The 111,742-nt window shown below is 37.8% G+C and overlaps 1 protein-coding gene and 1 long non-coding RNA gene across 2 annotated transcripts; both read left to right on the forward strand.

Annotated features, from left to right (window-relative positions):
- Positions 1-39,780: 39,780 nt before the first annotated feature.
- Positions 39,781-101,504, forward strand: LOC100498539 (mucin-5AC). Its single transcript, XM_031900756.1, has 44 exons — positions 39,781-39,850; positions 40,473-40,523; positions 45,536-45,580; positions 45,717-45,978; positions 46,693-46,807; positions 47,486-47,576; positions 47,666-47,772; positions 49,733-49,858; positions 50,682-50,799; positions 52,093-52,217; positions 53,900-54,007; positions 54,139-54,212; positions 56,428-56,561; positions 57,598-57,762; positions 58,881-58,975; positions 59,191-59,317; positions 59,855-60,110; positions 60,968-61,020; positions 63,411-63,511; positions 64,847-64,998; positions 66,495-66,633; positions 68,443-68,553; positions 69,589-69,768; positions 69,919-70,158; positions 70,463-70,619; positions 71,264-71,392; positions 72,809-72,959; positions 73,391-73,437; positions 74,686-74,792; positions 75,309-75,685; positions 77,837-78,247; positions 83,724-84,382; positions 84,824-85,317; positions 85,629-86,098; positions 86,255-87,547; positions 90,056-92,025; positions 92,624-92,719; positions 94,642-94,682; positions 95,641-95,769; positions 96,435-97,205; positions 98,051-98,179; positions 98,277-98,331; positions 99,620-99,755; positions 101,010-101,504. Exons 1-44 carry the CDS (start codon positions 39,781-39,783, stop codon positions 101,188-101,190), a joined length of 10,848 nt encoding a protein of 3,615 aa, XP_031756616.1. The 3' UTR covers positions 101,191-101,504.
- On the forward strand, positions 85,972-86,294 carry LOC116410333. Its single transcript, XR_004222297.1, has 2 exons — positions 85,972-86,098; positions 86,215-86,294. It is a non-coding gene; the product is annotated as an uncharacterized LOC116410333 (long non-coding RNA).
- Positions 101,505-111,742: the final 10,238 nt, after the last annotated feature.

Genomic DNA, 111,742 nt, shown 5'->3' on the forward strand with positions numbered 1-111,742 from the left:
TTAAACTCAAATGTTTTGAGTTTTAATAATGCTTTTTCATTCTAACTATTCAAACTTTATTGTGACATTTTATAAATACAGCAATGATTGAGTTTAATTCAAATTTATACCATGTCAAATTTATACGACTTTCAAGGCTAGAAAAATGAATTTTAGTAAATGTGCCCCTAACTAACCAACAGTATTGATGTCACAGTGGCTGGGAATTGTACTTTTTTTTTTTACTGGAAAATATTTACAGGTTCTAGCCACTGTGACATCAATGCTCTTTGCTAATGGCTTCAGTATTCCTGGACCTAATAAGTAATGTTGAGCAAATTTCTAGAGCATTGATTAGCCGCAAAATTCCATATTTCGCCATTGGCAAATTTTTGTCAAAACTGACGGAAAAAATTTGCACACTTTTCAGCAGTTTTGCGAATTTTTCGGTGAAGAAAAATGGGAAAAATTCACTCATAAATACTGAAAACTTCATCTTTAAAAGCCTTATAGTAGTTCCATATTTCTGAATACAATGAATAATAATTTTCATTTAATGACTGTTCAATGCTCAGACAATCTAAAGTTACAAGATACATTTTTCCTGCTGAATTTTGTTTGCTTGTGTTTTATTTTATTAAACATCACTACATAAACATACAGTTTACTTTTTTAAGGAAAAGGAAAGGTAAAAACTAAGTAAGCTTTATCAGAAAGGTCTATGTAGATACAGCCATAAGCACTTACAGAAACGCTGCACTGAGTCCTCTATCAAAAGAAACACAGGATTTCTTGTCTCCTTTTTTGTAAACATGTTCTTAGGGTATCTGACTTCCTTTCTCAGAAAAAATCCTCATTCCCAGGGCCAGAATCTGTGCAGTTGTCTCCTCTCATAAAACTCACTTCCCCTACCCTTAGTAATGTGTAATCTGAGTTATAACGGCTAAACTGCAAGCCGGAAGCTACGAAGACCAAGCTAAAATGGCAGCTGTAATCTTAAACAAACAGAGAAAGCTTCTATGGCTCTTTAATCAAGTATGGTAAAGCTTTCTGCAGAATAAACAAAATGTTATAGGTGGCACTAATGTGGCTAATCTATTGGCAGTAAAATGCCAAAATTACTTTCCTTCTCCTTTAATATTTCTATTAGACAATTTCAAATGGAAAACAACATTAAAAACTGTTTGTGAAGGTTTTCATTCATGCAGGTCATGGTATACCTGTAGTAATAAGTCAAATAAAGTGAAGACATTTCTCTAGTTATCTGATTGGCTTTCTCAATTCAGAATTACTTGAAGAAGGATCTTTCTGGAATAAATACCCCCTGGAATGTTTCTCAAATCAACATGGGGTCAGGTATTTCCTGAAGGTAATGTGTTGATTAGAACTTTGAGGTGCTTCCAGGCAGAGGTGCCAAAACAGGATTGTATGTGGTAGACAATAGATGTTGACCCCCCCCCTGCTCCTTTTTAAACTTGGCAATAAGACCAAAACTACCAGCGAAGACGGAAAGCATGACAGGCTAAAGGATTTGGTCCTCCCATCTGTAGCTTCGGTGTCCAAAAAGTGTAGACGGATTTTTTAAAAAAACACAGCATCCCTGTCTGATTCAAACCCAACAACACAATAAACAGCAAGTAGTTCAACTGAAAGACTCAACATGCATAAGAATAATAACATCGTGTATGCAGTAGGAGTGCTCTGATTTGTATGTGGGAGAAACTAAAACAACAGTTACATTAATGTATGGTGAAAAAGTCAGCTCCTCTGGCCAGGAAAATGGACAAATGTTTGAAGACTGCCAAGTTCCCATTTTGGACAGGAAGGAGGACTGGTTCAAAAGAGGTGTTAAAGAAGTCATATATGTGATAACAAAAAAAAACAAGTTTGAATAGAGGTAGGGGGGTCCAACATCTATTGTCTGCCGCATACAATGCTCTCTGGTTGGTTTAATAACACCTCAAAGCTCCATTCATGGTAATATAATGAACACCCTACTTTCATGAGATCCCTGAACCCTAAATTTACTATACAGCCCATAAATCAACCACATACTGTATGTGGAAGTTTAATGCATGAATTAAAATCCTAAAAAGCATACTGACATTTCAGGTAATTTGATTTACTGTCTGGAATATTTCAGGTTGTCATCTTACAGTTTACTCTATTCATGCTCATTAGCAGCTGGAATATTTCTTTCTGTCCTCCTCTTCCCATTTTGAATGGCCTTCTCCTTGTTAGCAGATTGCTATGTTTAGCCTTCTTGTCCATGTTTTACTGTAAAAATACAGGGAGATTGTGAGAGATCCAGGTGGTAGGCCAAGTTATTACAAATACAGAAAAGGAATTACTCAGTATAGTGTCCCTATCTTTTACTATTGCTATTCATCAAGATGTCTCCCCAATGAAAAGCTACAGAAGGGAAGAAATGCCAGTATGACCTATTACTGGGTCAGGAGTACTAAGGAGCAACATTTTTTGTCAGGCATGGATTGGCAGCTTTTTTCACAAAACGGGCGCAAGAATTCACTGTGGAAAAATTTGCCGCACATCAGCAAAAACTTGTTGCACGCGTCATTTGTTTGACATGAGTGTCCTTTTTTGTCACCTCTCCTTGGAAGTTTTATTAACATCTCAAAGCTCCAATCAACACCTTACCTTCACAAAATCCCTGACCCCATGCTGGTTATGATAAACAAATGACTGGAGCAACATTCCAGGGTATTTATTAGAGAAAGATCCATGTAAACAGAACAACAGTTCTCTTTGACACATGCTATTTTTTTGCATTCCTCAAATGTTTTCTCTGTTCGCAAATTTTTTCAAGGTTCCGCAAATTTTTCACCAAAGTGAAACAGGAGAGATTCGCTTATCAGGAGGCAATTATCTTAAGATAACATAATCAAGCCTATAAAACTATGACCAAATATAGAACCTCCATATGGTTTTTAGCTTGACTTCGTATGGTATTTTATAAATTGTATTGTCATTGCCTTATACCTAGAAATCCCTGACTTATAAAATACATTGACTTGCAAATAATTAATTAATGGTAAAACGTAAATATATACAGGTATGGGATCAGCTATCCAGAAAGCTCTGAATTACAAAATGCCCGTCTCCCATAGACTCCATTTTAATCAAATAGTTTAGAATTTTAAAAACGATTTCTTTTTTCCCTGTAGTAATAAATCAGTACCTTGTACTTGTCTCCAGCTAAGATATAAGTAATCCTTATTGGATGCAAAACAAGCCTATTGGGTTTAACTAATGTTTTATTGATTTTTTTTAGTAGACTTAAGGTATGGAGATCTGGAATACCCTTCTGTCCTGAGCATTCCGCATAATGGGTCCTATATATATGTATTTATTCATTAACCGTGCCTTCCAATATTTCAGTCCCACGTGGGATCTTTTATATTTAAATATTGTACAACATACATGCAATAAATACAGCCCCCCAAGAAAGACTTTTCATAACAGTAATTTACAGTTTGTATTTCTTGAAACTCGGCCAATATTTTGCCAGTGACTTTTTGTCACATTGCTGCCTTCTATTTTGTTTCTCACTGAGAAGATGAAACGCAATCATCTGTGTTTAACTTCATGAGTGAGTGGCTTCCAGCATTGCATGTAGTGTAAATCGCATATTCGATGAAAGAAGAGAACACTTACATATTACGTGGGGATATTGTAATGACGCACCAGACCCTCATGTAATCTGATAATTGGGCAAAGTGAACAATCAGACTAATCTTCATTCAGATGCCACACCTAGCCTAAATCAATTAAGATTGATGTGATTGTAGCCATAACTATTAATAAATTGATCCTGTGTGGCTATTTGTAAATGCTAATTCTTTTTGGTATTATGCTATATTAATATACCCATTTAGAAATACCAGAGTAATGGATATTATATTATGAATGTCATATAAGCCCCAAGTGGACGCGATGCTGAATTCAAACCAATTGAGCAATCAGTCATCAAGTAAATAACACATAGGGCATTACAATTTACATGTGATTCAAATACTACAGTGATTATGAAAATCCGATATTATTGTGATTTTAGAACTGAATGATGGGTAAATATCTATATTTGACACTATGAGGAAAACAAGAAGAAAGTAAATATTTGCTTCCATAACCAGACAAAATGTCTCTTTCTTTTCTTTTATAAATTTTGATGACTGAGGGGCACATTTACTAAGCAATTTTTAAATAAAGTTGGATTTTTTCTTACTAGATAGTTTCGAAATTTACAATTGGGTTTTCGCCAGAACTCAATTTTTTTATTATTGTTCCCTGAAAAATTTGAGGTTTTTTTTTTTTAAATAACTCCCATAATTTGTGATGTATTAATGTTTAGTTAACTTTTTTTTGTAAAAAAAAAAATTGGCAGGTTTGATCTGTGTAAAACTGAAAACAGTGGGGGGATTAACTTCCCCTTGAAGCTGGGTGAAACTGAATACAATGAGGGGATTAACTTCTTATTGAAAATTCAAGGACAGGCTGTCACTGACTATTCTAAGCCTCCATAGGACTCAATTGTACTCGACAGATCAAACCTGCCAAAAATGTTTTTAGACAAATAAAAAGTTAACTAAACATTAATAAATCACAAATTATGGGAGTTATTTAAAAAAAAAACCTCGAATTCCTAAATCTCATAATCCGACTGCTTCTCAAAATTGCTTAGTAAATGTGTCCCTAAAAGTCATAATGAATAATGACTAGGAGACTGTATTTTCAGCTGAAGACTGTAAATAGCTAGGACAGAAAAGCTAATAACTAGAATCAATAAGGGGTCCATTCATAAAACCACAATTTTTTTTCGAGAAAAAAATCATATTTTTCCTAATTTATAGAACTTTTCGCTATGTCCACGATAATTCCACAACTTTTCCGTGGTTTTCGTTAACTTCCACAAATACAACCATTTCAGAATTCATTCAAGCTTTGGTATCGTGACTATCTTTTGGCCAGATTGGATCTGTAGAGTTCCATTGAGTCACGTGGAAGGCTTCCAAAATCATACATTGAAGGTTTCAAAGCCAGAAAGGTTTTCGCGCCATTTACGAACGTTCGGATCTGAAAATTTTGTGACTTTCAGGAACACAACCACAATATTTTCGTACGACTGAGAAAATAATTTTCGGGACATTTTCAAAGATCCGAAATTATCGTGGTTACTCTGAATGTTTTCCAATTGTGATTTTAAACACCAAGAATTTGTGGTTTAATGAATGGGCCCCTAAATCTCTAACATAACAAAAATGTAAAGATTAAACTTGCAGTTACATTAAATTATTTATATGGATGTGCACAAATTCTTCTTTTTCTAAAGTATATACTGCGTCTGTTTGCTAGGTATCTAGTCACTTGTTTGTCCCAATCCATCACTCCAAGGCTAAACACAACATTAAAGATGAATGTAAGCCTACTGCACAGATTATTTAACAAAATCAATCATTTAACAAACAGTAAGAGAACTTCGCATTGAGATCACAGAACAGAGGCACTGTAGATTAAAACTGAGAACTTAATCCAACCTCAAATATTTGAAAAGCAAAGAATCTACGCATTAAAAGATGTGGTTTACAAACTTAGAATAATGCAGGAGGAGCCTAGGGGATGGGCACATAAGCAAGATATAAATACATACAGTATATACTAGAATAAGGGGCAAATTTATCAAAATGTGAGATTAGACTAGTGAGATTAGACAGAAAAATTCACCCACTTTCTATTGATTGCTATAGGATTTTTAGAAGCCTATTTTTATATATATTTGAGTTTGAGCCAATAAATGTTTGAATACCACAATGCCAAATGTTTGAATACCAAATGTGCCCCTTATCACATTTTGATAAGGGGCACATTTACTAAAATTCATTTTTTTCTGGCCTTGAAAGTCATATGAACGCGACATGGTATAAATTCGAATTAAACTCGATCATTGCTGTTTTTAGAAAATGTCAAGAAACGCTTAAAACGTTTGTACGCGAATTTTGAGTTTACATTAGAAAATCACAAATTGTTTGAGTTGAAAGCATTGTTAAAATTTGAGTTTGAATGGACATTTGTTCCCTTTTATTTTTCCCAAACAGAAATTGCTCCGACAGCCATTTAAGGAGCATTGGCACTCATTCTTGGAAAACAATAATGTGTTTAAGTTTCAATTGAAACTGGGTAAAACTCAAAATAATGATGGGATTAATTTCCCCTTGAAAGGTGTGAAATAGAAAACAATGAGGGAATTAAGTTCCCCTTGAAAGGTGTGAAATAGAAAACAATGAGGGGATTAAGTTCCCCTTGAAGTGGGCGAAACTGAAAACAATGAGGGTATTAACTTCTCCTTGAAAATGTGTCAAGGACAGGCTGTCACTGACTATTCTATTCCTCTACTATTCTAAGCTCCATAGGACTAAATGGTACTCGACAGATCAAACCTGTTGAATTTTTATTTTACAAAAAACGTTAACTAAACATTAATAAACTACAAATTATGGGAGTTGTTTTAAAAAAACTCTGGTGAAACCCACTTGTAAATCTCCAAATTAAGTAGAAGTAAGAAAAAAAAGCACTGCAGTTTCCTATCAGACACTACCCTTGGATTAACATGTCACATTTTACTGTACAATTTAGGATTGTTACCAAATACCTGTCAGCCAGAGTGAAAACACATACGTTTGGGTCACAGCTAGATCATGTGCTAAACAACAAAAGCTTTGAAGCTTTCCTGGTGTAGTGAATGTTGTTACTTTTTCTTATAAATATTTTGTTATTAATTGTATCATCTTGTGATATCAGAAACCCTTTAACCTTATCTTATATATGCTTGATTAAATCACTTCATCAATCAAATAAATATTAAAAAAAAAGTGTATTCACTCACTGCAAATTCATGAATAAAAATCAAGTAAGAAAGTACCAATGATTGTGCCAAAAAAAGTGATAAGGTGCTGTTTTATACAGGGTATTTTGCCATTTTATGTAGTAATTTTAAACAATGTATTGCTCCCCTTGATCCTATTCTCTTATATCTGTTTTCTCTTTCTAAGGACCCATAAGTTTGCAGTTTTGTTAGGTTAACTAGCTCTCTCATTTCAGCTTAGGGAAGGTAAAATCTGAGACCGCAGCTCTTAGGGCTTAGATAGTCAAATGTGAGATAGCTGAAGATATTGGGACTATCTCCACCATCTGCAATTTTCTAATTTCTTATCTTGCTCTATATCAAGGTGGGATTTATGGTATGTTTTTCTCCTTTCAATAATCATGCAATGATCAAATCCTAATTAGCACTAGTCACTTTATACTTAATGCAATCAAGTTTCTGATTCATTAGTGAATGAATTGTGGTGGTGATTTCAGGAGGTGATTTTTTTCAGTTTTTATCAATTATTTAATATTGTGGCTGCAGTGTTTTTACAGCAGCATTGAAACTTATGAAATAGCACCTTATCACAGTTTTGGCACAATCATTGGCATTTTATTAATTAATTTTTATTCATGATTTTGCAATGAGTGAGAGAGTTGGAGAATCGGTTTAATATTTATTTGATGGATGAAGTGATTTGATCAAGCATATATAAGATAATTAACCAAAAAAAAGGGTTGTCTATCTCTCTTTCTTAATAATATTTTTAACATATACCCTTATTCATTATAAGGTGTTGGGGAGTTATTTAATAAGAAGTGTTATAGTTCCATTTTCCCTCTCCCTTTTGAATTGAAAAATAGCAATTTATTCTTTTTATCCAACAACCACAACAACAAGACATCCAACTACTACAACAAGTACTACAACCAAATTATTGACATCAGGAACACTAACAATTTCTACCTATGTTACTATTACTTTGACATCAGGGACAACTACCTCTCCAGTGCCTAGTACACCATTGACTACATCTTCCACCTCATCGACACCTACTACAAGTAAATTTTTAACCACAATCTCAACCACTAACGCAAAGACTGCCACATCATAACCAATGACTTCTTCATCTTTTTCATTTTCCACTATCATCCCATCAACAACATGTTTTTGCCAGGTACGGACAACCATATATTCTATTGGTAAATTAATCTTGGACCTTGCAATAAAAATGGGATGTACGTTTCAAATGACAACAAGCTGGTTAATTTCAATTGCACATTTTACACATGCTAGCAAGTTTACCACTAGTACTCAATCTTCAGTGGACCCTGAAAATCACCTTTTCTAGGTGAGATCCTTCTGGTGATAGAGAATGTGACAAACCAGTTGCAAGCTCATCAAGATGTGGTAAAAATAAAAAGATACTGTATAATTAAATAAACCACCTGGGCTGAAGAAGGCAGTTTTCTCTTTGGATTGTTGGGTATGAGGTAACTGGCAATAGACCTTTGCGTTGTTGTGTGTTTCAACCCAACCTTTCAGTCAATTCAACCACTCTTGGCATTAGGTAAGCACTAAATTTTGACATCTCATTTAGTTGTCTGATATTATTACAGAATTGCGAGCTTCATTCTGGTTTAGGGATTGGCACAATAGGACTAAATCTCTGGATTTAGCATCTTTTTTTTACTTCCTCAGATCATGGTTTTGGAAATGATTTTACTTCCACTACTTGAGGAGGTCACTAGAAAACAGCAATGTCTTTTTTTCAGTACAAATAACAATGTATCTATGCAACTATAATATTATTTTTGTGTGGCTACGTCATTGGGCCTATAAATGGCAAATGTCATACCCTGATTGTCTCATAATATAAGTATATCTAGTAATAAACTGTACCCTGTTCTAAGCACAGACTAAACAGGCCAACTGGTTGTTTTCTGCCATCAGATTATATGTATTGTATAGCAGATCAATCAAGTTTTGGATACTGACATATATGTTACAAAGTCCTGAATTTATTTTGGGAATTTTTTAGAAGCATTTAGACATCTTCCTAATTAATATTATATGCAAATAATGCAACTTAATATGCCAAGAACACCGAGCAGCTTTCTCTAGTACTTCAGTTGTGCCTGGTACCAATGTGTGCCTGCATTCCTGCCCATAGCATTAAAATGACATTTGTGCCCAACTCTTTACAAGCCTGATTTCTATAAAAATTCTCTGCAGCAACAGAGTTCAGAAAAGGAGGCAGGACGGGCTAGGGTTGACACTTGTCCGGTTTTGACCCAGACAGATGGTTTTCGGAAGGACTGTCCGGGTCAAAACCTCCTGCCTGATTTTCCAAATTAGGAAAGCTGGGCAGGACTCACTAAGATTGACGCGGGGATCTGCCAATCACCGGTTGCCACATCTAGCCCCACCCAGTGACATCACTGCCCCACCTCTTCCATGCACCCATGACATCACAGCCCCGCCTCTTCCTAGTCCCTGTGACATCACTGCCTGCCCCCTGCATGGCAAAAAACCCAGCAGAAAAGGCAACCCTAGGACGGACTGAGCAGCACCAAGTGCACTTTAAAGTAACACAAAAATATTTGAATACCTTATAAGTCACAAAACATCTCTAACATTAGGTCTAGCCTTTCCCCCCTTGCCTTTTTTAAATGCTTCATGTAGAATTTTAGTGACAAGCTGCTCCATAGCAGCAAAGTGAAAAGGCAACGGGTGCTTGAATTCTTGTGTGCACTGACCCGGAAGTTGTCTTCGTGTCAGAACACCTTCGGCACTTGAGCTTTTTATCAGCTTATGTAGTTTAAATTTATGATCGCAACATTACCCCCCAAACTGTCTGAAGAAATAGAAACATAAATTTAAACTGCATACGCTAATAAAAAGCTTAAGTGCCGAAAGTCCTACGACACAAAGACAACTTCCTGGTCAGAGCACACAGGAGTTCAAGCACCCGTCGCCTTTTCGCTGTGCTGCTATGGAGCAGTTCATCACTAAAATTCTACATAAAGCATTTAAAAAAGGCAAGGGGGGAAAGGCTAGACCTAATGTTAGAGATGTTTTGTGACTTATAAGGTATTTAAATATTTTTGTGTTACTGTTCCTTTAAGCTTGTAAATAAGCCTTTTTGTAGTCAGTAGGTTTATATTATTCCTGGTTCATGTTATTTATCTCTAATACAATTAGCTGTCTTTCTGCAGACACTAGACACAACTGCCTTAAATCTCTTGTTGTGCTTGGAGCAGTACATTTTTGTACGTTTTACATTTATAGTTTGTATCTGATGATTCAGCACCTTTTAATTTATTGGCAGTAAATGCCCTATTATATATGTGAAATGTTTTTATTCTACTCTCCTGCAGAAAGCCATAAATGGCATTAGCCTCTTGTTTATCTTCCAGCTTATTTACACAATTGGGACAACATTCATTATCACCCTTTTCACTCCAGCAACCGGCATTCTCATCACCCGGGGCACAGTACCCCCTTGCTTTTCCAAATGTTAGCCTGAAGCCATCAGGGCTCTCTCTAGCCCTGCATTATGCCTTCCAACCCTAATGAACAGAATGTCTGCCAGGACATTATTCCCTCTACCTTCTTGTGGGAGTCAACAGCTAATTGTTGCCTGTTGGGAACCAGACTGAGCCCCACTTACCTCCTGCAGGCAGGTGTTGCTTCCTGCCACGCTATTCCAATGTGGATCGTTTAAACCAATTACTGCGGGTCTTTTAAACCCTTTACATTAAGAGCTCTACTGCCCTCTGGTGGCCTCATACATTCCATGTAAAATTACTTCAAATCAACTCATATAGTAAAACATTTACAGTCAGCATTTACATTTTTTTACAATAATTAGTTGTGCTAATGACCTGTAACAGCAATGCATAACCATATCTTCATTATCTGTCTCATTTACAGGATGTAATAGTCAATTTACAGTCTATCAGATTTCTTTGAATTACTTTGCCCAGGTCTGTCTATTGTTACCCTAGCTTTCTTCCAAACTCTTCTCCCACAAGCTTCTACTACAGAGTCCAGAACTTTCTGAAATAATTTTTTGTCACCCATCTTACAAATAAATTGTTGATAGAAGTATTTTTATATTTAAAAATACATATTTACATACAATGGTGTCATTAAAATCCCCAACACCATTTTGGGCTGTGTTGTTGCTTACTAATCTTTCCTCCTCTGCTCAAGTTTTATTACAAGCTTGTAAGGGGGTGGAAAAGGTTAATTGTATATAATGTGTTATGATTGTGTTTTCTTTAAATGGCAACTAGGTGGCAGTAGAGTTTTGTTAAAACCAATTAAAAATGTATGACTGTAGTTCACACCCCCAACCACTAGTGGTCTTTATGGGAGAACACAGGGAGAGACCAGCTGAAATCAAGGAAGAACAGAATACAGGGTAAGGAGAGGTCAGAACAGGGCAGCTGATAGTTAAGCAGGTGTCTGAGTCAGGGTTAGGTAGTAAGGGCCGCCTTTTGCCCCACCAAGGAGGGTAGAGGGAAATAGTTCACTCAGATCATCCACCGAATAGGGACCCGAGCAGATAGGGGTAGGCTAGAAGGAGAGCTTGATGAGCTTCGGGCTAGTGTGGGTCAGAATTGGTTTATTTTTACCATATCAATTTCCCACAAACCTCCAAAACCCCTGATAACTTAACTAGGTGAGCAGTAAAGCAGATGGTGGGAACACATTGTATGCAGAGGTGTAAAATGTCCTATTTTATAAGGATTTTTAACCTTTTTATAGTAAGAGAGCCATGACTGACATTTTACCTGAGCTTGGCAAACATTTCACTTGTTTTTCTCTCATTTTGAGATAAATATTATGAACTATGTTTTCATCAAAATTATTTTTGTTGCCCAGCCCAGATCTGTGGAAATATTGTTATTTCCAGTACAGGGATGGGTCCTGTTATCCAGAATGCTCAGGATCTGGAATTGTTCAGATACAGGGTCTTTATGTAATTTGGATTGCTGTGCCTTAAGTCAACTAAAAAAATTATTGAAACATTAAATACACCCAGTAGAATTGTTTTGCCTCCAATAAGGATTAATTATATCTCATTTAGGATCAAGTACAAGGTACAGGTATGGGACCCTTTATCCAGAATGCTCAGGACCTGTGGTTTTCCGGATAAGAGGTCTTTCCGTAACTTGGATCTCCTACCTTATGGCTACTAAAAAAAATTATATAAACATTAATTAAACCCAATAGGATTGTTTTGGCTCCAGTAAGGATTAATTATATCTTAGTTGGGATCAAGTACAGGTACTGTTTTATTATTACAGAGAAAAGGGAATCATTTAACCATTAAATAAACCCAATAGGGCTGTTCTGCCCCCAATAATGGGTAATTATATCTTAGTTGGGATCAAGTACAGGTACTGTTTTATTATTACAGAGAAAAGGGAATCATTTAACCATTAAATAAACCCAATAGGGCTGTTCTGCCCCCAATAATGGGTAATTATATCTTAGTTGGGATCAAGTACAGGTACTGTTTTATTATTACAGAGAAATGGGAATCATTTAACCATTAAATAAACCCAACAGGGCTGTTCTGCCCCCAATAAGGGGTAATTATATCTTAGTTGGGATCAAGTACAAGGTACTGTTGTATTATTACAGAGAAAAGGGAATCATTTAACCATTAAATAAACCCAATAGGGCTGTTCTGCCCCCAATAATGGGTAATTATATCTTAGTTGGGATCAAGTACAGGTACTGTTTTATTATTACAGAGAAATGGGAATCATTTAACCATTAAATAAACCCAATAGGGCTGTTCTGCCCCCAATAAGGGGTAATTATATCTTAGTTGGGATCAAGTACAAGGTACTGTTTTATTATTACAGAGAAAAGGGAATCATTTAACCATTAAATAAACCCAATAGGGCTGTTCTGCCCCCAATAAAGGGTAATTATATCTTAGTTGGGATCAAGTACAAGGTACTGTTTTATTATTACAGAGAAAAGGGAATCATTTAACCATTAAATAAACCCAATAGGGCTGTTCTGCCCCCAATAAGGGGCAATTATATCTTAGTTGGGATCAAGTACAGGTACTGTTTTATTATTACAGAGAAAAGGGAATCATTTTTAAAAATTAGAATTATTTGATTAAAATGAAGTCTATTGAAGATGGCCATTCCATAATTTGGAACTTTCTGGATAATGGGTTTCTGGATAAGGGGTCCGATTCCTGTACTGTTTTAATATTACAGAGAAAAGGGGAATCATTTTTAAAAATTAGAATTATTTGATTAAAATGGAGTCTATAGGATTGCCTTCCCAGATCTCTCTGCATAACTTGTTTTCGGATAATGGACCCCATACCTGTAGCAGAATGAAAAAGTTTTCTAAGCAAAATAAAAAAAAAATATATAAAAATAAAATAACTAATATTTTACAGCCCTTTGATATAGTTTGAATTTTTTTCATGATTTGAGCTTCTTTTGCATTAAAAAACTTCAATTCGAATTATGTTTGAAAACTCAAATGTCTGATATTTTTTATTTATTTGCAGAAAACTCGAATGTAAAAGTTCACCAGCTAAAAGCTAATATCTATATAAATCAATGGCAGTTGCCCTAAGCAAAGTCATATTTTCCAACTCAAATTTTTTGAGTTTTTCGAGTTTGTAAAATTCAAACACACCCGCATTCACAAACTTTAAAAATTGATAAACAAGCCCACAATAGTACAAGGACATTTTAATTTTTTTTTTTTTTTGAAAAAAAATTGTATTTTTTCTAATTTAAAGAACTTTTCGTTATGTCCACAATATTTTCATTAAAATTCCACAAATTTTCACGTTTTTTGTTAACTTTCACGAAAAAGGCATATTTTTTTCGGAAATTCATTCAAGCTTTGGTATTGTGACTATCTTTTGGCCAGGTTGGGTTTGTAGAGTGCCATTGAGTCCTATGGAAAGCTTCCAAAATCATACATTGAAGGTTTCAAAGCCAGGTTTTGCGTCTTTGTCCAGCTCACACACCAAATGACCACCAGCCCCCCCCCCGCTCCCCGCTCACCACTCCCCTCCAGCACCTGCCAGCTGCGTCCTCTTCTCATGGCCCCAGCTGGCCGCTGCATCCACTTTTTATAAAGGCATCACCATAGCAACCAGACACTAGGGGGAGTGCTCCTGCTTGTACGCAAGTGCTAACTAAAGAGCTGGTCGTAGTGTCTGTGCAGGAGCATAATGGGAATCTTCTCTACGCAGCTCAGCGTTTTTTCTTCCTGTTTGTCTTCTGATCTTCTGAACAGGTGAAATATGGGGAGACTTAAGGGCACTATTGAGACAACTGAAGGTATGCCTGCAGCTTGAGATTATCTCTTTACTAGCCTTTCCTTCTCCTTTAAGTCATAACAGGATTCTGGGAACAAATTCCTTTAGGCTCTTAGAAAAGTCCCATTTACATGGGCTTGTCCCATTTACATGGGTTTATCCTATAGACTAATGCTTAGCCACAGGGTTTTCAATGCAAAAGCCAGGATAATAGCTGATCAGATTCCCAACTACAGACCGGTTTCGCCCTTTTTGGGGCTCATCAGTGTAGTGCAGGGTTTTCTGATCAGCTTAGGTAGAGCCAGGAGTGGGGATTCACGAACAAGCTAAAAGGGTTGAGGAGACCTTTATTTGGAATTGGACACCTAAGGGTGGTCCTAATAGTGTGCTTATGGAAACTATTGTTTCCTGGTTAAGAAAGAGCTTTTCCTGCAGTTCAGGAATAGCCCCTAGGTGGAGGTGTTCTCCATTATAAAAGGGAATGACTCACATGTGTTAAAGCTCTTCTTCCTGGAACTTCACCTCACTAAGAGGTATCTACAGGAGTTAGTATACATAGTGCAGTTAGAACTGTTATAGTCACTCTAGGAGTGAAACGATAAAAGGGTTATTTAGTTGGGCAGTTCCTATGAGGAGAATAGAGAGGTTATTACTGGCCATAGTTTCATGGAAACATCAGGGCATAGGGAACACCCAAAGAGGGGAGATCATTTGATGTGAAAGAATTCCCTGGTTTGGATGCCAGTGTAGGGGAACCTGTGTCTTCATGTAATACACGGAATGCTGTTGCTGGAGTAAATGGAGAGGTTTCATTTGGATAACAAGCAGCATCTGGTCTCCTGGTTATTCAACATACAGGAGGATTCCCAGATGTCTGGTTTGCACTTTCCCAAGAGGCAAAACTGAAGTGACATTGTGGCACCCAGAGCCGGGAGTTGTGCATGCCTGTGGCCTACATAAATCTACACAGCTCAACTAACTCACACACACTCAGCCAACACTCACGGGTGTGCTACATCTAGGGGCAGATTTATCAAAACCCGAGTTCGAATCCCGAATGGGAAAAATTCGGATTGGAAACGAAAATTTCTGAAGATCGCAAATATCCCGAAAATGCTTACGAAAAAATCGTATTAGTCACGAAAAAATCGTATTAGTCACGAAAAAATCGTATTAGTCACGAAAAAATCGTATTAGTCACGAAAAAATCGTATTGGCGATCCGAAAGTCATGTAATTTTCGTACCAAACCATTGCAAACAGCGGCAGTCTTTCCGAAAGACTTTTCGCACAACTTTTTCGTGTGCCCGCGCGAAAACGCCGCGGCCGCTCGAAAAAATCGGGCGCGAATCCGCTCGGCGCGGTCGGACCCATTCCGGTCTTAATAAATCTCACCCATGGTATCATTAACAATTTCTCCCACCCTTTGAGAAATCATTAGGCCTACTAAGATTTAATGAATTATTTTCTCTCCAAATATGAATGGCTGCAAATACAATAATGAATTAAGCACAAGCGCTCCTGAGTAGCGGTATTAGTTTGTACATAATTAATGGATTGTTTCACCTTTGAAAGAAAAGTGAAACGAATCATGTGCATATATTACTAAGACTTTCCGCACTCATTAAAAGGGAATTGTTTGTAAATAATCATTGATTTTTCCGGAGTTTTCGTGGGTCCCATTTTTAATAAGGGATTGAGTATCCCTCTTTTAACTTAATGAAATTAAAAGTTATGTCTTAATGTTAAAGGCACCGAATGAATTTCCTTGTAAATATATTATATTGAGGTAGAAAATACCAGGTGACCGATAATATCAAATTTTGAGCCGTTTTTGTATCTTGTTACATATAGTATCATTATCATCATCATCACCACAAATAATACTTACAGTACAATGCCAACTTCAAGGTCATTAATAAACAAACTAAAACAAAGCAAAGGACCAAAGAATGACCCCTGCAGTACTCCACTAACAACACTGGTCCCATTAAAAAATGTTCCATTTACCACCACTTTTTGTAATCGTTCCTTTAGCCAGATGCCATTGGGAGCTACTTTTAAAATCTTGGGCATTTTTATAAATAATCATTTTGTTGAGGGATTGTTCACCATTAAAAATTGTAAATTGCTTCGTGGTTTGCTCCTTGGCCGTGCAATGGCAACCGGCTTCTCTCAACCCTTGCCTTTTATTCTGTTCACCAGGAGCTTTTCTGACCTCATCATGGGTGGGTCATGGCAAATCAGTGTAAATATTCTGTTTTCACCAAAAAAAAAAAGGCATTGTGGAAAACCAAACATTTATTTTCAATAACATTTTGCTTCACTGGAAATATGCCTGGAACATTCCAATGAAACATGGAATAAATCTGAAAGGAAAAAGTAAATAAAATCCACAAAAATATACTCATTAGCTCAGACTTATAATACTAGATAATATTTTTTTTTTCATGAAATACAAGTTGTAATCATTTATTATATAATATAAGAGAATACATTCACACTGGGATTGTTGTAGCAAACAAAGATACAGTTAAACAATACCGAAGTCCAGTAATGTATACATACAATCTGAAAAGCTTTATAAATACCAGTGGACGGGGGGAAATCACTATGAAAATCTTTTTTTTTTTATATATATTCTTTATTTTTCAGATTATAACAGGGAAAGGGATGGGATACAGAAAGAAAAAGGGGAGGGGGGAGGGAGGCATAAAGGAAACATGTTATGCATTCAAAGTCAGATTCCTAAGCTAACAACAAGTTCTTGCTAAATTATAAATTACAAGTATATCCAATAACATACAACTTCAAGTAAATAGTCGAACTTCATTTTCCTAACAGGTCTGTTGGCATCTGTGGTGGGGGGGAAGGGTGTCACTATTTGTTGCTTAGTATAAGGCTGTGCTGGCTTTAGTTTCTTTATTTGTTTGTTTGTTTACCCAATTTATTTAAGCATTCTGTCCAGGGGTACCATATTTTACGGTAAGTATTGCTGTTGTTGTGTATTAGATACTATGAAAATCTTTTATAACAATGTTCTCAGTGAGTTTGAATTCTAGATTCTAGAACCTAGAAGAAACATTTACTAAGGTTTGAAGTTTAGCTTTGGGAAGCTTCGCCGCACTTGTGCAACTACCAGACGTCAGCCGGTAATTTGTGACGAATATGCTTACTCACTAAAACACAAATTTCCGTTGCAGCAAGAGAACACCAACAAATGTTTGCAAGCATATGTGAGCTAGTGTTAATTGAAACCAGTAGCTATTAGTGATGGGTGAAATAATTCGGCAGGCATGGATTCATGGCGATTGTCGCCTGCGTAAAAAAAAAATATTGTTGCATGCAACGCGGGACAATTTTTTTTGCTGCGTGACATTTCCGCCGTTCTGCAAATTTTCTGGTGAAGTGAAATGGGATAGATTTGCTCATCACTAGTAGCTACAGGACATATGTGTGTGTATGTGTATGTATTTATTAATGATGTTGCTGTACTTGGTGAAAGTACCCAATTATTTTTCTAAATGTCCATGGAACCAAAAGGAAGACTAAGGGCTACATTCATGAAATCACAAGTTCGAATACCGAATGGGAAAAATTCAGATTGGATACGATAATTTCTGAAGATCGCAAATATCACGAAAATGCCTACGCAAAAATCGTATTAGTCACAATAATATCGTATTGGCAATCCAAAATTTTTGTAAACAGCAGGAAAACCTTTCCGACTTTGATCCTTCTGTGCACGATTTTGGAAGCCTCCCATAGGACTCAATGGCACTCTGCAGCTCCAACCTGGCCCAAGGAAAGTCTCCCATAGGGCTCAATGGCACTCTGCAGCTCCAACCCGGCCCAAGGAAAGCCTCCCATAGGGCTCAATGGCACTCTGCAGCTCCAACCCGGCCCAAGGAAAGTCTCCCATAGGACTCAATGGCATTCTGCAGCTCCAACCTGGCCAAAAGAAAGTCTCCCATAGGGCTCAATGGCACTCTGCAGCTCCAACCCGGCCCAAGGAAAGTCTCCCATAGGACTCAATGGCACTCTGCAGCTCCAACCTGGGCCAAGGAAAGTCTCCCATAGGGCTGAATGGCACTCTGCAGCTCCAACCCGGCCCAAGGAAAGTCTCCCATAGGGCTCAATGGCACTCTGCAGCTCCAACCCGGCCCAAGGAAGGTCTCCCATAGGGCTCAATGGCACTCTGCAGCTCCAACCCGGCCCAAGGAAAGTCTCCCATAGGGCTCAATGGCACTCTGCAGCTCCAACCCGGCCCAAGGAAAGTCTCCCATAGGGCTCAATGGCACTCTGCAGCTCCAACCCGGCCCAAGGAAAGTCTCCCATAGGACTCAATGGCACTCTGCAGCTCCAACCTGGCCCAAGGAAAGTCTCCCATAGGACTCAATGGCACTGTGCAGCTCCAACCTGGCCCAAGAAAAGTCACGATAACAAAGCTTGAATGAATCCAAAACTTTCGTACTTGGCACGACAATACGATTTTGTCACATAAATTTTGTCGCAAAGTACGAAAAAGTTGCGCAAGGTACGAAAAAGTCGCCAAAAATACGCATGGAGCGTTTGTGGATTAATAAATGTCCCCCTAACTCTCTTGCAAGCTGCAGTAAGAACAAAGTTAAACACATTAATACCTGGACAAACAGTATAGATATTTTAATGACTTTAATGAACCACAAACAATTTACTGGTTAAGATAATACCTTTTTTGCCTTTTGGTAAATCAACGAAGACACTGCAAATTTTTGCCAGAAAAAGACAATTCGTCCTTTAGTAGATGTGCCCCATGGTGTGGAATAGGTTTTATAAAAAACCTAACAGCCACCAATGACTTTGTGGATTTATAAACCTACGCATTATAATTAATATCAAATGAATGTTATTAGGCCCCAGAATACTTAAGTCATTATAGGGAAAATATACCCCACTTGTTGACATTAGTTAATTTAGCTGCTTAAACACTAACTGCATTTCCAGAAATAAATATGAATGGAATGAACATACGTGAAAAGTTTGCGAACTTGCAAACACCCGATGTTCGCACGAATTAGTTCGCCGGCGAACAGTTCGCTACATCTCTAGTGGGAACTATCAAATACATAAAAACTAACGGACAGATTATCAGGGGTCAGTGTGTTCTGTTACATCAATACACTTGGTTAATGGCTGCAGTATTCCTGGGTAGTGATGAGCGAATCTGTCCTGTTTCACTTCAGCGAAAAATTAGTGAAACAGCAGGAAAATTTGTGAATTGTATTTGTCGCGTAAGTCTTTTTTTGCCACAACCGTGTCTATTTTTGACACAACCTCATCCATTTTGACGTGGCCACACCCATTTTTTACTCAAATACACCTATCTTTAATGCAATTGTGCCTATATTTTACAAGACTGTGCCCATTTTTACGCAACCACAACTTTTTTTTAATTCAACCACAACTTTTTTTGACGCACACCAATTTTTTCCGCTGCAAATCTGCACTAAAGTTGCGCAAGACAATTTGCCAATGGTGAAATGCAGAAATTTGCTGTGGATCCATGCCTTCCGAAAACATTTGCTCATCACTATTCCTGGGACTAAGCACAAAACAAGTCTGTCCTTTATCCACATGTCTATAATATACAGTAATAAAGTCAAAATATGATCATTTTAACTGTATGTATGCAAGATGGCTGACACATAAAATTACATATATAATGAGGTTTTGGTCTTTAGACTTCTCTATGGTGAATTGTTTTCCATGTATAATTAATTAAAAATGAAGACTAACAAAAAGCACAGTTTCTCAAAGCTGGATCCTCAAATTAACATACAACACAGATCAGCGCATAAGGCTACAAGGGAATAAGAAAAACAACCATCTAGTGTAGTATTATCAAACTAATTAAACACCACTGTGTTCAGACTTTATAGTGAACCATGAAACCAACCCAATCCCATCCTTTTGATTAGCGCATGTAGAAAAGTTAAAAAGTCACCCGGATCCCACAGGCAGAGTCCCTCAGTGTGTGAGTCAGGTAGGTTGCGAGAGTGTGGAGTTTTTCACCGGTGTCTCCTCTCTCATTTGCATTCCACCTTGGGTTCCACTGTGCTCTAAACCAGATGTGACATTCGCCTGGCACGTTTCGCTGTGACCAGCTTCCTCAGAGGCCTATATGAGAAGCCATTCTGATATTCTTAAGTTACGTTCCAATGTGGAAAGCACACTGATCTATATAGTGATGCAATTCTGAAGCAGCCCGGAGACATCAGAGAGACCATGAAGGAAAGACAACTACAGCCTGCTTGAGTTTACCAAAAGCAAATCTGGGACAAGACGCTTACTAAAGGACATATTGGTGAGATCTTTTCAATTTGTGAGTAATAAGCATCAATATTAGGGGGGTTTAGAGGGACACCCCATACTATATACCCAACTAGTAGTGCCCAGGAAAAAAGGCACAAAGGCTATGGAGACTGTACATGAAGGATAATTATCTTCCTTAAGTGACTGTTTATTGCATCTGCAATATTGGCATTAATTGCTCCTGGCCATGCAGCTCATTTATGGGACTGGGAATCTTAATGTGCACAGATACCGGGGAATCCAAACAATAGGACAAGGAGGGACCAGGAGCGAAGGAACAAGGCTAGGGTCACGGAACAGAATCTTGGATGGCAGGGACCAGGAACAGAACCTCAGAAGGCAGGGACCAGGAACAGAACCTCGGATGGCAGGGACCAGGAACAGAACCTCAGAAGGCAGGAACCAGGAACAGAACCTCAGATGGCAGGGACCAGGAACAGAACCTCGGAAGGCAGAGACCAGGAACAGAACCTCGGAAGGCAGGGACCAGGAACAGAACCTCGGAAGGCAGGGACCAGGAACAGAACCTCAGATGGCAGGGACAAGGAAAAGAACCTCGGAAGGCAGGGACCAGGAACAGAACCTCGGAAGGCAGGGACCAGGAACAGAACCTCGGAAGGCAGGGACCAGGAACAGAACCTCGGAAGGCAGGGACCAGGAACAGAACCTTGGAAGGCAGGGACCAGGATCAGAACCTCGGATGGCAGGGACCAGGAACAGAACCTCGGATGGCAGGGACCAGGAACAGAACCTCGGAAGGCAGAGACCAGGAACAGAACCTCGGAAGGCAGGGACCAGTAACAGAACCTCGGAAGGCCGGGACCAGGAACAGAACCTCAGAAGGCAGGGACCAGGAACAGAACCTCAGAAGGCAGGGACCAGGAATAGGACAGGATACCAGAGGCAAGATCACAAAAAACAGCTTAAGAAACTTAATGACTAAGCAAGGTGTAATGGTCAGGGACAGGCTTATAAAGGGTCATGATTGCAAATTGGGAAACGCATGAGGATAATGATTTGGGTGGAGGAAAGGGAGCAGACAGAGTATACCCGGAGAGTGACAAGAGAATTGGTCAGAACCAGCCCAAAATGCCTCCAGTGGGTTTGTAGGTAAATGCTCGCCGCCAGAAACATACTGACCGGTGTTCTAATCCTGGCTGAGCCTGACAACTATGTTACTTGTGGGGCACATTAAAAATGGCTTTGGTGTCCAATTAGCTGGGAACAAGTCTGTGGAACCTACTGACAAATCCCCATATGGGAACTCTGAATTTGTCAGCATGTTAAGGGAGGCATTAGCTCCAGGGTTCCCCATCATCAATACGCACACTTGTACTCCATACAGCAGAGGAGGCAGGACCATTCAGCACAACTATGAAGAAATGAAAGAAGAGATGCAATGCCTTTAATGAATAGTGTCAATATATGCACAACCTTGTGTACATTAACATGACCACACTTACATGTTGCTCACACTTTACAATGTAATATACAAATGATAGCATCTGGATTTGATTCCAATGGAAGAAACATAAATCATCTGTGCTTGACTTTATAAATGAGTGGCTTCCAGCACAGCCTGTATTATTTATTGTGCATTTATTGTACATTCAATGAAATAAGAGAACTCTAGAACCCTTATTGCGTAGGGAAGACTGTAATGACGCCTTCAAGGTGTTTTCGAATATCAACGGTTCTAAATGAATTTAAATATACAGTTAGACAGTCAGTCAATATCATTCTTCCAAATGATTTTATGAATGTCATGCAATCCCTAAGTAAACACTGAGCTGAACTGAAGCACAAACAAATCAGTCATCAAGCAAATAACACAGGTCATTACTACTCTATGTGACTACTATGTGGAAATTGTTGAAAGTGAATCATAAGTACATTTCAGCGGTTGACATTATGCTTCCATAAACTATTTCTTTCTTTGCAAGAGAACAACAGGAGTAATCGGGTGCAGTATTTATTACTCTATTACTCACCCAGTGTGTCTATGGAAGAAGAAAAAGATTTAAAAAAAGATAATGGTTCTGTACCACAAAGTAAAAAGGAGCAAACCACAACAGGACAATTTCCAACTAATATTCAGGGTGGGTACTGACAGACCCCTCAACTTGATTAGCAGCATATCAAAATTCCCAGACCTCTTACTGTAATAGATACAAGTAGGGGGCCCCCTAATAGGGTAAAAACATTTTATTTATAATTCAATAAGGATATATTATATATCATGGCTTCTGAAGTCTGGAGGAAAGGTGATTTGAAAAGAGAGAATTTCTGCAGAGAAGCACAATTTCAGTGAGAAGCTTCATACAGGAGACAGCACGGAACTCTGGAGAAAGACAGATACAGGTGGTAATCAGTGTGTAGGCTCTGTGTCATAGTTAATTACACTAAAATCTTAAAGTAATGTGGAGCACCCTTTTATATTTATGCATTAAATGTGCTATACAAGTGATTATGTTGTGTTTCTGAGTGCTATAATAGTAAATTGTAGCCATGTACTTGTAGCCTCCCAGGATGATCTCACTTATGTGAGGCCTGTTAGTATGGTGTTGTCCCTATGTGTTGCCTGCTAGGATGTTGTCCCTATGCTCTGCTTGTTAGGATGGGGTTGTCTCTATGCACTGCCTGGTAGAACATTGTTCATGTGAGCTGTCTGATAGGAAGTTGTGTATATCATCTGACTGGTGGGATGCTATTCATATAAGCTGCCTGGTGGGATGGTGTCATTCCAATGAACTGACAGGTAGGATAGTATTTCTATGAGCTGTATAGTGGGATGGTGTCATCCCTATGTGCTGCCTAGTAGGATGGTGTTTCCCTATAGTAGAATTGTGTTTTCATGAGCTGCCTGGTAGAATGTTGTCATCCCTATGTGCTGCCTGGTGGGATGGGGTAATTCCTATGAATTGCCTAGTAGGATAGTGTTCCTATGAGCTGCCTGGTAGGATGGTGTCATCCCTATGTGCTGGCCTGGTAGTGATAGGTCCAGGTAACCTCCAAACGACCTCTTAAGATCTCTTGCAATGCTCACACAGAAAAGGAAGTTTATTGATTTGGTGCACCAAGCATTGAATAAACATCATTATCATAAGTAATTACATATTATTACCTTTGTTATTTCATTGGTTAACGCATTAATATACAGAATAAAACCATTATTTTATTGGATTAGGTAATTAAGCATCAGAGATGCCCAGAGAAACATGCCTGGTAGGATGGTGTTCCAACCAGCTGCCTGGTGGGAAGGTGTCATCCTTATGAGCTGCCTATTTGTTAGGATGGGGTTGTTTCTATGCATTGCTTGTTAGGATGGTGGGATTTCTATGTGCTGCCTGGTAGGATGGTGTTATCCCTACATACTGGCTGGTAGTATGATGTTCCTATGAGCTGCCTGGTGGAAAGGTGTCCTCAGTAAAATGCGTTATTCTGGGGGCAACAAATCTCCCAAAAATGCCATCCAAATCTGTGACATTGAAAATTTAGGTTCACGTGTATTTTATTGCATTACCTGAATTAAGTCTGCAAAATGCCTGTGCCTAATAAAATGTAAGCCTATCATGTCTTTGCCCCAACTCTGGTTTTCTCACATCCAATGCTTGAGCCATTCTTGACACACAGAAAAATTCAGATTAATATCACCAATACCTAATATTAATCTTATGCATTCACTCTTCCAATATACACAAAAGGTTGGTGATTTTGGAACTGCACAAGTTTGGATATAGATACCAGGGGATTTAGAAATTGTCATGGTGAGTTTTCAAAAAGTCAAGCGTTACCAGTTCTTCCTTGAGCTATGATGACCTCTTTTAGCAGTGATCCCCAACCAGTGGTTTGTGAGTAACATGTTGCTCACCATCCCCTTGGATATTGCTCCCAGTGGCCTTAAAGTAGGTGCCCGTTTTTTAATTTTTGGCTTGGAGGCAAGCTTTTGTTGCATAAAAACCAAGTATAATGCCAAACAGAGCCTTCTATAGGCTGCCAGTCCACATAGGGGGCTACCAAATAGCCAATTATAGCTGTTATTTGCACCCCCAGGAATTCTTTACATGCTTGTGTTGCTCCCTAACACTTTTTTAATTTGAATGTGACTCACCGATATAAAAGGTTGGGGATCCCTGTCCTATAGGCAGAGGCTTCCTGCACAAAACATAATTTTGTAAGGGGTCACTCTAAATTAAATATTTTGTATGATGCAGACAGCAGTATTGAAAGACAATCTGTAATTAGTCTTTATGCGGGAAGTCAGAATTGAAAATAAAAAAGAACAAATCTGGAAAGAAATGCAAGCTATAAAAATATGAATAAATAATAAACATAATCCCTCATAGTTAAACAGTGATACCTGCTTTAGTTGTACAGTACAATTAAGACCAATTTAAAATTTGCTAGAACAGAGCCATCTATAACATCTATAATCTGCAGCGAATTTTAGCAAAATTTTACAATATTTTGTAATTTGATTTGTAGTGCCTGTATGTGTTCTTGTGTATCCCTCTTTGGAATTGGAACTGAGCATGCCCCCAAGCCAAGTGGAATTAAAGAATTCCTGTAAAATAAAATAAAATGGAAGCACCATGCTTAGATGAATGTCCCTGCTCCAGCATACCCCAGTTTTATGGAACAAATAGTTAATTATGTTCTTGCATCAACAAACCTGTCTTTGCTTGCTTGCATTCATATCAAATACTTAAGTACTGACACTCTCATTTTGTTTGAATAAGTTTAGACAGCTTATGCCACGTGTAACAAAGCCGTTTTCACTCCGACCTTTGCTGAGTGTCATTGAGTTGGCCCGCTGTGTATGAATGATCTATGAAGTTTCCAAGCACAGTAGACAGAATGGCTGGGAAAAGGGTGGAGCAGCAGAGTTGTTGACTATTTAAATGACTGAAATACTCATGTATCGAAGTATCTCCATAGAGCATCATCTCAAAATGCTAAAATAAATTCTGATTTTTTTTTTTTTGTAAAATATTAAATTTGTCAGATTACAAACTTTCTTTGGGGCAATGTTAACCTTATACTTACTTAAAATTGACTTTTAAAGGGGCTTAAGCCTGGAAGTTGATAATACAGTAAATCTATTCAGTCATCTACACTATTTTCTCTAGTACATCTATTCAAACAAAGCACCATTATCAAGGTAATTATATTAGATGTTGGTTTAAAGAAATATCCTCTCATGTGTCTTTTGGGTTATAACTCTGAAATCAGTCTGAGAGACATATTTGGTCTTCTTAGATTAACAATATTATCAATAAAGCCCTTTATTTTCAAGACCTAGTGGCAGGTTGATCAAAATGTGAGTTTAGAGCACAATACATAAAAACTCACCCTTGCTCTATTTATTCCTATAGGATTTTTAGAAGTGTATTCATCAATGGGTGAAAGTTAGAATTCACCTGTTGATAAATACGCTTCTTAAAATCTTATAGGAATGGTTAGAATGTAGGTGAGTTTTTATGCTCTAAACTCACATTTTGATAAATCAGCCTCTTAAAAAAAAACCTAGGGCAACATTTATATTAGAACTTGTCTTTCGAAAAATGATCATTGCTAATGTGTGAGTATGACTGGAAAGTATTTGTGTTCCAAGTTGTGCAAATGTAGGGTCTCCATGACAAATGCATGTACATGGCCTTAGCTGAAAGAAGTAGGCATCTTTCGCAGTTGAGATAAACTGAACACACTTGTCTTTCGAAAAATGATCATTGCTAATGTGTGAGTATGACTGGAATGTATTTGTGTTCCAAGTTGTGCAAATGTAGGGTCTCCATGACAAATGCATGTACATGGCCTTAGCTGAAAGAAGTAGGCATCTTTACGCAGTTGAGATAAACTGAACACACTTTATTAAACTATGAGTAAACATTTCTTCCAGGGAGGCTTTAGACCAGGCTCTGGTTGCTGACAGAGGATGATAATTACACAATGCACGATATCTCTGCAGATTCTCTTTTTCTTTCTCTCTTTCTCTCTCCGCTTCACACACTCACACACAATGTTTCTCACCAAAGTCTCCAGAACCCCTGTCCCATATGGATGCACAGAGTGCCATTAGCTGTTCCAATGGGCTGTCCTTTACCCTCTTTCTCTGCAGTGACCTAACATACAGTGCCCAAACCTCACCTATAGGATCTCCTCTAACCTACATGTAAATGCTTAATTCCCTTTCGGGTGCACACTTCAGCTCAGGGGCACTACCCCTCATTAAACACTCCTTGTTGGGGCAACAGACTGTTCTTTCTCATTAGCCCTCACTACCAAAAGAGGTGCCCCAGCAAGGTATTGCCTTTTATAGGCTCTAAGAGTGGACTTAATACCACTTTCTGGCTGAACCTGTATATGGCTTAGCTATTTACATATTAAAAAAGCTTTTTATTTTATCTTGGGTCACAACAAAGTTCCATTTGACAAGCACATTCTATTGCCCTTTGCACACAGTGTCCTTCTTTACTTGAACTGCTGCAAGCCCTTTTGCACCAATACAGAGTGCAGAGTCTTACAGTCATACTCATGGAAGCACATATGAATCCACAATGGCACAATGTTACTGGCCAGGGTTGTGGGCCCATGAGATTAGGTTCTCTGGTGGGCCTCAGATACCATAGATACCCAGAGGAGAAACACATGGGCTACCTACTGCTCCCATTAACTTACATTGCAGAACTGTAAGAGTAAGTACTTGCCTGAAAACATTCACAGAGCATTTTCAGACAAAAAAGTGTTTACACCTGCACTGCCACATTGACCCACATGGAAGGTGGACAATTCTTTGCCAGTGGAGTAACATAAAAAGTTACCTGGAAAGTATGCATGTATATAATCATTACATAAACCTCATGAAAAATCTATACCTGGTGAAAAATTTTGTGCATCCCTAGTGTTAGTGAATATGATATTAAAACTGTGTAATAGGGACTCCTCACAGGATCACAGAGTAAAAAGAGGAGCACAGGGGCAGGGTGGGACTCAGGGAAGTCTGAGTGCCATCTTTACCTGACCTGGAGCAGCATCAACATAGTGGATCTAGTGAGCCAGCTTCAGAGGGTAGAGTGGGTGGGCAAAGAGCTGTGAGCACTGACCTCCCTGGGGACAGGTGGTGCGGTGCAGAGCAGACCCACCTGGCAAGCACATGCGCTGGGTTATCTAAGCTAAGAGCCCAAGGAAATGAGTGGAGATCAGGAGCAGGTACTCATCAGGGTAGGGAACAGACTTCCCTGAGCAGGACCAGTCTCACAAATTGAAAAGGCAAGGCTAGGCCAGTGCAACTTGCCTGTGGTGTGGTCAGTTTGGCAGCTTGGGGGGTTTGTGGTTCATCACAGGGACCTGGACCCCATCTCCGAAGGTTATTTTTCTAGGGATGGGGTGCATTTGAATGACATTTGGACTAAAATGTTCATTTTGGGCTTCCAGGAGGAGATATAGAGGGCCTTTTTCTACTGCCGATCTACATTCCTGCTGGCAGGAAAGCATTCAAATGAGATTAGTCACCAATGATAGAGGAGATTAATAGCGGGGCGACTAGCCTTCTCATGTATCATCAGGTGAGAAAGTTGGATGGGTGGTCATGTAGGTCTGAGAATCAAGGGGGATTAAGCAGGCAATCCTCACAGATCCTATGCCAAATTGTCCAGATAGTGATTTATTTTGTTTTGGATATTCCTGATTCATCCCATTAGCATTCACCCTTTTAGTTATTTCTGATAAGGCTGGAAAATCTGGGCTTTTCCATTTGGATGCTATTGTCATGTGAGTGGCCATTATGTGATTGGGCAGAACTTGGCCACTTTTGCACAAGTTTGGCAAAGGTTAGACTAATAAAATGAAGTGGAAAGATCTGTAGGGACCTGGCAAGAGAGCATCTGGCTAAGAATACCAGCTACTTCTGTCCAGATGGGTTAAATGATTGGACTTTCCCAAAAAATACATGAAAGATGGTGGTTAGAGATAAACTTATGGAGTTTATATTTTCAGTTTCATCTTCTTAGCATTGTCCTTGCTGTTACTCCAGTTCACAATTCATAATGATTTTGACACTGTGTAGAATGCTTTTGTTTAGAAAAAGAAGCATTTGGCAGCTGGAAGTGATGGAGTTAATGGTATTGGTCCTGTAAAGCCATGAATAGCATTATTGTATGAGTCAGGGGGTCTAGCAGATCTCAAACAGTACAAAGCTTAATTTCAGCCCATCTAATGTATAAAGAAGGATTAGTACCAGGCTGAAAAGTTGGGTAGTTCAAGTAAATCATATTTAGGGGCCAAGCAGAGTTCAAGCCATACTTATATGTTGACTAAGTTGAAATGGTAAGCTGAGTAGCAGAGAGTCTTGTTGCAGTGTATTGGAAGTAGACCATATAGGAGAGTTTAGATGAAAATGACTGACTATTATATTTTCAATGTCACCACAGGTTGTGCATGATGTCCAGTGGGACCAGACCAGAAATGTCATCAGTACTTTCATAGACTGGGAACATCCAGACCTCAATTCCTCACCAGTCATCATGACATGATTTAAAGATTCTGTGCCAACGTTGACTCCAGATGAAATTATGAAATTGATCTCATTATATCATTTGAAACTAAACGTTGATTCTTCTAACATTGTGTTCTAGTTTTTAATTATACAATCAATCTTTTGCTGAGCAGTTAACTTGAAGTAAGTTGCATCTGAATTTTTGCACAGCCCATTATACTGTACATGGGGGAGGACAAAATAAGCAAGAAGGTGTACACAAAAACACATGCTATGTACATCGAAATCTTTGCACAAACACTAAAATCCGTTCCAGACATGCTGTTCTGCATAAGCAAAGTTAATGACACTGAATTCAGAGTTTATGCTTTAACTATAATAAATAGGCTGTGCATAAATCCACATTTAGTTAGCTTAACAAAGTTTAGCTTGGGAAAGACATAATAAAATTAAGTCCTCAGCATGATTCAAACTTCAAAATAAGTTGTTTGGACAATAATAAGAACTAAGAAAATCTTTATGTTGTGTAGAAACTGTTGTATCTGGCTTCCAAACTTTATTTGGTTGATAGAGCTTGGGTAGAATTTGGATATTGCAGTATGAAACATACTATCCAGAAAAAAGGCTGTGTTTGAAGGGAACCCCAATTAATGGCTCCAAACTCCTCTGTACTGCACACATGTTATAACATCTCACGTAGTACCCTCCTTGTATTTATGGGATCAACAAATGGACTCAGAATTACTTGGGAAAAAGTCTTACCTACTGCTCCCCCGGTACTTACTCCACTGCAACTTGCAAAATAGCAGCTCCCAGTAGGCACTTGTAGAAGGCAGGTGTCAGTAAAAGTAATTAGACAATAGCAAATGCAGTTACAGGTACATCACCTTGGATATTATACTTACAAATTTTAACTGTTTCACTTCCAGAACATATCACTTCTGGTACCTCTGGTACATGCCAAACACATTTTGAACATAACATTTTGTTTCTTTAAATTTAGGGGCATTTGTGGGAAGGGGTAGTTTTTTGTAAAAAAATTATATATATATATATATATATATTTATACAGTATATATACTGTACGTGTGTATATATACATATATATATATGTATATATTAAACCATATATTTGACACATTACATAAAATCATCTCAGTGTTTAATTAAGAATAAGTTTGACACAGGCCTGTTTGAATAAAGAGAGGAATGCACCAAAAGCTGGAGAGGGATTGAATACATAAAAGCTGGAGTAAGGGCAGGGAGCACACTCTTTAAATAATGATGAGAGCATAGGATCAAGGGAGAAAGTTGCAGGCAAGGAGGACAGAAGAAGCTGGGAAACTTCAAAATAATTAAAGAGGGACAAAGGAACTGCAAAAGTTTGAGATTACTGGTGTCTGTAGGGTGGCCAAATTGTTGGTGAATAGAATCTATTTTGCTTTTTAAAGAAGGCAAAATCCTGTAAAGTATGTACAAATGTGAGTAATTAATTTGGTAAAGGGTAAATTTGTTATTATTTATGAGAGTACTATAGTAATTTGCTTAGTCCAGGAGATGGCAGATCTGAAACATGACATGAGAAATTTATAGAGGAGGAAGTCAGCTCTTGTACGTGATTTGCTCCAAATGCAGATGATTGTGAGCAAGAGATCAGGAATTGAGGATGGGCACGAGAGCACTGTGGCTTAAGAGGGTAATGGATGTGGACAGAATTGAGTTTTAGGTATTGACAAGTGGATTAGCATTAGAGGAAGAACCGAGAGAGTTACTGTGAAAGAGCAATTATGTCAATAGTGTTAGTGTAACAAATCATTTTGGGGTTTTTGCATGAAGGATGATTTTTGGATGATGGTTAGCAGAGAGGGGAGTGTGTAAGATATAAAAAGAGATAAGATGATAATCTGAATGTGGAAATTGGTCACTGCTAAATGTGGAAAGGAATAGAATTTTGGTGAAGATCAGGTCAAGAAAGTGACCATCTTTATGGCTCATAAGGAGGAGGTTAGATGAAGAAATCGAGATGGCAAGGACTGAAAGGGATTATTAGCATGATGAGTGAAATGACCCATGAAAATGGCAAGGCTGTCATAACATAGGAAAAAGTGGAGCCAGGATTCAAATGCAGAGAGCAATGCAGGGTGTTTTGTAGAAAGAGGTCGGTAAACAACAGCCAACTATGCAGAATGAGAATGAAACAACTGAATTGTTTTTACCTTAACAGAAGGAAACAAGACGAGTTTAAAGTGCCAATGAGGGTAGAGCAGAATGCTTACTCCACACCTGTGGCTGGTAGTATGGTGGGCAGTATGATTTTATTATAAATAAAAAGTGAACCCAATACAGAAAACTATGGGACCCCATTAAGAGCCCTATTCCAAGTAGAGAATGTAATATTGACAACCTCCTTTTGTACATGATCCTTTAGCCAAGATCCATATCCATACCATATCCTGTGTCAGCCATTGATTTGGTTGAGAACATTTTTTTTCTGTGTCCTTCACTTGCAATCTGTTTACGATGAGTATACTTAACATATTTTTGGGGTTAGTCATAGTCTGTGCTGCAATCATTTTCTATCTTTGCCTTCATGATTGCTGTTTAACAACATGATTGCTATTTTACAACATGCAACTCTATGCATGTTTTGAACAGTTTTAATCTTATATAAACATATGATTTAGGAGGGGTTGTTTTGATTCCATGAGAATTTTAGATAAAAACAATAAAAGAGATCAAGCTGTTTAAAACTGTGTTGGTCTGTTCTCTTTCTGTCAAAAGAGTGAGTATATTGTCTCTGTTATACAAGCTCTATTTTGTATAACTAAGCCTCCAACACCAGTTATCCAATGGACAGAAGAATCTAATAGAAATCCAACTCATTCTAACCAGTTCATAATTTCAGTATCTTGATAATTCTCATAATAAAACACATTTTCTGAAAATGCTACTAGTCTCTGCCCAGATTCAACCTCAAAACCATGGTTAATCTAGGGTTTTTCTTTACTGCTACTATAATGGGGTCATTTATCAATGTTTGAATTCAGTTCCATGACAATATTTTTTTAAGATAAAACTCTCAAAATTGGAATTATGGTTCAAAAACTCCAATGACCAATACTTTTAGCAAACCACCCCCCCCCCACCAAAAAAAACTAGAATGTAAAACGCCAGCAGCTAAACGCTTGTGAGTTTATGTAAAAGTCAATAGGAATTGTCCTAGGCAAAATCAAGCCATATTTTCAATTCGGGATTTTCAATGTTTTTTTCAAACTAGTTAGCTAGTTTTTCATATTCTTAACTAGTTTAGTTTGAAAACAAATTAAAAAAGATTTTCAAGTTTTTTTTATTCAAATTAGTTTTTCATATTCTGATTTTTTTTTTAAATACGCAAAGTTTATTTAAATGGAGTTTATTTGAAAAAAAAAAAAAACTCTCCAAATCACAAACGCAAAAATTGATAAATAAGCCTTTAAGCATCCTTTGGTGCTATCTGTGATCCTAACTTGTATGTGAAGGAATATCACTGAGGCTAATCTGAGCATGTTTGTGGTCGTGGCTGGGCAGCAGCATCTGGGTTGAACCAAAGCTAAATGCAAGTGTAGCAGAAAGGGGTACCTCTGGCATCAAAAAGTGTAGAATAAAGCCACCTTTAATGTTATAATCTAATAATCTAATCTAATAATCTAATAATTCAAAGAACACACATACCATATCATTTTGAGAAGATGAATAACTGGAAAACATTTAATATTTGACCTTTATTGCCCCTTCTCTAAAATGTGTGATTATAAGAAAAGAAAAGAAATCATATATAGTCTACTGATGTTTTAGGGTAACTGAAAACAAAAAAACAATGAGGGATAGGATATAAAATGAGACTAAAAGCTTTCTTAAAAAACGCACATAGCACTACCTTAGCAACATCAATCAGTTGATAACAAATACAATTCAACAAACCGTAATATAATTCAACACTAAGCATTTAGAAAGAGGACACAGAACAGTGATTCTGGAGATTACATTGGAGAACTTAATCCAACCTCAAATAACTGAAAAGCAAACAACCTACGCATAAAAAAAGTGATTTGCGAAGTTGGAATATTATAGGAGGAGCCTGGGCACATGGCATGTAAGCTAAATACAGTACATACTAGACTTACTGTATGTCAAGGAGCATAGGTTGAAATGAAATTAAATATATTTTTCTTCAAAGAAGGTACATACAAGTAATCAACTACTTCTGACAATCAATATTTATGTAAGTTAAATAAGAACAGTTTAGACCCCATTTTATCTGTTCCTCCTAAGGACACAAAAACCACATCCTTCTGAGTAGATGAACAACTGGAAAATATTTTCATTTTTAGTGCCAATGGGATAATGTGGAGACTATAGAGAATAATATTTCCTCCTTTTTTACTCCACACTAAGATGTAAAAAGTGTGCACCTAGTTTGAGGCCAGTAGGAGCAACATGTTGCTCACAAGCCACTGGTTGGGGATCACTGGTGTAGATTATCTCAATATTTATCTCCTTCCTAAAATCTATAAGAATGCTACTATCCCTCCAGAGAGATCCATTGTATCTGGAAACTTATTATTGATGGAAAATGCTTCCATAAACAATGAAATACGAAACACAGCTATAAAAATTCCATCTTACATCAGAGACACTAAAAATAGCATTAAAAAAATGATATATTACCTATAGAATCAGAATGCTGGTGAATAACATGTGATACAGAGTCCCTTCATACATCTATATCACATGAAACTGAGATAAGGCTGACAGAATATGTCTTGTCAAAACAAAATGAATATTCCATAGAAGAAAATTTGTCCATCATTTGTTATTTTCAAGTAAAGATTTTATCTCCAAACTAGACAGAGAGCAATAAAAACTTCCTGCGCTCCCTCCTATGATAACTTAGATTTTGACTGGTGGGTGGAAAGGGGGGTGTTTTATACAAATATTTTCATATATATTGAACATGTTCTTCTGTGGAATCCTATTTAAAAAATCTCTTTATAATCTGTCAGGGTAACTTTGATCTGTCAGAAAGATTAAATTTGGTTGAATTCCTGGATATGAAGATTTAACGCAATATGGTAGATCAGATCAACACTGATATTTATAGAAAGGGGATATCCACTAATTGAATATTACACTTCCAGAGTAAACATCCAGATTTTATAAAAAAAAAATGTTCCTTTTGGGGAATTTCTGAGATTAAGAAGGAATAATATTGTCACCTTAAAAAAACAGACAGACAGATTCAATAAGATCGCATATATAAAACAAGAGAGGACTAAATGCCAACCAAGTTGGTATATGGCTCTAGATAAGGAATGCATGACACAATAAATATATGTTTGTTTCATAAACAAAACTATCCATTACATTCTTAACAAGTATTTACATCTCCTAAAGGGCAAACACAATCTTAATAAAAGAGAAGGGAAATGCTGTTATCTTTAGGAGGTCCCCTAATTTAGTAGACAGATTTTTAGCAGTTTTCTGGACCATAGAAGAAAAAAGTGACAGTGAATTAATATTGATGGAACTGTGTACAGATCTCTTATCCAAAATTCTTGGGACCTGTGGTTTTCCGGATAAGGGATCTTTTCGTAATTTGGATCTCCATAACTTAAGTCTGCTAAAAATCATTTAAATATTGAATAAACCCAACAGGCTTGTTTTGCCCCAATAAGGATTAATTATATCTTAGTTGGGATCAAGTACAGGTACTGTTTTATTGTTAGAGAGAAAAAGGAAATCATTTTTTAAAATTAGAATTATTTGCTTATAATGGAGTCTATGGGAGATGATCTTTCCATAATTTGGAACTTTCTGGATAATGGGTTGCCGGATAAGGGATCCCACACCTGTATAGAGATATCATTTTATAAGCACAATTTATAAGGACATAATTTAAATTTTAGAGTATATTAATGGGTTTTGTCAATGAACAAATGTTTTTTTATTATTTTGTTTAATATTCTTCTTAGTTACCAATGATCTATTTTACTGTATTGCACTTTACTGTAGTGCCTTCTGTAGTCCTGTTGTTTGTTTTTCTTGGTATTCAACTTATTGTAGGTGTATCCCTTGACTTTTGCAAGCTTATGATTTTGGAATTCATTGTTTATCTGCAAAGCAATGACTTTTGCCTGTGTGAAAGGCTTGCTGGGCTCATCTTCTCATCTTCTTTGAGCTCATCTTCATCTGTATAAAATTAAGACTTACTAGTTTAACATATTGCAGATAGTGATGAGCGAATCTGTTTTGCTTCGCCGAATTATTCGCGAATCTTTAAAAAGATCCGCGAAACGGTGAAAAATTTGCGAAACGGCGAAAATGTCGTGCGACAAGAAAAATTTGTCGCCGCGGCTATTATTTTGTTGCGCGGCTATTGTTTCGTCGCCTGCGGTATTATTTTGTCGCGCGGCTATTGTTTCGCCGCCTGCGGCTATTATTTTGTCGCGCGGCTATTGTTTCGTCGCCCGCGGCTATTATTTTGTCGCGCGGCTATTGTTTCGTCGCCCGCGGCTATTATTTTGTCGCGCGGCTATTGTTTCGTCGCACGCGGCTATTATTTCGTCGCATGCGGCTATTATTTCGTCGCACGCGGCTATTATTTCGTCGCACGCGGCTATTATTTCGTCGCACACGGCTATTATTTCGTCACCTGCGGCTATTGTTTCGTCGCCCGCGGCTATTATTTAGTCGCGCGGCTATTGTTTCGTCGCACGCGGCTATTATTTCGTCGCACGCGGCTATTCTTTTGACGCCCGCGACAATTCTTTTTTGACGCCGGCGGCAATTTTTGGACGTGCGGTGAATTTTTCCGCGCCGAATTTTTTCATCCGTTTCACGAAACAATCCGCCAATGGTGAAACGCGGAAATTCGCCACGAATCCATGCCTGGCGAAACATTTCGCCCATCACTAATTGCAGAGTTTGGAAGAAATTGTGTTCCCTTTTGTGATTTTGTCTACTAGCTCAGTGTGGTACCTAGTAATAGGTCAGATCCATGGAGTTCACTGTATTGGTGAAAGGTAGTGGTAGTGCTAGTCGAGCAGTGGCTGGCTCTAACAAGGAGTAAGAAAGAGGTCAGTGCCCCAGCCTATATTTGCTTTGGCATTCAAGTACATGTACCTTTCGTTTTGTGGTGTGTACCCTAAAATGTTAATTCAGCAGTTACTAGAAAAAGTTATTGTAAACCTAAGGGCCAACTGCAAAATCAATGCAAGATTATTGATATTGATGATTAATGAAAGAAAAGACAACAGTATCATAATGAATTGCTAATGACCTGAAGATAGTGTGATTTGTCAACAAAATAAATAAATACCTTAACAAACTGCTTCACTTTCATTTAGCTGTGTACACTGCTTCTGGTATCTTTAGGGCTGTGAAAGCCAGCTAGATTAGTCGCCAGCGACAAATCTCCCTTGTAAAATGCCATCCCACCGGCGAGAATGTAAATTGTCGGGTGGGATGGCATACGCAGCGCCGAAATCGCCGAAGTTTCCTCTCAAGGCAACTTTCAGCAAATCGCAGTGCAACGTATGCCATCCCACCGGCGATTTACATTCTCGCCGGTGGGATGGCATTTCGGGGAGATTAGCTGCCCACGACTAATCTTCCGTCTGTCACAACCCTTAAGAAAAAAATATTAATGCCTGCGATATGCAAAACATTTCACAAATCTGGCCCATTTTACATCTTTGAACTTATTTCTATGTACACTAATTTGTTTGTGAAGCTCTTCAACTAATCATCTCCAGCTTTGCCTTGCTAGCTTGTGAGCTTAACATGCATTGTTTGTCTGCAAAGCAAGGTCTGTGTAAAAGAAAAGACCATGCTTGCTGAAGCAACACAATGACTTTACTTTTTTTGTTACAGCTATTATAAAGCTGAGTTCTTCTTATTCATTTAGTGAACTTACACACATCAGGATTTTAGCTGACAGCTTTTCGATCCTCTGCAGTTATCTTTCTGAAAGGGAAACATTCTACTGATAGATATAGAGAAGTGTATGACAGAAACTTGTCTCTTAATGTGGTCATACATGTTGAGATCCACTCCCAATATGCCCACCTTTACTTTTAGAAAAATTGCAGCAAAAACATTTTTCACTAAGTATTATTTCAGATAATACCTGAATTGGTTAATTGCAGTTACATAGTAACATAGTACATATTAAGATAGAAAATTAGGTTGAAAAAAGACATACATTCATCAAGTTCAACCATAATGCCTATATATAACTTGCCTAACTGCTAGTTGATTCAGAGGAAGGAAAAAGAACACCATCTGAAGCCTCTCTAATTTGCCGCAGAGGGGGTACAAATTCAAGATGGCAATCGGACCAGTCCCTGGGTCAACTTGTACTAAGAGCTATCTCCCATACCCCTGTATTCCCTCACTTGTACTGAGAGCTATCCCCCCTACCCCTGTATTCCCTCACTAGTACTGAGAGCTATCTCCCCTTCCCCTGTATTCCCTCACTTGTACTGAGAGCTATCTCCCCTACCCCTGTATTCCCTCACTTGTACTGAGAGCTATCTCCCCTACCCCTGTATTCCCTCACTTGTACTGAGAGCTATCTCCCATAACCCTGTATTCCCTCACTTGTACTGAGAGCTATCTCCCATACCCCTGTATTCCCTCACTTGTACTGAGAGCTATCTCCCATACCCCTGTATTCCCTCACTTGTACTAAGAGCTATCTCCCCTACCCCTGTATTCCCTCACTTGTACTGAGAGCTATCTCCCCTACCCTGTATTCCCTCACTTGTACTGAGAGCTATCCCCCATACCCCTGTATTCCCTCACTTGTACTAAGAGCTATCTCCCCTACCCTGTATTCCCTCACTTGTACTGAGAGCTATCTCCCATACCCCTGTATTCCCTCACTTGTACTAAGAGCTATCTCCCCTACCCCTGTATTCCCTCACTTGTACTGAGAGCTATCTCCCCTACCCCTGTATTCCCTCACTTGTACTGAGAGCTATCTCCCATACCCCTGTATTCCCTCACTTGTACTAAGAGCTATCTCCCCTACCCCTGTATTCCCTCACTTGTACTGAGAGCTATCTCCCCTACCCCTGTATTCCCTCACTTGTACTGAGAGCTATCTCCCATACCCCTGTATTCCCTCACTTGTACTAAGAGCTATCTCCCCTACCCCTGTATTCCCTCACTTGTACTGAGAGCTATCTCCCCTACCCTGTATTCCCTCACTTGTACTGAGAGCTATCTCCCATACCCCTGTATTCCCTCACTTGTACTAAGAGCTATCTCCCCTACCCCTGTATTCCCTCACTTGTACTGAGAGCTATCTCCCATACCCCTGTATTCCCTCACTTGTACTGAGAGCTATCTCCCATACCCCTGTATTCCCTCACTTGTACTGAGAGCTATCTCCCCTACCCCTGTATTCCCTCACTTGTACTGAGAGCTATCTCCCATACCCCTGTATTCCCTCACTTGTACTGAGAGCTATCTCCCCTACCCCTGTATTCCCTCACTTGTACTAAGAGCTATCTCCCCTACCCCTGTATTCCCTCACTTGTACTGAGAGCTATCTCCCCTACCCCTGTATTCCCTCACTTGTACTAAGAGCTATCTCCCATAACCCTGTATTCCCTCACTTGCTAAAAAGCCATCCAGCCCCTTCTTAAAGCTATATAATGTATCAGCCAGTACAACTGGTTCAGGGAGGGAATTCCACAACCTCACAGCTCTGACAGTAAAAAATCCTTTCCGAATATTTAAACGGAACCTCCTTTCTTCTAAACGGAGTGGGTGCCCTTGCTACAGCCAAGTTTAAGGTGCATGACCTTACATTTATCCACATTAAATCTCATCTGCCACTTAGCTGCCCAGATTGCCAGTTGGTCAAGATCCTGCTGGAAGGATGCCACATCCTGGATAGAATTGACAGAGCTGCAGAGTTTTGTGACATCTGCAAATACCGATACATTACTTATAATACCCTCCCTTAAGTCATTAGTGTACAATTTTAGAGATGAACGAATTTTTTAGCCAGGCATAGATTCGCAGTAAACTTCCGCATTTCGCCATTGGCGAATTGTTTCGCGAAACTTCCAAGTCATGCCATTCTTCAGTACATAATTTTGTATGTGATCCCTTAATAAGCCTTCAAATAACTTACCCACCACAGATGTCAAACTTACTGGCCTATAATTGCCAGGCTGAGATCTTACTTTTTTTAAAATAGGAATGACATTATCCTTCCTCCAATCCATAGGTACCATACCAGATGAAAGAGCATCTGAGAATGTTATAAAAAAGTTATTTATTTTTTTCTCCTACAAATGCCTGTCCAGAAAACTGAAAAGAAATACAAGTTGGGCTCTTTGGTTCTATAAGGTTCTGCCTTGCATGACAACTCAAGAGATTCTGAGTTATTCTCAGAAAATATGTGTTTATCATATTCTTTACGTTGATCTGTCATCTCCATGCACCATACTGGAAAATGTAACTCTCATCAAATTGACAGAACACAAACATCCTGGATCTAGATTTAAAAGGATTAGTATGCATGATGAGCATGTAGCTTGTCTGATGACATCTCCTCAAAATTTTGCTCCACCTCTTCTGGGTAACAGCAGTTAGAGGTGGGGTCTTCCTCTATAAAAAGGTCAGCTAACCTACAGTAAGTGCACCTCCACAGAAAACCCCCCAGTTCAGTACCAAGTTACTGAACGGAGGAAAAATGGGTACAAGCACAGGAACATGGAGTCCAATTTATGTCTTCCTGATAGTGCTTTTCTATCTGACAAAAGGTATGTGTTTTGTTGTAGTTAGCAATAAACAACTTTTGTATTATTATATACAGTACTTTATATTCAATTTTATTAGAGTAAAAAACTTTAAAAAACTTTATTAGAGTTAAACTGTATATTTTGTCTTGGTTGAGTGTAAGACATAGCCTACAGTTTTACCTACTACTAACCTCGTAGGGTTTTGTGCCGAAAAAACCTTGGCAATCTTATCAAGGTTGCTACACAGTCTTTTGGAAGAAAAACTTCAGCAGCTTTTAGGTTTGCAACTTTGTAAATCAAATGTACAATTTAGATTGTTTTATTTATTAAACGTCTATAAAGACATAAGCATTTAATTGTGCCTGTTTAGAAATGTGGTAATAATGAGTGCACAGAAGAGATGATAGAAGAGTTGAGTGACAGAAGGAACACCCAAGAACAGAAAACCAATTGAAACAAAATCAAAAGAATGAAAAGCAATTACAAAAGAAGAACCGCAAATACGTTTATCTGAACACATTAAATATTTTAATTAAACTGAAATTGTTACTGATTAATAAATATTACGTTATTTTTTAATTATTTAAAATAGCAAATTTATTTCAAAATTGTAAAAATGATTTATCTTTTTCCATTTGTTTAGCTGATGGATCTGCCCAAATGGATACATCTACAAGCGGTGAAAGCATACAAGGTTTGTTGATTCTAACAATAAGTACTGGTTAGTGTCAGAGCAGGGTAAAGGGCAAAACCAGCTTTGACTTATTGATACTTATTTTAAGGTTGCCCAGCTTCCACAAATCCCCATCATCTTTTGGTCATTGGTGAGTGCTGGGTCATACCATAAAAAACATAGTAACATAGTAACATAGTAAGTTGGGTTGAAAAAAGACATACGTCCATCAAGTTCAACCATAATGCCTATATATAACCTGCCTAACTACTAGTTGATCCAGAGGAAGGCAAAAAAACCCCATCTGAAGCCTCTCTAATTTGCCGCAGAGGGGAAAAAATTCCTTCCTGACTCCAAGATGGCAATCGGACCAGTCCCTGGATCAACTAGTACTAAGAGCTATCTCCCATAACCCTGTATTCCCTCACTTGCTAAGAATCCATCCAGCCCCTTCTTAAAGTTATATAATGTATCAGCCAGCACGACTGATTCGGGGAGGGAATTCCAGAACTTCACAGCTCTCACTGTAAAAAATCCTTTCCGAATGTTTAAATGGAACCTCCCTTCTTCTAAACGGAGTGGGTGCCCTCGTGTCCGTTGGAAGGACCTACTGGTAAATAAAACATTAGAAAGGTTATTATATGATCCCTTTATATATTTATACATAGTTATCATGTCACCTCTTAAGCGCCTCTTCTCCAGTGTAAACAGCCCCAACTTGGCCAGTCTTTCTTCATAACTGAGACTTTCCATACCCTTTACCAGCTTAGTTGCCCTTCTCTGGACCCTCTCTAACTCAGTAATGTCCCGTTTGAGCACTGGAGACCAAAACTGAACAGCATATTCTAGATGGGGCCTTACCAGCGCTCTGTAAAGGGGAAGAATAACCCCCTCCTCCCGTGAATCTATACCCCTTTTAATACAGCTCAAAACCTTGTTTGCCCTTGCAGCTGCTGCCTGGCATTGCTTGCTACAGCCAAGTTTATTATCTACAAGGACTCCAAGGTCCTTCTCCATTATGGATTTGCCTAGTGCAGTCCCATTAAGGGTATACGGGGCTTGCATGTTTTTACATCCCAGGTGCATGACCTTACATTTATCCACATTAAATCTCATCTGCCACTTAGCTGCCCAGATTGCCAGTTGGTCAAGATCCTGCTGCAGGGATGTCACATCCTGGATAGAATTGACTGGTCTGCAGAGTTTTGTGTCATCTGCAAACACTGATACATTACTCATAATACCCTCCCCTAAGTCATTTATGAACAAATTAAACAAAAGTGGACCCAGTACAGAACCCTGAGGGACCCCACTGAGGACCTTATTCCAAGTAGAGAATGTACCATTAACAACCACCCTCTGTACCCGATCCTGTAGCCAGTTTTCTATCCATGTGCAAACGGCTTCACTAAGACCAATAGACCTTAGCTTAGAAAGCAGTCGTTTGTGGGGAACGGTATCAAATGCTTTGGCAAAATCCAAATAGATGATATCTACTGCATCCCCACTGTCCAGCTTCTTACTTACCTCATCATAAAAAGCAATTAAATTGGTCTGACATGACCTGTCCTTCATAAAGCCATGCTGATTACTGCTCATAATGCCATTCTCCACTACATAATTTTGAATGTGATCCCTTAACAAGCCTTCAAATAACTTGCCCACCACGGATGTCAAACTTACAGGCCTATAATTGCCAGGCTGAGATCTTACTCCCTTTTTAAATATGGGAATGACATTCGCCTTCTTCCAATCCCTAGGTACCATACCTGATGAAAGAGAGTCTGAGAATATCAGAAACAAGGGCCACTGCAATTCTGCCCCTAGCTCTCTCAGTACCCGAGGGTGTATTCCATCTGGCCCAGGTGCCTTGTTTACATTTATCGTGTGTAACCCTTTAAGCACCATATCCTGCGCCAACCACTGTGTAGTTGGAGCTGAGGCAACAGTGCAGCTATTGGGTGGGACTTGGCCCACTGGCTCCTCTACTGTATACACAGAAGAAAAGAACTGGTTAAGCACATCTGCCTTTTCTGTATCCGCTGTAACCATATTGTTATTATAACTCAATGGGGCCACACCCTCAACCTGCATCTTTTTACTATTAATATACTTAAAAAACTTTTTGGGGTTAGTCTTGGCCTCGGCCGCGATGCGCTCCTCATTTTCTATCTTTGCCTTCCGGATTGCTGTTTTACAACACTTGTTATAGTGTTTATAATCATTAAACGCAGCTACTGTCCCCTCTGACTTATATTTCTTAAAAGCTTTCCTTTTTCTCCCTATTAACTTCTTTACCTCAGAGTTAAGCCACATAGGGTGATTCTTAACACTTCTACTTTTTCTTATTAATGGAATAAATTGAGAACAGTAATGATTTAATATAATTTTAAATGACAACCATTTCTGCTCTGTATTTTTATCAGAAAACATAATGCCCCAATCTATGCCCTGAAGCGCTGCCCTTAAGGAGCTAAAATTTGCCTTCCTAAAATTCATTGTCTTTGTTGCCCCTGTGTAAATTTGTTTCCTGCACCAAACATCAAATGAAATAACATTATGGTCACTATTACCCAGGGGTTCAACCACTTGCACATTTGCTATACGTTCTGGGTCATTAGAGATCACTAGATCTAGTATAGCATGGTTCCTGGTTGGCTCCTCAACAACCTGTGACATAAAGTTGTCATGCAGCAAGTTTATAAACTTGTTCCCATTTACTGTCCTGGCAGTACTATTGCCCCAGTCAATATCAGGGTAATTAAAATCCCCCATTATTATCACTTGCCCCAAACTAGCAAAATCTTTCTAAATCCAGTATTCCAGTTCAGCTACCTCATTCAAGCAGGCTATAACTCCTGTGCTCCTGTTGTAGCACAAATTGTATGTAGACATCATATAAGATAATGGAGGACACCTGACACTGCAGGGCTTTGCTAATAAAAAAGTGTTTATTAGTGTGTTCCACTACAGTGGAAATACTGTCCCATAGCCACAGTCCCTTCCAAGGGCCTCTTTTCCTCACAGGGAATTATCAACCTTAAACATCTGTTATTGCTACTCTCCTTTCACAGTCTTTTTCCAGAGGTTATTAAAAAGAGGCTTCAAAAAGTACCCAACAAATAGGTGATTTCATTGTAAGCCCTCTGCTTTGACAAGCACTTTCACATCACAGTCTGTTTTTAGTTTTTACATATTGACATTTTAACCATTTTCTGTATGTTTTAGGTGTTTTTCATCTGTTTGTTATGTATATGTTCACAAACTTGCGGTTTGCCAAAAAGCATCTGTGTGTAACCTTTCTTGTAGTGAACAGGATTTAAATTAACCAACAACCAAAAATAATATTAATATTTAGCCTGATATTCCAGGCTAAATGCTTGAAGAAAAATTAAACAAAATAATGAAACAAAATTCACAATGCAAAGTTTTTCTTAAACATGCAGTCACACTCCACAAACACACAGGCAGGTTAAATGGCTTCTGATAAAAACTGACCTTACAATGTGTGAATGTGATACAGTGATCTCCAACCAGTGACTCGTGAGCAACATGTTGATCCCCAACCCTTTGGATGTTGCTCTCAGTGGCCTCACAGAAAGTGTTCATTTTTGAATTTCTGGTTAGGAGGCAAGTTTTGGTTGCATAAAAACCAAGTATAATCCTAAACAGAGCCTTCTATAGGCTGCCAGTCCACATAGAGGCTATTAAGTCGCTCTTATTGGCACCCCCAGGAAGCTTGTTCATGCTTGTGTTGCTCCCCAACACTTTTTCTATTTACTGTAAATGTGGCTCACAGGTATAAAAGGTTGGGGATCCCTGCATTAGAAGCTCCGCTTGGACAGAGACTAATGTAAATGATGTATAATCTCTGGAAAGCATTGTTAGCACTATACAAATACCAGAAAATAATTAAATTGCAAAGTAATCATTTTTTATTTCTTTTTCCTCTAATAATAGCTTCCCCAGTAAACACATACAACCTCATTAACCCAGGTCCAAACCCGTTCGGCATTGGTGAGTGTACCTTACCTTTCTCTTATGGTTACATTCTGCATTTAAAGGATAGCAGAATGCTGAAATGTAATTTTTATGAACAAGACCCAGCTGATTAACATATTGTACAAGTGTTTTTAGTCATGGGGGGAAAGGAAACGTCACTATGGGCCCAACTACTGTATCAACTACTGTTATCTCTTTATGTGCAGCACCGACACATAGCCTTCAATAAAAAGTTAACATTGGTTTAGAATTATTTATTTTTTATGCTGAAAAAAGTAGTTCCAGCACAGAGTTGGCTAAACCCTTCTCCATACGTGAGTTGCTTATTGAGATTTGGATAGATGATGAGGTGGACAAAGCCAGCACTGAGGTCCCCATAGTGCCTTTAGAATGTCTGCAGTTTGCCTTTTAATAAAATGCCCCTTATGTTTGATTTTAATATTAGATCCCCCATTAATCAAAAACTTGATGGAGCATTCCTCCCTTATCTCTTTCTGTATTCCTATTTTAGCAGCCTTGATATAGTCACACTCATTTCAGTTTAGTCATTTCCAAAAACCATAGTTTTGGAGCTAATTATAGAATCACAGTGAATCTACTAAAAAGTAGAGTAAAACATTACTGGTGGTGTTGCTCATAGCAGCCAATCAGATGCTTTGCTTTGGTTTTCCAGCTGTTGAAATCTATTTGCTGACTGGTTGTCCTGGGTAACATCACCGATTATGCTTCACTCCACTTTTTACCCCCAGGTGTTCTATGCTGTAGCACACTTGGAGCTAGCCAGGTCTACAAGGACACACACCTGATCATTGCCTAAATTCTACTCAAAGTCTTCATCTACAATTCAACTGTGGTTTATTATTGTGGTTTTTGTGAAGAATACTGCTAAATCAACACAGTTGAGTTGAGTTAAACATTTTTAAGAGTCAAGCCTGAGTTTAACATCTTTAACATTTCTTTTTTATATATTTTTATGTTATTTCATGTTTTTATGAAAAATATTTGAAGCCTACATTTGCTTTTCCTTTTAGGTACATCTTCCTTTATTGCACCAAACTTAAATCCCATTTTTAAAAGTAAGTTACATTACATTATTTACTGTAGCAGGGCTAAATTTCAAAGTGAAGTTACCTATATGTAATGCAAATGTAATACCTGTAACACAAATGGATGTTGTAGTCATGGTTTAAGCATTTCTTGTTTGACTTCTAGGCAGTTCTCCTTCACACAATGGATACGTTTGCAGTACATGGGGCAATAACTATTTCAAGACCTTAGATGGTGATATCTTCTACTTCCCTGGACAATGTAATTACTTGCTTGCTTCAAACTGCAAAAGCGTCACCGAGGAATTTAACATTCAGATCAGGCGTTCTGTTGTGAACGGGTTACCTACAGTCAGCCACATTGGTATGAAGATCGAAGGGGTATTTATCGAATTCACTGGAGGAAACATTACATTCAATGGCAATGTGTAAGTTTTTCTCTCATTCTTACCTTGCACCATATTGCTTGTCCAGGGATTTAGATGCAATGAATAGAGATGAACCAGATGAATTGACCTAAACCAGCCTCAGTTTAGGTCAATTCAGATACAAATTAGCTGTAAGCTGAGAAACTTGTAAGTAGAATATCTGAAATATCAGATCATACATCTTGTATTATATTCTCATGTTAGGAGTAGTAATAAACAAATCTGTCCCATTTTGCGAAACTACACAAAAAATTTGTGAAACAGTAAAAATTTGCGAAACACGTTTGTTGCGCGACTTTTTTGTCGCCCATGTCTTTTTTTGCTGCGACCATGTCCATTTTGATGTGCAACAAATTTTTCCGCTGCAAATCTTTGCTGAAGTTTCGCGAAACAATTCTCCAATGGCGAAATGAAGAAATTCACTGCAAATTCATGCCTGGTGAAAACATTTGCTCATCACTAGTTAGAAGCTAGGCCTTTTGGTGCCTCCTGGAGTAGTAACATTAAGCTGTTCAGTGAATCAATTTACATTAGCTATTACATGTAAAAATGACTCTACTGTACCCTTGGGGGGGGGGGGGTGCAACCTTCTACACATTTTATCTATATTGATAGATTCAAAATTTAGAAACACATTTATAACTTTTTTAGATGAAAAAAAATGATGAATTGAAATACAATTTTTACAATTCTTTTATGTAATTTTGGAACCAGGGTGGATCTGCCATACAGTTTTTCAGGAATTCAGATTGACAGAAGTGGAGCATACATCAGAGTAATTTCCAAAGTGGGCCTGGAATTTAGGTGGAATGAAGATGATGCAGCAACGGTAATTGTTACACACTTTTTATGTTAGTTTCATACATTTAAGGGTTGATTTATTAAAAATCAAGATGAAAAAAAAGGCTCTGCCACCTAAATCCAATTGAGATTCTATAGATGTTATTGGGAAGCGTTTCTTCTGCCTACATGCAAGGTTTTTTTTGTATGTTTGTTTTAAGATTCTTAGGACAGGTTAGATTTTGCAGACACATTGAAAATAATGCACTTTTGGTTTAAGATCTGTTTTTTTCCTGACAGTCGCTACTAATTTCTCCATGCAAGGTTGCCACCTGGCAGGCAAAGTTTGAGGCTTCATGCCAATGTTTTTTTTCTTTACTTTTTACAAATGAAAAAGTACAAATGAATAAGAATGGGTTGTAGTCCTGGGTGGTGTCAGAAATGCAGCTGGACCACTTCCTGTTGCCATTTTTGGCACCTCTAGATTTTCAGTACACGGAGAACAGGTTCCTTTGCACTACAGATTTGTCTATTTGCAATGCAAACTACTCTCTGTAGAGTAATTGAGATAGATATGTGATGCTGCTTTGACTGAATTGGCCATTTCACATTGCACTTAAAACTTCACTAAAACCTAATGTCTTCAGTTTTGACAGAATTCATAACACTGTTGTTGTAATCATTCATGCTAGAACATAATGAAATGCACATTTCATTTTTTTTTTAGTTGGAACTGGATCAAAAATTTATCAACCAGACGTGTGGACTTTGTGGAGACTTTAATGGAATACCAACTTACAATGAATTCATGTTTAATAGTAAGCCATTTCAGATCTACCCTCTATTAACTAATTATACATTATGTAAAGAAAATGTTTTTTTAAAACCAATGCCTTTTTTTTTATAGACGTTAGGTTAACTGATAATCAGTATGGGAACATGCAGAAGATGAATGGACCAACAGAAACTTGTGAAGATGTGCTTCAGGCTCCTGAAGATAAATGCACTGATTTGGTTAGTACCATACCATCCAGCATGTTCAACATGTTCACAGTGTTCCCACTCTATAAATTTTAAATCACAATGGAATGGAAATTCATATATAATACTTACTGTAGGTGTTAAATAGATATAAAATCCAAGGTGTGGAAGATATCTTGATTATCATTGTTGCTGAATGAGCAGATTTAACTGAAGTTTCACTGGCATGAAACAACATTTTTTCCCATTAAAATTAATGGCATTGTTTGGGCAATCAGATGTATCAATAACATTTGCTACATCTGTATGTAGCTGTGACCAGGAAAACAGGGTTCATTATATGATACTTTCCATTGACAGTAAAGGGAAGCCCCATTGGTAAGTCTTTGGGGCCCATTTACTTACTCACGAACCGGCCAAATGCGTCCGATTGCGTTTTTTTCGTAATGATCAGTATTTGGCGATTTTTTCGGAAAATTATTGCGACTTTTTCGTTGCCATTCGAATGTTGCGCAAAATCTGGCGATTTTTTCGTAGCGTTCGGATTCATTCAAGCTTCAGTATGGTGACTTTTCTTGGGCCAGGTTGGAGCTGCAGAGTGCCATTGAGCCCTATGGGAGACTTTCCTTGGGACAGGTTGGAGCTGCAGAGTGCCATTGAGCCCTATGGGAGACTTTCCTTGGGCCGGGTTGGAGCTGCAGAGTGCCATTGAGCCCTATGGGAGACTTTCCTTGGGCCGGGTTGGAGCTGCAGAGTGCCATTGAGCCCTATGGGAGACTTTCCTTGGGCCAGGTTGGAGCTGCAGAGTGCCATTGAGCCCTATGGGAGACTTTCCTTGGGCTAGGTTGGAGCTGCAGAGTGCCATTGAGCCCTATGGGAGACTCTCCTTGGGCCGGGTTGGAGCTGCAGAGTGCCATTGAGCCCTATGGGAGACTTTCCTTGGGCCAGGTTGGAGCTGCAGAGTGCCATTGAGCCCTATGGGAGACTTTCCTTGGGCCGGGTTGGAGCTGCAGAGTGCCATTGAGCCCTATGGGAGACTTTCCTTGGGCCGGGTTGGAGCTGCAGAGTGCCATTGAGCCCTATGGGAGACTTTCCTTGGGCCAGGTTGGAGCTGCAGGGTGCCATTGAGTCCTATGGGAGGCTTCCAAAATCATGCTAAGTCTGAAAGTTTCGGCCGCCGCTTACGAGCGCTCAATACGAAAAAGTTGCGACAAGATACGAGCGAATCGTAATGGCTACGAAAAACTCGCGTTTTTTCGCGAAAATCATATTGGTAACGAAAAAGTTGTGACAATTTCCGAAAAGTCGTAAAGGCGCCGAAAAAATCGCAAAAAATACGAAAAAGTCGCAAAATGTTCGTTTTCCAATCGGAATTTTTCCAATTCGGATTCGAATTCGTGTCTTAGTAAATCAGCCCCTTTGTCTACTGCTGTTTCTTGAAAACAAGTAGTGTGCCTTTTCAGGTATTACTTGCCAGCCAGGTGATATTCAGTATTGATGTAGCTTTCACCGGAAAGTTACCTGTGGGGAAGAGCAAAGATCAAAATTCTAGTGTGCCCTTAATGTCATATTTATAAAAAGTAAAGCCAGTCTTGTCAGAACCACTGTTAAGTCCTGTTTGTTTATAAGTAAACCTCCGCAAGTCCACTTAACTTTTTTCTTTTACAGAGCAGTGTATGCCACGCAATCTTGAAAAGTGCATCATTTGTGTACTGCAACAATCTTGTAGATCCTACTCCATACATAAATGTGTGTGTGCAGGATCTCTGTAGATGTAAAAGAAATGCAACTGGGTTCTGCCTCTGTAATACATTCACAGAATATTCCCGTCAATGCGCTCATGCTGGGGGGACCCCAAGCAACTGGAGAACTAACAATTTGTGCCGTAAGTGATATTTGATTATATTATTTTAATTTACTAAAAAAACACTCACTACTCATTTCAAGATTTGCAAACTGTATACTAAACATCAAAATACTTTACTTTTTACAGCTTTACAATGCAGTTACAACATGGAGTACAGAGAATGTGGAACTGCTTGTCCAGACACTTGCAGCAACCCTGACCGCTCATTATCCTGTGACAGACATTGCACAGATGGATGCTTTTGTCCAGCAGGTAAATTCTGAAGGAACAACTTTAGACAATCAAAAACATTTTGCCTTGTGCAAGAAAACAGAAAATGATAAAATATACAGTTGGGTTATAGCACTGATTAATGTTTACATAGAATTATGCTTATATGCTTTTATATACATAAGATGGAGCTAAAGTGCTTTAATACCCAAGAGGAATCTGAAGTGCTAATAGTAACAACTACATAATTCTCTATTGGCTTCAATAGCAAAAGCACTCCCTGTGCCCATTGGTCTTTTACTCAAATGTATTTAGCTTGAATGTATTATGTGCTTAACTCTAACTCTAAATTATTAACAGCCACAATTTGTATAATTAAGATTTATATATACTTGTCTACTTATTCTTAATAGATGAGAAGGAAAGCTACTAAGGCAATTTTTAGCCAATAGATTGCACAATAGTGCAAGCTTGAATGCTATATTTATTCTATAGAATGCTTTGCCATACCTGAGAAAACAGCCCTAGAAGATAGCTTTGTTTAAGATAGCAGCTGCCAATTCACTTGGTCTGACATCACTTCCCTGGGGGGGGGGGGAGGTAGAGAGAGAAGGGAGGGGGAGAGAGAAAAGAGAGAAGGGAGAAGGGAGAGGAAGAAGGAAGAGAGAGGGAGAGCAGCAAGCTGCACAAGTTCATGCCTGTGCCCTGGAGGTAAGAGAAGGAAGTGTAATACTGCAGTCCATGTGTATACAATAGAAGCAAGGGAATGCAGTCTTTCTTTTAATTGAGGATTCAATACTGAGCTGCAATACTGTCCAGCCCTTTTCTGATAAAGCTTACTTAGTTTTAACCTTTCTCCTTTAAGGAACTGTGTGGGATGACATTAACAACTCAGGCTGTATTCCCAGCAGCCAGTGTTCCTGTGCTTATAATGGAGAGGTATATAGCCCTGGAAGCTCATATTTTGCACAGTGTCAGTCATGGTAAGTCATATTATATTTTCTCACAAATAGTATATGGTTGTCACAAATTTAAGATGCTTTGTAAAACTGTTAAATGCCCTTTTTTCTCTAGTGTCCTGGTACACATTAGGTGCAAATTTATATCAGCATTCAAATGTAATTTTTTGCCACAATTTAAGTGTTTCAAAACTCAACAACTTAAGTTCAAATTTCAGAAACTTAAATTGTTGAGATTTATTATTAGTATAATAATAGTATATAATAACATAGTATTTATTATTAGGATTGCAAAATTTGCAATCTTGGACAATTTATTTTACATTTCTTGTTACATTAAAGTGAATTGGTGTTTTTTCCTCAATCCAAATGCATTAAAGTCAATGTTCTTTTTTCTCACTCCTACTCCTACTTTTTTTTTACACAAGCAACTTTTTTTCTCCAAATACATTAAAGTCAATGGATGATTTTTATTGTCAATTTTTTTTTGTTATGGCAATTTTTTTACTTCAGTTTCACACAAATATCGCCAATGGTGATATGCAGAATTTCAAGACCAATCCATACCATGCCTTCGTACCATTTCTAGAGTATTTATCATACTCCAGAAATGGAAAAAAAACTGTCATAACAATTCCATATTTTAAAGGAAAAGGAAAGGCAAAGTCACTTGGGGGTGCCAAAATGTTAAGCACCCCCAAGTGACTTTAATCGCTTACCCCGTACCCCAGGCTGGTGCCCCTGTTAGGAGAAAACCATACCAGCCCGGGGTACCTGGAGCACAGCGCTTCCTGCTTCCTTTCTGAAAATGCCAGCGGTCGGCTTTTCACTCTACTGCGCATGCGCGCGCAGGGAACCCGGAAGGAGGGAGTGATCGCTGCTACCCCGGGCTGGTGCGGTTTTCTCCATACAGGGGCACCAGCCCGGGGTACAGGGTAAGCGATTAAAGTCACTTGGGGGTGCCTAACATTTTGGCACCCCCAAGTGACTTTGTCTTTCTTATCCTTTAAAGCTTGTTAAACTTGTCAATGTGGAAGTCAATAGGAGTTGTATTAACATTCCAGCTATTTTTAAATTTGAGATTTTTTTTTTAGATGAATTGAAATTTGGCATGCTTGCTAGTCCTCATGTGCATTAGCTTTGCAAATTTTTTATTTTTTTTTTATTTGAGAATAGGAAAATGGTGTGATCTATGTTGTTTATATTATATAGCTTATCTGGCCCTAAATACTTAAAATAAGTGATAAGTATTGCAAAATACTGAGTACTGTAAATTAACTAAATTATTTATATTTTTCTCTAGCACATGTTTAAAAGGAAAATGGAAATGTGTTAACAGAGCTTGTTCTGGATCGTGTTCAGTTATTGGAGGTTCTCACATCACCTCCTTTGATGTCACTCGTTACAATTTTTTTGGTGATTGCAGCTATGTCCTGACAAAGGTACAAACTAGTAATAAAGTAATAATTATTATTATCATTAAAGATTTTTCCATATTGGGTTTTTTTAAAATATGCCATACCTATATCAGGAAGAAGATATAGATTTGTGCTTATCTTTTTGGGGCATTTAGTTCATATACATAGCAGTTCTAAACAGTGGGGTTGGCTCCAAATGGGATGTGGGTTAGTGCATTTTATGGAGGGGTCATGTTGATAACCAGTAAAGGTGATGTTTCCAGTTTAATGATTTTACTGTCTAATATATCCCTGAAATAAGAGCATGGTGACATTTACAGTATACTAATATTTTCAAAAAGCAAATATTTGCGGTTATGAGTTAAAGTAGGCCCAGTCAAATCTAAGAGGGTGCCTTGAAACTAAAAAGTTGAAAAATAATATGTCACCTTACTTCTCCACCATGATCCATTACTAATCCCACTGCCCATTCTACACTGGCTTTGCTATAAAACTTTATCTCACCCCACCCCCTCACCCACTCCTCCAGCTTTTTAGCAATTTTTTCCCCTAACACAGCGGACCTCTTTTCACTGAGGTGCAATCCATTACAGCTATATAGATTGTACCCCAAGAAAAAATAAGCCCAGTGTTCTAGGGATCAAACCCCACTGAGACTTTGCATTTAGCCCTTCTTATGTTTATTAAAATCTTACAAGTAACCATCAAATCTAAAACTGTTATAGCATAAATGCCAGTTGTCATTATAGTTATATACCTTAAGACAGGGATCCCCAACATTTTATACCCGTGAGCCACATTAAAATGGAAAAGTGTTGGGGAGCAACACAAGCATGAAACATGTTCATGGGGGTGCAAATAAGAGCTACAATTGGCTATTTGGTAGCCCCTATGTGGACTGGCAGCCTATAGAAGGCTCTGTTTGGCTTTACAGTGGGTTTTATGCAATCACTTGACTCCAAGCCAGAAATATAAAAATAAGCACCTGCTTTGAGGCCACTGGGAGCAACATCCAAGGGGTTGGGGAGCAACATGTTGCTCATGAACCACTGGTTAGGGATCACTGCCTTTAGAACTAGGAGGATAATTAAAATGATAGATGCAAAGATTTGTATTTATATAAGTCAAAGCGTAATGACCCAATATTAAAACATTGTGTAAATTAGAAAATAAAAGAAAAAATGTAAAGAAATGTAAAAAACACAAGATATAAAGAAACTTAATAAACATAGTTCAACATAATTTAAACATAATTTTATGTCTTTTTCTGCTTCTTAAATTATTATATCATCAACTAAAGGGCAACTGATTACATTTAACTATACTGGTTGTTACATTCTATATTATCTTAGGAACCCTCTTTGTAACATAAGGTGCCAAGACATTTAAAAGCACAAATGATTTTTTTTTTTATAAATCTCAATCTATATCTGTTATTAGCATATCTGAAAAAAGATCACGCGTAAATACATAAATCTTTACTTTACTGAAATATTAAAGGAAGAATGTTCTGGTTATATTCAGAAAATAAAGATTTTTTTTTTTTTCATTTTTGGTAACAGCTGTGAATATTAATTGAAAGGACCCAGAAAGAACAGCCATATTCATTTTCTTACAGTTTTGAAAGAAAAATCTTGTCTTTCTTTTGAACTGAAGTAGCTGTTAAACATCTAACAACGACAATTGTTTCTTGTATCATCTTCTAGGCACTTGACAACCAATTCAGTGTGGTGGCCGAATTATCAAAGTGTGGACTTAAAAATACTGAAACATGTTTAAAAAGTATTGTCATCTATTTAGAGTATGGGAATGATGTAAGTAATAGATGATTTTATTGTCAATTGTTAAGCTAAAAAGAACAACAAAAATAGCAAAATATTGTAACCCTTGATGTCAGTTCTTTTATTTAGTATTGTTACATCATTTATTTTTCTATCACCCTTAGACCATAAAAATTCAGCACTCTGGCAGTGTAGATGTGAATACAATCTTCTCCCAGCTTCCAGTCTCATCAGGTAAGTCAGAAAGCTGAAACATATCAGTCACTCCACAATAATATTTTCACTATTTAGAACAACATTGTGTTAGGCTATGAGTGGTCCTAGTACAACAGATCTAGTAATATTTACTTCTGGTCATTCCTTACCATCAGGCCCGGATTTGTGGAGAGTAGGGATGTAGCGAACCTAAAAAAAAAAGTTCGCGAACTTACGCCAAAACCCGCGAATATTCGCGAACTTTGCGAACCCCATAGACTTCAATGGGAAGGCGAACATTAAAAACTAGAAAAGCCATTTCTGGCCAGAAAACTGATTTTAAAGTTGTTTAAAGGGTGCCACGACCTGGACAGTGGCATGCAGGAGGGGGATCAAGGGCAAAAACTTCTCTGAAAAATACTTTGTTGGCACAGAGTTGCGCAAAAAACGCAAGCTATTCTAGCGAAAATACGCAGCTTTTTTGCTATGTCGCGCTAAACACCATGAAAACGAGATTTGCGGAAAAACGCCATGTGTGACTTGTGCGGCGTATTGTACAATACTTTTGCGACGATAAAAAACGTGGCAGAAAACGCGGCACGAACCCAAACTGCGAACATACACTGAAAGTTAGCGAACATACGCGTTCGCGAACACCCGATGTTCGCGCGAATTTGTTCGCCGGCGAACAGTTCGCTACATCTCTAGTGGAGAGGCCACAAAAGCCCGGGCCTAGGGTGGCAGAAATTTAGGGGCGGCATGCCGCCCCGCGGCAAGAAAATTTTTAAATTTGGCTCCCATACGGAGCAGTCGGGACCTCACCCCACTGCTCCGTATGGGAGTTTAAAGGAGCGCATGCGGGGGGTTGTCGCATGTTCGCGCATGCGCACTGGGGGGGGGTCGCGCATTCGTGCATGCGCACGGGTGGAGGGGGCGACCAACAGAGGCGGACTCGGGGCGCCCAGAAGAGAAATCCGGCCCTGCTTACCATTGTCAGTAATACTTAAAACTGACTGCCAGAATCCAGTCTTTATTTTATCGTAAGCTATAAATCCCGTGTAACTTCTTAAGACCTTGCTACAAAAAAGAATACATTTTTATTGTCATTTTGAATGTGCTATTTCACAACATAATGATTTATCAAAATGATGATTTTTCAAAACCGGTTCCTGATTTTGTTAAAGCTTTGACACGCAGAATTATTTGCAGCACAACAATTTTTTTTTTACACGAGTAACAATTTTTTTTACCCAGGAAACTGGGTAAATTTTTTGACGCACGCCGCTTTTTTTTGCGCACCGAACTTTGTCACAACTTTGTTAACATCTACCTTACACTAAAATATGTTTAAGGCTGATGTTGTCTTATGTAGTGTTTAATAATATAGCAAGTCTGAGCACAATATAAGCATGTTTAAACTTTTTTCAAAAAAACTTTTAACTTTTGGAATTGTTTTATTATTATGTTAACACATCTTATTTTGCCTTGTGCAACCAATTAACTCACATTTATTTGAGCATGGGTCATTTGATGTAGGAAGGGCAAATTTGTTACAGCATGCTAAAAAGTGCCTTGGTGTTTCCCTGCCTTATGTTTAAAGACTCACCTTTCAATTCAGAACTGTCAAACTGTTAAATTATGGTCAGCGAGGAACTAAATAAAAGGGGACCTACCGCAACACACCACTTAAATAATTCAATGTGCTTGACATTTAGGCCATTTAGCAAAATAATACATTTTATTTTATCAAACGTAAATTCATGAGCTTCCCAAAATCAAATTTATATGTACAATCAGCACAAACATATAAACACCAATTCATCATTAATTAATCAATCTGCTCAAAATGATCCTATGGGTCTGGAGATGTATTAAGATTACTTGCGTCAAAAAATGTTGTGATGGTATTAAAAATTCACACCCAATTAGCTGGAGCCTACAATAGCAATATATTGGCCAGCATTACTCATCATGTGCACAACTATTTTTTGACGAGCGTCATTTTTTTTTACATGGATGATGATTTTCTTGATGCGGGCGACAATTTTTTGTTGCGTGCCAAATTTTTAAGGTGCCAATTTTGACGCCTGTTTTGTGAAACAATCCACCAATGGCAAAATGAGGAAATTTGCATTGAATCCATGCCCATCACTATTGAACACTTGTAGAAAGCAATTTTAAACACTTTAAACCAGAACAGAGTACTTAGTATGCACATTTTAACTCTGTATTCCTGCATTTTTTCATTTTACAGCAAGTGTGACTATTTTCAAGCCTTCCTCCTTTTTCATCATCGTGGAAGCAGCTGCAGGACTTCAAGTGGAGATTCAACTTGTCCCAATAATGCAAGTGTATATTTATCTACAGCCAATGTGGAGGGCACAAGTGTCTGGTAAGTGATGGTTCTGGTAAAGCAATAATATTGTTTAATTACTAAAGAAAATGTCTTACCTAAAGAAGTATCCTGTGGTCAACATTAATAGCTCCACACATTCCAACTCATTTGCTGTCTATCTGGCAATACTGTTATACTTTACCTAGTTTTGCCTCCTCTCTAAAACACATATCGCTCAAGTGCTCTTGGCTACTCTCTTCGTTGTTTTGGGGTTTTTTTTACTCCATGCTTTATTTTTTTCTGTAGTTTCTTGCAAGTAAAATGGCTTTCTCCATTATTCTTCCCTTCACCAAAACACATTCTCACTCTAATTCTGCCTTTAAGTTCTGATCAAAGTAGGGTTTTCCTACTTTTTTTTAATGTGACTCACTGCTGTCTTTTCATTCATTACTATGCTTTATTCAATGTTTTTGTTTTTATTTTTTCAGTTTATAACCTGTCACTGTCTTCTAATCATAAACAGACTTTTCTCCCTTTCCTTTTCTCCTAATGGTTCTTCCCTTGCTGTGCCCTACCATTTTGTTTGGGGGTTCTGCTAATCTTGTCCAGATGCATAACCCTTTTAGATAATTATATATATTGGTGGTGTAGAGGGATGAAATGATGAAAGCAGACTGAAAGACTGAGTGGGTTGTTGTTTGGGTGGCTGCAGGGAGTATAGAACAGGGTTTGTGGGCCTTATGTACAAACAAAATAAGCTACTACTGTTATGCTTATTTGCAAATGACATCTTAATCTTACTAGATACAAGAGTGATATAAAATGCTACACTGTATATTGACACACAAAGTATTGCATATATATATACTGTATATATATATATATATATATATATATATATATATATATGATCATAAATTAAGTGTATTACGTTTTGGTTAGCAATCTAGCCATTCTCTATGTTTTCATTAATACATTTCTTGCCATATCTCATAATTTCTCATTCCTAGAAAAAGCTGCATTTTTAAAAATTAATATTTAATAACAAGCTATTTCATTATGTAAACAAATTCTATTATGTACACATTGACAGGTCTCTGCGGTGACTACAATAATGTTCAAATGGATGACTTCAAGGTACTTAGTGGAGTTATTGAAGGAACTGCCGCCTCTTTTGGTAATACCTGGAAGACTCAAGCAAGCTGCCCAAATGTCATATCACACTTTGATGATCCTTGTTCACTCAGTGTTGAAAATGGTAAGTTTGCATTTAAATATCTTTTATCTATAGCAGATGAACTGCAAACTGGCAAATTCTGTCAAAAGATGTTGTGAAATTGGACATTCAATTTACATTAGTTTGACATCTAAACTATCTAGTAGCACAATGACCTGTAGTAAAACATAGGGAAGCAGGGGCATGACTGAGCCGTAGGGCTGACGTAGCCACTCCCAGTTGAAGGGGATTAGTGGATTTGTAGTTACAGGGTATAACGTGAGCAGGGGTATAAGTACTGGAAAACCGTTCCCGCTTCTCAATCCATTTTAGGCAGCATAGTAAAACGCCCGCCCTCCCTCCCTGCACAGGTGGAGGCACCAAAGTGTGGTTGGTGGGGTGATTGAGTTTGGGGAAAACAATGGTTAGGTTAGGAAGGGAGTTTAATAGTTAATTGGGGCTGGCATGCCTGGAACCTCAGGGGGAAGAAAGTGGATCAGGAGGTGAGTTTTGTTGGGTAGGTGGTTCCGGCTAGAAGGGCAGCTGGCGGCGCCAGTTGCGTTGCGCAGTTATTGGCTTGTTACGGTGTATGGTTCTTTAAAAGTTGGTTGTTTGTTATACAAACATTGGTGTTATGTTTATGAAATGTTTTGTATCATATTTGTTCTCTATGGTATGTTTTAAATTAAAACTTTGGTTGTTATTAATAAATGTTCTGCGGCCATTTTCATCCCAAGAATTGGTGTCCATGTGTTTATTGGGGATGGTAAGTAAAAGAGGTAAAAGGGGTTTTTGGTTGGGAGAAGGGCGGGTCAAGATCCGACGTTGCTCATGTCATGAATTATCCCCAAATCAAGTATACATGGCAAATTCAAATCTCAGTTTTTTTCCATGAAAACAGAACAGTGTAAAAGTAAATCCAGATTTAAAGATAAAGCATATAATGTGCCTTTAAATTATTTGCCTATATAATGTGTCTTTAAATTATTTGCAGTGTAAGTGTAGGCCCTGCCCAGTTTTCCAAATTTAAAAAACTGTGCAGGCAGTTTTGGCCTGGACATCCCTTATGAAAACCTGGACGGGTGGCAACCCTATTGGAAAGTGGAAAAATATAAGATAGAAAGTAAACTATTAAATTTAATTATGTGTTATTTTTACAGCAAACTATGCTCAGTTCTGGTGCTCAAAGCTGACCGACCCTGCAGGACCTTTTGCAGTATGCCATGCTAAAGTGAATCCACTACTATACAAAACGGTATGGAAATTCTAAATATTTCATTACACATACATTTTGATAAAAATAATATTTTTTGGCAATAAACAGTAAAAAATATAATAAAGAATGTAACGTAGTCAGTTTTTAATAGGTAAAAAAAAATCAATTCTGTTCGGTGTGCTATTATAACACTGCGTTCCACAGTCTATACAGTATATTGCATCTGTAAATGTAATCAAGCATTTTATCTCCAGAACTGTATGTTCGACTCTTGCAACTATGGCAACAGTCAAGACTACATGTGTGCAGCTCTCTCAGCTTACGTCCATGCTTGCGCTAGAATGGGTATTCTCATAACAGAATGGAGAGATACTAACTGCGGTAAGTTTCAGGAATATCAGTTAGCATCTATTATTACAGCCTTAAGCATTGTTCTATTTGTTACTGTAGAAACTGTATGTATGTCTTTGTCTTGTTCTGGAATATTAACAACTTTTTTTTCTATAGCTCTTTTTCCATATCTTGAACTTGGAGATACATTATACATTAAGATCAGCCTAAAGTAATACTGATGCCAGCTAACTGTAGGAGATGATTACAATTACGTCATGGTTGTATGTGTTCTTCATGGCTTTGTCTTACAATGTGAGCAGGGTTCTGCTTTGGCAGACAGAAGACATCATTGGGTTCAGATCATTTCTACTGTTTACCAGAGTTGAACACCACTCATGACAAAAAGCCCTACTGACTCCGCAACCTCGGGTTAATTTTTATGTCTGGAATGTAATACTACTATTAATTTTCATTTTTGTTAATATAGCACCTATAGAATATGTATTCAAGAAAAATGCATTAGTAAATGTAAGAATGTGATTTAGCTAACTCTAATTTATAACTCTATACCAATATTTACACCAGATTCATATACCACCAACTGCCCAAGCACACTAAGTTACAGCTACAATATAACAACCTGCCAGCCTACCTGCCGTTCTCTCAGTGAGCCTGATGTCACATGTAGTATCGACTTTGTACCCGTTGATGGCTGCATTTGTACAAATGGAACATTCCTTAATGAGCAGGGCTTCTGTGTTCCTCGCGAATCATGTCCTTGCTACTTCAGAGGCACTATAGTGCCATCAGGACATACAATTACTGAATCTGGAGCTTTGTGGTAAGTGGATGCTTTTATATAAGTAAAATAAAAACACACATGCAAGCAAAACCTCAAATATTTATGTTTTTTTTCTTTTGTTTGTTTAAATAAACGCAAAGGAACCCACTTTGTTAACTGTTTTTTTAATGATACCTGAATTATAGTTACATTCTTTTCTGTTGATTGGAGAGAGCAACATACAATTTAAAGGTGATACATTATTTAAAAGCTATTACAATAGTCTTTGGTACCATAGTTGATGGTGCTTTTCTATTGCTGCCCAGGCAAGAGTTTTGCTGTTTCACTGCACAGGTCGTGTGTGGATGAATACAAGTGGAGAATTGGTTGTTACTACAAATAACTACCAGTTTTGCTCTGGGACTATACTGTTCCCTGCCAAGTTCTGGGAACTACAGCACCACTTTAGTGAAGCGAAACGGGACAGATCCGCTCATCACTATTCAATACATTGTCAACATTTTTACTTTGTGAACTTTCACTGTTCACATCATATTATTTTAGACCCTTAGATTGGCATTTTTATTAATTCAAAAATTATATTTATCACATACATTGGGCACCGGTGCAAACTATAAAATGAGCAATGTTTCATTTCACTCTTGGATGTGTCCCTAAATACTTTTAAGGGTTTGTAAAACCTATTAAATCTACATAAAATATATATTCTCATTTTCATAATTTTTAATAGACGCTTCACAACATTTTAGGTTGAGTCAGTAAAACTTTTTGAGAAATGGAACCAATAACAATAAAAAAAGAAAAATGAAATTAAATGATTGCCTCTTCTTATTGAACATCTAACAAATGTGTTTTTTTATGTAGACTAATAAATTGCCTTTGTTTTAATTATGTAGTACCTGCAGCATGGGAACACTAAACTGCATTGGACAACCTGATATTATGAAAGGTAACTTCTTTCATTTGGCACCATATTTTAAAACTTCAGAGCATAAAGCCAGAAGTTGAATGACTGATCATTTTAATTGTGGTCAACTGCAGATTTAACAATATCATGTATCAATAAAAAATGAATCTGCAGTTAACAGATGTATCATTATGTGACTGTTTTGAGCAGTTCAACACCATTCTGTTCAGTGGGGTGCTAAGTATATTTAATACCTAGGGGCACATTTACAAAAGCGCGAACGCTCCGAGCGTAGTTTCGCAGATTTTTTCGGGCGTCCGCACGACTTTTTCGTATGCCGTACGACTTTTTCGTCTGCCGCACGACTTTTTCGGACGTTTGCACGAAAAAATCGGAAAGGTTTTACTGCTGTTTACAATTGTTCGGTATGAAAATTTCGTGACTTTCGGATCGCCAATATGATATTATCGTGACTAATACGATTTTTTCGTAAGCATTTTAGTGATATTTGCGATCTTCCGAAATTTTCGTTTCCAATACGATTTTTTCCCATTCGTGATTCAGATTCGTGGATTAGTAAATGTGCCCCTTAGTGGAATACTTTTGCACAAAAACTCGTGAATTCAATGGTTTCCAGAACTCGAATGTTCAATATTTGTTAAGCCAAAAATACTCAAAAAACTTTAGTGTCTAAATGCTCAAAGTTCATATATAAGTCAATGGGAGCTGTTCTGGGTAAAATTTAAGCACAATTTTTAATTCAACATTTTGGAGTTTTTGGAATTTTTTAATAATTTGTAGACCCATGGAAAATGATGAGAAGAATATGAATTCAATGCAATCAAGTTTTTTTCATGGTATTATTCACCCAAGTTTTTTTAGATTCAATTTTTTTTAATAAATAAGCAAACTTTTGCATTTGGTAACATTTTGAGTTTATTTGAATTGAAAAAATAAATTAAAACATTTACAAATTTGAATTTTGATAAATAAACTTCACAAGGTTAAAAGGTTTAGTTGAGATAGGCTAAGAAATTTTTAATTTGTCTACATTTTTTAAAATTTTTGTAGTTTTAACTTTATTTAGTTTTTTCTTCAGCAAGGTCCAATTTACCCTAGCAATCAGGCAGTAATATAAATGAGAAACTGGATGGTAAATAGCAAAGCAAATCATAAAAAGTAACAATACCAAAATAAGTGTAGCCTCACAGAGTAATAATTTGGAAGCGGAAAAGTTGTGACGGGGGAATCTGTCCCATTTCACTTTGCCACAAAATTCGTGAACCTTGCAAAAGATTCACGAAACGGGAAAACATTTGTGCAAAGGAGAAAATGTTGTGCGCCAAAAAAAACTCGGGTGGAAATTTTTGGTCATGCGCAAATTTTTTTCTCCCATTTTGTGAAAAAACCTGCCAACGACGAAACTCCATGCCTGGTGAATTATTTCGCCCATCACTGGAAAATAGTAGAAGAGGAATAAACATAATTCAAATAATTCATAATTCAAAAAATAGAGACCAGCTGAAAGATTATTAGGAATAGGACATTCTATAAGATTTGAAAAGTTAAATGTAAACTTCCCCTTTGACACCTTTTTCACATGTTAACACCCAATACATTTTTATAGGTGCATTGACATTTCAGGCAAATATTTTCTGTACAGTAATTAAATTTTCCAGTGCAGAAGAATAATGATAAATCCAAAAACAATCTGTTCCACTGGTCCCTTATTTATATCATTGCCCCAAAATTGTATCACTTTTAGAATGTTTTTATATAGTAAAAGAACACAGTTTGTGTTAAGGGATTTATCTAATGCAGTGGTTCTCAACCCTCCTAATGCCGTGACCCTTTAATACAGTTCCTCATGTTGTGGTGACCCCCAACCATAAAATTATTCCTAAGACCATCGGAAATATGTGTTTTCCGAGGGTCTTAGGCGACCCATGTGAAAGGGTCGTTCGACCCCCAAAGGGGTCCTGACCCACAGGTTGAGAACCACTGATGTAATGTAACACTAATTATAATATTCAATATTATTTCAATTTGTCCTTCTAAGACTTTGAGGTTATAATTGAGAATATAATGTCAATACATTATACTATGTAAAAATATAATACAGTAACTGCTAAAAATAAGTTTCAAAAAAGACTTCAAGACAAGTCTTCCAGTTTAACATTTCCAAAATGAATAGGTCCAGAGGAAGGTAAACAAACCCACTAGCAGGCAAATAGTTTCTCATGGATCAAGTACTTCCAGCTGTTTAACAAAGTATATACCAAAAACATCCTAAGCTGTGGCATCTCCCATAGTAGGGCATTCTAGAACCTTCCTTCCCCAGTACAAAAACAAGAAGTGTGTTTTATTATATTGACCTTGTATATTTGTTCCTATTGTTTATATTTCTTTATGTTTTTTCTTATGTCTTGCAGAGTGTAAGTCCCCTAAGGTCTATTTCAACTGCTCTAACCAACCTGCTGGTATCACTGGCACAGAGTGTGAGAAGAGCTGCCAGACTCTTGATATGTACTGTGTAAGTTGTCCTATTGTACTTTTAGGGGGATTGATACGAGAAAAATAGATATATGAGGAGGACAGCCAGTCAGAGGAGATTAATATGGGTTATTTAGGACCTGTTTCTTTGCAATGTGCTTGCTGCCTTGCCTTTTTTCAGAATTGCCACAGGTCTCTGTTTTGGAGTACAAAGACCTACAGCTGCCCCAATGCTTTTGTTAGCAATGTGTTTATGCGGGGCAGGAGGGTGGCACACAGATGTTTCCCTTCTGTGCCATACCTTGTGTCTGATTAGGATGTGCAAGTTAGTGAGCAGCAGAGTACATGGGCTGAAAAGTGGCCCTAGTCTTAACACCTGCCCTATGGCAAATGGTACCATAAGTGGCCTGCACCTGGCAGTCTTTACCTTGTGCCACATTTTATTTTTGCAAAAAGAATGTCGACTTCTTTTCCAGACCAGGGAAAGTACGGAAGAGCAGTAGGGCCACCAAAAAAACTTTTAAACTCATAATTATGACTTAAAAAGTCGAAATTCTGACTTTTAAAGTCATAATTATGACTTTAAAAAGTCGAAATTATGACTTTTAAAGTCAAAGTCGAAATTATGACTTTTAATCTCATAATTATGACTTTAAAAAGTCGAAATTATGACTTTAAAAGTCAGAATTTCAACTTTTTAAGTCATAATTATGAGTTTAAAAGTTTTTTTGGTGACTTTTAATCTCATAATTATGACTTTAAAAAGTCATAATTATGAGATTAAAAGTCATAATTATGACTTTTTAAAGTCATAATTATGAGATTAAAAGTCATAATTTCGATTTTTTTTTTTTTTTTGGTGACCTTACTGCTCTTCCGTAGGAAAGAAATACTTGCTAAATGAGCACGTTTTTTGTTGCACTTAATACTCAAACTTGAAAACTCAAATTTCTAGTATTAATTAAGTGCAAAAAACCCAAGAACTGGAATGTAAAAAAATTCTAAAAGCTTCTAAAAGCTTACGAGTTTCTATAGAAGTCATTGGGAGCCGTCATAGGCAAAGTCAAGGCATACTTTCAAACTTAAGTTTTTTTATTTTTTTCAAGTTTTTAGAGCTTGTAAACTTGAAATGTTCGAGTTTTTTTTATAAGGGTTTTTCTTATAAATAAATAAATAAATAAGCAACCATTCCATATGCATTGTTATTTGTTTTAGAAAAACAAACTTGAATTCACAAACTCCAAAATTAATAAAGAAGCCCCTAAGTCTTATCCAGCCAATGACTATTAATTGTAGTAGTTAGTTGTTATTATTGTTTGGTGCAGGATATTTTTATTAGCAGTTTGCTTATTTTGCTTTTAAATGTTCCCTACAGTACAGTGCTCATTGCATATCTGGCTGCATGTGCCCTGATGGATTTGTAGCAAATGGAACTGATGGGTGCATTCCAGAGTATGAGTGTCCCTGCATGCACAACAATAACCTCTATGAAGATGGGGCTACAATCAGAGTTTCCTGCAAAACATGGTAAATGACTCTAGTTACTTATTAAATAGTCATTAATAGCCAACAGTCATATACCTGATGCATTTATGGCTACTCCTAGATTAAGGTTTTTTCAGTTATCAAGCACTGTGTATTAAATGATTCCAGCTATAGTCTTTGCCTTGAAGGGGCTAATGTATAAAAGGTTGAGATGTACATATTAGATTAAACAAGATATCTGTATTTTGCAGATCAACAGTTTTAGATATTTATCAATGTTTTTCATGCCTCCTTTAAAAAAAAAAAAAAAAATACATTTTTGTTCAACAGCTCTCCAGTTCAGGAATTTCTGGTTGATAGGGTCCAATTTAACCTAGCAACTAGTCAGTGGTTTAAACGAGAGACAGGAATTTGAATAGATTAGGGACTAAAGAGAAAGATTAAGGAATAAGGAGGAATAAAGGAATAAATAGTAGCAATAAAAAAAGCAATTTTAGCCCACAGAGCAATATTTTCTTTTACTGTTAGGGTCAGTGACCCCCATTTGAAAGCTGGAAAAAGTCAGAAAAGAAAGGCAAATAATTAAAAAAACTATAGAAAATTTCAAAAAATGAAGATCAATTGAAAAGCTGCTAAGGATAGACCATTTTATAATAAAAGTTAACCTAAAGGACAACAAAGGAGCCTTATATTTACCTATTGCCTGGTAAACGTCATGCAGAGCTGCTCTCTGAGCCTTGTGCCAAATATTTAATTCATATACAGGTATAGGATCTGTTATCCAGAAAGGTCAGGACATGGGGTTTCCAGATAAGGGATCTTTCCATAATTTGGATCATCATTCCTTAAGCCGACAAAAAAAATAATTTACATGCTGTTAATGGACAATGAATATGAGTATCATGGAACATTTTCAAAATCAGAACTGGGGAGAGTCACTAAGACACGAACGCTCCGAGCGTACGAATGCTCTGAGCGTATTCTTGCCGATTTTTTCACGTTCACTCAACTTTTTTGCACGGCCGCACAATTTTTTTGCGTGCCCACGTGAAAAATTCGGAAAGGCTCTGCCGCTGTTTACAATGGTCAGTACGAAAATTTCATGACTTTCGGATCGCCAATACGATATTATCGTGAGTAATACGATTTTTTCGTACGCATTTTCGGGATATTTGCGATCTTCAGAAATTTTCGTTTCCAATCCGAATTTTTCCCATTCGTGATTCGTATTTGTGGATTAGTAAATCTGCCCCTTAGAGTGAAGACACACACAGCTACTAGTAGCAGTTACTTTTTTACAGCCACTAAACCCTGGAAAATACCCTGCCATAGACAATACTGAGAATTGCCTCTGCTAAAACACAGATAAAGATAATTATCAGTAAATGATCAGCATTGTCTATTTTAGTAGCTACTACTAGTAGCTCCGTGTGTCTTCACCCTTAAATATCACTATCACAATTGTGTAAGCCATACCAAATCCATTTCTTTTTCATAAATACATCTGAGGAAGTCTTTATTGTTTTCCCTCCATCCAGCACCTGTCAAAACAGAATGTGGAATTGCAATGATGAGACTTGTTTGGGAACCTGTGCCGTGTATGGAGATGGCCACTATTACACATTCGACAGCAACAGATACAGTTTCAGTGGAGACTGTCAATACGTCCTGGCTCACGTAAATCTCATTTCTGTTTTATATATGTCAGAAATTCTGTTATGTATACATTCAGTTTAAGGCAACAAAGAATTTGAATCTGTTATGGGAACTGTAGTATTGTAAAGGAGCAATAGTTACTTATAGACAGACACAGACATTTAAAATATAAGTGTATACAATTAAGGTGGCTTGTTTCAAGAATGCTAAGAGTGATAATTAAACCATGTTCTCTGAATTATACAGAATTATAAAAATGGGTCTGTATTTCTCCACAAGATCCATCATACATCTGCCATGAAGCACCCTTCATGTCACCAGCAGTGTCTGGCATAGGCAAATTATTTCCCATTCCTGGCTAAAAGAGTTTTGGTCTCCTTGTTGATATGTATAAACTCTTTGAGCTTCACTAAATTAAACTTTGTAATATATGTCTATTTAAAGTTTTCTACCTGCTCTGAGATACAGGTGAGTGTTTCTGTTGCTTTCTCTCCTCTCCCTTGATCATCATCCCCTTGAAATTCAGCAGCGGCTGGCTGCCAGGCTCTTAAGTGATTTATGGACTGCCCCTCTGACGCTTAACTGCTGATAAAGACTGATAGGGGTCTAGGGTGGCCTAACTCTCACATAGATACAGTACTTGTTGGAGAATTGCTGCTCCTCAGAGTACCAGGGAGTAGGACAGCTGGCAGCCACTCAATTTCAAGGGGAATCGCAATCGAGGGAGAGGAAAAAAGTTGCAGAAACAATCAGCTGTATCTCAGAGCAAGTACAAAAGTTTTGCAGACATATATTATTATTATTAAAGTTATTTTATTTAGTGCTAAAAAATGACTTTACATCCCCAGGAAAATGATAACCCCAGAATGAATACGCAACCAACAGATATTGTTTTATTTATATCATATTAAGTGGCCTATTAAAGAATCTTACCAAAATGGAATATATATATATCAGTTAATATTGGCCTTTTACCTTGAGCCACTATTTTGTGATGGGCTGTGTGCTCCCTCAGAAATCACCTGACAGGAAATAATGCAGCACTGACTGCAACAGGAAGTAGTGTGGGAGTAACAGACAGAACTCTGATGTGAGTTACAGACAAAGCCACTTGGATTTGTGAGTTAAAAGTGTCATGACTCGAGATAAACTGAAGAAGCTGTGTTATCTTAAGTCATGTAAACTCATTTAGCACATTTAACCTTTCAAAGAGCACCATTGTTTACATAAGGCGAACATGTAAGTCGCCGGCGGGATGGCAGAGGGAAGGCAACTCGGGGAGATTAGTCGCCCGCGAGCAGGGAGTTTTGCCGCGGGCGACTAATTTCCCCGTGTACCAGAGCCCTTAGATGGGACTCTGTGATGCTAATTCCTGTGTTAAATGGGATAAGTGAGTTAAATGAGTTTAGTTATTCTGTGTTAAATACATAAACCAAAGTGGCTTCATCTGTAGCATGTATGTGTGCCCTTAGTTGGTTTGTGTTCACCATGAATTGTATGATCCCAGGGGGCGGCCCTTAGTACTTAAAATGGCAGTTTTCTATTTAGGGTCACCCAATGGCACATACTACTAAAAAAGTATATCTTTATGAAAATGGTTTATTTAGATGAAACAGGGTTTTTACATATAAGTTGTTTTATGCAATATATTTTTCTAGAGATCTACATTGTGCAACGGTATAAATTTGCTATAAGTTTACATTATCAGCCATTGTGGTATATAAACAAAATATGTACAAATAATATATATGACAAATAAATAATACCTTTACTAATTGTAATCAGTAACACTATTTTTCACACTTTACATTTTTATTCTTTTAATATTAGGATTATTGTACAAATGATCCCACAAATGGTACCTTCCGCATCATCACAGAGAACATCCCATGTGGCAGCACAGGAACCACTTGTTCCAAATCCATCCGGTTCTATATTGGAGTGAGTTATTATTCTTTCATATGAATCCCTAAATTACCAGCCCTGAAGGAATTATTTGGTGTATCTACTGTAAACAAATGCATTGGGGAACAAATGGATTTCTTTAAATAGTGAATGGATTTGTCCCAGTTTGCTTGACAAAAAAATTAAAAAATTGGAAAAAAATCTAGAAACGTATTAAATTCCATGGGCATCTTTTTGGTGGCAACTTTTTCCACACAGTGCAATTTTATTTTTTTTTACAGCCATTGGAGTCTATGGGTGTTTTTTCACACTGAAACCTGGCAAAAAATAAAAACTTTTGCTCCTCACTAACTTTAAATATTGTGTTAACTTTTAGTAAAAAACCCAAAATATTTTGCACCTTATTTATTTCCATGTGGACTCTTAATAAGTACCTAAAGGAATACTGTCATGGGAAAACATGTTTTTTTTTTAAATCAGTTAATAGAGCTTCTTCAGGAGAATCCATTTTTCAAAAACACAAACAGATTTTTTTTATATTTAATTTTAAAATTTCACATGGGGCTAGCCATATTCTTCATTTCCCAGGGGGCTACAACCTTGTGACCTGTGCTCTGATAAACTTCAGTCACACTTCACTGCTGAGCTGCAAGTTGGAGTGATATAACCCCCCTCCCAGCAGCCAATCAGCAGAACAATGGGAAGTGAGCAAGATAGCAGCTCCCAGTAGATATCAGAATAGCACTCAATAGTAAGAAATGCAAGTCTGGCTTGGGACTCCTCCAGTTCCATGGGAGTAGGAGAAACAGGTTAGCTGAAAGCAGTTCTAATGTGTAGCGCTGGCTCCTTCTGAAAGCTCAGACTCAGGCACAATGCACTGAGATGGCGCCTACACACTAATATTACAATATTGTTGGTTCAAGAATAAAAGTTTAAATGGTAGAGTGAATTATTTGCTGTGTAAACAGTGTAATTTAGAAATAAAAGTATCCAATAAAAATCATGACATTATCCCTTTAAAGAGGAACATTGATTAAAACAAAATTTTTTTTTCCATATATTTGTTTCCAGAATAACGTACTAGTACTTGATGAAGGAAAATTTGAAGTGCAGAATACAGGTTCTGGAGCTTCTGTACCATACAAAGTGCACCAGATGGGCATCTTTTTGGTGATTGAGACGCTGAATGGCATAGTTCTGGTGTGGGATAAGAAAACAAGTATTTATATTAAGCTCCACCCAGATTTCCAGGTAAGGTCAAAGAGACTTCAATTAAGCTATTAAAAACTTACATTTATTCTATAAAAGAATGTTACAAAGCATTGTTCACTCACATTAATTGATGAATGTATTTTATTTTTAATCTAATAACTCTCGAGACATATTTGTTTTCCCTCGCAGGGTAAAATTTGTGGATTATGCGGAAATTATGATGGAAATGCTATAAATGACTACACCACCAGAAGTCTATCAGTGGTTGCAGATGTACTGGAATTTGGAAACAGCTGGAAACAGTCCTCAAGTTGTCCAGTTCCTGTAGCAATGGCAGATTCTTGTGCGGCCCACACATACAGGAAGCCATGGGCAGAGAAAAAGTGCAGCGTTATTATTGGTACCAGATTTGCGGCTTGCCATGCTGTTGTAAGTTCAGTAACACATTTAAGAAGAAGTCTTTAAGCAAAACAATCATGGTTTTGGTTCTGTCAGTCTTAAGGCTGATTGGTTGCAGAATACAATGATTTTGCTTAATAAAGTACATGTCAATGTAAATTTGATCAAATGTACATTTTTGAAAGACATTTTCAATATCAATACAAATATATGTAAATACACACACATTTATATAATTCAGTGTTGTATTTTTACTATGCTAAATGTTACCAGGTTATTTCAACCTAAATCACTGCATATCTTTAACAAATCAACTCTTTTTCTCCAAAACCAGGTGAACCCAAATCCATATTATTCCACATGTGTTAATGATGCTTGTGCCTGTGATACTGGTGGGGATTGTGAGTGTCTCTGTACTGCAATTGCCGCATATGCCCAAGCCTGCAGTGAGGCTGGAGCCTGTGTCAGCTGGAGAACCCCAGATTTCTGTCGTAAGTACAAGTTAAGGGGGAACTGGTGTGTGTATAGTATAGTATATATTTGATCACTATACTAGGTACCATACAACCCGCTTGTTACGCTCCTCTACTGACCTGCTTCTCAACTCCTCTCTCATTCCCTCCTCACACGCTCCCATTCAAGACTTTGCAAGGGCTGCCCCCCTTCTCTGGAATTCGCTCCCACAAACTCCCACAAAAAAATCAGACTTTCTCCCAATCTCTCTGCCTTAAAGAGATCTCTAAAAACACATTTATTTAGAGAAGCTTACCCTAATCTAGTTTAGCAATACCCTGTGCCCCACCTCTCACAACTCTGTTCATGCCCATTCCCACACCTTGTGTCTCAACCCTTTCTCCTTGTAGATTGTAGGCTCTTTTGGGCAGGGCTCTCTTCACCTCTTGTATCGGTTATTGATTGCTTTATTGTTACCCTGTATGTCCAATGTATGAAACCCACTTATTGTACAGCGCTGCGGAATATGTTGGCGCTTTATAAATAAATGTTAATAATAATATACAATATAAAGTATAATTGTATAATTATATATAATTTTTGTTTACTACAATTTAATGTATTTGTTTAAATACTATCTAAATGTACATTGTAAACATTTATGGTATTTTCCCCCAAATAGCTTTGTTCTGTGACTACTACAACCATAAAGGACAGTGTGAATGGCACTACCAGGCTTGTGGCGCACCATGCATGAAGACTTGCAGAAACCCCAGTGGAAATTGCTATTACAATCTGATGGGCTTAGAAGGTATCACATTAAAGTAAAGATGTATCTATATATCGCATAAACTGGTATATGATAAAGAAGTCTTGCTGCATGTTTAGTAAGGTAGTCAAGGTTGGACATGTATGAGTGTGTGCACGTTATAGCTATATTGGTTTTCTTTCTGATGCCACAAACAGTGTCTTAAGTCCTTATGCTGATGGAATGGTTTAACATTTTAGCAGGAGGGCCCTAAACATGACCTGTAGGATGGGCTGTAATGTAACTATGTGGGCATCTCCCTAGTTTCTCTTTCTGGTTCTGCCTGTTCCCGTCTAAGTCTGTTTCTCAGTTGCCTTCTGTTATGTTGTGTTATAAGAAAAAACAGAAGTGCAGAGAATGTAAAGTGGCAGAAAGATACTGCTTTAAATGGTAATTATATTTCTAAATAACATAAAAGCCATTGGACATTTGAATTCATTTATATTTGGAAAAAATGTTTAGAATTACATTTTCTTTAATTATGAATTTCTCACCAGTTTTCTGGTGAGAAATGACACATTAGTTAATACATTTTAATAGCAGCAGCTTTCCTACTGCACTTGATGCCTGAGCTTTAGTAACGTCAACTGTTATACCTGATACATTAGTTGTTGGCATCCTCTGATTGTGCTGAGAAATGTATTAACTAATGTATACAATAACATCTTAGAGAGCTGGGAAACAGTTGGACTAAAACAGTTGTGGTCTTTTCTCAACACTTGACAATATTGCCCCGTGGCCAGTAACCCCTGGCTACAAATTAAATTGTTGCATTCATTGTTCTACCTGCAGTTGGCTGGAAAACACAAGCACTCATTGGTTTCTATGGGTTACTGCCCATGGGCTAATTTGCAGAGTATTGATAAATGAACCCTGTTTGTTTTTCTATGATCACTGAACTTCCCAGTGATCCCTAAAATCCATACATTTAACATTAGGGTAGATCACCCTCAAATTGAATGATACGGTGGAAAAAGAAGGCCCATTGGAACCAACTGTCTAGATCAGTGATCCCCAACCAGTGGCTCAGGAGCAACACGTTGCTCACCAACCCCTTGGATGTTGCTCTCAGTGCCCCCAAACCAGGTAGTTATTTTTGAATTCCTGACTTGGGGGCAAGTTTTGGTTGAATAAAAACAAGGTTTACTAGCAAATAAAGCCTCCTATAAGCGGATAGTGTGCATAGAGGCTCCCTAATAGCCAATCTTAGCCCTTATTTGACACCTCAATAAACTTTTATGATGCTTGTGTTGTTTTCCAAGTCTTTTTACATTTGACTGTGGCTCACGATTAAGAAAGGTTGGGGATCCCTGGTCTAGATAATGTTTGTTTCTTCTGTAGCCAGCACCTTCTTGCTCTGTATATGAATCATATATAATAACCAAGCACTGATATTAACAGCAGTTTATCTGTATACAGGTTGTTACCCAGTATGTCCACCAGACAGACCTTACTTTGATGAAGAAATTATGGAATGTGTGCCATCCTGCTGTTATGATAGTAGAGGCAGAAATTACTTGTTCCATCAAGTGATGCCAAGAATGCCTGGAGATGCTCACTGTACCATCTGGTAAGGGGGAACTTTAGGGAGGGATTACTGTACATCTCTTTCAGTGATGCTGGATGTGATGGAGGTATGTCTCCATCAGCCCTGCTATCGATAATGTCTTATTACAGAGGACAAAACAGAACACAGTTACTGCAATACTTATGAATTTGTATGCGCACCTCTATGTTATTAAATGTAGTACGCTGTGCATTATGTTACAGAATATTGTATAAATGGGGTTACAAATTCTTAATAATATGGTTCTTAATAAGTGCCATTGTCATCAGGAATATAGACTTTGAGTATAACAGAGCACAGCCTTAGGGACATTCAATACTTTTATGGACTAAGCTTTGTACTAAGCTTTATATTATGGTGTATGAACCTGAGAGATTGTTTTAAGGTGAGTTCAGTACTGAAATTGTCCATATAATTTGTTTTTGTTTTTTCAGCATGTGCACCAGACATGGAAGACAATGCTTCCCCGATTATAAACAAGGTAACTATAAGTGCCTACGCAGATATATTAAAGTATAATCTAAACTACATCATTTAATGCTATAAATGTCTGCTACAAAACTCAGCACAATATGGACAACACCAAAGTACCATCACTGTTTCTCCTAGAATTCTCCTGCACTCATTCATTCATTATATTTATTATATACTACATAATTTTTATATCAAAGTCAAGATGAGAAAATGTAGTGGCTGATATTCTAATTCCTTGCTGCTACAGAATTTTGAAAATTGTTTAATTCCTTCCCACAACACACCACACCACATCAGGTCACATTATAGAACTTTTGTGCCTATGGGGTTGGTGTGGCAATCTACAGTTTGCACCATATTAAAAATCTAAAGTGTTCCAGAGGTTACCCATGTGCATCCATTTTTCAACTCGTTAGCACCCCTGTGATATCATTTTATTAATTAGTTTATATGTGTGTATATTTGTGTAAAATATGAATAGCCTGTGTGGAATATTGTGTCCTTAATATATGTTATAATGAATGTCTCTGCTGCCAGATCAAAAATTGTGATTATTAGAAATAAGGTACAGATATGGGACCTGTTATCCAGAATTCTCGGGACCTGGGTTTTTTTTGGATAAGGGGTCTTTCTGTACTTCAGATCTCCTACCTTAAGTCTGCTAAATAAATATATAAACAATAATTAAGCCCAATAGGATTGTTTTGGCTACAATAAGGATTCATTTGGATCTTGGTTGGGATCAAGTACATGGTTCTGTTTTATTATTACAGAGAAAAAAGAAACCATTTTTAAAAATGTGAATTATTTGATTAAAATGGAGTCTTTGGGAGATGGCCTTTCCATAATTTGGAACTTTCTGGATAATGGGTTTCCAGATAAGGGGTCTGATACCTGTATTACTTTTTTGAAAGTATTAGCATGAAATGAAAGGATAAAACATTTGCTTTTTTGGATTTTTGACACAGTTTTTTTTGTGCAACAATTCGAAAATGTAACAGTTTTGCAAGTTTTCTGCGACTTCTTCCCGCGCGTACTTTTTCAGTTTAGACATTTTTTTTAATTAAATGTCAGACATTCGTGGGAATAAGTTTTTTCGAATTTGTAAAAAGAGAAAAACAAGAAATGTTAAAGAGTTCTAGTAAATCTGCCCCTTAATCTACATAACTTTGATTATTAAAAAAAAATTCAAAGCACTTTTTGTATGTAATAAAAATGATATAGATTTCATGTTTTTTTTTTAATTCTTTCACAGGTTGTTGCGAGTACGACATGACAACGTATACAACATCACAGCCAATTTACAGTACCCCTGATAAACTGGGAGGATGTAATTATGCCAGATGTGAGAATGGAACAATTGTAAGATATACTACAGATGCCCCTTGCACACATACAACTTCCACTCCAGTTACTACAAGTATTACTACTACATCAACATCCACCATTACCCCAGGTATATCAATATTAATCGCTTTTAAGCTGTTAACATTAAAAACCGGGTATACTGCTATACATAGATATGTTGGAAATATTCTAGGCATGTACAAGTAGAATGTTGCTAAGTCTGATCATTTTACATCTTGCAGATTGTTATTACTGTAAATTGACCAAATGGATTGATGTAAGCTCTCCAGAAAATAAAATAACAGCAGATATTAAAACCTTTGAAAACATCAGAAACAATAATGTTCCCATTTGTGAGAGTCCAATGACCATTATGAGATTAGATTGTAGAGTAAAAAATTCCAAATTGTCATCAAAACATTTTAAACAAAGCCAAAAATGCAACATGCAAGAAGTTGGTCCGCTTTGCCTAAATGGGAAAAAATCTCAAAGATGCAAAAAATATGAAATTCAAATTCAATGCTGCTACAGGAATCAATCCATCACAACAACATGTTCAATGACTACATCACCTACAACAAGTCCAACAACAACTTCAACAACACCAAGTCAAACAACTACAAGTCCAGAAACTACAACAAGCCATTCAACAACGACAATTCCAGAAACGACAACAAGCTATTTAACAACAAGTCCAACAACCACAACAACAATTCCAGAAACTACAACAAGCCATTCAACAATGACAACTCCAACAACCACAAGCCATTCAACAACTACAACAATTACAGAAACTACAACAAGCCATTCAACAACTACAATTCCAGAAACTACAACAACCCATTCATCAACAAGCCATTCAACAACTACAAAGACAACTCCAACAACGACAACCCATTCAACAACAAGTCATTCAACAACTCCAACAACCACAACAATTACAGAAACAACTACAACCCATTCAACAACTACAACAATTCCAGAAACTACAACAACCCATTCAACAACAAGTCATTCAACAACTCCAACAACCACAACAATTCCAGAAACAACTACAAGCCATTCAACAACTACAATTCCAGAAACTACAACTCATTCAACATTAAGTCATTCAACAGCTCCAACAACTACAACAATTCCAGAAACAACAACAACAACCCATTCAACAACAAGTCATTCAACAACTCCAACAACCACAACAATTCCAGAAACTACAACAACCCATTCAACAACTACAACAATTCCAGAAACAACAACAACCCATTCAACAACAAGTCATTCAACAACTCCAACAACCACAACAATTACAGAAACAACTACAAGCCATTTAACAACTACAACAATTCCAGAAACAACAACAACCCATTCAACAACAAGTCATTCAACAACTCCAACAACCACAACAATTACAGAAACAACTACAAGCCATTCAACAACTACAACAATTCCAGAAACAACAACAACCCATTCAACAACAAGTCATTCAACAACTCCAACAACCACAACAATTCCAGAAACTACAACAACCCATTCAACAACTACAACAATTCCAGAAACAACAACAACCCATTCAACAACAAGTCATTCAACAACTCCAACAACCACAACAGTTCCAGAAACAACTACAACCCATTCAACAACTACAACCATTCCAGAAACTACAACAAAAAGTCATTCAACAACTCCAACAACCACAACAATTACAGAAACAACTACAAGCCATTCAACAACTACAACAATTCCAGAAACAACAACAACCCATTCAACAACAAGTCATTCAACAACTCCAACAACCACAACAATTCCAGAAACTACAACAACCCATTCAACAACTACAACAATTCCAGAAACAACAACAACCCATTCAACAACAAGTCATTCAACAACTCCAACAACCACAACAGTTCCAGAAACAACTACAACCCATTCAACAACTACAACCATTCCAGAAACTACAACAAAAAGTCATTCAACAACTCCAACAACCACAACAATTACAGAAACAACTACAAGCCATTCAACAACTACAACAATTCCAGAAACAACAACAACCCATTCAACAACAAGTCATTCAACAACTCCAACAACCACAACAATTCCAGAAACTACAACAACCCATTCAACAACTACAACAATTCCAGAAACAACAACAACAACCCATTCAACAACAAGTCATTCAACAACTCCAACAACCACAACAGTTCCAGAAACAACTACAACCCATTCAACAACTACAACCATTCCAGAAACTACAACAACAAGTCATTCAACAACTCCAACAACCACAACAATTACAGAAACAACTACAAGCCATTCAACAACTACAACAATTCCAGAAACTACAACAACCCATTCAACAACAAGTCATTCAACAACTCCAACAACCACAACAGTTTCAGAAACAACTACAACCCATTCAACAACTACAACCATTCCAGAAACTACAACAACTCATTCAACAACAAGTCATTCAACAACTCCAACAACCACAACAATTCCAGAAACAACTACAAGCCATTCAACAACTACAACAATTCCAGAAACAACAACAACCCATTCAACAACAAGGCATTCAACAACTCCAACAACCACAACAATTCCAGAAACTACAACAACCCATTCAACAACTACAACAATTCCAGAAACAACAACAACAACAACCCATTCAACAACTACAACAATTCCAGAAACAACCACAACCCATTCAACAACTACAACCATTCCAGAAACAACAACAAGTCATTCAACAACTCCAACAACCACAACAATTCCAGAAACTACAACAACCCATTCAACAACTACAACAACCCATTCAACAACTACAACCATTCCACAAACAACCACAACCCATTTCACAACTACAACAATTCCAGAAACTACAACAACTCATTCAACAAGTCATTCAACAACTCCAACAACCACAACAATTCCAGAAACAACTACAAGTCATTCAACAACTACAACAATTCCAGAAACAACAACAACCCATTCAACAACTCCAACAACCACAACAATTCCAGAAACAACAACAACCCATTCAACAACTACAACCATTCCAGAAACAACCACAACCCATTTAACAACTCCAACAATTCCAGAAACAACAACAAGTCATTCAACAACTCCAACAACCACAACAATTTCAGAAACTACAACAACCCATTTAACAACTACAACAATTCCAGAAACAACCACAACCCATTTAACAACTACAACAATTCCAGAAACAACAACAAGTCATTCAACAACTCCAACAACCACAACAATTTCAGAAACTACAACAACCCATTCAACAACTACAACAATTCCAGAAACAACTACAAGCCATTCAACAACTACAACTATTCCAGAAACTACAACGACCCATTCAACAACTACAACGTCAAGTCCAACAACTACAACATCTACATCCACTTTAGAGACCACAACAAGTATTACAACTACTACATCAACTTCCACCATTATACCAGGTATTTTTGTCAATCTCTTTAAATATATTTTACTTTTAAACATAGTTACATACATAGGGTTGAAAAAAGACGAGAGTCCATCAAGTTCAATCCCTCCAAGTGAACCCAGCTCACACAAACCTATACTGACCTATCTATACACTCACATACAGACCCATACTGACCTATCTATACACTCACATACAGACCCATACTGACCTATCTATACACTCACATACATAAACCTCATATGCCAACATCAATACTAATTGTAGATTGATGCCTTGTATATTATGCTTGTTCAAGAAATCATCCAAGCCCCTTTTAAAGGCATAAAAAGAATCTGCCATCACAACATCACTCAGAATGGCATTTCACAGCCTCACTACCCTCACTGTAATAAAACACCTACTCATAGGCAGAGGATAATTTTTTTCTTTAGGAGGCTAAAGATGGGCCATACATAGACTGACCTAAAGTTAATGTGAGACTTTGTGGATTCGCTGCTGGTGTAAATAATTAACCTCCCAACTACCTCTTGCGGTTCCCACTGACTTCCAGGGATACTGTGCAAAAGTACAGATGGGAGTGCTTTTTTTTACCCTAAAATATCAAGGGGCCAATTCACTACAGGCCGAAAAAATTAGTGATATTTATAGCATGTGTTAAAAATATTACCACTTCTTATATTTTGAGAATTAATGATCGATTCACTAAAAGGACACTTGTCTGAATTAAGTAGCAATGTTATTGTCGTTATTTATCTGGCGATTACATATTTTTAAGCGATATTCTAAACCATGCGATATATTTATGCGTTATTTCGTAGCGAGTGATTTTAGCGCACGCTATTACGCACGTAACCGTTACTTTCTAAAAACTACTGTTCTGAAAATTACCACTTCCCTGAAAACTAGTGGATGCATCACTCTATACTTAAAAAAATCTAACTGCAAACTCCATCTTGTCACCACAGACAATCACCAGCTGCAATGTTGTTTAGTAACGCCTACTCCTGGAAGGCGTTAAGTTTCACAGTAATTATTGCCACATTTTATGTTTTTAACGCTTCAAATATGTCTGTGACTTATGTGTTAGTATTATTTCTATTTGATAATTACCTCAATGCGATGCATGCGAATAGTAACGCATGCAAAATGATTTTGATGAGTCGGTACTTAATTATCGAACATATCCATTTTTAACGCATAAAACTATGCATTAAGCATTAACGACCTTTATTGAATCAGCCCCTGAGTATTCATACATGCACTTCTGTGTGGGGTTCTCCATCCATTTGTGTTTGTTATTAGTTAGCTTAAAGGGGTAGTTCACCTCCATTTGGTATTTCAGCAGCTATCTGGTTGCTAGGGTCTTATTTACCCTAGCAACCAGGCAGTCGTGTAAGCGAGAGATGGGAATAGGAAGAGTTAAGGGGCCTGCATGGAAAAATAAGTAATTAAAAGTTACAACAATAAAAAAATTGTAGCCTTGCAGAGCTATACTTTTTGGCTGACCCCCATTTGAAAGCTGGAAAGAGGCAGAAGAAAAGGCAAATTATTCAAGAACTATAAAAAAAATTAAGTAGGAAGACCAATTGCAAAGTTGCTAGGAATAGGTGATTCTATAACATGCTAAAAGTTAACTTAAAAGTGAACCTCCCCTTTAGATGTGTTTTCGTTAGTTTTATAGAGAGAGATGCAGTGGGTACTGACATCCCAGGCACATTATATACAGTGGGTACAGATGGCAGATATTCAGGCATAGCCTGACACTATAACACTGGCACTGATACACATAATTGTTCCCACTGTAACTAACTAGAAATGAACAAAACAATGACAAAAGTAAAAAAAAAAAAAAAAAATAGTAAGTGCATAAAACAACAAATATATAAAAGCACAATTAGCTTTTTCAGGGGGAAAGAGATAACTTACCATCCATCTGTTAAGATAGGTGATAGGGATATTATAGATGTAAGGTGACAAAAAACAATTTAATTTCAGCTAGTGACTCTAGAACAGTATATGGGATGAAATCTGCAGCAAAAGTTTAGGTTTGGTGAGGTTCTTAGGTAAAGGTTACAGCCTGCAGATTCTTATTTTCAGTGTTCATTTCTGCACTGCCTTTAGTTTGTAATATCTCCCGAGCCCTGTCTGCATCTGCGCCTTGATTGGTCAATTTTACTGTCTGTCAAGAAAGCTGTGCTCTGATTGGAGAATCCCAAGAAGAAAGTTCCAATCAGAGCACAGCTGATTACAGCAGAACCGGAGCTTGCAAAAACACAAGAAGATTTTCTGATGTTAAGGGTTTCAGGACTTTGCAGAAATTGAGTTGTTTTTTTAAGGTGCCAAGCAGGTTTGGGGAGGCTTTGCCTCCCCTAGCCTTATTGAAAATCCGCCTATGCATCTACTCTGCTTCAAATGAAAGTTCAGTTTCTCTAATCTATACGAATAGCCCCTGGTGCCCCTTTTTATGCAAGACAGCACTTTATTTGCTTTAGTAGCCACTGAATGACACTGCCTGGAATTAGACAACTTGTTACCTCCAAGATTCTATTCGAATAAGGATCCCCCCAAAACACTACCATTTCATTTATAACTTGCATTTATATTATTTCTACCAAAGTGCATAACTTTACACTTTTTAACATTGAACCTCATTTTCCATTTTACTGCCCAGTTTTCCAATTTTGTCAAATCACTCTGCAGCATCCTGCACAATTTAGTATCATCAGCAAAAAAAACAGTACTTTATGGGGTATGCGGTGATGTTGCCCAGGGCAACCAATCAGCAATTAGATTTTTAACAGTTAGAAAATCAAAGCAAAGCATCTGATTGGCTGTAATGAACACCATCACTGGTAATGTTTTACTCCACTTTTTACACAGCATGATAAATATACCCCTTTATGTCCATCTCCAGGTCATTAATAGACACGTTAAATAGCAAAGTACCAAGGACAGAACCTTGAAATACTCCCCTAACAACACTGATCCAGTTAGAAAATGTTCCATTTACCACCACTCTTTGTAATCTATCCTTCAGTCAGTTCTCTATCCAAGTACAAATGTTATGTTCCAGGCCAATATTTCAAGTACATAACATCCACTGCCATTCCAGCACTGAGCTTACTACTCACCTTCTCATAAAAGGCAATTAAATTAGTCTGGCAAGATCTGTTACGCATAAAACCATGTTGGCACAAACGTATAGTATTGTGATTTGCAATGTATTCAAGTATCCTATGCCTTATTTCCCCTTCCAAAAGCTTTCCTACCACTGATGTCATGCTAACAGGCCTATAGTTCTCAGGCTGAGAATAGGATCCCTTTTTGAATAACGGAACCACATTAACAATTCACCAGTCCCTCAGCACCATGCCAGACCTCAATGAATCCTGAAAAATTAAGTGAAGAGGTTTGCTAGTCATAGCAATAAGCTCATTTAATACCCTGGGATGAATACCATCCGGTCCTGACCTTTGTTAAATTTTACATGTTCAAGTCTGTTTTTAATTTCTTCCTGAGTGACCCATGCGTCAGTAGTTATATTATTAGAATTGGGTCTATTAAAATAGAAGCCTTCATTAGCTGGCTCCTCAGTTATGTAGATTGATGAAAAAGTATTTTTCACTGTACTCATCGACAAAGTGACCCCCTGCGATAAGGGTCCCACCCCTTCTTGCTTCATTTTTTTACTATTGACATATTTAAAAAATCATTTTGGATTCCTTTAACTCCTTGTTGCAATACCCCTTTCCATCTCTATTTTCGCTTGCCTGATAGCTTTTTTGCTTTATTTGCTTCTTTGTACCTGATGAAAGTTTCTGCTGTCCCAGCTAACTTGAATGTTTTAAAAGCATGTCTATGAAGATTTTCATTCATCCAGGTCATGGTATATCTAGTATAAATAAATCTAAAGCAACTGGACTTGTTAAGTAATCATTGAAGACGTTTCACTACTCATCCGAGCAGCTTCTTCAGTTCAACTGACTGATTGGATTAGTGGAAGAGTATATATGCTGAGGACTTCCCATACCAGTCAGTTGAACTGAAGAAGCTGCTCGGATAAGTAGTGAAACGTCTTCAATTACCGAACAAGTCCAGTTGCTTTAAATTTATTTATACAAGATATGTTTTAAAAGCATGTTTTTTCTTACAAACCTCATCACTAACACTTTTATTCAACCATAAAGGTTTGGCTTTGATACGCATTTCCTTGCTTACAATATTACATTTTCCTTCTGTGTTTAACCAAGTGAAAAGTCTTTTTCAGTTGATACAGTGCAGAGAAACTCTTATACTGTCAAAGTTAGCACATCTAATATTTAGTGTTTTAGATAATCCCTTATAGAGCAGTCTCAAAAGAGACCATAGGGTTGATTCACTATAGGACGATAAGTTTTATTGCACGTTTTTTTGCGTTAAAATTGACGCAAAAAAACCACGCGATTCGCTAAAGTATTAATGCATGCGTTAAGTCACATATCACGTGCGTTAAATTTCGCACTACTGCATGCGTTAATTTTAATGCATGCGTTAATTTGAGTACCGAAATAATACTAACACATGATTCGCAAACACTTAGACGCGCTAAATATCACATTTGTCTGTGTGAAAATTAACACCTACTTGGGGCAGGCGGTAATTATAGAAAAGTACAGTTAATGAGCTTTTGGCAACACAATATGGACTTTGCAGTGTTATTTATTCAAGTCTGTGTTGGCCCTAGAGTGATGCAGCCTCCAGTTTGCAGGGAAATGGGCATTTTCAGAAAAGTAGTTTTACGAAAGTAATGCCGTGTATGGCTAATATAGTGTGTGTTTTTTCACACGCGACAACTATTTGTGCGCGATGCGTTGATTAGCACACTTTCCGTCAAATACCGCACAAAAATCTTCACGACTTAAATAACGCAAACAACATCGCGTCTAAATTAACTCATATATACATTTTTAACGCATGCTATAAATAGCGCACGTTTTAACGCACTTTAGTGAATCAACCCTCATGTATGATCACCGTTCCCTAAATGCTCACCCACACAAATGTTAGACATAATATTTTTATTAGATATCACCAGGTTCAAAAGAGCATCATTCCTTGTAGGTTCTTGAACTGCCTGATAAAAAATGTAATTTAGAATATTTACTAACCTACTAGCTTTTCTGGCTTAAGGTAGAAATAGCACAATGTTTATAAAAGGCAGCTAACTTTGCTAATTTTGCAGATTGCTATTACTGTAAGTCGACTGAATGGATTGATGTAAGCTCTCCAGAACACTACATAACCGGAGATATTAATTCTTTTGAAAATTTAAAAAACAATAATATGCCCATTTGCGAGAGTCCGATGACTATTACGAAAGTTGATTGTAGAGCAAAAGATTTACAAAGACAAAGATGCAACATTAAAGAAGTTGGTTCGCTTTGCCTAAATGGGAACACATCTCCAAGTTGCCATAACTATGAAATTAAAATTCAATGCTGCTACAGGAATCAATCTATCACAACAACATGTTCCATGACTACAACAATCACAAGTCCAACAACCACAAGCCATTTAACAACTACAACTATTCCAGAAACTACAACAACCCATTCAACAACTACAACAATTCCAGAAACAACAATAAGTCATTCAACAACTACAACAATTTCAGAAACAACAACCCACTCAACAACTTCAAGTCCAGAAACAACAACAACAACCCATTCAACAACACCAACAATTTCAGAAACTACAACAATTCCAGAAACTACAACAACTCATGCAACAACTACAACAATTCCAGAAACAACAACAACTCATTCAACAACCACAACCCATTCAACAACTACAACAGTTCCAGAAACAACAACAAGTCATTCAACAACTCCAACAACCACAACAATTCCAGAAACAACCACAACCCATTCAACAACTACAACAATTCCAGAAACAACAACAACAACCCATTCAACAACTACAACCATTCCAGAAATAACCACAACCCATTCAACAACTCCAGCAACCACAACAATTCCAGAAACTACAACAACCCATTCAATAACTACAACAATTCCAGAAACAACAACAACGCATTCAACAACCACAACCCATTCAACAACTACAACAGTTCCAGAAACAACTACAACCCATTCAACAACAAGTCATTCAACAACTCCAACAACCACAACAATTCCAGAAACAACCACAACCCATTCAACAACTACAACAATTCCTGAAACAACAACTCATTCAACAACCACAACCCTTTCAACAACTACATCAGTTCCAGAAACAACAACAACCCATTCAACAACAAGTCATTCAACAACTCTAACAACCACAACAATTCCAGAAACTACAACAACTCATTCAACAACCACAACCCATTCAACAACTACAACAGTTCCAGAAACAACTACAACCCATTCAACAACTCCAACAACCACAACAATTCCAGAAACTACAACAACCCATTCAACAACTACAACAATTCCAGAAACAACAACAACCCATTCAACAACAAGTCATTCAACAACCACAACAATTCCAGAAACAACCACAACCCATTTAACAACAAGCCATTCTACATCTACAACAATTCCAGAAACAACAACTCATTCAACAACCACAACCCATTCAACAACTACATCAGTTCCAGAAACAACAACAACCCATTCAACAACAAGTCATTCAACAACTCTAACAACCACAACAATTCCAGAAACTACAACAACCCATTCAACAACTACAACAATTCCAGAAACAACAACAACACATTCAACAACTACAACAATTCCAGAAACAACAACAACAACCCATTCAACAACTACAACAATTCCAGAAACAACAACAACAACCCATTCAACAACAAGTCATTCAACAACTCCAACAACCACAACAATTCCAGAAACCACAACAACCCATTCAACAACTACAACCATTCCAGAAACAACAACAACCCATTCAACAACTACAACAATTCCAGAAACAACAACAACTTATTCAACAACCACAACCCATTCAACAACTACAACAATTCCAGAAACAACAACAACAACCCATTCAACAACAAGTCATTCAACAACTCCAACAACCACAACAATTCCAGAAACTACAACAACCCATTCAACAACTACAACAATTCCAGAAACAACAACAACACATTCAACAACTACAACAATTCCAGAAACAACAACAACCCATTCTACAACTACAACGATTCCAGAAACAACTACTACTACAAGCCATTCAACAACAACAACCCATTCAACAACAAGTCATTCAACAATGACAACAATTCCAGAAACTACAACAACCCATTCAACAACTACAACAATTCCAGAAACAACAACAACCCATTCAACAACTACAACAATTCCAGAAACAACAACAACACATTCAACAACAAGGCATTCAACAACTCCAACAACCACAACAGTTTCAGAAACTACAACAACCCATTCAACAACTACAACCATTCCAGAAACAACCACAACCCATTCAACAACTACAATTCCAGAAACAACAACTCATTCAACAACCACAACCCATTCAACAACTACAACAGTTCCAGAAACAACTACAACCCATTCAACAACAAGTCATTCAACAACTCCAACAACCACAACAATTCCGGAAACAACAACAACCCATTCAACAACTACAACTATTCCAGAAACAACTACAACCCATTCAACAACTACAACAGTTCCAGAAACAACTACAACCCATTCAACAACAAGTCATTCAACAACCTCAATTCCAGAAACTACAACAACCCTTTCAACAACATCAAGTCCAACAACTACAACATCTACATCCACTTCAGAGACCACAACAAGTATTACAACTACTACATCAACTTCCACCTTCATACCAGGTATGTACTTGTCAATCTCTTTTAATACTTTTGTATGTATGTATGTTAGAAATATTTCAAGCAGGTAGAAAAAGCACAATGTGTTTAAAAGTCAGCTAACTTTGCTCATTTTGCAGATTGTTATTACTGTACGTCAACTGAATGGATTGATGTAAGCTCGCCAAAACATGACATAACTGGAGATATTGAATCTTTTCAAAACATTAGAGACCATAATATTCCCATTTGTGAGAGTCCAATGACTATTACAAGAGTTGATTGTAGAGTAAAAGATTTCATATTTTCATCAGAAGAATTCAAACAAAGCCAAAGATGCAACATGCAAGAAGTTGGTTTGCTTTGCCTAAACGGGAACAAATCCCAAAGATGCAATATCTATGAAATTAAAATTCGATGTTGCTACAGGAATCAATCCATCACAACAACATGTTCAATGACTACAACAACTACAACAAGTCCAACAACAACTTCAACAACACCAAGTCAAACAACTACAAGTCCAGAAACTACAACAAGCCATTTAACAACAACAACTCCAACAACCACAAGCCATTCAACAACTACAATTCCAGAAACTACAACAAGCCATTTAACAACAAGTCCAACAACCACAACTACAATTCCAGAAACTACAACAAGCCATTCAACAACGACAACTCCAACAACCACAAGTCATTCAACAACTACAATTCCAGAAACTACAACAAGCCATTTAACAACAAGTCCAACAACCACAACTACAATTCCAGAAACTACAACAAGCCATTCAACAACTACAATTCCAGAAACTACAACAACCCATTCAACAACAAGCCATTCAACAACTACAAAGACAACTCCAACAACGACAACCCATTCAACAACAAGTCATTCAACAACTCCAACAACCACAACAATTCCAGAAACAACTACAAGCCATTCAACAACTACAACAATTCCAGAAACTACAACAACTCATTCAACAACAAGTCATTCAACAACTCCAACAACCACAACAATCCCAGAAACAACTACAACCCATTTAACAACAAGCCATTCTACATCTACAACCATTCCAGAAACAACAACCCATTCAACAACCACAACAATTCCAGAAACTACAACAAGCCATTCAACAACCACAACAACAAGTCCAGAAACTACAAGTCACTCAGTAACAACAAGCCATTCAACAACTACAACATCAAGTCTAACAACCACATCAACAACATTCACAACTTCCTCTCAAGTCACTATTACTTCGACATCTGGAACAACTATTTCAACTGTGCCTACTACATCATTCACAACATCTTCCACATCATCTACACCTAGTACATCTACTTTATCTACAACAATCTCAACCACAAGCACAGAGACCACCACATCCGAACATACTTCCTCCTCTACTGTGTCATTGACAACATCAACTCCAACTACTTCATTTTCAACTGTAACCACATCAACAAGATGTTTTTGCCAAGTTGAGACAACCTTATATTCCAAGGGTAAGTAAATCAAATTTGACCATTTTTATTTTGGCCGCATAAACCTTTGGTCTTTCTTCTTCATGCAACTGCAATAATAGTAAAAACAGCATTACATTAAATATTAGTAATTATTTAGTAGTACGATTTACATACTCCAGTATTATTGTTAAGGTATAGTAATAGAGAGTCTTTGGTTTCAAAAAGAGAATTTGTTCCTTATGGGTCCTCATATACTACTGCCATTGCTGCAACTATAAGAGAACTAAATTGCAAACAATATTGACCCTTTGTGATCAATCACTTTGGATTAGTGGCAGGGGCAGTGCTACATGCTCCATCTTCCACCATTGAGTAGTCTGCATATGCTGGCCACTTTGCATCTTGTGCCTACTGGAGCTTCCAGTTTTGCATGTCTGACTGGTGTACAAGTTAGGGGAAAGTTGGGAACAAGAAATGGAACTTCTACATGCCTCCTCCCTCATGCACCCAGGAAAAGAGCTGTGCCAAATGCAGGCACTACTGTATACTGGAGAAAGATAAGGGTGCTCTATTTTAGAACTACAGCGTAGGTGCAAAATTTTGAAAACATGGCGACCTGCACCATTTTTTGCACTTTGCCCCTACCCTGCAAATGAAAAAGAGGCCAATAGTTTAATTTCACAGGCTGTGCAGATAGACATAAATCAAGGTTAAAACATGCTGACAGCAGTAGTCAGTCAGCATCATGGTTGTATTCTTAAAATAATATTACAACTTTTACCCAGCTCTTTATGGCCAACAGCTACATTAAGCGCAAAAGAAACCTCCAATAAGAACACCACCTGATTTGTGTACATTTAAATACATGTTTATTGTTTAAGCATAGTTTTCCCAGCACTGAACAAGTATACCCTATATCTCTATGTCTAATGTAATATTATAAAGTCAAAATTACATAATAATCTCATTTGCAATATAACAGTAGGATGACTGACATAGTGCTTGCTCCCTGGTGAATTCTTTCATTGATGATTACATTTTGTCAGTTGATTTCTAATTGGTGAATTGTTTTCCATATGTAATTAAGTTAATCGTCAACTTCTATAGAGAATAAGGTGTGAAGCTTTATTGCTTGGTTTAGTGTCTCTATAAACTCCAGCTGGCTGAAGGCTGGCTAGAAACTCTTTATAACACCTCCAGGGCTACTATTTTCTTTATAAACTTTTTATAAGAAGCTACAAGAAATCATATACTGATGTTCCGATTTTTATGAGGGGTGTTGCATCATCCATTTCAAGGAAAACTGCTTTGAATGTGAGAGTCATTAGTCTGAATTTTATCCTGGATGGTATACATGGATTGGCATGGCAGAGGAGGAGCAGTTGGAGAGGTGTATGAGCCTGGCAGCAGTATTCATTATGGAGAGGGGACAGTCTTTGGAGGGGAAGGCCAATTAATAGGGAGTTACAGTAGTCCAGGCGAGATATTAAGTGAATAAGAATTTTGGCAGCATCTTGGTTGAGAAATGATCGTATTTTGGAAATATTTCTTAGGTGAAAGTGACATGATTTGATAAGTGACTGGATATGAGGAGTGAAGGACAGGGCAGAATCAAGGATAACCCCAAGGCACCAGGCCTGGGAAGATGGGGTGATGGTAGAATTGTTAACCTTTTATAGAAACCTCGGGAACAATGTGGGTGTTGAATGGGGGAAAGAGAACCAATTCAGTCTTAGAGAGGTTTAATTTAAGGTAACGTTTGGACATCCAAGTGGGGATAGCGGACAGGCAGGAAGAGACACAAGTTAGAAGCTCTAGGTTGAGATTAGGAGAGATCTGAGTATCATCAGCATATAGGTGGTACTGAAAGCCAAAAGAATTGATTAATTTGCCAAGTGAGGAGGTATAGAGAGAGAAAGTAGTAAGGGGCCCAGGACAGAGCCTTAAGGGACCCCGAGTATATAAAGTAAAATGAAAAAGCTTTCTTCATAAGCTTTAAACATGCCGTTGTTTTTTTAACTCTGTGGGCCTTATTTTATTTAAAACCATATAGAATCCCTCTTTCAATCAGCATGAATCAACCTCACTAAAGAAATTAGATAATTTCTGCATAGGCCGTTTGTAATGGCCTCACACATTACTGGCACACTTTTGGGAATTAGCAGTGGTTACACTTTCTTTAGATTTTCTGTGCAGTTATTTGTTTTATGGACACAATGACTGCATCAGCACAGTTTGGCTATCCAGATTTCCATCCAAAATTACACATCCTTCAACTGTCCATGGTAAATGATACTAACAATAAATTATATTAACATAATTACATTAACATCTAATAGAAAATACTGTAATGGCAACTGTAATATCTGCAATGCAAACATTTTTAATACCTTTTTTAATTTTGGGATGTAGGTGAGCGTCTCTTTACAATTATGGACAAGGCTGGCTGTGAATATTATGCATTATGCAATGATACCTGCCAACCACAAAGATATGTTGGAAATTGTACCACGACAACCATCAGTACATCCTCTTCAACTTCATCAACAACTACAACTCCCACACCAACTACAACTTGTCTTATGTGGAAACCATCTGAATCATACCCTCCACTACCAGGGTCATCAACAGTTCCATCAAATAAAGAATCATCTTCAACTATATCACCTTCTTCACATGATAAAAGTGCATCAAGTTACACCATACCTGATATAAGTATATCATTTTCAACACCAGCATCAAGCGAAATACGCTCAACAAAATTAACAACTACTCCACCATCTAAAGAATCTTCCACTCCTGATTCAAAACAAATTCACTCTACCAGTGTTTCACATCCTTCACCTGATGTATCAGTCTCAGTATCAAGCACTGCATCATCTACACCTGGATCAGGAGACATACACTCCACAAAATTAATAACCTCTCCGCCATCTAAAGTATCCTCCACACCTGATTCAAAAGAAAGTCACTCTACCAGTGTTTCACATCCTCAACCTGATGTGTCAAGCTCCATATCAAGCTCTACATCATCTACACCTGGATCAAGTGACATACACTCCACAATATTAATAACCTCTCCACCATCTAAAGTATCCTCCACACCTGATACAAGAGAAGTTCACTCTACCAGTGTTTCACATCCTTCACCTGATGTATCAGTCTCAGTATCAAGCACTGCATCATCTACACCTGGATCAGGAGACATACACTCCACAAAATTAATAACCTCTCCGCCATCTAAAGTTTCCTCCACACCTGATTCAAAAGAAAGTCACTCTACCAGTGTTTCACATCCTCAACCTGATGTGTCAAGCTCCATATCAAGCTCTACATCATCTACACCTGGATCAAGTGACATACACTCCACAAAATTAATAACCTCTCCACCATCTAAAGTATCCTCCACACCTGATACAAAAGAAATTCACTCTACCAGTGTTTCACATCCTTCACCTGATGTATCAGTCTCAGTATCAAGCACTGCATCATCTACACCTGGATCAGGAGACATACACTCCACAAAATTAATAACCTCTCCGCCATCTAAAGTATCCTCCACACCTGATTCAAAAGAAAGTCACTCTACCAGTGTTTCACATCCTCAACCTGATGTGTCAAGCTCCATATCAAGCTCTACATCATCTACACCTGGATCAAGTGACATACACTCCACAATATTAATAACCTCTCCACCATCTAAAGTATCCTCCACACCTGATACAAGAGAAGTTCACTCTACCAGTGTTTCACATCCTTCACCTGATGTGTCAGTCTCAGTATCAAGCACTGCATCATCTACACCTGGATCAGGAGACATACACTCCACAAAATTAATAACCTCTCCGCCATCTAAAGTATCCTCCACACCTGATTCAAAAGAAAGTCACTCTACCAGTGTTTCACATCCTCAACCTGATGTGTCAAGCTCCATATCAATCTCTACATCATCTACACCTGGATCAAGTGACATACACTCCACAATATTAATAACCTCTCCACCATCTAAAGTATCCTCCACACCTGATACAAGAGAAGTTCACTCTACCAGTGTTTCACATCCGTCACCTGATGTATCAGTCTCAGTATCAAGCACTGCATCATCTACACCTGGATCAGGAGACATACACTCCACAAAATTAATAACCTCTCCACCATCTAAAGTATCCTCCACACCTGATTCAAAAGAAAGTCACTCTACCAGTGTTTCACATCCTCAACCAGATGTGTCAAGCTCCATATCAAGCTCTACATCATCTACACCTGGATCAAGTGACATACACTCAACTATATTAATAACCTCCCCACCATCTAAAGTATCCTCCACGCCTGATTCAAGAGACATTCTCTCTACCAGTGTGTCATATACTCCACCTGATGTATCAGTCTCAGTATCAAGCTCATCTACACCTGCGTCAAACAACACATTTTCCACAAAATTAGCAACTTTTACATCCGTTCCTGTACCCAAGAGTACACGTAAGTACTGATTTCAATTGAGAATATATCAAATAAAAGCTGTAGGTCTTAATTTGATAAGAGGTAAAAGCAGCTATTAAACATAGGAAAGAATTTCTGAGGTGGAGGTGAGAAAGGAGAATGAGTATGTGAATTCGTACAAAAATGTTATTCATTTGTAACCAGGTTTGTAGTTTTAGGCTTTCCAGGAGTTATGGAATGCTACCACTAAAGTGTAGGAGTTAAGATGTAAACAGTTATGTTTTGGTGTGTGATTTGTAGTCATCATGACTGATGATAAGAAAATTGAACCTTGTAAAAAATAGTATATAAAATATGTGTTGCTTGAATTCTTTATGGAAACAAGTAAATACAACTTAATGTATTTTTTCAACCTCTACTGCTTATACTCTATAAAAGGAAGAGCAGAAGGGTGAAATGCTTGGAGTTTTAACTTATAGTGGTCACAATTTGTAGAATCTCCATTATTGTAGAGTCATGGCACATTTTCTCAGTTTATCTACAGTAATATTAAAAATCCCAATATTGTACAATGGCTGTTTAAAAACACAAAACTAAAATCTCAGAATGTTTACTAAACAAACTTGTTTCCTCAAAGCACATGAATGTCAATGCTTCATGCCAAACTGCTCAACTGGCTTCCGCGTTGCTGCTGTGAAATCACGAATTAACTCCTGCCCCAATGTTACGTGTGGTGAGTGTGATTGTAGAACTATTTTACATATTGTGGGTATTGTATTTATGTATGCTAAACTACAAACTGAGATTCAGGTAATGTTTGTATATACAGTTGTAGGAATATGTTAGAAACATTTTGCTATTTCATATAAAATGAAAAATGGTTGTAAAAGTGGCTGTAAACCACTACATACAATATATAGATTCCAAGGATGGTACTAGAGAATTTGGTAATTAATTACAATACAGTATGTCATATAGCAATATATATTTTATACATTTTTGCTGTCAGCCACTACTAGCTGATAGCATATGGTTCTGATTGGGTTATATTATTTGTAGATAATAACTGTGAAGCACACTAAGGGGCTGATTTACTAATCCACGAATCTGAATGAGAAAAATTCCGATTGGAAAACGAACATTTTGCGACTTTTTCGCGGTTTTTTTTCGTCGCCGTCGCGACTTTTTCGTGACTGTTATGACTTGCGCGAATTGTCGCAACTTTTTCATAGCCATTACAAATTTTGTGAATTGTCGCAACTTTTTCATAGCCATTATGACTTTCGTGAATTGTCGCAACTTTTTCATAGCCATTACAACTTTCGCGAATTGTCACCGATCATTACGAAAAAACCGCATTCAGACGCTTTTCGGACGTTCGTGGATTAGTAAATGTGCCCCTAAAAGTTATGGTAGGATTAAAGTAAAGTAGTTATGGTAGGATTAAAGTAAAGGATGAAACTAAACCTTAAAAATAAATGTGGTTGGATTTTATATACTGAACTTATTGCACCAGCCTAAAGTTGTCGCAGGAGCTCCCTATCTTGAATTTTGTCAGTGACAAAAAAAGCAGAAAATGAGATTTGCTATATATACTGATTGTACAGGGCTTATTACTAAATTCTAATGCTAATTATACTGGTTTCCGAGCTGCCATGTAGCAATAATCTGTGTTATTTGCTAATCAGCCTTGTATTATATTTATATTCTTTATATACAGTATATTGTTTGTTGGTCCCTAAGCTCAGGTAAGTGACAGCAGCACAGAGCATGTGACTCAGCAGAAGAGAAGATGGGGAGCTACTGGGGGCATCTTTGGGGGCACAGAACTGCTCTGCTTAAGGGTTACCTTGGGCTGGTACAGAAGCCCACAATATGCAGGATTTCTTGTCTCTCCAGTGTCTGACTTCCTCTCTCAGAAACATCCTTAATTCCCATGGACAGAGTCTGCGCAGTTCTCTCCTCTCTTCTCTCTCCTGCCCCCCCCCCCCCCACCAGAATGCTAAGAAGCTCCCCTCCCTTAGGAATGTGTGATCTCAGCTATAAAGGCTAGAGACTGCAGGAAGGAAGCTACCTAAAATGGCAGCTGCTATCTTAAGCAAAAGAAGAAAGCTTCTGAAGCTGTTTGGTATGGTAGGTTTAGGTATGGTAGGTTTCATGCTTTCTGCAGAATAAATATATTGTTCTAGGTGGCACTTATGTGGCAAATTTATTGGCAGTAAAATGCTAAAATGACTTTCCTTCTCCTTTAAATGTAATATAATCTAGGTCTTTGTGGGACTTCCCTAAATAAAAAGCAGTATTCCTTTTTTTCAACTAATATTAAAAATAGTTACTGCTTTTAAAAAAGTAATGAGGATTCCCCACCAGACCCCAAATGTTTCCATGGAAATATATATAATGTAATATAATAACTAACCGTTTAAAAAATAGCCTAATGTATTGTTGCCATCCTGTTAACCAAGTCATTTGTTTTCTACTGTTTCCATCCTGCTAGCCTATTCTGTGCCTAATGAAAAGGTTTATTAAGAACACAGACAAATATGTTTTGAATGATGGAAATGAGTGACTTAAATAGAAGTTAAGTTTAGAAGTCATAGCTTTAATAAGTGAACCCAGAGATGTTTTTACAGTTTTTGTTGTTGTTACCAACAGTACCTGATGCTGTCTGTGTGCAAGGAACTGAAGTGTATCAGGTAAAGTATATTTTTGTATGGATATTAGTTTATAAGTTTATGGCTTAAGTTCCAATCTTCATTTTTATCTCGCCAAAACAACCAAGGATCAGACACCAATCCCAGTATCCCTTGTTGAACTCATATTGGATGGTTGCTGGTAGATGGTGTTCTACAGCTAATAGAAGGCTGACATTTGGGTAACTCCTTCCCTTCCACAGACTTTGAGGTTGGATAGTCTGGTATGTTGATGGCATTAGGATTTAACCACTAGTTTATATTAATGTTTTAATAAAGAAATAACATTTATTAAAAAAAAAAAAAAAAAGCAGGTGAAAAATAATTAATGCAATTACAGGTATAAGGATCCCTTATCCGGAAATCCGTTATCCAGACTCCATTATAAGCAAATAATTCTAATTTGTAAAAATGATTCCCTTTTTCTCTGTAATAATAAAAGTACCTTGTACTTGATCCCAACTAAGATAGAATTCATCCTTATTGGGGGCAGAACAGCCCTATTGGGTTTATTTCATGGTTAAATGATTCCCTTTTCTCTGTAATAATAAAACAGTACCTGTACTTGATGCTAACTAAGATATAATTACCCCTTATTGGGGGCAGAACAGCCCTATTGGGTTTATTTAATGGTTAAATGATTCCCTTTTCTCTGTAATAATAAAACAGTACCTGTACTTGATCCCAACTAAGATATAATTACCCCTTATTGGAGGCAAAACAAGCCTATTGGGTTTAAATGATGTTTAAATGATTTTTTAGTAGACTTAAGGTATAGAGATCCAAATAATGGAATGATTCCTTATCCGGAAAGTCCCAGATCCAAAGCATTCTGGATAACAGGTCTTATACCTGTAATATAAAAACACAGTATGTTAATTGGGAAGGAGAAAAAAAGCTAATTGTGTTCTAGATATTATATCATTTGTAAATAATTGTACATTAATGTCCTTTTTTTAAGGTTGGATCAAATATCCCACAACCTGCAGATTCATGTCGGAGATGTGAATGTTCTCAAGAAATGGACACAAGATCACAGTTCTATATAGTAAAGTGCCAACCAGTTGTGTGTCAAACAACCTGTGAAAAAGTAAGTTTCCCCTCTTGATTTTGTAATGCTGAATGCATATTTTCTATGCATTCAAATTGGTACAGTTCTAAGCTGTTAGAGGGGAACGGTGTTTTATTTACTAAACTTTAACTACAATTTCCTATTTTTTGTACTTTTCTATTTAAATCCATAATTAATGTAAACACCAGAAACTGTGTTATATGGATAAATGTCAATTGTTCTTGCTGGGATTCTATTTAAAGTTTTGCTCACTATTTTGAAGCATAATATGTTCACCACCAATTCACATCAGTTATAGCAATAGATACTTCTTGAATTTAGCTGAATAGTAAATTAGGGTTGCCACCTCCTGCCCGGTTTCCCAAATTAGGAAAAGCTGGCAGGACTCAGTCCTCATCAGCCAATCGGCAATCACCGTGTCATAGCCCCCCATGACATCATCAACTAACCTGCATAAATCCATATTGGTGGCAAAACAATCCTATAAGAACTGCTTTTTTTACTTAGTTGATAATCCTTAAAGCACCATGTATGCTAGACTTCTAACTTCTTTCTAATTAAAGCCTCAAGTAAAGACTGCATCTCAGAACACCTATATTACAATTTAGTTTTTTTAGGTTTCAATATTTGAATATTTTTAAATAACTTTTAACTTTTGGAAATTGTACTCCTTTTTCGATTAGGGTTATGAATACGTAATGAAAGCAGGACAGTGCTGTGGAGAATGTGTGCGTATCAAGTTAAAATGTACCATGATGGGAAATTTTGATGCCAATATAAACACAGGAAAATCAGGATATAATGGAAACACAGGAAGTTCAGAAAGCACAGAAGTCTCTGGAGGCACAGGAAGCAACGGAGGCTCAGGATACACAGGAAGCAATGGAGGGTCAGGTAACACAGGAAGCAATGGAGGGTCAGGTAACACAGGAAGCAAAGGAGGCTCTGGAAACACAGGAAGCTCAGAAAGCACAGAAGTCCCTGGAGGCACAGGAAGCAATGGAGGTTCAGGATATTCAGGAGGCAACGGAGGGTCAGGTAACACAGGAAGCAATGGAGGTTCAGGATACACAGTAGGCAACGGAGGGTCAGGTAACACAGGAAGCAATGGAGGTTCAGGATACACAGGAAGCAATGGAGGTTCAGGATACACAGGAGGCAACGGAGGCTCAGGTAACACAGGAAGCAATGGAGGTTCAGGATACACAGGAAGCAATGGAGGTTCAGGATACACAGGAGGCAACGGAGGCTCAGGTAACACAGGAAGCAAAGGAGGCTCTGGAAACACAGGAGGCAATGGAGGATCTGGAAACAATGGAGGCTCTGGAAACACAGGAAGCAAAGGAGGCTCTGGAAGCACAGGGAGCTCAGAAAGTCCAGAAGACACTGGAAATTCAGAAAATAATGGAAACACAGGAGGCAAAGATACCAGAAACACAGTAATAGACCTACAGGTAAACTGGTACACAAATGACAATGAATTGTGAATAACCCTCAATGTAGAAAGATCTTTAGCACAACTACAATAAGGGGTACTGCTGCCAGTCATTAAAGGTTTAAGTGGGTTCCCACAGTTTGGTGGAGTATTAGGCATTGTTTTGCCTAATATTTCACCCAACTGTGGGAACCCACATGAATGGCATCAGTACCCCTTATTGTAGTTGTGCTAAAGAGCTTTTCAGAGTTGTGGCAAATCAATCACACATTAATGGTGTTTTAACAAAAATTGCATTTGTTCATACACATTGGGCACAATAGCAGTAGATGCAAATATGCCATGATCTCAAAAATACTGAAGTTCTTCAAAAATGCTATTTTACATTTGTGGTGAGTCCTCCGGTTGTTTGTCTGCTGCTTCCTTGTGTTTACCTATGATTTTTCTTCCTGGATTCCACTGAGCAGCCAATTAGTTTGTGAGAAGGGTGGGAGCAGGTTATAGTTTGACATCCATACAGGTCTCTCTCCCGTGGTACAGCAGGCTTGTTCACATTGCCTTCTTGATCTTTGTCTTTATCCTTGGTGTAAGCATACCTAAACATATTTAGGGTGCCTTGGCATAATCAAATGCTGATCATCTCACATCAAAGAATCCTGGTGAGATCATCAGCAGAGAGCAAGGCACACATTCACTGGGATTATAACAACCCTCAATAGATCTTTTCCATTCCATATTTGTAATGCATAATTGCCACAGTTAATTATTTATCATATACGTACTCTTGGCTAAATCTTAAAAAAAATGTAACTAGTATCTACACCAAACATTTATTGATTTTGTATTTTTATCTTTATTCCATAGATTGGTGAAATATTTCACGTACCTAATAACACTTGTGCATATTATGAGTGCAGAGAAGTAAATGGTGTTGCCGTCCTCACCAGGGTGGAGAAGGTTTGCCAGCCATTGGATATCTCCCTATGTGATATGGTATGTTGATATTTTACTCTGTTGTACAGTATATTAATGCATACCATTTTTTGTATGCAAGGGTAGAGTAAATCATTTTTTTTGTGATTTGTTTCAGAGTACTCTCACATATGATGCTGACAATTGCTGTAGGACATGCACACCTAAAAAACGTAAGTAGGATTAACTCATGTCTGCCCCCACTCAACAGTTAACATGATACAAAGTTTAGTTATCACACTTTTCTGTGACATACAGTATTCTGAATGTGAACCCCAACCATTGTTTGACTCCACCTTTGTATAACTCATTTCAAAAGCTCAGAATCATTTCACTCATGTCTGCTTAAAGCTCCATTGTTCACCTCCAGAAACAGTTTCCTCAATGTTTCCTTTCATTCTTACTAAAAGAGAAATAAGTAGATAATTGGACCATTAGGTCCATACTGCTGTATGGGTTTAAAAAAACTTGTTGGATTGAAATGATGAATGTCTAAGAAAACCTATACCTAAATAATAGTTTTTAGAGAGAACATCCAGTAGTACACTGTTAAAAAGTTACATAGGGTTGAAAAAAGACCATAAAGCTCAACCCTTCCAAGTAAACCCAGCACACACAAACTATACTGACCTATCTATACACTCACATACAGACCCACTCTGACCTATCTATACACTCACATACAGACCCATACTGACCTATCCACTCACATACAGACCCACACTGACCTATCTATACACTCACATACAGACCCATACTGACCTATCTATACACTCACATACAGACCCATACTGACCTATCTATACACTCACATACAGACCCACTCTGACCTATCTATACACTCACATACAGACCCATACTGACCTATCTATCCACTCACATACAGACCCATACTGACCTATCTATCCACTCACATACAGACCCATACTGACCTATCTATCCACTCACATACAGACCCATACTGACCTATCTATACACTCACATACAGACCCATACTGACCTATCTATCCACTCACATACAGACCCATACTGACCTAACTATCCACTCACATACAGACCCATACTGACCTATCTATACACTCACATACAGACCCATACTGACCTATCTATCCACTCACATACAGACCCATACTGACCTATCTATCCACTCACATACAGACCCACACTGACCTATCTATCCACTCACATACAGACCCATACTGACCTATCTATCCACTCACATACAGACCCATACTGACCTATCTATACACTCACATACAGACCCACACTGACCTATCTATCCACTCACATACAGACCCATACTGACCTATCTATACATATATATCTATCACATACATAAACTATATATACCAATATTAGTACTAACTGTAGATTTCTATTATCTTACTATATTAGGAAAAGTATAAGAATGGCAAAGAAATACATTAGTAGGTCATTACTAAATTGTATCTTTTCTTTTAGAATTAATAGTAACGCCCCCTCCAGAGGTCATAGAAGACTGCAGTGTGCGTAAGAACGTCACAGTCCTGGAACAAAATGACTGCATGCTTGAGGTGGAGCTATCTTACTGTGGAGGACCCTGCATGGGATCATCAATGTAAGTTACTTATTGAATGATTAATTAATTATGTTTGTATGTATTCTATAATGGCCACAGCTATGTAATACCTAATTATTAGTTTAGTTATGAGCAACATCAAATTTAAATTCTACAAGCTAAATCTATGACCAGATCAAAAACAAAAAACTTCTATAAATAAAACTCAATGCCATTCATTCAAAAGCTTACATGTAAAATTATTATAAATAATACTAATCAATACAAAGTATTTAATAATTCTCACCAACACTTGTCATTTCCCAGTGCTTTATTTATATTACTGTACTGTGTAATGTTGTGGGCCACACCATCCTTGTACCCTAGGCAACCCCCGGTCACCTCAGCCCTGCACCTGCCATGCTAGACAAGCAGGAGGGGCAAGAGAGTGCTTACTAAGGGTAGGCAGAAGAAATACCTGCCTGGTGCCCCCGCCATTGTTGCACCCTAGGCCTTCTGCCTACTCTTAGTTGTTGCCCTAATATTTGCAGCCTACCATCAAAGTCCATACCCTGGTTACATAGGGTTGGAAAAAGACCAGAGTCCACCAAGTTCAACCCTTACAAGTAAACCCAGCACCCACAAACCTATACTGACCTATCTATACATTCAATTTAAGTAAATGCATTAAAATGGAGTAACATATATATAATGAACAATATTGTGAACGCATAAAAAAGAGTCTTAAAATTGCAAAGATTAATAATAAAGATGTAAAAACTACAGTATTACAAGGGTAGCTTGAAGAGAAGATACGTGTCAGTAGAATAACAGTAGGGGGATTGGCCAATGGTCTAGGACAGTAGATTTGAAGTCGGCAACAGGCAAAGACCACATTTGGTTACCAGACCAGGGAAAGCAGTGTCGTGCAAGGACAGCAGTGTGGATGTCTTGCATTCTTGCAATAGAACAACCCCCCCCCCCACCCCATTTGCTGCAACACTTTCAGCCCCACCAAACTTTGCTATTTAGCAGCTGGGAAAGCAAAAATAAATTAGATATACTGTAGGAATCCTTTTCTTTTGCTTTCTTGTTATTGCTTGAATCACCAGCCTGTTATTAATATATGTATTAATTGGTTTTAATGCTACTTATAAATTGTATTGCAATAACCTGTTATTAGTAATAAACCTGTTTAAATGAGGTGCTTAGCTTCATCTCTTTTCAAATGCGCCTTAAATAGCACCTTCAATTTTATCTGTAAATTGTGAATATTGTTTTTTCAGTAGATCACATGAATTTATTTGTCCATAGGTATTCAATGGCATCCAGTGGATTTGACAATAAATGTTCATGCTGCAAAGAGATGGAGTTTGTAACAAGGAATGTGGAACTGCTGTGCGCTAGGGGAAGGCGCCAGGCCTACAGCTATGTTGATGTGCTGAGTTGTGGCTGTGCTGGAGCAGTTTGTACTCCTCAGAACAACCCAAATTAAGGCCCAATCCATAGAATAGTCAGCAGATACAATGTAATGGAACAGCAGGTTGACATTTTCCTCAAAACAAAGAGAGCAAGGACTGAAACGTAGAAAAAATTATGTATAACCCACATAACATATACCACTCTATTCTTTGTGATTTTAGAACATAAGCCAATCATTCTAAGGATGTGTAATGAAGTGCAAACTTCGTCTAGATAATAGCCTTACCAGACTTAGACTGCTTAGTCAGACTTAGCTACATTGCTCTTTTAAGCCAGAATATAATAATGTGCCTTATTATCAGTTCTCTTGCTATTTCTTTTGTAAATGTCAGAATAAATTCATTTTAGTTGCAAAGAAATTAAAATGTGTTTTCTTTTGTTTTGATTGATTTTTGTAGATTAGATAGTTTGTGTTACCGTATATACTCGAGTATAAGCCGATCCAAATATAAGCCGAGGTACCTAATTTTACCTAAGAAAACTGGATAAACTTATTGACTCGAGTATAAGCCTAGGGTGGGAAATGCAGCCGCTACTGGTAAGTTTCAATAATCAAATAAATAACAGATAAATAAATAATACGTAACTTTAGGGAAAGAAAACTGCTACAGCAGCAGACAAAAGCAAGTTTGGGAAGGCTAAGGCAGCTGCCATACTAATTATCAAGTACTTGGACCCCAGTGTACAAGTCCCACCACAGTACTACAATAGTAGTTACAAGGGCAAAATAATTCTTGATGCTGGACTTAGTACAAATTTAATTTTTGTAAATAACAAGTTATTGTACCACTTACTCTGGCTCGTTGTGCAGATGTAAAGTGCTCGTTGAGCGCACCCTCCCTCCCTCCCGTGTGTCCGTGCATACATACCTCCCTCCCGTGTGTCCGTGCATACCTGGCAACTCTGGCTCATTGTGCAGATCGATCTGCAGATGTAAAGCGCCCCCTCAACATTTGCTATCAATACAGTTTGCTTCTCAGTGTAATCAACTTGCTTTGTGTAATGTTAGCACTTTCGTGCTTTGAGCTCGCTCGTTGCGCGCACCCCCCTCCCCCCGTGGACAGACATGTATCCGTACGTACCTGCGCACACACAATCACGTCCGTCCGATTATGATAGCAAATGTTGAGGGGGCGCGTTACATCTGCAGATCGATCTGCACTATGAGCCAGAGTCGCCAGGTATGCACGGACACACAGGAGGGAGGGAGAGTCAGCAAATCCATATACTCAAGTATAAGCCGAGGGGTTACTTTTTCAGCACATTTTTAGGGCTGAAAAACTCGACTTATACTCGAGTATATACGGTAGTTAGATAGGTTGAACAAATTGAACTCATCTTGCTTCCCTAGGGCAATTTCAGATATAGCTATTTGTCACCTGTAAGGATTGCCTCTGAAAGACTCTCATACAATCTGAAAATACCTTGTAAGAGGAATGACACACTAGGCAATTAGTCACCCTGCAACAGATCTCCTCTACCAAGGGCAACTAATCTTCTGCATATGTTTAAATAAACATACACGGCGGCTACTTTCCGAAGTAGCCCAACGCTTCCTTGAGAGATAACTTCAGGCTACTTTGCAAAGCCAATGTCATGCTTATGTTTCCCGACCATTGCCGGTGGGGAAAGATATGCAGGAGATTGGTTGGCCATGGTAGAGGATATATATTGTGGGGCTACTAATAGCCTAATGTGTCCTAATGCAAAGGAATGGGGATTTCCATGTGTAACACTTCAGATATCAGATATCTAGCTTAATTGCAGAAAAATGTGAAGGATGTTTTCCCAGAATTGAATCGGATTACCACATATTTCAGGTTATGTAATAAAAGGCACCAGGTTTGCCCAGGAGCAGTAACCCACAGCAACCAATCAGCAAGTACAATTTACTGGTCACCTGTTTAAAAGTAAACATCTTATTGGTTGCTATGGGTTACTGCTACCGGGCAAACTTAGTGCCTTTTATTACAGATGGGGATAAGGACTACATGCAGCAATCCTCATTGCTCTGCATTACAAGGTATGTATTATGAACTGAAATCTATACATGAACTGATTATTCAATCATCCCAGAACAATTATTCTACATCCCAGACTTTTTCAGACAGCAATTTTAGAAGAAATTTTGATTGTAAAGAAAAAAGCTGTGCTGGAATTTTTTTATTAATGCCAGAGATAAATATGGGTTATATCTACTGAGACTAGAAGTTAGAGAACCTTAAAAAAAGGATTGGTACAGTAAGCAAAATAATTAATTTAATCTCATGTATAATAAATTTTGTGAGACACAGACTCCTGGTAACAAACAGGCTCAAAAAATATCAGCAAAATATATGAGTAACCTTTATTAAAATTTTTCTGTGATTGCTAGTATATTTAAGAAAACAGATGTTTTATTGATATTTGATTAGTGATGAAGAAATCTGTCCCATATCGATTTGCCGAAAAATTTGTGAGACTTTGAAAAAGTTTGTGAAACGCCAAAAAATGAACAAAATGTGGGTACTGTGCGACTTTTTTGGACACGACCAAGCCTTTGTTGACGTGATCATGGGGATTTGTTTTGCGAAGTTTCACATAACATTTCACCAATCTTGAAACGCAGTTCATTGTGAATCCATGCCTGGTGAAAAAAAATATAGCTCATCACTCTATTTGATTGTAATACAGCCATAAGCACTCACAGAAAAGCTGCTATCCAATGAAAACCAGGATTTCTTGTCTCCTTTTTTGTAAACATGTTCTTTGGGTATCCTTCATTCCTGGGGCCAGAGTCTGCGCAGTTCTCTCCCCTCTCCTGCTTCCCCCTCCCGAAAGAATGCTAAGAACTCCTTCCCCCCTCCCTTAGGAATGTGGGATCTGAGTTATAATGGGCTTGAGCTGCAGCAGAAAGGTAATTAAAATGGCAGCTCCTGTCTTAGGCAAACAGAGAAAGCTTCTACAGCTGTTTACTTAGATATGGTAATGCTTTCTGCATAATAAATATAGTGTTCTAGGTGGCACTAATGTGGTGAATCTATTGGCAGTAAAATGCCAAAATAACTTTCCTTCTACTTTAAAGTGACCAGAAGCGGCTTTTTGCCACCCCTGGTGATGGAATGCTGCTATTTTGTGGAAACTGTTATCAAGGCAAGTTTTGCATCATGTCAAAACCTAACATATGCATCAAAAAGGCAGACTTGACTATGCACAGGTTATGCAATTATAGAGAGTAAGGGCGGACACATGTGAAGAAGAGCTCAGTCAAATCAGTTTATTACTAATATAGATGCTTTAAATAAAAAAAAATGTGGGTTTCATGTTTAATTTGAAATGTCTGGGTTAGTGGTGAGCGACCATTTTGCTTTGCTGAAAAATTAGTGAAATGGCAATTTTTGCTACAGTTTTAGGATAACATTTTCCAATGGTGAAATGCAGAATTTCACCTCAAATTCATGCATGGCAAGAAAACATAATATAAAAATAAGGGCATGCAGGGAGCCATAGTCTATAGAGTTTCCACCTTTTTAAAAAGTACTTATTGGAAGGGGGTGCAACGAAGTCTGGGCCCTAAAAGAAAAGGATAGTGATGCAAGGAGGCGTGGTGATGAAAAAAACATGGCAGAACTATCTATGACATCAGGCCCAGTTATAGGATGGATTATGGCAGAGCGTGAAGACAAAAGGTAAATTTTGGGCAGATTGGTTGATAACATGGCAGGCCAGGCATGGCAATATAATGGAGATACATTTGTAATACTGGCCCCAGCCTTAGCAGATGTTTCAGCGGCTAGGCTGGTAAACTACCTGACAGGTGCAAACTGTAGAAGCCCAGGAACATAAGCTTTTTATTTTTAAAGCAATATTGCTATATTTTTTTTTTTTTTTTTAGGTTTCCAGGGAAAAATAAAAATATGCAAACTAACCATCCAATGACAGTTCTACCTGATTTGTGTACAGTCCTATTCTGCTAATTTCCACTTTCTTGGCACTACAGGAGACCTGTGTCTCTGCTATATGAAAACCCCTCCCAGAGAAAAGGTTGATATATATTTTTTTTTTTGCTTTTCCTGCCAGGCTGGAGCAACCTCACATAACAATACAGACTGTGTGATCTGACCTACTGGGAAAATCCTTACTATTGTGGCAGTTTCTTAAATTTTTAAAAATTATTTAATTACTTCTTTATTTAGGGTAGTTGAACAAATGCAGGAGCAGATGTACAAATGCAGAAGGTCAAAAGGAATATTGCTATCCTAACCTCTGTAGTAGCTCCTCATATATGGAAAGCAGGAACAGGAAAAGGATGATGGGAGGAACTCAACTCACACATAAGGAAGGGGAATGGGAGGGTTTACAAAGTAAAAAACAAAGACCTTGCAATATGACTTTGGTCACTAGATGGCAGCATAACAATGTATCTACATAGAAACCATTAATTTTAAACAAAATGCAGTAACTCAATGCAGCATACTATCTTCCATTCTGACTGTTGTCTGGTAATAAGATTAATTTAAATTCCAAACCTGAGAGTTGCATGTATATGTAAATATGCCAGAAACCTCAGAAAGGAAGACTATTTACTTCATACTTCCCCGTTAATATCACAGAATTCAGCAGGGCTAGGGTTGCCATTAGTGATGAGCGAATATGTCTCATTTCGCGAAACGGCAAGAAAATTTGTGAAACGCATTTGTCGTGTGATTTTTTTTTTTGTCACCCACGTCTTTTTTTCTCTCGCCTGCATCTATTTTTTTGAAGCGCCTTTTTTTTACGGGACCGTGCCTTTTTTTGACGTGGCCACGTCCTTTTTTGACGCAACTGTGGGCTTTTCTTTACACAACCTGCGCCCAATTTGACGTGCAAAAAAAATATTCCGCTCAACGATTTTTTCGGCGCCAAATTTTCACGATCAATCAGCGAAATGCGGAAATTCGCTGCAAATCCATGCCTGGTGAAAAAATGTGCTCATCACTAGTTGCTACCTTTTTGGCCCATTATACCTGGGGGGGCTAGGGAATTGCCAAATCTACATCAGTTTAAGGACCAGGCTGGGCTGGTACAGAAACCCAAAACAGAATGTGATATCACAGAGGGTGTGCCTCTAAATATAAATAACAAATTGTAATTCTTGTATTCTCTTGAGCTGTTTGAACACTGGCTCTCCCTTTGACCTCTCATTTGGCTGAGATATACCCATAGGATAATGGGTCTTTTGATCCTAAAAAATTGAACTTTTTGCTGTGTGCTATATGTAATTTATGTTTTGCAAGTTCTTGTGATCATGAACCTCCAATACTAATGTTATCTGGGTTGGACTGGGCTGCCGGGACACCAGGAAAAAACCCGATGGGCTCTGGTGGGCAAGACCCAATCTCTGTTGTTGCTCCCCCTGGCCGCTGATGTCCTCCACTGATGCATATCAGTTATGCATGCTCAGGGGAGGACATTGCAGGGGGGCGGTGCGGGTGATGCGGCCAGCGGTGGCACCTTGGGGAGTGCAGGGCCCCTGGGGTGGCAGCCCTGGTGGGCCCTATAACCCCCACTCCTACCCTGAATGTTACATTTTGTGACCCTTGTTTATTAAATTATTGTATGATCCATATTTATAAGTAACCAATCACCAGTATCTGCAGTTTCAGATATTCTGAAATATTTCACATAATTGTCAGTGCAAACATTCTGAAAACACAGACCATGACATTTTCGTAAGAATTAAATAGTTTGGCAAGTAACTGTGCTTTTTTTTTGGTTTTTCTTAATCCCGAAGAAGCCAATTCTAATACAGTTAGACCTTTTAAAGGAGAAAGAAAGGCTAATAATCTCAAGCTGCAGGCATACCTTCAGTTGTCTCAATAGTGCCCTTAAGACCAGTTCAGATGATCAGAAGCCTCATAGGAAAAAAACGCTGAACTCTGTAAAGAAAATTCCCACAATTCCTCGCTGCACAGAGACCCAGACCGTGTACATGCGCAGTTAGTAGGACTATGAGGAAGGATTTTTTTTTTAAGCACTACATTACATTTTGCCATTTTGCAAATCTTCAGCGAAGCGAAACAGGACAGATTCAATTATCACTAGTAATGACAATCAGCCATTGTCTAGAACTGCAGTTTATAATGATGACTTGTGTTTGGGTCAGGATGCTATATTTTGTACTGCATGACATGATTATAAAATAATATATATCATTTCAAAGAAGGAGCACATCATCTTCAAGCAGTAATGAGCAAACTTGTGGCATTTTACTTTGACTAGAAGTTTGTGAAATTGTGGAGACTGTGGAGACTTATTCCCTCCCCACCAAAATTGACCCCTTTTGCCTGCAATGCCTAGCCAAGAAAAACACAATGACACCAGGGCTTTTTTAGTGGGTGGAGTTCGGCCACAGCTTTATTTTAGAAAATAGAAAAACAGTCCTTGCCATGTAATACGAACTTTACCAAACATCGCAACAACATTTTTTTTTATAACTGTTTATAACGAATGCCAGCCACTGCAAAGCAGTGGGCATGTGAAAACCATCAAACACCACCAGAAATTAAATGGCCAAGGACTGTCCCCCGCCATTTGCTGTGACAAACCGAAATGTAAAATACAAAATACATTTTTATTTTTGAAAAACTTTTTTTTTTTTTTTTTTTAAAGAGAGCCTGCAAAGAAAAATATTTCAAACATGCAATTGACAGATTTTACCGACCAAAGGATGTTAGCTATTTGCTCTTAAACAGGGAGGGGGGGAGGGAGATGCAGCTCCGTGCCTGCTGTGTGACCCCTGCAGAGAAAAGCTGGCAAGCAGAAGGGGAGCTGCTTTCTTTCCCGCCCAATAGGCTGACCTCATTAACTCCTTGTTAGCTGGAGGGAATCCTATATAGCTCGGCTCCCCAGTCCCTCAGCGCTTTCGTTAGGCATTTCAGCGCTTTCCAAAATTATCGAAACCACAAACCTTTGCCAAAATGCATGAGAGTCAATAGGAAGGTGAAATTACATAGCAGTTAAAGGTAGAATACATACAAGCTGTCCCAATGCCCCTTCCTAGATTTCTATAGAAGTTAATGAAAAATGTAATTACATATTGAAAACAATTAATTCATGAATATTCTGCTGCACACAAACTTGATTGTAGATATAATATAATTCACCAGTGAGAATGTTTATCACTAGCACTTGCTGTTATATTACATATGGCTATTATTATGTCATTTTGACTTCATTATATTACATTACACTATAATTACATGGGGATAAAGGACAGACCTGTTCAGTGCTTGGAAAACTGCGCTAAAAGCTTCCAACTCCAGTTGTTGGAACAACAAGCATGAAGCCAGATTTACAAAGACCAGATGGGATTCTATCTCTATGGACACCTGAGGAAAAGCTTTATTAATCAATATTGCTTTAAGACTACTACCCTGATGTTTCCCCCAGCATGCCTTAACCTTGATAATTTGTTAAAATAAGATGGGATTTGTAATCCAACAACAAGTAAAGTGTGGCCGAGCAGTACAATAGAGCTTAGTGTCTCTTTAAGGCATTAGCTCTGCAGTACCATATGCATTGTCCTCCTAATCAGGTCAACCAATCTCCCCCTTTTATTTTTTAATTAATTATACATTGTGGTGTATGCATTATGGTAAATGCAGCGGAAAACAAGTAGCATGATTTTAATGTATAGCTGGTAGGCCACCCCAGTTAACAGATTAAAGGGATTCCTTTTAATTTTCAATTAATTATACAATGTGGTGTATACAGTGTTAGGGGCTGATTTACTAAGACACGATTTCGAATCCGAATTGGAAAAATTCCGATTGGAAACGAACATTTTGCGACTTTTTCGTATTTTTTGCGATTTTTTCGGCGTCTTTACGATTTTTGCGTAAAAACGCGAGTTTTTCGGCGTCTTTACGATTTTTGCGTAAAAACGCGAGTTTTTCGTAGCCATTACGAAAGTTGCGCAAAGTCACGATTTTTTCGGAGCGTTAACACTTGCGCGCAAAGTCGCGCCTTTTTCGGAGCGTTAAACCTTAAAAGGCGCGACGTTTCGCGCAAGTTTTAACGCTACGAAAAAATCGCGACTTTGCGCAACTTTCGTAATGGCTACGAAAAACTCGCGTTTTTACGCAAAAATCGTAAAGATTGCAAAATTGCAAAATTGCAAAATTGCAAAAAATACGAAAAAGTCGTAAAGACGCCGAAAAAAATCGCAAAATTACCGATCATTACGAAAAAAACGCAATCGGACACATTCGGCCCGTTCGTGGGTTAGTAAATGTGCCCCTTAGTGTTTGGGCTACTGATGTTTCATTTATGTTTTATTACATGTATGCTGACCAAAACATTTTAGTCTAAAATTTCCATTTGTCAACTATGTAAATATTTTTAGTTTAGATAGTATTGTTGGTACAAAGCGTGGGAATCAAGGCTGCGTGCAAACAATCTCCATGAACCCGTGAAATTCAAAGCAAACTCTGACCAACACCAACAGCTAACCTGTTTAATAAAATCTGTTCTGTTGACAGCAGGGTTTATGCTGTAATATTTGTCAGACTGTCATAGAGGGTTTATTTACACTCACACACACAAGCACAGGCAGCAAGACTACATGCTAAATTACATGCATGAAAATATATATCATAAAAACAAGTAGGTCCTATAAATGCCCAGGTAAGCAAGAAAGCCCTGAAGCCAACACATATCAAAGAATAGGTAAACTCTGAAAACACCTTAATTGTATATTTCAGTGTATGATTTCCAAATGTGAAAACTCCTGGATCTTATTTATAAAAACCCAGGAAACAAACACATAACAAGCATCAATAGTTGACCTTTACTACTATGTGTAGAGGTCCACTTCTACTATCAATTTGAAATCATCTACTAGTGTGGAAATCCACTGGCTTTGAACAGCTTAGGGCTGGACCTAATTTAGAGTTGGAAGATGGAGTTGTTTCCCATTCCAGGTTAAAGGAATTCCCTGGCAGTTCCAGAGTTGGTCAGGAAGTGTCAGTATTTTCTTAGTCTTTAAAAAGGAGACACCATATGTTCTTCCTTTTTTGGCTTCCACATGCTGAGGAAATTGGATGTATATGAAGAGCCTGGACATAGGCCCCTGTAAAGGAAAGGCCCTAAGGGAGGTCAGCCTTGGAGTTAGGGAACAGGGGCCCATAAATTAGGTATTAGATAGTGTTAGGTGTATTGTGTAGGTGAGTGTAACTCAGATAGGGTGAGCTAGAAAAAGCAGTTCTGATCTTCAACGTAGGAGTGGTAGATTCTTTCCCACTGTGAGTACCCAGTGACTATTAATAGTTATTTTGGTTAGGAACTTCTGTAGGAACAGTTCTGCAACACCTCTCCCTTCCACCACATGTGTATTCAAGGGCCCAGCTGAGACAGAGGGTCTAATGCAGGGATCCCCAGATTCCATTTCTTATTTGTGAACCACAGTCAAATGTAAAACAAGCATCATAAAATTTAATGGAGGTGCCAAATAAGGGCTGTGATTGGCTATTAGGGGCCTCTATGCACACTATCAGCTTAGAGGGGCTTTATTTGGTAGTAAATCTTGTTTTTTCAACCAAAACTTGCCACCAAGTTAGGAATTCAAAAATAACTACCTGGTTTGGGGGCACTGAGAGCAACATCCAAGGGGTTGGAGAGCGACATGTTGCCCCCGAGCCACTGGTTGGGGATCACTTGTCTGATGTAACCAATGCTCTACATCAGTGCTGTCCAACTGGAGGCCCGCGACCCCCCTCTGTGTGGCCCCCCACCTGTCTGGCTGCTTTGATGGCTTACCTTTGTGTAAGATTAAAAAGGTATGAGTACTGATATTAACTGGCCCCCTGCATGGTTATCACCTCAGATTCAGGCTGCAATCCCTCTGTATTGTTTAAAAATGTAATCCCCTGTGTAGTTCACACCTTTTAATCCTTGCATTGTTCAATCACTACATTGTTCACACCTCAGGCTCAGGCTGTAATCACCCCCCATTTTTCACACCTCAGACTAGGTACTGCCTGGATTATGCTGCCTGTGTGTATAGCACACACAAGGAATCATAGGGTAGGCACATTATGGCACACACAGGTAGCATAGGGCAGGGAGGGTATGGCACACACACAGGCCGCCCCCCATTCGCGCGCCCCCTCTCCCCGGTGCGCATGTGTGAACAAACCTCCGCGCTGCGCTGACGCAAGTGTGCATGCACGGCCATTTAAACTTCTATACGGAGCAGTGGGAAGAAGTCCCCATTGCTCCGTGTGGCCATTAAATGTTAAAATTTTGTTGCAGCGGGGCGGCATGCCGCCCCTAAAATCATGCCGCACTAGGCCCGGGCCTTTGTGGCCTCGACACAAATCCGGGCCTGCACAGGGGAGGAGGAGGCATATGGATTTAAGGGTATATCTTAATATGACATAATATAATTCTTTTACATATGAATGACGGTAGATATTCCTGCAGTAAGGACCAAGCATTTGGGTTTTTGCTGCACTACCACCATTGTGATAAAATAGGTGTGGTTTGAAGTGGGTGTGGTTTAAAATAGGGGAGTGGTCAAAAGTGGCTTCCATTAGCGGCCCTCC

The sequence above is a fragment of the Xenopus tropicalis genome, chromosome 4, assembly GCF_000004195.4.
Source record: "Xenopus tropicalis strain Nigerian chromosome 4, UCB_Xtro_10.0, whole genome shotgun sequence".
NCBI lineage: Eukaryota > Metazoa > Chordata > Amphibia > Anura > Pipidae > Xenopus > Xenopus tropicalis.

Bases quoted from the DNA above. Each gene is read 5' to 3' on its own strand.
- LOC100498539 (XM_031900756.1), top strand. From the start codon at position 39,781: ATGGGTACAAGCACAGGAACATGGAGTCCAATTTATGTCTTCCTGATA. The intron at 47,773-49,732 runs GTTAGTACCATA...TACTTTTTACAG, and splicing joins AAGATAAATGCACTGATTTG to CTTTACAATGCAGTTACAAC. The intron at 59,318-59,854 runs GTAAGTTTCAGG...TATTTACACCAG, and splicing joins ATGGAGAGATACTAACTGCG to ATTCATATACCACCAACTGC.